Below are 144,179 nucleotides of genomic sequence, written 5' to 3'. Positions count from 1 at the left end.
CTGAAAACCTGTTTTTGCTTTGTCATTATGGGGTATTTTGTGTAGATTGACGAGGATTTTTTATTTATTTAATCCATTTTAGATTAAGAATGTAATGCAACAAAATGTGGAAAAAAATCAAGGGGTCTGAATGCACTGTACTATGCTGCTACTCTGTTAATCATATATCCTGATGCCTAGTCACCTTGCCCCTACCACTCCAGTATCCCTGCACATTTTAAATATGGTATTGGAACTGACCCTGAAACTGACCCTGGAACTGCCCGTCTTGATTTATTTTGCATAGTACTACTGATATTGATTACTGCATTGTTGTGAAAGAGCCAGCAAGAAAGGCATTTCACTTTACTTGTGAAAAACTTGAGTAACAACAACCATGTTTTCCTTTCTCCGTTCCTTATTTTTCCTGCCCTATTTTCAGACACTTCGTTCATGTCTGTCCTCGCTCTGCACATGGCCATGAGTGACAGCAGAAAGATTGTTCCAATTAGAACCTTGGTTCTCCATAAATCAGTTTAATTACCTCATGCCTGTGAATAATGAGATGAATTATTCAAATGCAGGAAAGGTGGACCCCCATTCACCCTTTTCCCGATGAGGTAGGGAGAGAGGGAGCGAATTTCTGATCATTGCATGAAAATAGCCATTCCTGTTAATATGACATCAACACAAAACAATATATTTAGAGAAAGGCACCTTGATATCGTCCCATTCAGATAAAATTCCATGCAGTAGCCAAGCCCGGTGTAAATTAAATAGTGCAGTGAAAATATAAAGACATGTATGTGAGAGAGAGAGAGAGAGAGAGAGAGAGAGAGAGAGGGGCCTTCATAACAGGTGCGGAGGCCCTTGTTCGTTGCCGAGGGCACAGAGATAGCCGCCGATGCTGATTAGCACGTTTGAAGGTGGAAAGGCCAGTTCAGAGACCAGCACGTCAGCAGGCTGACGCCACCGGGACCTGCCAGGGGCACCGACAAGAGCTTGTTATGAAACCACAGACATATACTGTATTGTGTGGCTCAGTTGGCTCAGCGGTCCCGTGTGGCTCAGTTGGTAGAGCATGGTGTTTGCAACGCCAGGGTTGTGGGTTTGATTCCCACGGGGGACCTGTACGGAGAAAAAAAATTATGAAATGTATGCATTCTCTACTGTAAGTCGCTCTGGATAAGAGTGTCTGCTAAATGACTAAAATGTAAATGTAGACATATGCATTTAAAACCCCTTTACATTGTGTGTTTGTATTGACATGTAGGCTGTGTGTGCCATTTGTAAATGTATATTGTTGTGTCCTTGAGCTGTTCTTGTCTATTAATGTTCTGTATTATGTCACACACACACAGAGGAGCATATTGAGATGAGCGGAATTGGGCACTTTCACATATGGCCTGAATGAATGAGTGAGTGAGTGAGTGAGTGAGTGAGTGAGTGAGTGAGTGAGTGAGTGAGTGAGTGAGTGTGAGAGTGAGTGTGAGAGTGAGTGTGAGTGTGAGAGTGAGTGTGGTGGGTGGATGGGGCTGGGGAGTGTGTGGCTGGTGGCTGTCCCACCAAAGGTAATTATTGGGAGAACCCATGTACAGGTAATTACTGGGAGAACCCATGTAGAGGTAATTACTGTGAGAACCCATGTAGAGGTAAATACTGGGAGAACCCATGTAGAGGTAAATACTGGGAGAACCCATGTAGAGGTAAATACTGGGAGAACCCATGTACAGGTAATTACTGGGAGAACCCATGTACAGGTCATTCCTGGGAGAACCCATGTACAGGTCATTCCTGGGAGAACCCATGTAGAGGTAAATACTTGGAGAACCCAAGTACAGGTAATTACTGGGAGAACCCAAGTACAGGTAAATACTGGGAGAACCCAAGTACAGGTAATTACTGGGAGAACCCAAGTACAGGTAAATACTGGGAGAACCCATGTACAGGTAAATACTGGGAGAACCCAAGTACAGGTAATTACTGGGAGAACCCAAGTACAGGTAATTACTGGGAGAACCCAAGTACAGGTAATTACTGGGAGAACCCAAGTACAGGTAATTACTGGGAGAACCCAAGTACAGGTAAATACTGGGAGAACCCAAGTACAGGTAATTACTGGGAGAACCCATGTACAGGTAATTACTGGGAGAACCCATGTACAGGTAATTACTGGGAGAACCCAAGTACAGGTAATTACTGGGAGAACCCAAGTACAGGTAATTACTGGGAGAACCCAAGTACAGGTAATTACTGGGAGAACCCAAGTACAGGTAATTACTGGGAGAACCCAAGTACAGGTAATTACTGGGAGAACCCAAGTACAGGTAATTACTGGGAGAACCCAAGTACAGGTAATTACTGGGAGAACCCAAGTACAGGTAATTACTGGGAGAACCCATGTACAGGTAATTACTGGGAGAACCCATGTACAGGTAATTACTGGGAGAATTAACACATTAACACTGTTTCCCATGCTTGTTCAATGAACCATAAACAATTAATGAACATGCACCTGTGGAACGGTCGTTAGGACACCAATAGCTTAAGGTCACAGTTATAAAAACTTAGGACACTAAGTTTCCTTTCTACTGACTCTGATAAACACCAAAAGAAAGATGCCCAGGGTCCCTGCTCATCTGCGTGAACGTGCCTTAGGCATGCTGCAAGGAGGCATGAGGACTGCAGATGTGGCCAGGGAAATAAATTGCAATGTCCGTACTGTGAGACGCCTAAGACAACAGGGAGACAGGCCTGACAGCTGATTGTCCTCGCAGTGGCATACCACATGTAACAACACCTGTACAGGATCGGTACATCCGAACATCACACCTGCGGGACAGGTACAGGATGGCAACAACAACTGCCCAAGTTACACCAGGAATGCACAATCCGTCCATCAGTGCTCAGACTGTTCGCAATAGGCTGAGAGAGGCTGGACTGAGGCCTTGTAGGCCTGTTGTAAGGCAGGTCCTCACCAGACATCACCGGCAACAACGTCACCTATGGGCACAAACCCACCGTCGCTGGACCAGACAGGACTGGCAAAAAGTGCTCTTCACTGACGAGTCGAGGTTGTGTCTCACCAGGGGTGATGGTCGGATTCACATTTATTTTTGAAGGGAATAGCGTTACACCGAGGCCTGTCCTCTGGAGCGGGATCGATTTGGTGGTGGAGGGTCCATCATGGTCTGGGGTGGTATGTCACAGCATCACCGGACTGAGCTTGTTGTCATGGCAAGCAATCTCAACACTGTGCGTTACAGGGAAGACATCCTCCTCCCTCATGTGGTACCCTTCCTGCAGGCTCATCCTGACATGAACCTTCAGCATGACAATGCCACCAGCCATACTGTTCATTCTGTGCGTGATTTCCTGCAAGACAGGAATGTCAGTGTTCTGCCATGGCCAGCAAAGAGCCCGGATCTCAATCTCATTGAGCACGTCTGGGACCTGTTGGATCGGAGGGTGAGGGCTAGGGCCATTCCCCCAGAAATGTCCGGGAACTTGCAGGTGCCTTGGTGGAAGAGTGGGGTAACATCTCACAGCGAGAACTGGCAAATCTAGTGCAGTCCATGAGGAGGAGATGCACTGCAGTACTTAATGCAGCTGGTGGCCACACCAGATACTGACTGTTACTTTTGATTTTGATCCACCCTTTGTTCAGGGACACATTATTCTGTTAGTCACATGTCTGTGTCTCAGTTGTTGAATCTTGTTATGTTCATACAAATATTTACACATGTTAAGATTGCTGAAATTAAATGCAGTTGACAGTGAGAGGACAATTCTTTTTTTGATGAGTTTAGAATAATTGTGAAGACATCAAAACTATGAAAAAAAACACATGGAATCATGTAGTAACCAAAAAAGTGTTCAACAAATCAAAACATATTTTATATTTGAGATTCTTCAAAGTAGCCACCCTTTACCTTGATGACAGCTTTGCACACTCTTGGCATTCGCTCAACCAGCTTCATGAGGTAGTCACCTGGAATGCATTTCAATTAACAGGTGTGCCTTGTTAAAAGTTCATTTGTGAAATTTCTTTCCTTCTTAATGCGTTTGAGCCAATCAGTTGTGTTGAGACAATCAGTAGGGGTTGAATACAGAAGATTGCCCTATTTGGTAAAAGACCAAGTCCATATTATGGCAAAAACAGCTCAAATAAGAAAAGAGAACCAATGGTCCATCATTACTTTATTAAGACATGAAGATCAGTCAATCCGGAAATGTCAAGAACTTTGAACGTTTCTTCAAGTGCAGCTGCAACAACCATCAAGCACTATGATGAAACTGGCTCTCATGAGAACCGCCACAGGAAAGGAAGACCCAGAGCTACCTCTGCTGCAGAGGATAAGTTCCTTAGATTTACCAGCCTCAGAAATTGCAGCCCAAATAAATTCTTCACAGAGATCAAGTAACAGACACATCTCAACATCAACTGTTCAGAGGAGACTGCGTGAATCAGGTCTTCATGGTTGAATTGCTGCAAAGAAACCACTACTAAAGGACACCAATAATAAGAAGAGACTTGCTTTGGCCAAGAAACACGAGCAATGGACGTTAGACCGGTGGAAATCCTTCCTTTGGTCTGATGAGTCCAAATCTGAGATTTTTGGTTCCAACCGCTGTGTCTTTGTGAGATGCAGCCTTGGTGAACGTATGATCTCCACATGTGTGGTTCCCACCATGAAGTATGGAGGAGGAGGTGTGATAGTGTGGGGATGCTTTGCTGGTGACATTGTCAGTGATTTAACCCCCCCCCCCAAAAAAAAGATATAGATGTACTATTGTAAAGTGGTTGTTCCACTGTATATCATAAGGTGAATGCACCAATTTGTAAGTCGCTCTGTATAAGAGCGTCTGCTAAATGACGTAAATGTAAATGTAATTTATTTAGAATTCAAGGCACACTTAGCCAGCATGGCTACCACAGCATTCTGCAGTCATACGCCATCCCATCTGGTTTGCGCTTAATGGGACTATCATTTGTTTTCCAACAGGACAATGACCCAAAACACATCTCCAGGCTGTGTAAGGGCTATTTGGCCAAGGAGAGTGATGGAGTGCTGCATCAGATGACCTGGCCTCCACAATCACCCAACCTCAGCCCAATTGAGAGGGTTTGGGATGTTGGACCGCAGAGTGAAGTAAAAGCAGCAAACAAGTGCTCAGCATATGTGGGAACTCCTTCAAGACTGTTGGAAAAGCATTCCAGGTGGAGAGAATGCCAAGTGTGCAAAGCTGTCATCAAGGCAAAGGGTGGCTACTTTGAAGAATCTCAAATATAAAATATATTTTGATTTTCTTAACACTTTTTTGGTTACTACATGATTCCATATGTGTTTTTCATAGTTTTGATGTCTTCAGTATTATTCTACAATGTAGAAAATAGTAAAAATAAAGAAAAATCCTTGAATGAGTAGGTGTGTCCAATCTTTTGACTTGTACTGTATGTATGTGAGTGTGTATATGAAAATATTGAGTAATCATCTGTGTGTGGTATGTATGTATGTATGTATGTATGTATGTATGTATGTATGTATGTATGTATGTATGTATGTATGTATGTATGTATGTATGTATGTATGTATGTATGTATGTATGTGTGTGTCTCAAGCCCCATTTACACCTTGGTCTAACATGAGTCCTTTGTCCTGATATTGTCCACATTCTGATTGTGCCCACATTTTTAGACAGGTGAAAACGATTAAAAAGGCACATTGTGATCTGACTGTGATCAGATCTTCCTGACCACCTTGGGAGCAGTGGTGTAAAGTACTTTATTAAAAATACTTTAAAGTACTTCTTAAGTTGTTTTTTGGGGTGTCTGTACTTTACTTTACTATTTATATTTTTGGCAACTTTTACTTCACTACATTCCTGAAGAAAATAATGTACTTTTTTCTCCATACATTTTCCCTGACACCCAAAAGCACTTGTTACATTTTGACAGGAAAATGGTCTAATTCACACACTTATCAAGAGAACATCCCTGGTCATCCCTACTGCCTCTGACCTGGCAGACCTCACACAAATGCTTAGTTTGTAAATTATGTCTGAGTGTTGTAGTGTGCCCCTGGCTATGCGTCAATAAAAAATAAATACAAAATTGTGTAGTCTCGTTTGCTTAATATGAGGAATTTTAAATTATTTATACTTTTACTTTTGATACTTAAGTACATTTTAGCAATTCCATTTACTTTTGATACTTAAGTATATTTAAAACCAAATACTTTTAGACTTTTACTCAAGCAGTATTTTACTGTGTGACTTACCTTAATAGAAAATGACGCAAGTAAAAGTGTATCTTTACTTTTACTCAAGTATGACAATTGAGTACTTTTTCCACCACTGCTCTGGAGGTAGTCAGGCACGCACTGTAATTTACATACAGGGAGAGACGAGGAAATCTGGTGTGGACACAGTGGAAGCATATGAGATACATTTTAATACAATGTGTAGACACATTTTAGAAAACATGGGCACAATCAGAATGTGGACAAGATCAGGAAAAAAGACGCATGTTAAAGCCAGGTATAAACGAGGCTTCTGTGTGTGAATCCACTTGCAAGCATCTGTCATCTTATGATAGTGATGTATTTAGTGTTCTTGTGAAACTGCTCTTCTCCGTGATGTTCCATTACGAGCACTAAAATGCAATTAGCCAATCCAAATTAAAACTGGGCAACAAGTCTGCTCCTGCAAAGTCAGGGATGGTGTGCGTGTGTGTCAGACTCGTCAGATTCCAAGCTCGATAGATGGACGTATTTATGTTGACCTTCACACGCACACACACTGTTAGATCGCCATCAATATGTCCCCAACAGCGTCCATCAGGAATGTGTGTGACCATCAAACCAAGGACAAGCGGCGCTCCATGAGAGACAACAGTCAGGCGAAAGCAGACAGCTTGAAGACAAGATGCCCAAGCAGACACCTGGCCACCTGAAAGCTCTACTGGACCTTAACAAAATCAACTCCACCCTTGGCAGATATCTAATTGAAGTTGGGCTCCACTAAACCCAAGCCGTTCTCCATCAAACCAAAGAGCAAGGTCTATCCATCCAGTTGAAACCAGCATTCCCAATTGGTGGAAGCCAACCATTATAATGAATTGAATTCAAGCTACTGCATGGGCTCTCAAATCAAATCAAAGTTTATTCATCAGCTCTAGTTTAGTGACCATGATTTTAGAGCAGCAAGGCTATAGTTTAATGAAGCACAATTCATTTATTCAATACACGAGGTTATGGGTTATTGCCCATTAATGGCACAAGGTAATGTGCTGCTTTATGGTTGGTAATGGTATGGAACATTCACTGGTTCGGTCCAGTGAACTGATACACACCTAATGCTGCAAGATGCAAATCGCTGAATTATGAATGGCTACTTTCAATGCAATTCAGGTGAGTTGGATCAAAACTCCTTTGGGTCCCTGGAAGTCACAAGGTCAATATTAAACAGCTAAAGCCTACTAAAGAGACAAGATGCCTTTGTTTGAAAATTATCTCTTTTCAAGAAACAAACGTTGCATTCAGAGCAATATACTTGCTATTTAACACTCCTGAGAAATTAATTTTACAAGTCAATTCAAATGGGTAGCGGGCAGTGCTTTAGTGTTGGTGTAAGTCTCTACTTCCCTCTCTCTCTCTCTCTCTCCTTGAATGATTTCAGAGTTCAATGCCTTTATTTTACGTGTGACTTCCTTCACCATGGATCAGAGGTTCTTCGGAAAAGATCACAAAGAGGACAGCAGGAGTCTCGGCTCAGGCATACATTCATCACAGCGAAGTAATTACCCCTGTGGGTAGAATGTTGTGCCAGGCTCCTCGGAACAAAATGGGAGTGAATTTAATTACATTATCTAGCGGAGAGGGAAGGTTGTTCTGTTAGATCAGGTGATGAATGCATCGTGAGGTGTGACTGACATGCTTTCTCTCTGACCCTCAAACACTGGCTGATTGTACAGCATGTGAAGGGAAGCCATGGCAGGGCAAGGCATGCAGATTATGCACCAAACTCAATTACCTCCCCCTTTAGATGCAGAGGGCAGTGACATCAAAGTGATGTCTTGCCTGGAAAATAGCCCTCCAAGATACGAGAATGTTAATGCAAAGTCAATTTCACACTCTATTGGATTTCTGATTTCTTCCATACACATATGCACACACACACACACATACAGTACACACGTATAGGCACAGGCACACACATACAGTGTATACATATATGTGCACACGCACAGACACACACAAACAGTCAGAGTAAAAACTCCTGGCTAGGGAGCGGCAGCAGCAAAACTATGAGGTCTTCCGGTCAGAGCAGTAACTCCTGGCCAGGGAGCGGCAGCAGCGACACTATGAGGTCTTCCGGTCAGAGCAGTAACTCCTGGCCAGGGAGCGACAGCAGCGACACTATGAGGTCTTCCGGTCAGAGCAGTAACTCCTGGCCAGGGAGCGACAGCAGCGACACTATGAGGTCTTCCGGTCAGAGCAGTAACTCCTGGCCAGGGAGCGACAGCAGCGACACTATGAGGTCTTCCGGTCAGAGCAGCAACTCCTGGCCAGGGAGCGACAGCAGCGACACTATGAGGTCTTCCGGTCAGAGCAGTAACTCCTGGCCAGGGAGCGACAGCAGCGACACTATGAGGTCTTCCGGTCAGAGCAGTAACTCCTGGCTAGGGAGCGACAGCAGCAACACTATGAGGTCTTCCGGTCAGAGCAGTAACTCCTGGCCAGGGAGCGACAGCAGCAACACTATGAGGTCTTCCGGTCAGAGCAGTAACTCCTGGCCAGGGAGCGACAGCAGCGACACTATGAGGTCTTCCGGTCAGAGCAGTAACTCCTGGCTAGGGAGCGACAGCAGCAACACTATGAGGTCTTCCGGTCAGAGCAGTAACTCCTGGCTCTGTTATTTCCAGCCATAAGCTGTCATCATGGACTCCCCCAAGCCCATAAATAAGTGACCACACTAAGACACTTTAGTTACTAAAGAAAGCTCTAACTGGTACAGTACCACGCGTCACATCCCACTGGACACACACTGGTTGAATCAACGCCGTTTCCATGTCATTTCAATGAACTAGGTCTGGGGAGGATGTCGGATTCTCAAGGACATTTTAAAAGGGGGAAAAATTAATGGGGGGGGGAAGGTCCTCTTCAGACAGACAACTTCCAAGAAGTCATGAGTTTGGGTAGGCGGGCCATGGCTGAAAAATTCAAACTCTTTCTGTAGCCTGTAGGCAGACATGCCAGAGCCTCGAGTTTCAAAATTAAAGTTTGCAGGTAAAATCTTTGCAGTGGTTTTAGTGAAAGTAGAGGATGCAAACTAGCCACTTCCGAAATGCACTTGTAACCTCTGTGTTCTCCATCTTGCTAGCTAGCTACTACTTTGTATCTGGCAGGGATGTTTTCACTAGGACAACAAGCGGATCCGTCACTGATGACGCGCTGCCCATTTCCGACACCTTCTCTCTATCCCAACTGACTCTCGAACTTCCACAGAACGTGTATGCACGAACATTGGTACATTGTGGAAGGCAACCCGTCTGTCTAGAGAGACTATACATAAGATATAGGCTGCACTGTGTGTTTGGAGATCCATATACTTTCCAGCTTTTCCCGCTTCCCCGGGGCATAAATAGAAAGCTGAAATAACAGGTTTTCCACATACAGCAGCTGGCCGGAGGCTAGAAGGAGGGCTAGACAGACAGAGTAGTGGTACTGAGATGCCTCCAGGGGGCTTTGCTATAGTGACAGAGGGATAGCAGGCTGTTTCAGCCTCCAAAAGACTCTCTGTGATCACACCAGGCCTGCGCTGCACCGCGCCCTGCTCAGCCAGCTGGTGTCCTTTCAATCAGGGCAATTATGTTTTCATTACCTGGAACAGCTTCTCAAAACAATGGTGGAAATTGCATCGTCCTCGTGGCATTTTTGTCAAGGGTGGCAAGAGGGCATATGAGAGGGACATGTGAGAGAGGATGCCAGGATTGTGAGCTTGATACCCAGTGCCATCCATATGTAAAATGTATGCATGCATGACTAAGTCACTTTGGACAAAAGCGTCTGCTAAATTAAGGGGTTGGGTTCCATGGCTGGTTGAGTCTGGAGGTTGGGACTGGCAGTTGTGGTGCTACCTTGACCTTTTGGTGACCTTTGTATCGACACGGTCTGGGGCTTGTTAGACCTGATCAAGGGGTTATGATCATCAGCAGTAGATGGGTTCATATCTTCATTCCATTGAGAATCTCCCTCTGACTTACATCTCCTCTAATCTATACTATAAACTTTACTTTATGCAACAATGTATCCCCATGCTGGAGATAATTGACATTTTCATCATTACTTGAGAGCTCAGATATTGGCTTCCTGTCTGATCTGTCTATATCAATATGACAGGCCCGGCTTACATGTTCATAAGGAAACAACATTTTAATCTTCTCACGTTGCATTAACACACGGCACGTGCAGCCATGGAGAGTGTTGTGTTCCCTGCCTGTCGGCCTGGCTCAAGGTGTAATTTTCTGAGGAGTGAGAGACAGAGAGAGAAAGAGAGACAGAGAGAGAGTGAGAGAGAGAGAATGAGAGGGGGCGGCACAGAGTGAGAGGGAAAGGAAAAGTGCTCCTCATAACATTGTAGAAAAGAGGACATGATGCAGGATTAGCAGGGGATCAAAACTAGCTCGGCGAAGTGGTGTGAAGGAGAGGAACAGGGCTCACACTCCTCTCACCTCTCATTTAACCTCCCTCCTTCAATCAGAAGGCTTTGGCCTCTCTGCCCTGTAGAGTCTCCTCCTCTCAGTCACCAGCAGGGAAGGTCTGGCCTCTTCAATCTACCAAATACTTTCACCATATATTATTCATCCTCAAAATATATCATTTCAAACACTATTATATCGAGAGAGACTACACCTCCGGGCTAGCTGTTGGATCCACTAAAAACAGAATGAAATAAAGGATTTAAGTTACAGCAGCAGCTGTCCATTCCACTCACTCACCTGTGGTCATCCAGACACAGAACCTTGGAAAATGTGTCCTGCAGTGAGCACTGATTGAATCTAGCTGGTTCCTGTAACTGCCATGGCATCCGTTCTACAGCCCTGCTATTACTCAAACAGTGGTTGGAGGGGCAACAAGCGCCGAAGGGCAGCTTATTTGTTCAACCAATGAGTTGTGTTTGAATTGCACACAAAAAAACATGAAGGAGCTTTGCAACCATCTCTGATGGGTACGAGGATCAAATGACTCCTGTGGAGAGTAATCATTATGCAACCTCGTTGAGAGAACGAAGCACTGTGAGGATGCCATAATTGCGCTTTCCAGCTGTTGAAATGATAGACCACATTCCAACAGCCGTCTGAATACCCCCACAGAATTCCATATCCTGTCTGAGGACTAAATATTGATTTCCAGCTCAGTGTGGGAGAGAAAAGATGGGGGGGGGGGGTTGAATCTATGATTTCTGCTCATCCATTCTATATTATTCTAAATTATTCTTCTTTGACATAGTTTTTTTATGACAGGAACAGACAATGTTCTAGTGAGTGCCAGTATATAAAGCTCCTGGCAGTGGAACGACATTTTATTTACTGGCAGCTTCCACTCAGTCTCTCTCTCCAGAGGTCCTGTGAATTGGAACTGGCCACTTAACTAAAGCATTCTGATTCCTATGACCTTGTCTCTCCCACTCTGGCACAGAGTGACATCTGCCACCAATGTCATTTAACCACCACAATAAAAGTCCATGAACAGGGGATTGTGCAGTTCAATGTCAGTAGTTTATTTGCTCCTATTTGCTTTTGAAGTGTTGGCGTGATATGGGGGACTACCTTGAAGCTGAAGAGAGATTACCTTGAAGGTTCTCTGAGACACTGAGAGGGGGTAGCTAGCTGCTAGAGAAGTCTCCTGAGAGGTTGCTAATGAAGTCCCCTGAGAGGGGTGACCTAGAGAAAGCCTTTTAGGAGTTTTCCAGGGCTGTGAGAGAGAAGCATCAGGGGACACAAAAGATAGAAAGAGGCGCCAAACCACACAACTAATATTGGACACTTTATGGAACACAAAGCCTTCACTCTCACCCTGGAATATCCAAAGCCTGAGGTCATCAACTTCTCCATCCTGGAGGGGGAAAGCAATCATTTCCAGGCCCAGGGACATGTACTAGTCTGTGGTGACCTAAATGCCAGAAGTGGACAAGAACCTGACACCCTCAGCATACAGGGTCACAAACACCTGCCTGGAAGTGACAGCATTCCCTCCCGCATATGCCCCACTAGGCACAACAACATAACTCTGTTGCACGCTGGGTATGTACATAGTCAATGGTAGGCGTCGAGGGGACTCCTATGGTAGGTACACTGATAGCTCATCTCTTGGCAGTAGAACTGTAGACTACTTTATCACTGACTTCAACCCAGAGTCTCTCAGAACATTCACAGTCAGCCCACAGATCACTGCGAGAGGAGAAAAACAATCAGTCTACTTGAACAGAGGCATCAAAGCTAAAGGAACTGAATAATATTAAGAAACGCTACAGATGAAAAGAAAGTAGTGTGGAAACCTACCAAAAAACAATTAGGCAAAAACAAATTCAATCACCTTTAGACAACTTCCTGGACAAAAACTTCCACTGTAATCTTGGCAGAAAACCTGAACAATATACAGTTGCAGTCAGAAGTTTACATACACTTAGGTTGGAGTCATTAAAACTCGTTTTCAACCACTCCACAAGTTACTTGTTATCAAACTATAGTTTTGGCAAGTCGGTTAGGACATCTACTTCAGTAAATTTTCCAACAATTGTTTACAGACAGATTATTTCACTTATAATTCACTATCACAATTCCAGTGGGTCAGAAGTTTACAGACACTATGTTGACTGTGCCTTTAAACAGCTTTGAAAATTCCAGAAAATGTCGTCATGGCTTTAGAAGTTTCTAATAGGCTAATTGACATAATTTGAGTCAATTGGAGGTGTACCTGTGGATGTATTTCAAGGCCTACCTTCAAACTCAGTGCCTCTTTGCTTGACATCATGGGAAAATCAAAAGAAATCAGCCAAGACCTCCACAAGTCTGGTTCATCCTTGCGAGCAATTCCCAAACGCCTGAAGGTATTACGTTCATCTGTACAAACAGTAGTACGCAAGTATAAACACTATGGGACCACGCAGCCATCATACTGCTCAGGAAGGAGACGCGTTCTATCTCCTAGAGATGAATGTACTTTTGTGCGAAATTGCAAATCAATCCCAGAACAACAGCAAAGGACCTTGTGAAAATGCTGGAGGAACCAGGTACAAAAGTATCTATATCCACAGTAAAACATGTTCTATTTTGACATAACCTGAAAGGCCGCTCAGCAAGGAAGAAGCCACTACTCCAAAACCGCCATAAATAAGCCAGACTACGGTTTGCAACTGCACATGGGGACGAAGATCGTACTTTTTGGAGAAATGTCCTCTGGTCTGATGAAACAAAAATAGAACTGTTTGGCCATAATGTCCATTGTTATATTTGGAGGAAACGGGGGGAGGCTTGCAAGCCGAAGAACACCATCCCAACCGTGAAGCATGGGGGTGGCAGCATCATGTTGCTGCAGCAGGGACTGGTGCAATTCACAAAATAGATGCCATCATGAGGCAGGAAAATTATGTGGATTTTTGGAAGCAACATCTCAAGACATCAGTCAGGAAGTTAAAGCTTGGTCGCAAATGGGTCTTCCAAATGGACAATGATTCCAAGCATACTTCCAAAGTTACTGCAAAATGGCTTAAGGACAACAAAGTCAAGGTATTAGAGTGGCCATCACAAAGCCCTGACCTCAATTCAATATAAAATTTGTGGCCAGAACTGAACAAGCGTGTGCGAGCAAGTAAGCCTACATACCTGACTCAGTTACACCAGCTCTGTCAGGAGGAATGGGCCAAAATTCAGCCAACTTATTGTGGGAAGCTTGTAGAAGGCTACCTGAAACGTTTGACCCAAATTAAACAATTTAAAGGCAATGCTACCAAATACTAATTGAGTGTATGTAAACTTCTGACCCACTGGGAATGTGATGACAGAAATAAAATATTCTCTACTATTATTCTGACATTTCACATTCTTAAAATAAAGTGGTGATCCTCTACTGACCTAAGACAGGGATTTTTTACTAGCATTAAATGTCAGGAATTGTGTAAAACTGAGTTTAAATGTATTTGGCTAAGGTGTATGTAAACTTCCGACTTCAACTGTATTTGACCACTCAGCTTCCCTATCAAATCAAAAAATGTAAAACAGAAAACGAACAACATTGACAAATGGTTTGATGACGAATGCAAAAACCCAAGAAAGAAATTGAGGAACCTATCCAGCCAAAAACATAAACACCCAAAAAACCTGTGCCTACTGTACATCTTCACCATGGTGAATCACTAAAACAATACAGAAACACACTACGCAAAAAGGAACAGCATGTTCCAAATCAACTCAGTGCAATTGAAGAATCCATAGACTAACCACTACTGGGAAAATTGGAAAACACTAAACAAACTTTCAACAAAGAGTTATAGCGAGAACTGAAATGTATGGGTACACCCCTTCTTTGCCTTATAACAAACAGCAAAAACATATGATCAAAAATAAATCTTAGAGTCAACTATTAAAGACTTTGAGAACCCGCTGGATTCTTCAACTACATTGAATGAACTACAGAACAAAATACAAACCCTCCAACCCAAAAAGGCCTGTGGTGTCGATGGTATCCTAAATGAGATAAAATATACAGACAACAAATTCCAATTGTATAAGGCACAAGGCAAGACCCAGATGCAGCCACAGGAGGCAGATGGTTAGAGTCCAAGATGTTTATTAACAATCCAAAAGTGGTAGGCAGGAGATTGGTCGGGGACAGGCAAAGGTCAAAACCAGTTCCAGAGATACAGAATGGCAGGCAGGCTTGAGGTCAGGGCAGGCATAATGGTCAGGCAGGCGGGAATGGAGTCCAGAAAAACAGGCAAAGGTCAAAACCGGTAGGACAAGTAAAAGAGAATAGAAAAGCAGTAGCACGGGAAAAACACGCTGGTTGACTTGAACATACAAGACGAACTGTCATAGAGGGACAGGAAACACAGGGATAAATACACCAGGGAAAACAGCAACACCTAAGAGGGGGTGGAGACAATCACAAGGATAGGTGGAAGATCAGGGCGTGACAGTGTCTTTAGCCGGAACCCAGCACCTTCCTCTGGGCCATAACCCTCCCAGTCAACCAGAAACTGGAAACCCTAGCCCCGTGGTTGAACCCTCAGGAGGCATCTCACCGTATACGCTGGCTGGCCAGCAATGACACGGGGGGAGAGATGTGCCTAGAAGCAGAAGACAGAGGACAGAGACAAGGGTTTCATCCTGGAAACATGAATAGTAGGGTAAACACGGAGGGTATGGGGCAACAGACGACAGGAGTGGGACTAATGACTCTAGAAATGGAGAAAGGACCAATGAAATGGGGGGGGGGAGTTTTGTAGGTTTCTACCCGGAGGGGTAGGTCCCGAGTGGACAGCCATACCCACGGCCCGCCAGCGAGGAGCCAGAGTCCCGTGGCGATCCGCTTGTCGACGATACCTAGATGTGGTCTTGGGAAGAGCCGCCCAAGCTCTTTTCCAGGTACGCCGACAGCGGCAGGTGAACATCTGGGCTGAAAGTACATTGACCTCAACTTCTTGCTCTGGGAAGAGCGGGGGCTGATTCCCCTTTCAAATGTTCCATGGGGTTAGTCCAGTAGCCGAGCAAGGGAGAGTGTTCCTGGCATATTCCACTCAGACCAGTTGCTGACTCCAGGTGGTGGGGTTACTGGCAACCAGACATCGGAGTGCCGTCTCCATATCTTGATTGGCTCGCTCCGACTGGCCGTTAGATTGGGGATCACCATCTCCTACCGCCCAGGGTCCAAAAATGTGAAGCCTTGCAGACCAGAGCCTCAATTCCCCAAACAGAAGCCGCCAAACAAGAGGCAGGGAGGATGGTGTCAGATTCAGAGGGAGTGGCAGTGGAACTGTATAGACAGGAGAGAGCATCCAGCTTCACATTTTTGGACCCTGGGCGGTAGGAGATTGTGAAATTGAACCTAGTAAATAAGAGCCCACCGGGCCTGCCTGGAATTAAAGCGCTTGGCTGTGCGGAGATATTCCAGATTCTTGTGATCAGTCCAGACCAAAAACGGATGTTCAGCTCCCTCCAGCCAGTGTCTCCACTCCTCCAGTGCCATCTTGACTGCCAGGAGTTCTCGGTTACCCACGTCGTAGTTTCTTTCTGCAGAGTTGAGTCGATGGGACAGGAAAGCACAGGGATGAAGCGTTTGGTCCTGGGCAGATTGCTGGGACAGGATGGCCCCCACTCCAACATCAGGAGCATCAACCACAAATTAACAGGACGGGTCCAGATGGATGAGGATGGGTGCTGTTGTGAACAGATACTTCAGGTTCACAAAGGCTTTGACAGCTGGAGACCATGTAAACAGTACTTTGGGAGAGGTGAGTGCAGAGAGGGGGCTGCCAGGGTGCTGTAATGGCGGTAGAAGTTTGCAAAACCTAGGAAACGTTGTAACTTCACCCTGGACGTGGGTTGAGGCCAATCCACCACGGCTTTCACCTTTCCAGGATCCATCTGGACATTACCCTCAATGACATATCCCAGAAAGGAGATGGTAGAGCGGTGGAACTCACTTCTCAGCTTTTATGAACAATTGGTTCTCCAGGAGGCGGGAAGGACCTGTCTGACATGCATAACAGGATGTCGTCAAGGTATACGAACACAAACTGGTTAAGCATGTCCCAGAGCACATCTTTTACCAGGGCCTGGAAGACAGCGGTGGCATTGGTGAGACCAAACGACGTGACCTGGTACTCATAATGTCCGATGGCTGTGTTGAATGCTGTCTTCCACTCATCTCCTTTGCGTATCCGAACCAGGTGGTAGGCATTCCGAAAGTCCAGCTTGGGAAAAATGGTGGCCCCCTGGAGAGATTCAAAAGCCGAGGAGAGGTAGGGGGGTAACAAATCTTAATCGTAATATCATTAAGACCCCGGTAGTCAATGCACGGACGCAGGGTCTTGTCCTTCTCCACAAAGGTCATGCAGGCGGGAATGGAGTCCAGAAAAACAGACAAAGGTCAAAACCGGGAGGACTGGTAAAAGAGAATCGAAAAGCAGGCGCACAGGAAAACCACGCTAGTTGACTTGAACATACAAGACGAACTGGCACAGAGAGACAGGAAACACAGGGATAAATACACCAGGGACAATAAGTGACCCAGATCAGATCAGTGCTGGACAAATTGGCTATACTTACTCTATAACATCTAATTTGGAACCAAGGACTGATCACCCCATTCCACAAAAGTGGAGACAAATTTGATCCCAATAACTACTGTGGGATATGAGTCAACAGCAACCTTGGGGAAATCCTTTGCATTATCATTAACAGCAGACTCGTACATTTCATCAATGAAAGCAATGTACTGAGCAAATGTCAAATTGGCTTTTACCAAATTCCCACCCTGCACACCCTAATTGACAAACAAACAAACCAAAACAAAGGCAATGTCTTCTCATGTTTTGTTGATTTCAAAAAAGCTTTCGACTCAATTTGGGAAGAGGGTTTGATATACAAATTGATGAAAAGTGGTGTTGGGGGAAAAACATCCGACATTATCAAATCCATGTACACAAACAACAAGTGTGCGGTTAAAATTGGCAAAAAATACACACATTTCTTTCCACAGGGCCATGGGGTGAGACACGGATGCAGCTTAAGCATCACCATCTTCAAAATATATTTTAATGAATTGGCGTGGGCACTAGAACAGTCTGCCTCACCCTACTAGAATCTGAAGTCAAATGTCTACTGTTTGCAGATGATCTGGTGCGTCTGTCCCCAACCAAGCAGGGCCTACAGCAGCACCTTGATATTCTGCACAGATACTGTCAGACCTGGGCCCTGACAGTAAATCTCTTTTTTTTATAATGTTGTTCCAAAAATACAAGTTCCAGCTAGACACCGTTGCCCTAGAGCACACAAAAAACGATACATACCTCTGCCTAAACATTAGTGCCAGGTAACTTCCACAAAGCTGTGAATGAGCTGAGAGACAAGGCAAGAAGGGCCTATGCCATCAAAAGGGCCTATGCCATCAAAAGGGCCTATGCCATTCGACATACCAATTAGGATCTGGCTAAAAAATACTTGAATCAGTTATTGAACACATTGCCCTTTATGGTTGTGAGGTCTGGGGTCCGCTCAACAACCAGGAACTCACAAAATGTGACAAACACCAAATTGAGACTCTGCATGCAGAATTCTGCAAAAATATCCTCTGTGTACAACGTAGAACACCAAATAATGCATGTAGATTAGAATTAGGCAGATACCCGCTAATTATCCGTTAAATTCTACAACCACCTAAAAGGAAGCAATTCCCAAACCTTCCATAACAAAGCCATCACCTACAGAGAGATGAACCTGGAGAAAAGTCCCCTAAGCAAGCTGGTCCTGGGGCTCTGTTCACAAACACAAACAGACCCCACAGAGCCCTAGGACAGCAACACAATTAGACCCAACCAATTCATGAGAAAACAAAAAGATAATTACTTGACACATTGGTAAAAATTAACAAAAAAACAGAGCAAACTAGAATGCTCTATGGCCCTAAACAGAGAGTAGACAGTGACAGAAAACTTGACCACAGTGACAGAATACTTGACCACTGTGACTGACCCAAACGTAAGGAAAGCTTTGACTTTGTACAGACCCAGTGAGCATAGCCTTGCTATTGAGAAAGGTCGCCTTAGGCAGACCTGGCTCTCAAGAGAGGACAGGCTATGTGCACACTGCCCACAAAAGGAGGTGGAAACTGAACTGCACTTCCTAACCTCCTGCCAAATGTATGGCCATATTAGAGACACATACATCCCTCAGATTAAACAGAAACACAAAGAATTCGAAAAAACAAACTCCCATATCTTTTGGGTGAAATACCAGTGTGCAATCACAGCAGCAAGATGTGTGACCTTTTGCCAGTGAAGAACCAACACCATTATAAATACAACCCATATTTATATTAATTTATTTAGCATTTTGTACTTTAACTATTTGCACATAACGTGACATTTGTAATGTATTTATTATTTTGGAACTTAGTGAGCGTAATGTTTTTATTATTTTTTATTTGTTATTATTTTTTACCCCCTTTTTTCCCAATTTCGTGGTATCCAATTGGTAGTAGTTTCAGTCTTGTTTTATCGCTGCAACTCCCGTACGGACTCGGGAGAGGCGAAGGTCGAGAGCCATGCATCCTCCGAAACACAACCCAACCTGGCCGCACTGCTTCTTGACACAATGCACATCCAACCCGGAATCCAGCCGCACCAATGTGTCGGAGGAAACACCGTACACCTGGCGACCTGGTCAGCGTGCACTGCGCCCAGCCCGCCACAGGAGTCGCTAGTGCACGATGAGACAAGGATATCCCTGCCAGCCAAACCCTCCCTAACCTGGACGACGCTGGGCCAATTGTGCATTGCCCCATAAACCTTCCGGTCGTGGCCGGCTGCGACAGAGCCTGGGCTCAAACCCAGAATCTCTGGTGGCACAGCTAGCACTGCGATGCAGTGCCTTAGACCACTGCGCCACCCGGGAGGTGTGAGTGTAATTTTTACTGTACATTTTTATTGTTTATTTCACTTTAGTTTATTATCTTGTTCACTTGTTTTTGCAATGTTAACATATGTTTTGAATGCCAATAAAGCCCTTAAATTGAAATTGAATTGCGAGAGAGAGAGAGGTAGAAAGCAATGGAGCACTGGAGCAAGGAATAGGCAGAAGAGAGACCATGCTATAAAGGGGATTTTCCAAATGAGTCGCTGGCATTTTCCCGGAGCAAAGTGACCTAGGGAGCTCTGAGGTACAGGTGTTGTGTCGAAAATCTCCCCCCTGCCAGAACCCCCCCCCCCCCCTTCTAATTTCCTTAATTTTGTGGCTAGAGTGAAATACTTTCTGTGACACACATCAGAGTCAAATACTTTCTATAGAACAAACTTCACATCAGGATAGGCAACCGAAATGAATAATAAATGTACGTGTGTTATATTGAACATAGAGGGAGTAAAATGTTGGCAAGCAATAAACATTTCAGAACAACTATGGCTGAATTATTATACTTACACTTTCAAAAATACTAGTCGAATCAGACATGGGAGAGATGGCGCATTTTGGCAAAGAGATTTATTTATAGACAAATACAAAACCAGCAGCTGATTTAGCTATGGCCGACATGGCCGTTCGGCACAGGGCGCCCCGGCGCTGAAGGGGGATTTGCCCAGAGCGCCATACAAGCTAGAACCACTACATATACTTGAAACAAATAACCAAACGATAACTTCAGACAAAAATGCTTTCTGCTTCTAAGATCGGTGAAATGTAGGCTAAACTGACAATGGAGTGAAGAGCAGAAATCTCAACTAACAAGCAAGTTGCAGCGATGAAGAAGCGAAGGGGTGGGGGATCCTGGCAGGGGGGAGATTTTCAGCACAACACCGGAACGCATGCGAAAACAAAATCACCTTTATAGTGCAACTGACGGAAGTTGCACACATGGAGAACATTTTTAGTGGCCTAAGGTCCGGGAAAATGTGGCCTTTCATAAATCCATTTCATGCAATTCTACATCATTTTACATGACTGGAGACTTTTATGCCATGTTAAAAACATGGGAACTCAGACCTGGGAAATATCTGCCTTCAGTACGTTCAAGACCACTGGGAACTGGGGGAACAAATCATCCAACTTGGAATTCCAAGTCGGGAACCCAGCCCTCTTTCTAGAGCTCTGACTTTCCCACCTGAAGATTACTGACTTCATGATTCAACATCATTTTTTTCTGAGTTCCCAGTTGTCATGAAAGCACCATAATAGCAAAGAAATGATCGAAATTACAGGCTACTTTGACTGACAAACTGAGAATCTGAGATAAAAAAATGACCTTAAACTCATCAATAGCCTATCCCTAAGTGTGTGCAGACACATATTGTAGGATACGATAAGAGGAGGAAGTTAAAGTCCTAAAAACGCTTTCTAGCTTCACTGACACACAATGATGCGCAGCTGACTCGCTGGTGATGGCCGATGTGCTCGTGCCAAAAACCTTTCTCTCACTTGTTTTACTTTGTAAAACAATATACCTATTTGAAAGTTTATCAAATATTTCGATAGCCTACAGCAGACAGATTAGTCTTCTCTTTTCAGATGGAGCCATTTGAGGAGCCATACCTGTGTTTTCCAGCAATTGTATTTGAAGACTTGCCAAAGGCCAGTTATGTCTGCATGCTGTTTGTTCACTGACAGATTTGCCGCGCGTTCCCGACTGCAGGCTATGCCTTGTTATTGGGCTACACTCCACACCTACTGGCAAAACATTTTAAAGAAGCTGATCGTCTGTGGTTAAAAGATATGCTTTCCCATGGTGTAGTAGGTTATTCTGAATTATTTAATTTCTTTCTGACCAGAGAGCAGTAACTCTATAACTTTGGCAAATGTATTTAAATCTATCTGGGGTACTGCAGCTCCTCCTCCATCCTATAACGAATTAAATGATGAAGTCCAACGCTGGAGAGATGAGAGTTGTAGGCTTATTCATGTATATCAGATAGTGGCGGTTCTAGTATGGCTCCCTGGGCGACCCCCCCCCCCCCCCAAAGAAAAGCACCATTCTACACTAACTGTTTTACTCAGACATTTGGAACAACACAAATACATAATCATAATATTTAAAACGATATAAAAATATATACAAAAATAAGACTCATAAATATCAAATATGTGTAACAAAGACAAATAGAAACAAATTGTAGTATATAAATACAAATAAAAAAGAGAATCAAATTATTACACTATTACCCTATTGCTAACAAAAAACACACAAATAAAACTAAATTGCACAAATTCTATATCACACAAATACACAAATAGAATAACACACTTATAAAGAAGAGAACCTGATTATTACACTATTGCACTTCAAACAAGAAACATACAAACTAAACTGCACAACTGCCACCATCACTGTCAAACACTCCCTAAAACACTTCAGTGAGCAGGCCTTGCTAATCGACCTGGCCCGGGTATCCTGGAAGGATATTGACCTCATCCCCTCAGCAGAGGATGCCTGGTTATTCTTTAAAAGTGCCTTCCTCACCATCTTTGTCACGACTTCTGCTGAAGTCGGTTCCTCTCCTTGTTCGAGGGGTGTTCGGCGGTTGACATCACCGGTCTTCTAGCCATCATCAATCTATTTTTCATGTTCTATTTGTTTTGTCTGGTTGTCGCACTCACCTGGTTTCAATTCCCTAATTACATGTTGTATATGTTCCCTCTGTTTCCCCCATGTCCTTGTCGGGAATTGTTTATTGTAAGTATGTGTGCATTATGTGACTGGTGCGATACAGGTTTTGTGCCCATGTGTTTTTGTTATTTTTGTATGCCAGTAGTTATATACATTAAATGGCTCCAGCTATTTACCAAGTTCTGCTCTCCTGCGTTTGACTTCCATGCCACCAGTTACGCAACCCGGACAATCTTAAATAAGCATGCCCCATTCAAAAAAAATTGAACCAGGAACAGATATAGCCCTTTGTTCTCTCCAGACCTGTCTGCCCTTGACCAGCACAAAAACATCCTGTGGCATTCTGCATTAGCATTGAATAGCCCCGTGATATGCAACTTTTCAGGGAAGTTAGGAACAAATATACACAGGCAGTTAGGAAAGCTAAGGCTAGCTTTTTCAAGCAGAAAATAGCATCCTGTAGCACAAACTCAAAAAAGTTCTGAGACACTGTAAAGTCCATGGAGAATAAGAGCACCTCTTCCCAGCTGCCCACTGCACTGAGGCTAGGAAACACTGTCACCACCGATACATTTTTCTACGGCTGGCCATGCTTTCCACCTGGCTACCCCTACCCCGATCAACAGCCCTCCACCCCCCACAGAAACTCGCCCAAACCTCCCCCATTTCTCCTTCGCCAAAATTATATTTCTGATGTTCTGAAAGAGCTGCAAAATCTGGACCCCTACAAATCAGCCGGGCTAGACATTCTGGACCCTCTCTTTCTAAAATGATCTGCCGAAATTGTTGCAACCCCTATTACTAGCCTGTTCAACCTCTCTTTCGTTTCGTCTGAGATTCCCAAATATTGGAAAGCTGCCACGTTCATCCCCCTCTTCAAATGGGGTGACACTCTAGACCCAAACTGCTACAGACCTATATCTATCCTACCCTGTCTTTCTAAGGTCTTAGAAAGCCAATTTAACAAACAGATTACGGACCATTTCGAATCCCACCGTACCTTCTCCACTATGCAATCTGGGTTCAGAGCTGGTCATGGGTGCACCTCTGCCACGCTCAAGGTCCTAAACGATATCATAACCGCCATCGATAAGAGACATTACTGTGTAGCTGTATTCATCGACCTGGCTAAGGCTTTCGACTCTGTCCATCACAACATTCTTATTGGCAGACTGTGAAAATAATTTTCTATCCTAATGATAACAACTAACAATCAATACGCCTTGACTAATTCCCAAGGTTTGTAAGACACTGGGTTAATAATTAGGCAAGGACTCAGCTTTCTGCAAAAGTTTCATACGGTTTATTCAGAGAACGTTCTCCAGTTCATACACAAAACATCTATTATATACCAGGCTCCTCATTTACGCACACACATTACACACTAACACTAAGGAGAGTTAATTGTTCTTCCCCAGAACTCTCAACACCGTAAATTCTTACCCAGCTGACAGTTTCAGTGCTCTGAGATTAGGGAAACCTGGAGGGTTCAAGCTAGGTCAGGTCACCCACAGTTTAACAGTTCTTGATGTACTTAAACACACAGACCTCCATTCCTCTCCTATCCTATTCAACCTCATGAGACTTATGCTTAATTAGTTACTTATGCTACAGGTTATATATATATCCATGCTACATAACTACTAATTAATAATGGATTATTGATTCATTTACCTTTATTAGATAATTCTCTATCACAGACTCAACAGCCTTGGTTCTCAAATGATTGCCTTTGCCTGGTTCACAAACTACTTCTCTGATAGAGTTTTAGTGTGTCAATCGGAGGGCCTGTTGTCCGGACCTCTGGCAGTCTCTATAGGGGTGCCACATGTTTCAATTCTCAGGCCGACTCTCTTCTCTCTATCTATTAATGATGTCGCTCTTGCTGCTGGTGATTCTTTGATCCACCTCTACGCAGACGACACCATTCTGTATACTTCTGGCCCTTCTTTGGACACTGTGTTAACTAACCTCCAGACGAGCTTCAATGCCATACAACTCTCCTTCCATGGCCTCCAACTGCTCTTAAATGCAAGGAAAACTAAATGCATGCTCTTCAACCGATCGCTGCCTGCACCTGCCCCGCCCATACCAGCATCACTACTCTGGACGGTTCTGACTTAGAATATGTGGACAACTACAAATACCTAGGTGTCTGGTAGACTGTAAACTCTCCTTCCAGACTCACATTAAACATCTCCCATCCAAATTAAATCTTGAATCGGCTTCCTATATCACAACAAAGCATCCTTCACTCATGCTGCCAAACATACCCTCGTAAAAGTGACCATCCTACCGATCCCCGACTTTGGCGATGTCATTTACAAAATAGCCTCCAACACTCTACTCAACAAATTGAATGCAGTCTATCACAGTGCCATCCGTTTTGTCACCAAAGCCCCATATTTTACCCACCACTGCGACCTGTTATGCTCCTCGTTGGCTGGCCCCGTCGCTTCATACTCGCACCAAACCCATTGGCTCCAGGTCATCTACAAGTCTCTGCTAGGTAAAGCCCCACCTTATCTCGCTCACTGGTCACCATAGCAGCACCCACCTGTAGCATGCGCTCCAGCAGGTATATCTCACTGTCTACCCCCAAAGCCAACCCTGCTTTGGCCGCCTTTCCTTCCAGTTCTCTGCTGCCAATGACTGGAACAAACTGCAAAATCACTAAAGCTGGAGACCTCTATCTCCTCACTAGCTTTAAGCACCAGCTGTCAGAGCAGCTCACAGATCACCTGCACCTGTACATAGCTCATCTGTAAATAGCCCATCCAACTACCTCTCCCATGCTGTATTTAGTTATTTATCTTGCTCCTTTACACCCAGTATCTCTACTTGCACCTTCATCTTCTGCACATTCTACCATTCCAGTGTTTAATTGCTATATTGTAATTACTTCGCCACCCGTGGCCTATTATTGCCTTACCTCCCTTATCTTACCTCATTTGCACATGCTGTATATAGACTTTTTCTACTGTATTATTGATTGTATGTTTGTTTATTCCATGTGTAACTCTGTGTTGTTGTATGTGTCCAAACTACTTTGCTTTATCTTGGCCAGGTCGCAGTTGCAAACGAGAACTTGTTCTCATCTAGCCTACCTGGTTAAATAAAGGGTGAAATAAAAAATAAAAACAATTAACCCTGACCTTTCTTGCCTTCTTGATGCAAGGTCATCAATTACATTATCATAAGAAATCTGCCCAGCAATTGCATGGTTAATACTGATGACAGCAAGGCCACTAAGGTGTTCCTGTGACATGGTGAAACCTCAGGTAGGATTTGATGAGCTTCAGCTTTGAAAAGCTCCTTTCTGCTTCAGATACGGTCACTGGAAGAGGTAAGACAAATTCTGAGAGCAGTCCACAAATTTGGATACATTTCTGAGAGCTCCCTTTCGTGTATACATATCAGCAGCTCAAGCAGGGTCATGGTCTTCGATGGCAAGTCAGGCAAGTTCTTCAGTTCCTGTGCAAGATCTCTGCCATCCAAGTCTGAGTGTCTTTATACTGCAGTGTCATACTAAGGGCCTCACATTGTTCTGTCAGCTCCTCATTTGAGAGACTTAGGAAGGTTGACAGCACTCCAAACTTCTCTCCCACATTTTCCAATGTGGAAAATATTTCCTGAAGGGCTGAGGTTGCAGCATCAACAACCACATTGAAAAATGTAACCTCCAGCTTCTTCAGGGCATCACTCAAAGGCTCATCAAATGATTTATATGAAAGCGCGTTTCTTTGTGGACCTCAGCCTTTTTGTTGTAGAACGGCCTCTAGATTCATACTCTCGCAAATATCCTTGGCTGATGTTTGTGTAGTTATAATGCCTGTTGCCCTGTAGTTGCTGAGACCTTTCTCTGTCTTTCTGGGAGGACTGACTGCAACATCCACATGCATACTGGGAGACTGCATCAGCTTGCTCACATGTAGGGTCTGCCTCAAGATGTCATACCACACCACTGTACAGACGCTGAGAGCGGTATGATCCCATCTCCTCTGACAAGGACTGGGCACTCAATCTTTATCACAGAGTTTGGGTTTGATCCCTCACCTCAATCAGTACCTCTATCACCGCTGCTGCCTGATACCTCAGTGGCTCAACACTCTTAACTTTACTCTCCCACCTTGTCTCAGTCCACATCTTCAAGGTGATGTCCACATGTTTTTTTCAGGATGGCCCATCACTGTGTGGAGGCTGAGAACAAGGGTGTACAGTTTGTGTAAAATGCCAAAGTAACCTTTGGCATCAACAGAACTTTTGGCAGCATCAGCCACAACCAGGTTCAATGTGGGAGCCCCACATGTCACAAACAGAGCTCTTGGATTCATTTCCAGGAGTCTGGCTTGGACACCTTTGTTTTTTTGCCTCTCATGTTGGCTCCACTATCATAAGACTGTCCTCTGCAGTACTCAAAGGAATGTTAGCTCCTCTAATCTTTTGAGAACAGGGATGCCAATGTTGGCCTGTGGACTTCTCCGCCTCCAAAAACCCCATAAAAGGTTATTTATGTGGGGCTCCTCCTTCAGTGGACACAATTCCAATCCCAACTGACAACTGTTCAGTGTGGCTGATATCTGAGGTGCAATCTAGAATGATAGAGAATCATTTTTCCAGCTTGATGTCACTCACCATTATTGAAATGACCTTGCTGCTCAATAAATCAATGAGTTAATTCTGTATTTGGTGGCCCCAGGTAGCTGGTGGGTGTGACTCAAGGTCCCTTTTTGGACACGGTTAAGGTGCTCTTTCATGACTGGATCAAATTGTGCCATCAGTTCAACCTCTTTGAGAAAATGTCCATTTGATGGAGAGTACAGTGTTTCTGGTGGCCCCTTAGTGCCAGATTTCTAATTGCCAGAGATGGCACAATAGCAGTCAGACGTGTCAACACCTCTCTCCATCTTATCCTCTTAAGCCTCCATAAGTGCCATCTCTTATCCGGCATTAATTAAGCACTACAGATTACGCAATAGAAATGTAAAGTTTATTTTTGTCTGAGTCAGGTATATGCATTGTTTACCGTGAATGCAGTCTTTGCTAACCCGAGACACTTTGCCTTTAAATTTAAATCCACACTGTAAACGCTGAACTTCCACGATATGATTAAATAGAGTCCTTAATTCCTGAAATCTTCCTGTCTTTATCCTATTGGGAGGAAGTCAACCCTCCAGACTGACACTGACATTTTGCTTGAATCCTTTTACTTAATCACATTTTGATGAAAGATTAGAAGTCTAACAAATCCCTTAAAAATTGCTCAAAATAACTGAAATCTTTGGTCAATGTGTTATTGAATGTCATCGAATGACATCATGATATGGACTAGGCTCAATATTCTGATGTCAGTCCGGTGACTAGGCTCAATATTCTGATGTCAGTCCAGTGACTAGGCTCAATGTCCTGATGTCAGTCCAGTGACTAGGCTCAATGTCCTGATGTCAGTCCAGTGACTAGGCTCAATGCCCTGATGTCAGTCCAGTGACTAGGCTCAATGCCCTGATGTCAGTCCAGTGACTAGGCTCAATGTCCTGATGTCAGTCCAGTGACTAGGCTCAATGTCCTGATGACAGTCCAGTGACTAGGCTCAATGTCCTGATGTCAGTCCAGTGACTAGGCTCAATGTCCTGATGTCAGTCAGTGACTAGGCTCAATATTCTGATGTCCAGTCCAGTGACTAGGCTCAATATTCTGATGTTCAGTTCGGTGACTAGGCTCAATGCCCTGATGTCAGTCCAATGACAAGGCTCAATATTCTGATGTCAGTCCAGTGACTAGGCTCAATGTCCTGATGACAGTCCAGTGACTAGGCTCAATGTTCTGATGACAGTCCAGTGACTAGGCTCAATGCCCTGATGTCAGTCCAGTGACTAGGCTCAATGTCCTGATGTCAGTCCAGTGACTAGGCTCAATGTTCTGATGTCAGTCCGGTGACTAGGCTCAATATTCTGATGTCAGTCCAGTGACTAGGCTCAATGTCCTGATGTCAGTCCAGTGACTAGGCTCAATGTCCTGATGTCAGTCCAGTGACTAGGCTCAATGTCCTGATGTCAGTCCAGTGACTAGGCTCAATGTCCTGATGTCAGTCTAGTGACTGTTGTTGAACAGGTAGTAGAGCATGTATGTCTAATTTGGTCCTTCATCAACTGTTTCCTTTCCTTCTCTGTTAGAAACACACACTAACAATTACATCATGTGCCCACCGATACACTCTGGGAAATCAGCTGTTGAGATTAATCATTTGCATTTAGATCACATATTAAAATGTAAATTGAACGTATGAACAGAAGACAATAAACAAATATTCTGGCTTATGCAGTAACATGTCAGAATTAGACATTCATTCATCCATGTTTCTCAAATGTCAAATTTCGAAGTTGTTCCAAACGTCACATTTTTGAAGGTTAAGTTTAGGCACCATCTCCACATTTTTAAGGTTAGGGTTAAGTTTAGGCATTAACATTTAGAAATCTTAAGGATAGTCATTAACTCTGAATGGTTAGTAAGGGTTAAGGTTTGGGATAGGCTTAAAATAAAAATATAAAAAAGAATGCATATCTCTGGATTCAAACATGCAACCTTTGGGACCAGGGGCAGATAGCCACCCTGCATCCCACTGCTGTCTTGCCTCTGAAGCTAAGCAGGTTTGGTCCTGGTCAGGTTTGGTCCTGGTCTAAGCAGGTTTTGTCCTGGTTTGGTCCAGGTTTGGTCCTGGATTGGAGACCCATGTGCTGCTGGAAGTGGTGTTGGAGGGCCAGTAGGAGGCACTCTTCCCTCTGGTCTAAAAATAAATATCCCAGGGCAGTGATTGGGGACATTGCCCTGTGTAGGGTGCAGTCTTTCGGGTTTGAAACGTTAAATGGGTGTCCTGACTCTCCGTGGCCACTTAAGATCCCATGACACTTATAGTAAGAGTAGGGTGTTAACCCTGGTGTCCTGGTTAAATTCCCAATCTGGCCCTCATACCATCATGGCCACCTAATCATCCCCAGCTTCTAATTGGCTTATTCCTCTCCCCTGTAACTATTCCCCAGGTCGCTGCTGTAAATGAGAGTGTTCTCAGTCAACTTACCTGGTAAAATAAAATATGCTTATGCAAATCTGCCATCCATAATGTCTTAGCTAAACTGAAACCTTTTTGAAGGTAACAGTGCTCACAGTGGCCAGATTCCATGTTTTCCTCAGACATGGATGGGTGTTGAATAGTGACTTCTATCACGGGTGACCTTTCTGCGTATTGTTACATTTCCATTAAGTCTGGGATTTCTTCCATATAAATAACTTTCCTGTTTCTCTTTAACTTTGCAGAGGACATTTGTAGCTGAAGGTGAATGGCTCCTGAGACTTTGAATCGTCCAATGATTCAAAGTCGTCCAATGATTCTTTGAATCGTCCAATGATTCTCTGCCTCTCCTGTCTGTATTTACTGCCTGTTGGCCTGCTAGCATGGGGGGGAATTCCGAACCGAGTAGCCTTTTCCTGCAATCAAATTACCAAATTGTGCTCTAGTAGCTCATGGGTGGAATGTTCTTAATATTTTTCCTAATTTTCTAATTAATAAAGATTTATATTTTTTAAACACCAAAAATCTGGTGTTTCTATGTCAAACGGTTTTATTGTATTTCAGTCTTCTGTGATGTATATAAAGTGTAATATTGGGATGAAACTCAAAATGGAATACATTTCAATGGTACAGGTGTCCTCTTTTCTTTAAGCACATAACCATGTGTGTGAGGTTATACTTTTGATTTAGCCCACTGCAGTAAAATATTATAGTCTACCCCAACTTTCTCTGTTTCCTATTTCTATCATGTTAAATATTAGCCACTATCAATATGACCAGAAGGCCTAATAATAAAGTGATAATGCCCTCGAAGCCAGTGTTTGGAGGATATATTGGGCCAATATATCCTCCAAACACTGGCTTCGAGGGCATTATCACTTTTATACAAAGAGTTACCAACATATTGAAATAATGGTTGACATATTTTCATTAAAAACACTATTTTGATGAATTTATTCATACTATTTCATCCTTCCACAAGATATAGTCCTGACACAAATCTAGGGTTGCTACACAAGCCGGTTCGTTTACCAGAGACGTGACCCAGTCATTCAGTCTTTTTGTTCTGTATCTATGGACGCAACCCAGTCGTTGTTCTAAATGTGTTCTAATGAACACATTTAATGAGGCGCGATTTCGCCTGGCATAGAAAATGTGCTCTCTCGTCAGGTCACTGTTGTTCGAGAGCTAGCCAACAACACAGCTAACACAATCCCTTCAAACTGAAGCTGGAAACACTGCAGACTAGCTGCACTCCATTTCATTTACCTTTTTTCAATTTAAATTTCTTTGTATATATATCCATAAAATTATGCCAGCTGATTCATGATTTCGACTGGCTGAGAAACGCTGCCTGCCTGTCTGTCTCATTTCGATTCTCGAAACGTTCATTACTATGAGACAGATGGATATTTTATTTGAATATTGAAACAATGTTGCAAATGTCGACGAGACAGAGAGCAAGGGTTATACAAATCTCCGCTGTTGCAAAACTAATCTTAGTCCATGTGAGATAATGTCTAGATGCATTTATAGTGGAGATCAACTTTGTTAGTTGCCTGGATGGGCTGATGAGACAGTGGATTGCGCAGTTCAGATGGAACAGAGTAAATAGGTATTTAATGTCATAGATTTAGCCGGTGGTAACATGTGGAATAGACACTGGCTGGAATGCGGTTTTAACCAATCAGCATCCAGGATTAGACCCACTCGTTGTATAACGCATATTCAACTGTGAATTTACTGTTATTTCCCTTCAGTTGGTATAGCCGACATATCATTCCATTTAATACATTGTTTCGTTTACCTTAATTTGCTTCCTGTCTGAACACCGTCACATCTGTGTTGCTTAGGATAATTTGCATTCATTATGGATCCCCATTAGTTCCTGCCAAGGCAGCAGCTACCTTTTCTGTGGTCCAGCAAAATGAAGGCAGTTATACCATTTTTAAAACATTACAATGCATTCACAACACATGAATTGTGTGCCTCAGGCCACTACCACATATCTACAACACAAAATCCATGTGTACGTGTGTGTATTGTGTGTATGTTATCGTGTGTGTATGCATGTGTCTGTGCTTGCGTCTCTTCACAGTCCCCGCTGTTTTATAAGGTGTATTTGTATCTGTTTTTTAAATTAGATTTTACTGCTTGCATGAGTTACTTGATGTGGAATAGAGTTCCATGTAGTCATGTCTCTATGTAATACTGTGCGCCTCCCATAGTCTGAACTGGACTTTGGGATTGAAGTTATTTAAAATATGATGAAAAAAACATGACTGTTAAGAAGTCATTACAACAAAAACAAAGAACTTCAGAAACAAACTTTCAAACCAATGGAAACTTCTTGGCAGGGAAAAAAACACATTTGAATAAATGTGTTTGACACTCATATGTAGGTGTCATAACCAGCCATAAAATAATGCAATATACAGTGCATTCAGAAAGTATTCAGACCACTATACTTTTTCTACATCTTATTACGTTACAGCCTTATTCTAAAATGGATTAAATTGTTTTTTTTTACCTCATCAATATAAACACAATGCCCCATAATGTCAAAGCAAAAACAGGTTTTAGAACTTTTTGCAAATGTATGAAAAATAAAAAACTGAAATATCGAATTTACATAAGTATTCAGAACCTTTACTCAATACTTTATTGAAGCACCTTTGGAAGTGATTACAGCCTTGAGTTTTCTTGGGTATGATGCTACAGCTTGGCACACCTGTCTTGGGGAGTTTCTCCCATTCTTCTCTGCAGATCCTCTCAAGCTTTGTCAGGCTGGATGGGGAGCCTCACTGCACAGCTACTTTCAGTTCTCTCCAGAGATGTTCAATCGGGTTCAAGTCCGGGCTCTGGCTGGGCCACTCAAAGACACCAAGAGACTTGTCCCGGAGACACTCCTGCGTTGTCTTGGCTGTGTGGTTAGGGTCGTTGTCCTGTTGGAAGGTGAACCTTCGCCCCAGTCTGAGTCCTGAGCGCTCCTGAGCAGGTTTTCATCAGGGTTTTCTCTGTACATTACTCCATTCATCTTTCCCTCGATCCTGACTAGTCTCCCAGTCCCTTCCGCTGAAAAACATCCCCCACAGTTCAATCTTTGCCTTTTGGCAAACTACAAGCGGGGCGGTCATGTTTCTTTTACTGAGGAGACGCTTCCTTCTGGCCAATCTACCATAAAGGCTTTTATTGGTGGAGTGCTGCAGAGATGGTTGTCCTTCTGTAAGGTTTCTTCCATCTCACAGAGGAACTCTGGAGCTCTGTCAGAGTGACTATCGGGTTATTGGTTACCTCCCTGACCAAGGCACCCAAATGCTCAGAAGTTTCTTCCATCTCCACAGAGGAAGTGACCATCAGGTTCTTGGTCACCTTCCTGACCAAGGCCATTCTTCCCGATTTCTCAGTTTGGCCGCATGGGCAGTTCTAGGAAGAACCTTGGTGGTTCTAAACTTCTTCCATTTAAGAATGATGGAGGCCACTGTGTTCCTGGGGACCTTCAATGATGCAGAAATGTTTTGCTACCCTTCCCAGATCTGTTCCTCGACACAATCTTGTCTCTGAGCTGTACGGACAATTCCTTCGACCTCATGGCTTGATTTTTGCTCTGACATGCACTGTCAACTGTGGGACCTTATATAGACAGGTGTGTCATGTCCAATCAATTGAGTTTGCCACAGGTGGACTCCAATCAAGTTGTAGAAACATCTAATGGATGATCAATGGAAACAGGATGCACCTGAGCTCAATTTCTAGTCTCATAGCATAGGGTCTGAATACTTATGTAAATAAGATATTTCTGTTTTTGTTTGTTTATACATTTGCAAAAAATTCTAAAAACGTATTTTCGCTTTGTCATTATGGGGTATTGTGTGTAGATTGATGTGAGAAAAAATATTTAATCAATTTAGAAAATAAGGCTGTAACTTTACGAATGCCCTGTTTGTCAAAACTGGTGTAAATATATGGGTCATGACAGTGTTATGACCAATATTATGAAAGGTTATGACAAGTTATGTCAGCTGTTATGGCATATTATGACATGGTTATGACGCTGGGTGTCAAGTAAAGTGTTACCAATGAATCAAACAACCGTTTTCTTTCGTGCGTAAAGACTCTGCTAACCTTTTTTTATGATTAATAAATCATTACCTAAACCTAAATAATCTACAAGATCAGAGTATTTTTAAATCTACCAATTGGTGCTGAAACGGATTTCAATATGTATATATTGAGATGTCTTCCTGATCCCTAATATTCTGAACCAGTTATCTCAATATATTTTAGTCAGTCTGTCAACAAAATTCGAACTAAAAGGTACACTGTATTTAAAAAGATGGTTTAAGATAAATGTACTGAAACTCCTATTGAATGAAAACCACGAGAAAATCTATTGGCCAGCAAGTGGGAGCGTTTTCAGCTGTTTAATTAAATGTATTCAGAGCGTGCAAGTTAGCCACACCTGCAGAGCGGGTTATGCAACTGATTAAGGTAAGTCTGATTACCAAATGCTGATAAGTGTGTAGAAAAGGCGTAAATTCCTCTTAGTGAATAATAATATGTTATTGTGCTGCTGTAAACATACAGTGAAGATTTACCACACCAAATAGAAACCTGTATTTATTCCAAATCTCAGAAAACTTGAAGACCACATTATTCTCTGCTGCTCATAGTTTTAGTGTGTGTAGTCTGTGTGTGTGTGTGTGGCATTTGTGTCTGCCTGACCTTTTCTATGGTAACTGACAAAAAGTAGTTGGCAGGGAGGACATGTTAGGTCTCAATTATGGACTGGAAACATACCAGAGGACTGTGAACGTACTGTGCCGCTGCTAGAGAAGCAGGGTGAAAACAGAAGGCAAAGCCAAAGCAGCACCAGACAGAGCAGTGATAGCAGCTCAATTATTCATAACTGAACTGTGAGAAGAAGCATCACTGGGGTTTTACGTCCCAATTAGACTGGTTAGTGACATAGAGAAAACAGGAAGTGAGCAGTCACATCACAAAGACAATAGAAAGTAAAGTCATAACCCATAGAGATGGAAAGAGGTATTAACTCTGTATCTATGCCATTACGGCGTCTGTGAAGCATGAGCAGCGCCGTAGCGCTATTGAGGCTATATAGTCATTTTTCTTCTTCTGTTGTGTCTGAAAAAAGTGAAAGCTAATATTTGTGATTTACCGCCACCAGCAGTGCTAAAGCCATTTTGAAGACGAAGACAATGATATGATCATTGACTGATTGCTCTCAACCAATAGGAATCCCCATCCAGTTGACTATTTTAAAATGGTGGAAGCACTCAATGACAATGTCCATGCAAAAACAGGTTATAGCCAAGTTGAGTCCTCTAACTATGTCTATGCCCAAACCCTAGCTGCATGTACACAACCCAGTTCAACCCTAACCCTCAACCACAACCATAACCCTCAACCACAAACCTAACCCTAGCTTCATGTCCACATCCCTGTTCAACCCTTACCCTTAACCTAGCCTCCACCACAACCCTAATCCTAGCTTCATGTCCACATCCCGGTTCAACCCAATTCCTAGCCTCAACCACAACCATAACCCTTAACACCCACCCTAACCCTAACCCTAGCCTTAACCACAATCATTACCCTAACTCTAGCCATGTGGCCCTCCAGGACCAGAAGTGAAGAACACTGCTTTAGGGTACAAAAAAGCTTTATATCGGGAATGGTGAATCTGAAAAAAGATATACTGCAACATACTTGACCAGAAATGTGATTTCCCAGACCTGGATCCTTTGTTTGAACTGCAAGAGGCAGCCCCACTCAGCCTCGGTGATATTCCAAAACGTCACCGGAGGAGAAAAGGGGTGGGTCCTAGTCAGACTCAGGCGGCGAGCAAACCATTCCAAGTATATTACTCGCTAACGTTCAGTCCCTGGACAATAAAGTAGACACACTCAGGGTAAGGATCTCCTTCCATAGAGACATAAGGGACCATAACATACTCTGTTTTATGGAATCGTGGCTCTCTCCTGATATATTGTCCCCGTCCATACAGCCAGTGGGGTTTTTCGTTCATCGCGTGGACAGGAACAAAGAACTCCTTGTATCTCCCGATCTTGAATAGCTCACCATCAAACGCCGACCGCATCAAATGCTGCTGCTCACGAGGACTTTGTGCTCCTGATCTCTGTGGCCGATGTGAGTAATACATTTAAGCGTGTTAAACCTCGCAAGGCTGCCGGCCCAGAAGGCATCTCAAGCTGCATCCTCAGAGCATGCGCAGACCAGCTGGCTGGAGTGTTCACGGACATATTCAATCTCTCACTATCCCAGTCTGTTGTCCCCACTTGCTTTACGATGTCCATCATCGTTCCTGTTCCCAAGAAAGCAAAGGTACTGTTACTGAACTAGATGACTATCGCCCTGTAGCACTCACTTCTGTAATCATGAAGTGTTTTGAGAGGCTAGCTAAGGACCATATCACCTCCACCTTACCTGACACCCTTGACCCACTACAATTTGCATACCGCCCGAACAGATCCATGGACAAGGCATATTGCACGGCACACTGCCCTTTCCCAACTGGACAAGAGGAATGCCTATATAAGAATGCTGTTCGCTGTTCTTCGACTACAGCTTCAGCTTCAACACCATAGTGCCCTCCAACCTCAGCACTAAGCTCAGGACCCTGGGTCTGAACCTCTCCCTGTGCAACTAGGTCCTGGACTTCCTGACGGGCTCACCCCAGGTGGTGAAGGTAGGCAACAACAACTCCGCCACACTGATCCACAACATGGGGCCCCACAGGGGTGCATGCACAGCCCCCTCCTGTACACCGTGTTCACCCATGACTGTATGGCTGCGCACGTCTCCAACTCAATCATCAAGTTTGCTGACGACACAACAATGGTTGGCCTGATTACCAACAATGACGAGACAGCCTACAGGGAGGATGCGAGTGCCTTTGTGGAAAAATAACCTCTCCCTCAACGTCAACAAAACGAAAGAGATGATCGTGGACTACGGGGCCGTAGTGAAGAGGGTCTAAAGCGGCATGCACATCACTGAGGACCTGAAATGGTCTTATCACACAGACGGTGTGGTGAAGAATGTGCAACAGCACCTCTTCAACATCAGGGGACTGGAGAAATGTAGTTTGCCCCTAAGTCCCTCACAAACTATTACAGATGCACCATTGAGCGCATTCTGTCAGGCTGTATCATCGCCTTGTACGGCAATTACACTGTCTGCAACCGCAGGACTCTCCAAAGTGTGATGCGGTCAGCCCAATACACCATCGGGAGCACACTGCCTGCCTGCCAGGACACCTACAGCACCCGGTGTCACAGCACCCGGTGTCACAGGAAGGCCAATAAATTAAAATGTATTTATAAAGCCCTTTTTATATCAGCAGTTGTCACAAAGTGCTTACACAGAAACCGAGACTAAAACCCCAGGGAGCAAGCAATGCAGATGTAGATAAGAGTACATGGCCATTAAGGCCAGATCGTTCTTCAAGATGTTCAAACGTTCATAGATGACCAGCAGGGTCAAATAATAATCACAGTGGTTATAGAGGGTGCAACAGGTCAGCACCTCGGGAATAAATGTCAGTTGGCTTTTCATATCCGATCGTTCAGAGGTTGAGACAGCAGGTGTGAGAGAGAGAGACAGAGAGAGGGAGGGTCAAAACAGAAGGTCCAGGACAAGGAAATACAAATGGTGAACAGGTCAGGGTTCCATAGCCGCAGGCAGAACAGCAGAAATTGGACCAGCAGCACGACCAGGTGGACTGGGGATAGGGACTGCCAGGAGCCAGACTCCGGGCACATAGACTATTGCAGCAGAGATACTGGAGACTGAGACAGGGGGGGGTCAGGGGACACTATAGCCCTGTCCATAGTTACCCCCAGACAGGGCAAACCAGGCAGGATATAACCCTACCCACTTTGCCAAAGCACAGCCCCCTCACCACCAAAGAGTTATCAAACACTAACTTACTACCCTGAGACAAGGCTGAGTATAGCCAACGAAGATCTCCCCCACCGCACAAGCCCGAGGACAGGAAGGAAGATCACATCAGTGACTCAACCCACTCAGGTCGAGTACAGCATGATGCACCCCTGCTAGGGACGGCATGGGAGAGCCTGAACAAGCCAGTGACTCAGCCCCCGTAATAGGGTCAGCGGCAGAGAATCCCAGTAGAGAGAGGGGAGCCGGCAAGGCAGAGACAGCAAGGGTGTTTTGTCACTCCAGTGCCTTGCCGTTCACCTTCGCACCTCTGGGCCAAACTACACTTAATCATAGGACGTACTGAAAAGATGAGTCTTCAGTTAAGACTTAAATGTTGAGTCCGAGTCAGCATCTCTCACATAGATTGGCAGACCATTCCATAAAAATGGAGCTCTATAGGAGAAAGCCCTGCCTCCAGCTGTTTGCTTGGAAATTGTATGAACAATGAGGAGGCCTGCTGTATTTAGAACTAACTGAAGTTTATTTAGTGCCTTATCTGGGTAGCCGGAGAGTAGAGCATTGCAGTAGTCTAATCTTGAAGTGACAAAAGCATTTTTCGACAAAAAGTTTCAGATTTCTGCAATGTTATGAAAATGAAAAAGCCTGCTCAAAAGAGAGATCAGGGTCCAGAGTAACTTGAGGTCCTTATTTGAGATAACAAACATCGTGCAATATTCGAGATTCATTGTCAGATCCGACAGCAGATCTCTTTGTTTCTTGGGACCTAAAACTAGCATCTCTGTTTTGTCAAGGACCTCAGCCACCTGAGCCACGGCCTATTCACCCCACTATCATCTAGAAGGCAGAGACGGTACAGGTGCATAAAGCTGGGACCGAGAGACTGAAAAACAACTTCTATCCCCAGGCCATCAGACTGTTAAAGAGCCACCACTAGACAGCCTCTGCCCTGTACCCTGCCCTACGCCCAGTACCCTACTCTGCCCAGTACCCTACTCTGCCTTTCAGTCACTAGCTGGGGTACTCTACCATGCACCTTAGGGACTGCTGCCCTATGTACATAGTCATTGAACACTGGTCACTTTAATAATGTTTACATACTATTTATATATCTACTGTTGTACAACATTTTGGATTTATTTAAAGATTTTGGATTATTCTGTGCTTGTTGACATTTACTGCATTGATTGATAGGAACTAGGAACAAAAGCATTTTGCTACATCCGTCATAACACCTGCTAAACTGTGTACAGAAATGTTTTTATTTCATTTGATTTGATACTCCAATGGCTTACTCTATGCCATCCTATCGTCCTCGCTTTCTCTTTATCCCCTAACTACCTTACCACCCACCCTTCCATGATCCATGCCAGGTCGGACGTAACTGTCAGAGAAATGTAATCCTGCCATTGTTAAGTCTGTTCCTATTCTGATGCGTCAAGACATAAATCTCAGGCTGCTGTCATGCAGGCAGGCCCACATCTCTTCTCGTTACTCAGACACACACACACACACACACACACACACCACACACACACACACACACACACACACACCACACACACACACACACACACACACACACACACACACCCCTGACAAGCTTTTTTACCGGGCTGTTCAGACGCTTTATCTCACCGCAATGACTTTGTCATTTGCCTTTCAGCCATGGCAATCTGCCAGCCTCTCGCTGAGAGATCAATTAAACACCTCTGTTGTGCACTATCCTCTGTGAAACATGTCTCTGTCTGTCCGTCTGTCCGTGTGTGTGTGTGTGTGTGTGTGTGTGTGTGTGTGTGTGTGTGTGTGTGTGTGTGTGTGTGTGTGTGTGTGTGTGTGTGTGGAATAACTAAGATGGAAGAGACTTTGCCTGGAGATATGTGTGTTAACACGATGTCATATGTGAACAAACCAAATAAAGGTGACAAGTGTGCACCTTGGAACAAACCCTAAAATATCCACACTATCTGGGCCAGTGCAGTAGTACTGTCTGTCAGAACTTGTGTGGTCTCACCCACTGGGAGATGTTCCAGGAGAAAGTGCAGAGTTGACCTGGTTATGGCAGAATGAGCAGGTTTCTCACACACACATGCACCCCCCCCCCCCCCCCCCACACACACACACACACACTGGACCCCAGGAAAAGTAGCTGCTACTCCTGCAAAAGCTAATGGGGATGTAAATAAACAAATAAATATATAAATCAGGGAGATGAAGGGTGCTCTGGAACTTCAGCAATGTTTGGGCTGACAGAGGCAATTTGTATGCATTAATCTCCCATCCACCCCTAAGCAGTGCTCACAGAGGGCGTCCTCAAGTACTGCGCATGTGCAGAATCATGGGGCAAGCAGTGGAGTGAACGGAGAAGGAATAGCTAAGAGCAGACAGGAAATAATGAGAGAAAGAGTGGGAGAAAGGCGAGAGAAAGAGGGAGGAGGAGAGGGTGTGAGGGGAATGAAAAAAAGAATGAAAAACAGTGCTTAAAGGACAGAGCGAGAAAGAGAGAGCAAGGAGAAAAAGAGGGAGAGGAAGAGGGAGAGAGACTTCTCACCAGCAGCTGTAGTTTTCACATCACTGCACAGAAAAACATGTAAGTGTATTTTACAAACCCAGCAATTTCCAAAAGTGCATATGCATCCTCTAAATGAATTGTCTTAGCCATCTCAGTTATTATTTACACTCTTATCAATGTGTCTGAAAAGCAGTAATAATAACTGAGAAAAGTTATTAAAAGTAAAGGTTTTTATTAACATCTAAACTTTTACATTGACAACCTTTCGAAAGCATATTCTTCATCAGTTTTATACGTAAATCACAGCAATAAATACAATGTATTTCGCTTAATTAAAAAATAAAAAATCTTATAGCTTGACCACTGCACTCCTTCTCCCTGTGCCTCCACATGCAATCATGCCAATTAAGAATTATCTTCCTCTTACCATCATCATCATCCTATAATCTTTGTCAACATCATCGATATCTTCAGCAGCAGTTTTCAGAAGATCATCAATAGAAATGTGCCGGTCATTTCCGATTGAACTAACATATGCAGTGTGTACAGTGAATGTAGTCTCTGCTAACGTGGGAACATTGCTTTTACATTTCAATCCCGCTGTAACGCTGAACTTCCGCGATACGGATTGAATAGAGACGCTAGTTTCTTCAGAGCAAAACAAAAATAAAAAAAAAACAAACAACCAAAACAATACACAAAGCATCAAAGTTTTATCATGCACATTCTTCATCATCATGGAACACAGTGTCACAACAACGGTATTCAGCGTCATTACGGCCTGAATTAATTCACTTGATTTGTACTAAGATTAACTTGTTCATAAAAACAGTATTGTCCTTATTCACATATAGTATTGAGTAAGTTGGTTTGCTGTAGTGTTTTAAGGTAATGACATGAAGTGTAAAATGCATAGAATAGGTCATATGTCTTCATGCATTACTAAGAGTACAGTTGAAACCTGTAAACTGCATAAGTACAATGTCATCCGAGTTAAAACAGCTTTATTGTGCTTATAATATACCAGCGAGGATTTTTCAGGACACTCCGTCGAGGGGCGTCACAGCACCCCATTCCTGACTCAACAGAAATGACCAACTCTGCTGATGTATCTAATGTAGTTGTCTACTCAGTCTTATATCCTTGTGTAACTCTAAGCCTAACGCTGTATGCTGACTCCAACCCTAACGAGTTAACCCATACTAACTGGGTTCAATCGTAAAGGGGTTGTTTTTGGTAAATCTCCTGTTTGAGACCATGAGCATAAAATCAGGCACCTTTTGACAATCCAATTGCCTAGTTAGGAGTAGGACCTTGTGAGCCCCTACCGTTGGCATGCTCCATCGCTTATTTGTTATTTACAACCAATAGGGTTTTTACAAATTGTTTTCTACGCTAATGTACGCTGGCCGTAAAGATTGTCATAATGATATAGATATATCGATATAGAAAATAAAATAAACTGTGTGATAAATACTTTTACAGAGGAAACTGTGAAGATAACAAATGTGTCTTTAAATACCCTGTCTTATACAAAAATGTCATGGACGTAATGGTGTAAAAAAAATGTAATAATACTTTTGGGGCTTACACTTTGAAATGCATAATGCTACAGCAGCAGAGAGGAGGCAGGCAGCCTGAGGTGTATACTTAAGGACATGATACATAATAAGTTAGAACATATATGCTTCATGAATGGCACTCTTCGAATTGTGAATAACACAGTCAGTTAGCATCAGTCAACCCCTTTGTGTATGTCTCTCTCTCTCTTTAATACGCACCATTCCCGAGAGTTCTCTCTCAGGTTCTCTCTCTTTAATACGCACCATTCCCGAGAGTTCTCTCTCAGGTTCTCTCTCTTTAATACGCACCATTCCCGAGAGTTCTCTCTCAGGTTCTCTCTCTTTAATACGCACCATTCCCGAGAGTTCTCTCTCAGGTTCTCTCTCTTTAATACGCACCATTCCCGAGAGTTCTCTCTCAGGTTCTCTCTCTTTAATACGCACCATTCCCGAGAGTTCTCTCTCAGGTTCTCTCTCTTTAATACGCACCATTCCCGAGAGTTCTCTCTCAGGTTCTCTCTCTTTAATACGCACCATTCCCGAGAGTTCTCTCTCAGGTTCTCTCTCTTTAATACGCACCATTCCCGAGAGTTCTCTCTCAGGTTCTCTCTCTTTAATACGCACCATTCCCGAGAGTTCTCTCTCAGGTTCTCTCTCTTTAATACGCACCATTCCCGAGAGTTCTTTGAGGCTTCGGTAACAGCACAACTGTGCCGTCAGTGAGATACAGGAGAGAAATGGAACTCCACGATTGAAAAAAGAGAGAGAGAGAGAAGAAAAAAGAAACAAGTCCAACAACACCATAGGGGAGGAGTGGAGGAGAGGAGTGGAGGAGAGGAGTGGAGGAGAGAAGAACCTTGAAGTCAGCGTCACAAAGCCTCTCCCTTGACGTGATCGTTGTTGTTGAGTCCCAGTCTGGGTGAGGGCTTGCTCCTCATACCCTCTGTACCCCCCTGTGACGCCTCCTGGAAGAACAGACCAGGCATCCACATGGACATGATAATCCGTTTGTATTCCTTACGGAAGTTCTGGTTGAGCAGGCCGTAGATGATGGCGTTAAGGCAACTGTTGAAGTACGCCATGAAGTAGCTGACCACGAACAGCCACTCGGGGATCCGTGGCGCCACCGTCTCCGGGTCGATGGCCACGGCCAGACCGATGAAGTTGAGCGGCGCCCAGCAGATGGCAAAGAGCACGAACACCACGAACATGGTGATGAAGTTGCGCATGTCGCTGGGTTTGAGCCGGGGTTTCACCTCTGACTTCACCTTCCTCCTCACCTGGATGACCAGGATCCAGATCCTCAGGTAGCAGAAGGTAACCACGGCGATGGGCACAAAGAAATGAATCACCACCACGGTGATGGTGTACGATGTACTGACGGCCTGGGCAAAGGTACACGAATACACCCTGGGGTCGTACTGGAGCGACCCTACGAAGAAGTTTGGTATGATGGCCAGGATGGTGAGGAGCCAGATGAGCCCCACCAGTAAGAGGGTGTTGCGGTAGCTGTAGAGCCTGTCGTAGGCAAAGCTGTGGCAGATGTAGCAGTAGCGGTTGATGGCGATGCCGGTGATGTTGAAGATGGAGCCGATGACGCTCAGGCCCATCAGGAAACCACTGACCTAGAAAGAGAGAGAGAAAACAGAAGCCCTGTTTATACCTGGTTCTAACATTCAGCCTTTGTCCTGATTTTGTCCACATTCTTAATTTGCCCACATTTTCAGAAATATGTCTCCGCATTGTGACCATATTTCCTCATCCCTCCCTGTATGCAAATTCTTTGACAGCTATTCTTTCAAAATAACATTTATTTATTTTAAGCCATATGGATGCCATAAGTCAATGGTGCCACCTACCTCCCGAGGTGGTCAGGAAGATCTAATCAGAGTCAGATGACAATCTGTATTTTAATCATCTACATCTGTATAAAAATGTGGGCACAATCAGAATGAGGACAAGATCAAGACAAATAACCTGTTAGAACCAGGTATAAATAGGGCTAGAGAGGCAGAGAGACAGACAGACAGACAGACAGACAGACAGACAGACAGACAGACAGACAGACAGACAGACAGACAGGCAGGCACACAGGCACACAGGCACACAGACAGACAGATCTTAGTCACTTTGCACTGTGTCTCTCCCAGCGACCAGCCGTCATGGAAGATGGCGTAGAGCACCAATGGGTAGGGGTAGAAGGCCACCACGAGGTCAGCAAAGGCCAGGCTCACCACAAACACGTTCCCTACAGAGGAGAGAGACCACAACACATTAGCTTATTGGTCCTTTATCAAGGGAAAGGGTTCGGGTTACAGGTAAGGGTTAGGATTGAGGCTAGGGTTAGGCTAAGGTTTGAGGCTAGGGATAGGGTTAGGTTTGAGGCTAGGGATAGGGTTAGGTTTGAGGCTAGGGATAGGGTTAGGTTTAAGGCTAGGGATAGGGTTAGGTTTGAGGCTAGGGTTAGGCTAAGGTTTGAGGCTAGGGATGGGGCTAGGTTTGAGGCTAGGGATAGGGTTAGGTTTGAGGCTAGGGTTAGGATAAGGTTTGAGGCTAGGGTTAGGCTATGGTTTGAGGCTAGGGATAGGTTTGGGGTTAGGGTTGAACCGGGGTGTGCACATGAAGCTAGGGTTAGTGTGAAGGTAAAGGTTAGGGTTAGTGCTTAAAATTGCATTTGAGTTAAAAAGTGCTTGGCCGTGTCTCAATACCTGTATTTCTGTTCTAAATAGTAGACATTTACGGTATGTGAAAAAATTTAGTGAGTTTTATATGCTTTAAATGCCAGGATGTCATATTCATTTAGGCTTTTGATCTAGTAGAATTCGCTGCACACAATTAAGGAAGAGAATCGTCTTTCGAGACCCACGTGTGACTGACAACAGCTGATAATCAGCTGAGGTGATGCGCTGTACCCAAATGAACGCATGGCTGGAATCAACGCAATAGTGCATTAGATGACCCATTCTCAGTAGGATTTTACTAAACAGTACATTATAAATAGTATGTAGTACACAGGAGGTTAGTTGCACCTTAATTGGGGAGGACAGGCTTGTGGTAATGGCTGGAGCAGAATAAGTGGAATGGTAGAAAATACATCAAACACGTGGTTTCCATGTGTTTGATACCATACCATTAGCGCCGATCCAGCCATTATTATGAGCCGTCCACCCCTCAGCAGCCTCCATACATATACAGTACATGGCATACTCTGCCGCTTCACGATCAGGCTGGAAGTCAAAGGCCGTGCCCAAAATCTGGTTTACCTACTACTTATTTAATCCGCATACTTAAAATGCATACTGTGTACTATTCATACTTCATTGCATATCAATCACACAGACACAACTATCCAACTAGAAACACACACCTGCTATTATCCTACCTTGCATATCAATCACACAGACACAACTATCCAACTAGAAACACACACCTGCTATCATCCTACCTTGCATATCAATCACACAGACACAACTATCCACTGAGAAACACACACCTGCTATCATTCAAATACATTTTCTCATTGAATCACATCTCATTTCCTTTTTCCTGGGCCTAATTTCCTGTGTTATACTTCACTATTCCTACCACACGGGTCAATCAAGATTAAAGGAGACTTCTGCTCGGTAATGACTTGGAAGTCGAGAATGACTTGAGGACAAGTATGGAATATTAAGACACTTAGAGACGGCGTAGAGAGAATAGAAAGAGGATGTATCTTTAGGAGAAGAATATATAAACTAGAGTGATGTGAGCAGGATTTCTCAGACAGATCTGCTGTGTTGTTAGCACGCAGGATACTAAGCCATGTGGTCTCAGAGCTGACTCACTCGATCGCTCGTCACCCAGCTAATTGAATGAGAAAAGGTACACGGCTCCTAATTGCCTTGTGAAAACAATCATTGTGTCAAGTCACTCCCACTTTGCCAAGACAAAATAAAGTATGTGTACTGTGCAGTGGACACGGGGGAGAAGATTGTTAGCGTTAGCATATTAGCATGCACTATGTACTTTTCATTCCCCTAGATTCGCTCCTCATTTGAATGCCAGTTAATTTCCACCTTAGCCTGCGTACTAATATTCATATTCGTCAGTCTAAATTGTTCCGATGCAAGGCCTTACCTCAGACCAGCCATTCTCCCTCTACTATGTACTGTATTGTACTGAACTTTACTCTACTCAACAGTACTCCACTGAACTCTACTCTACTGTACAGTACTGTACTGTGCTCCATTGAACTCTACTCTACTGTACAGTACTGTACTGTGCTCCATTGAACTCTACTCTACTGTACTGTAGTGTTCTGAACTCTACTGTACTGAACTGAACTCAACTGTACTGTGCCGTGCCGTGCTGTACTCTATTGTACTCTACTGTACACTACTGAGCTCTACTATGCTATACTTTGATGTCCAAACTTGTGGTTCAGATTTGGTCTTGTTTGGGGGCAGAGCTCATAAAAATAGTAGCCAGTGTGTAGAATAATACCCAAAATACGCAGAGGAGGATATTGGATATTTCTACCTTTGTGTACCTATTCAGGATACATCACTATGAAGAGAATGACATTCATATACATAATTATGCATTTCTGTATAGTACAGATTAGGGACCAATGATGAAATTCTGTTACCGCAATTCCGTTACCGGGTGCAATTCCACTTCACTTACTGTAGTTCAACAACCCAAATATATATTTTTCAAAGTCAAGGATCCATGTCATAGCTGACACCTCATTCTTCTGCAGACATCTTCGATACAGAGTTTTTAGAAAACGTGGTCACATAAAAAACTGAGGGAGATTTTACCTAAATTCTGTTACCAAACTTTGCATCTGCAAAGTTTTTCCAGTAAATGTGTTTTTGTAACATTTTCAGTGTAAATTGTTAAAAATAGTCCTTGTGCATGGAATTGTATGGTTTGTTAAAATTTTAAATCAATCGTCTTTGGCATACATTTTAGGTGAAAAAATCTGAGTCTCAGTGCAATTTCGTTACCGTGGAATTACCCATTACTGTCTCCTCCAGTTAATATTACAGGTATTAAAATGAATGATATTGCTGCTCTGGTCCAATGACTACGGAAGGAAGAGAAAGAGGCCTATGCTTCATGCAAAAATGATTTCCAAACATTTCCTGCCACTTCAAAGACATTTCTCTCCTTCAGACTTTTCCACTGTGCTTCCATCTCTACTCTGTTCACTATTCCCCTCTGCTTGTCCTTTTCCCCATCTCTATCACTCTCTGTCATTTCTACTTCCCCATATTTATCTCTATACTTTCTACACCTATTAAAACAACAGTTGTGAAGTTATAATAGGTGCTAAACACCATACCTTGAAGAGGCAATCTGCAGTTCAAACAATAACAAAGCTGACCCCCCCCCCCCATCACTGTTTTGGTAAAAAGCTGAGGGAAGAGGCTGGAAAAATGTCACCACATAAACAGAGCTATGGATGTATGGATAAATAGGCACATGGTGGGCAAAACACATAGGGACAATATCATGAGCTCACATTGGGAATAAATGGGGCCAATGTGAAGCAAGATGAGCCCAATGTGGTCAGCCAATATGGGGACATTATTCTAGCCCTGGGCCCATAACTTAAATATGAGGACACCGAGGTCCGGACCTTGGTTATTCTATATATATATTTACATACACATTAGCCAAATAAATTTCAACTCAGTTTTTCAGTTTTCCTGACATTTAATTCTAGTAAAAATGCCGTCTTAGGTCAGTTAGGATCACCACCTTACTTTAAGAATGTGAAATGTCAGAATAAAAGTAGAGAGAATGATTTGTTTCAGCTTTTATTTATTTCATCACATTCCCATTGGTTCAGAAGTTTACATACACTCAATTAGTATTTGGTAGCATTGCCTTGAAATTGTTTAACTTGGGTCAAACGTTTTGGGTAGCCTTCCAAAACCTTTCCACAATAAATTGGGTGAATTTTGGCCCATTCCTCCTGACAGAGATGATGTAACTGAGTCAGGTTTGTAGGCCTCCTTGCTCGCACACACTTTTTCAGTTCGGCCCACAAATTTTCTATAGGGTTGAGGTCAGGGCTTTGTGATGGCCACTCCAATACCTTGACTTTGATGTCCTTAAGCCATTTTGCCACAACTTTGGAAGTATGCTTGGGGTCATTGTCCATTTGGAAGACCCATTTGCGACCAAGCTTTAACTTCCTGACTGATGTCTTGAGATGTTGCTTCAATATATCCACATAATTTTCCACCCTCATGATACCATCTATTTTGTGAAGTGCACCAGTCCCTCCTGCAGCAAAGCACCCCCACAACATGATGCTGCCACTCCCGTGCTTCACGGTTGGGATGGTGTTCTTCGGCTTGCAAGCCACCCCCTTTTTCCTCCAAACATAACGACGGTCATTATGGTCAAACAGTTCCATTTTTGTTTCATCACACCAGAGGACATTTCTCGAAAAAGTAGGATCTTTGTCCCCATGTGCAAACCGTAGTCTGGCTTTTTAATGACGGTTTTGGAGTAGTGGCTTCTTCCTTGCTCAGCGGCCTTTCAGGTTATGTCAATATGGGTCTCGTTTTACTGTGGATATACATACTTTTGTACCTGGTTCCTCCAGCATCTTCACAAGGTCCTTTGCTGTTGTTCTTGGATTGATTTGCACTTTTTACACCAAAGTACTTTCATCTCTAGGAGACAGAACGCGTCTCCTTTCTGAGCGGTATGACGGCTGCGTGGTCCCATGCTGTTTATACTTGCATACTATTGTTTGTACAGATGAACCTGATACCTTTAGGCGTTTGGAAATCGCTCCCAAGGATGAACCAGACTTGTGGAGGTCTACAATTTAATTTCTGAGGTTTTGGTTGATTTCTTATGATTTTCCCACAATGTCAAACAAGAGGCAGTGAGTTGGAAGGTAGGCCTTGAAATACATGCACAGGTACACCTCCAAATGACTCCAATGAGGTCAATTAGCCTATCAGATGCTTCTAAAGCCATGACATCATTTTCTGGAATTTTCCAAGCTGGTTAAAGGCACAGCCAACTTAGTGTATGTAAACTTCTGACCCACTGGAATTGTGATATAAAATTGTGAAATAAAAAAACATTTACAGCAAGAAATAGAACCCTTGTAATGAAACGCGAATATTTAACCATTTTGAATGATTAGACAGGAATTTAGCCTGTAAAAATGATTGTTGAGAATGAAATATAATATGAAAAAAACTGGTAAATGCCAAATGTTGTAAATATTGCACATTACCTGCTACGTAATGTCTCATTATGGTCTCACACAACGTATTGGTGCTTCTTGTTAAAAAAAGAAGAAACAACAAGCAATGACATCGTATCGCAATGTTGTGTTGATTCGGACATGATTGTCTTTAAACAATTGTTGGAAAAATGACTTGTGTCATGCACGAAGTAGATGTCCTAACCGACATGCCAAAACTATAGTTTGTTAACAATACATTTGTGGAGTGGTTGAAAAACGAGTTTTAATGACTCCAACCTAAGTGTATGTAAACTTCCGACTTCAACTGTATGTACACAATTAAGAAAATCAATTATGGGTCAACATCTAAATATTGCTCCCAGCGTTGATCAAAGCTCAGAATGCTTATATTCTTGATCTGAGTGAGTTCTAATCACATCTGCAAAAAATAGGCTACAAAGTTCTCATAATAACTTTGCTTTACATAGAGTAGGTTACTGAGACAGACAGTGATGTGGCGCTCAGTGGTGAGGCAGGCTGCAATGCACGCAGGAGAAGCAGAGCGAAAGAGCGAGTGAGAGAGCAAGCAGAAAGAGAGGGTCGTATAGTGGTTCCCAAACTTGGGGTCGGACCCCCATGCGGGGTTCCTGAGAAAATCTGTACTAATCTTATCAAACAAGTTAGGAACTTTAAAAAAATAAGATATGTTTCAATGTGAACATCTCATACAGTAGCTCTCTTTACATAGATACTGTAGCTATTTGTAGCTCCCCACCATGCCACCCCTCCCAGATGGACCTCACTAAAACTCAAATGCTGGTTACAGCCCCCTGATGCCAATGTGGGCATGTTTACTGGGTAGTTACAGTACTTGGCACCAATACAGTCTACTGGAGATTGGGAGATGTAAAAACCCACCAACAGACTCTTTGGAGAGTAAAGCTTCAGACCCCTGGGGCGGGAGCGAGGGAATATAAGAGATTATCCGGTTGAATACTGAGAGAGAGAGAGAGAGAGAGAGACAGAGAGAAGAGAGAGAGACAGAGAGAGAGACAGACAGACAGAGAGAGAAGAGAGAGGGACAGAGAAAGAGAGACAGAGACAGAGAGAGACAGACAGAGCGAGAGAGAAGAGAGACAGAGAGTGAGAAGAGAGACAGAGAGAGAGAAGAGAGACACAGAGAGAGAAGAGAGATGGAGAGAGAGACAGAGAGAAGAGGGCTGCTGTTGGCCTTTTTTAATTTCCCTCTCCACGCAAGCACAAACGGGGCCAAGGCTATGTGCGATCTGAGAACCTTTCCTCTGGGACAGAGACAGAGACACACACGCACAAACACACACACGCACAAACACACGCACAAATACACAGACGCACAAACACACGCACGCACGCACAAACACACGCACTCACAAACACACACACAAACATACACACGCGCAAACACACGCAGGCACAAACACATGCACAAACACAAGCGCGTCTTTGGAGTGTTCCATCAAACAGCAATTACACAATCCAGTTGCTAGGCACACACAAACACATTCGTTGTCTCAGTTGGCATAACCCACTTAGAATGCAATGTTAATTCAAAATGTGCATTAACTGATGAGGAAAACTGTGCTTTGTTATTGATTTAACATAATCTAATACACCCTTCTCTGCCAATGCAATTTCATCCTACCACCCCCTTTGGCATTCCCCAACCACATTGGCACTGTGGTCCCTCTGGCACTTTTCTGCCTCTCACACTCTTTGCTTTAGAAGTCTCTCTATATACACTACCGGTCAAAAGTTTTAGAACACCTACTCATTCAAGGGTTTTTCTTTATTTTTACTATTGTCTACATTGTAGAATAATAGTGATGACATCAAAACTATGAAATAACACATATGGAATCATGTAGTAACCAATAAAGTGTTAAACAAATGGACGCAATCAGAGAAAGAGAGACAGAGAGAGAGAGAAAGAGAGACAGAGAGAGAGAGATTTTGATTTTGATGATTTTTGCAACTGCGCTTGAAGAAACGTTTTATATTTGAGATTCTTCAAAGTAGCCACCCGTTGCCTTGATGACAGCTTTGCACACTCTTGGCATTCTCTCAACCAGCTTCATGAGGTAGTCACCTGGAGTGCATTTCAATTAACAGGTGTGCCTTTATTAAAAGTTGATTTGTGGAATTTCTTTCCTTCTTAATGCGTTTGAGCCAATCAGTTGTGTTGTGACAAGGTAGGGGTGGTATACAGAAGATATTTCGTAAAAGACCAAGTCCATATTATGGCAAGAACAACTCAAATAAGAAAAGAGAAACAACAGTCTATCATTACTTTATTAAGACATGAAGATCAGTCAATCCGGAAAATGTCAAGAACTTTGAAAGTTTCTTCAAGTGCAGTCACAAAAACCATCAAGAGCTATGATGAAACTGTCTCTCTCTCTTTCTCTCTCTTGCTGTCTGTCTCTTTCTCTGATTGCATCCATTTGTTTAACACTTTTTAGGTTACTACATGATTCCATGTGTTATTTAATAGTTTTGATATCTTCACTATTATTCTACAATGTAGAAAATAGTAAAAATAAAGAAAAACCCTTCAATACGTAGGTTTGTCCAAACTTTTGCAAGATACCCATCCCAACTGCTCTGCTAGATCCTCTAAAGCAGTCTCCAGTATCTCTGGCACGTAACTCATCTATACATTTTTAAGGGGAGTGGCAATCGATATCCTTTTATCGATGTACAGGTGCTGATTCTGTCATTCATCACACCTTGTTTTGTGGTTAGGCAAGGCCAGACCAAACTAATCTAGCACCCTACTTGCCCCCGCTACAGATTCCAATTCTCCTAGGATTTTCACTGGAAAAGATGGCCATAGAAGAGCCTGTTCACACACTAACCTTCCTCATCCATCACTCTTACGGTCAGACAAGACCAAGGACAGTCCTAACTGCCTGCCAAGCAATTCACCACTTTTCTGTCTCAGTGTCCCCTAGGTTGGCCTAGTGGTTTTTAATGGAGAAAAGGTGGCCATAGTAGTGTCCATTCCTATACTATTTTCCTTATCCATCTCTTCTTTATTTGATGTTGGGTAATGCCCATGCAAGACAGGACAGGACAGCCCCAACAGCCACCCTCCAGCAGCCTCCATCCCACTCCCCTCCACTGGCATGGCAGGGTCCTTGGCTGGCCATTACTGTGCCTGATCATCTCTACCCAGCAGGAGCTCTGAGTGTCAACCAGAGTCCATCCTGTGCCTGCCGTGAGGTCAACGCCACTCTTGTCAGCCCTATAGTCACGTGGAGAATTGCCATCTTTATCCGAAAATTGCCATCAATATCAGAAACTTTGAATATCCCACAGAGCACAATTAAATACATTATTAAAAAATGGAAAGAATATGGCACCACAACAAACCTGCAAAAAGAGGGCCGCCCACCAAAACTCATAGACTAGGCAAGGAGGTCATTGATCAGAGAGGCAACAAAGAGACCAAAGATAACCCTGAAGGTGCTGCAAAGCTCCACAGCAGAGATTGGAGTATCTGTCCATAGGACCACTTTAAACGGTACACTCCACAGAGCTGGGCTTTACAGAAGAGTGGCCAGAAAAAAGCCATTGCATGAAGAAGAAAATAAGCAAACACGTTTGGTGTTCGCCAAAAGGCATGTGGGAGACTCCCCAAACATATGGAAGAAGGTACTCTGGTCAGATGAGACTAAAGTTAAGCTTTTTGGCCATCAAGGAAAATGCTATGTCTTGCGCAAACCCAACACCTCTCATCACCCCGAGAACACCACCCCCACAGTGAAGCATGGTGGTGGCAGCATCATGCTGTGGGGATGTTTTTCATTGGCAGGGACAGGGAAACTGGTCAGAATTGAAGGTATGATGGATGGTGCTAAATAGAGGAAATTCTTGAGGGAAACCTGTTTCAGTCTTCCAGAGATTTGAGACTGGGACGGAGGTTAACTTTCCAGCAGGACATTGACCCTAAGCATACTGCTAAAGCAACACTTGAGTGATTTAAGGGGAAACATTTAAATGTCTTGGAATGGCCTAGACAAAGCCCAGACCTCAATGCAATTGAGAATCTATGGTATGACTTAAAGATTGCTGTACACCAGCGGAACCCATCCAACTTGAAGGAGCTGGAGCAGTTTTACCTTGAAGAATGGGCAAAAATCCCAGTGGCTAGATGTGCCAAGCTTATAGAGACATACCCCAAGAGAAGGTGGCTCTACAAAGTATTGACTTTTGGGGGGTGAATAGATATGCACGCTCAAGTTTTCATTTTTTGGTGTTATTTCTTGTTTATTTCACAATAAAAAATATTTTGTATCTTCAAAGTGGTAGGCATGTTGTGTAAATCAAATGATACAAACCCCCCCAAAAATCAATTTTAATTCCAGGTTGTAAGGCAACAAAATAGGAAAAATTCCAAGGGGGTGAATACTTTCGCAATCCACTATATGTAACAGATGTATATCGTACTCTCCTTGCGTTGTGTTTTCTCCTAATAAATCACATCAGCCAGTGGTCCCAGTTGAGCATCATTTATTCCTGTTGTTAAATGAGAAACAGCACGGTAGTTGTGCAGGGCTTAATGATACTGATGGCTGTCGATGGCAAAAGCCCTTGCATCACATTTTCATACTGGGCGTCACAAAATACAAAAATACAATACAAAATATAACATGTGTAAATACCTGTTGTTAAATGAGAAACAGCACGGTAGTTGTGCAGGGCTTAATGATACTGATGGCTGTCGATGGCAAAAGCTGTAGCATGAAGACAACTGTGTTAGCAGTGGGCTTATGTGACCATTACAACGGTGTATGCTAGCTAACACTTATCTACAGCAATCATATGCCAAAGCACATTCCATAAAGCCCCTCAATCCCTAACAGGTACCATATACCCACACATGTATAAATCAGAAACGTACAGCAAACTTGTACACATAGTAAAATATAAAATATAAAACAGTATTCAGAACGTGACCTACCCCTTGCATCACATTTTCATACTGGGAAGACCTGACGTTCGCGATCTCCCCCTATCTGCAAGCGGGGCCAATCACAACACACCTTATTGTCATCAGTTGAACCAACCAATACGAATGCTTGAACATTAAGTACACATTTCTTTAGAGGCAAGTGGAAACATAACCAACCCTGTTACATTCTCCCCTGCTGAATTACACTTGCACACTATAAAGAAACAAAATGAGGTATGCAATACCTTGCAATACATATGTCACCAAATATTCCAGTGCAAAGACTATTCTCCAAAGAGAATTAGGGGAATTGAAAGACCCCGTAGGAAAACATGCCTGTTACATGTTCAGCACACTCAGTGACAATGAGAACCTCACAGAAAAACCTTGGTCTACTTGACCTCTGACCCATGACCCCCATGGGGTCTCTTGAATGAGAAAAAAAATGAAATGGGCTACAGACTTGGATTCTAATCCTACACCCACACAGGTATTCTAATGAATTCTGTATGAAAAACCCTCTGTGTCTGCATAGTCTCTATGAGTCTCACTGGGCGTTTCTTAACCCGACCAGCCCCTGACCTGACAGGCCTAACAGAGTTATTACGTTTAACCTGTTCACCTACAACCACCACTGGTGGGTCACTTTCCACAGTCGGTGGATAGTCAAGGTCAAGGGTTCTGTGACTGTTGCTGGAGCTTGTGCTACCAGCGGCATCTTCAGAATGCCTTTCTTCTTCAGAGGGTTCGGACATTTCTTCTCCAAAGGTTAGCTCTGACACGCTTGTGCCACCAGTGGCACCCTCAGAATGTGGTGAGTTCTGAGGGTCCCTCGCCAGTGGCCCATCTTCCAGCACATCTGGGGTTTCTTTTTCAGAGTGCTCCGGCTGTCCTTCCCCCGAGGTCTGTTCTGATACCCACACACTAGTCCTCTCATCAATGTCCATTTCTGGTATATCGTTCAGGGATGAGTCCTCCATCTCCTCACTCGGATCCTCACGGTCTCCCATATTAGGTGTCTCCAAGGCAGTGTCAGGTAGAGGCAAGAAGTTTACAGGCATTATCAGATTACGGTGGACCGTTTTCTCCTGGCCAGTCGACATGTTCTGTATATTGAAGATGTGGATGTCGCTATTCTTCTCCGTAACAATATAGAGGTTGTTCTCCCAACGATCCGCCAGCTTCCTCTTTCCACGTTCACCCTTATTCGCCAGCAGCACCCGATCACCGACCTCCACTGGAGCCCCTCTGATCTTCCTGTTGTAGAGGCCCGCATGCCTCTTCAGCTGTTTGGTTGCCGACACCTGTACCGTCTCCATGGCCTCCCTCAGCTCACTCAGTCACTGGTGCCGTCTGAGATGTCAGATGTGAGAGTGCTATCCCGTGACGACCTGATATCAAAGCAGCGCCAGGATGACGCTCTCGCCAGAGTTGTCTTCTACGTGGACAGGGGCCGTAGACCTTCTAGGAGGGAACGTGGCCATGAACCACTCGAGGCTCTGCGGATTCTGAAGACCTGGGAGAGATTCTGAAGAACTGAGTGTGCTGAGGCAGTAGCAGCGCACAGTTCTGTAGACCAGCCTCCCCTTGCGACCTTAGGACTGCTGACACCGCTTCCTTTGACAGAGAACCAGGAGAAGGATAGGAGGAGGTTTGGCAGTCCATGACAATTTCACAGGCATCTGCCTCAATTGACGGTGAGCAGCTTTCGAGGTCGAATGGGTGGGTCGACCAGCGGAGCACATCTTGCACCTTCTCAGCACGTACTCCCGCAGCTTCTTCCAGCAAGGCCTTGTATGGAACCCTTGTGATGCGGTGGAGAGCACTCGGCTGCACAAATGGCTTAGACAGCACTGAGTGCCTCAGCAATGACATTTTTGGGACCGGGAATGTACTTGATGTCAAACTCAAATGGAGCGAGTTTAGCAACCCATCTCTGTTCACAGGCGTCCAATTTGGGCTTGGACAGCATGTACGTTAATGGGTTGTTGTCTGTCCATACAGTAAAAGGCTTGCCCCTTAGCCAATGACTAAATTTCTCACAGACAGCCCACCGTAAAGCAAAAAACTCTAACCTATGGGCAGGATACTTTGACTGTGCATAAGTAAGTGATTTGCTAGCGAATGCTACCGGTCTGGCTGTAGACCCATCCTCTGGCACCTGGGAAAGGACAGCACCTAATCCATTATTAGATGCGTCTACAGACAGCAAGAAAGGTCTACTAAAATCAGGGTGGGCTAGCATGACCTGATCGAGGAGAGCTTGTTTCAACTGACTAAAGGCCTGTTTGCACTCACCAGTCCAGTCTGCTGCTGTGAGTTTCCTATGTATTCCTCTTTTCCTCTTGCCTTTCCCGTGGCGTGGTGCCTTCGTCCCCGTTGTCAGCCCATGCAGCGGCTTAGCAATGGTGGAGCACCCCTCAATGAACTGCTGGTAATAGACTATCATTCCGAGAAAGGACCGAATCTTCCCCTGGGAAGGCACGTCTGTGTTATCCTCCATGAGATCCTTCTCTGTCATCCTTGTAATAGCCGTCACTTTTTCTGGGTCTGTGGCCACACCTCCTTCACTGATGACATGCCCCAAGAACCGCACTGACCTCTTCATGAAATGGCATTTCTTTGGAGACAATTTCAGATTATGGGCTTTGAGACGCTCAAAAACTGACTCCAAGCGTTGCAATCCAAGTTCTTCAGTCGGGGCAAAAACCAGCACATCGTCCAGGTAGCATAGGAGGCTAGAAAAATTTTGATCCCCAAAAATGCTCAACATCATCCTCATGAATGTAGCTGGGCTGTTGCATAGTCCTTGTGGAAGACGGTTATATTCATATAACCCAAAAGGAGAAGTGAAGGCTGTAAACTTCTTGTCGTCTTCATGCACCTCCACATTGTAGTAGCCGGAGGTCAAATCCATTGTAGAGAAGAAAGCATTGCCACCCAGGGCCGCCAGAGCATCAGCTTGGTGAGGTAGAGGGTGGGCATCCTTTACGGTGCGAGCATTGAGCCATCGGAAGTCTGTACACAGTCTCAGATCACCAGACTTCTTCCAGACCAGGACGAGTGGGGAGGCATACTCACTGCTGGATTTCCTGATTATCTCTCGCTCTTCCATCTCATCCAAGGCCTGCCTGAGCTTGTCATAATGGTTAGGGGAGAGCCTACGGTAAGGTAGCCTAAAAGGCTTAGTGTCACTGAGTCTGATGCGATGGACATATCCCGTAGCCTTCCCGCAATCTAGTTTGTGCCGGGAGAAGATAGACTCGTAGCGGGCTATAAGCTGAACTAGCCTGGCCTTACACTGTTGCGACAACTGAGTGGACTCAATGTCAATGTCACCTAACCCTAACTCGTGCAACACCTCACTTGTCACTCTGTGCGGGTTGACGGTACTGTCAACGGTCAAGCTATCTCCACTACCATTGTCAAAGTCTGGATTGTCATCCATTTTGTGTACCTGCTGCACCAGGGGGACCGGTTTGACAGTGGGCCCATCCATATAGTCAGTGTCAAAGTCCTCTAATGCCATGCAAGGAAAAACATCCGCTATCTTGGCAACCGTCTCACCGTTACTGGCTTTGGTGAGGGGTTGATAACTTTGACAGGGACCCAGCCATCGCTCCACAATGTCGCTACTGTTCTCCCCACTAGAATGTTTTTTGGCCTTGAGCGTGCCCTCGTAGGCTCAATAACGACAGCACTGCCTGCGGATACATTTTGAGGCGTACACAGCCGGCCCCAGACTAAATGTTCCTGCATAGGCTCCAATGTGACCGCCCGCTTCAGCCTTACTGTGCCCACTCTTTCTGGCACTTCAGTCCCTTTCCATCTCTCTACATTAGCCAGCAGACGGAACAGTTTGTCATCTCCATTGTGTTCAGATGATGACATCTTCTCCCAGAAGTCACCAGTCGTCTTCAGCTCCCTGATGAGGTGTTTAATCACGTTGCTGCCTAGGATAAGCTCATCACGTTGGCCATCCACTACTAGAACAGGGACAGAGACACTGCTGCCATACACAGACAGATTCAATTCACACACACCTACAGGCTTGGTCTTCAACCCCCCGCAGCCAACCAACACCACTTCAGTTGGACTGAGGGAGCCACTCTTGAGCACACCTGCTCTCTCAAGGCGTGGCACCACTGTTGAGCTCAATGTGCATGCCATAGAACCGCTGTCAATCATAGCGCTCACCTCTATAACATCCCCCAGTAACACACTAGTATAGAAGAGTTCATCGTTGTGGAGCACTCTCTGTGTATTTTGCATAACGACTTTTTCGTTCGACTTGACTTCATCACAAACATTTTAATATACTGACTCTAGATCTACAACACTAACTGATTGGGGCACCTCACAAGGCCCAGCACTTCCCCCCATCCCGTGCGGGCCAGCTAGTTTTCCTGCCGCTGTGTCGTTGTTTGATGGAGCGACGGGAGTTACCGATGAAGTGCGAGGGCATTCTTGACGTCTGTGCCCAGCTGCATAACAGAGGAAGCATAGGTGGTTAGAATAACAATGATCCATTGTGCTGTGATTCGCATCACCACACAATTTGCATCGCAAAGACGGGTTTTCCCTTCTCCTGGGCCTCCCCTGGAAACGGTTATCATAGCCGCCTACAGGTTGCTGTGGCCTCTGCTCCAAGACCCGTTCAAGCATGCCAATCACCCGATCCAATGCCTCGGATGAGCCAGTTGTGGGCTGCTGCAAGGGGTCCGGACAGTTTGCAACAGCTGACACTGGCCTACTTACTTCCTGCGTCAGTGTGGTGACCAGTGGGGCCAGCCGCAAGGGACATGGAGCCTTGCACTTCCTCTGGTACTCCTCCAGCCTGCTATGGACCTCCGCAACCGTCCACTCATGCAATGGTTTGCACATGAATATCAATGACAGCTCTGGGTTCGGACAGTGCTTGATGAACATGACAGTCAGAACACGTGATGGATTGTCTAGCTCCTTGTTCTGCCTCTTCAAACAGTCCTCTGCCACCTCTATGGCCCTGTTCAGTCTGATCCAGTAGTCAAATGGAGCCTCCCCTTCCATTGGCAACGTAGAATAAACATCAGCTAGGGGCATGTCGGAGTTGACTGTGTCGCTAAAGTGACGCTTCAGAATGTCAAAAACTGGTCTAGGGCCCTGGCTTAAGTCAACTGGGTTACTGCGTAGGCTTACTCTTACCACGTCACGTGCCCGCCCTGACAGTTTACCCAAAACTTCATCTGACCTCTCCTGCCCATCATAGCCCTTCCTCTGCATGTACGCTAACATGGTCTCCTCCCACTCATGCACTGTGCATTTCTCTGAACCATCCCCCCTGAAACACACTGGTTCCCTGACATCATTTTTCACCACTACATTTAGACTAGAGCTGGCCCCAGCCATGGTACCACCAACATAATCGACCTTCTGTCCTACCCCATCTCCTATAGCCTTTAATTCCAAACAAGAGGCAATGTTTTCACCTATGGAGTGACCTATCTGCTTAACAATGTCTGCCAGGAAATCCATAGAGACATCCTCCTTCCTAGGACTAGGTGAAACTGGCTCGAATGCACTGAGTTGAGGTAGCTCTAAATCATGTGGAAAGCGCACACTTGCCTGTGCAGTTGGCCTGGCCAGAGGTGTGGAAGCAACTGGAGAAATAGCTGCCCCCCTACCCACTGGCGGTGAAGGGTTAAACATGAAAACTCCCCTACCTCTCCCAAAACCTTCCATTTTTAAAATAAAATTAAAATATATTGTTTTTTTTTTAATGTAAATATTTAGACAAAAAAAATAAAAAATCACAATCAATATGAACAATTCTATCAAGTCGAAATGAACATAATCCACCCAAAACAAACGTTCAGTAGTAGATGTCTAACAAGACCAAGAATCAACACAGAAAAGTAACAAGAAACGCCATCATAAATAGTTGTCGCCACCATGTGGTAGAAAATGGCGTTGCCCTCACATTAATTGGCTTCGGAAGGTTACTAGCATAACAGCACAATTACATCACTAAATAATCATAGCATCACCACATACAAGTAATAACCAGTACATTATATTTCCCCCACTCACTCATGCTACCAGGAGCTCCCTGAGAATTCCACTTGTGCAGAAAGCGAAACCTAGCCCTCTGGCGTGCATCAGCAACCACAGAACTTCTTGAAGCCGGGTCTCGGATCCCTCCACGTGACGTCCGGCGAAGACAAGAAGACGAGTCACGGCACCAGTGTAACAGATGTATATCGTACTCTCCTTGCGTTGTGTTTTCTCCTAATAAATCACATCAGCCAGTGGTCCCAGTTGAGCATCATTTATTCCTGTTGTTAAATGAGAAACAGCACGGTAGTTGTGCAGGGCTTAATGATACTGATGGCTGTTGATGGCAAAAGCCCTTGCATCACATTTTCATACTGGGCGTCACAAAATACAAAAATACAATACAAAATATAACATGTGTAAATACCTGTTGTTAAATGAGAAACAGCACGGTAGTTGTGCAGGGCTTAATGATACTGATGGCTGTCGATGGCAAAAGCTGTAGCATGAAGACAACTGTGTTAGCAGTGGGCTTATGTGACCATTACAACGGTGTATGCTAGCTAACACTAACATGAGAACCAACCAATACGAATGCTTGAACATTAAGTACACATTTCTTTAGAGGCAAGTGGAAACATAACCAACCCTGTTACATATACATCATCGTGCATGGATGTGTCTCCCTGTCAGGAATGCCATGCCACAGTTGCCCTTAGCTTGAAGATGTAATCCGGAGACAGGTGTTTCCTGTAGCTATCATACTCAGAATTTGCTCCTCCAGAAAGTGGAGAGCAACACTTAAGCAGCTCCACTACACAATACATTTTTTTTTTACAAGCAGTGTTCGACAGTATTACCAACACAGACTGGCAAGCTTCTATGGCAGACCAATCTGAACTCCTCTCTCGGCATGTCCAGCCCACTCATTATTTCAGCCAATCGTGGCTAGTGGGAAGGTTGCTCGCTTTTTCTGTGGCTTAACCAACAAGGCTCGTAATTTAACAATTTTATTTGTATTTACAGATGGCATACAAGTTTGTGATTAAGGCGCATGAAAGTTCACATGTTCAAGATGGCATTTCTGCCCAAAAAACACATTTTGAAGTGGTGACCTGCGACACACGCCTAGTTTCCTGAATCGGGTCACATTTTACATCAAACAATTTTACTTTATTTCTAGTTTAATCACTCTCTCTCACACACACATGCATACACACACACAGATACACGCACACACACACACACACACACACACACACACACACACACACACACACACACACACACACACTGCTAAATGATGACCTCTGGGTCATGGTTAATCTTTTCCTTTGCAGCCCAGTGGTGTGATAAGTTTGACTCGGTGTCACCTTACGCATCTTCTCTAATGGCATCATCAGACACCTGAACTTTAACCCTTCACCTCCAACCTAAAGGTTTACCGTCCACAGGACTCCCAGGGTGTGTCTGGAACCCTATTGACTACATTCTTAGAAAAATGGTACTATCTAGAACCTAGAAGGGTTCTTCGGCTGTCCCCATAGGAGAACTGTTTGAAGAACCCTTATTGGTTCCAGGTAGATCCATTTTGGGTTCCATTTAGAACTCTTTCCACAGAGGGTTCTACATGGAACCCAAAAGGGTTCTAACTGAAACCAAAAAAGGTTCTACCTGGAACCAGAAATTGTTATCCTATGGGGACAGCTGAAGAACCCTTTTGGAACCCTTTTTTCTAAGAATGTATATAGTGCCCTACTTTTGATCAGAGCCCGATGGGTTCACTATATAGGGAATAGGGTGTGTCGTGACGTTGCTATCGTTAATGTGATGACATGCTATTTATCGAATAAGAAACTATGTTTATTATTACGTGATTAATTTAATCATGTAACAATTAACTCAGTAACCTGGGGCACCACAGAAAAAAAGGCCAGTTATGACAGGTGCCATTTCTGATTTACATACATTTAGTATTTATTGACACTTCAGAGTGTTTCATCGTTATAACTACCACAATGTGGTGTATCACTAACTATACTAACTATGTTGATAACTACACACAGACACGGCCACACACAATGGATGCAATCAGAGAGAGAGAGAGAGAGAGAGAGAGAGAGAGAGAACAGACCCACAAATAATTAAAAATACCTCCCATATCTCTTGGGTGAAATATCACATTGTGCCATCACAGCAGCAAGATTCGTGACCTGTTGCCACAATAAATATTTATTTATTTTCCCTTTTGTAGTTTAACTATTTTCACATCGTTCCAGCACTGTACATATATAGACATAATATGACACGTAATGTTTACTGTTAATTTTTTATTGTTTATTTCACTTTTGTTTGCCAAATCAAGTGAAATAGATAGTAATGTAAACTTATGTTTCCCATGCCAATAAAGCCCCTCAAATTGAATTGAAAAAGATAGAGAAAGAGACAGAGAAAGAGATAGAGAGAGACAGACAGACAGACAGACAGACAGACAGACAGACAGACAGACAGACAGACAGACAGCGAGATAAACCGACAGTGTGAACCACAGTGTCAGACCTTAACCTAAACGTTAACCCCTACACTCATGTAAAATAAAAAGCATGTCTATTTTATTTACCACATTTAGAACACAGTTTTGTAATTGCTTACATCAATAAGTAAGTCCATAGGGCAGTGCAGAGCCTCAAGGTCTTACCAGGCTTAGCACTACACACCCGTGTATAATTCCCCAAGATGGACCTAGCTATGGAAAGAAACAACTACTACCACTACAGAGGCAACAACTGACCGACCGAAGGCAATCTCAGTTGAGTTTTTTGTGCTAATCCCAAATTGTTAAGATTTTCAGGAAATATCTTGTACTTTTTCTATTTTCTCTGTTGTTATGTAAAAATATTTGTTGAGTCATTCATAGCTTCCTATATTTATATTCAAATGCAGTATCACATTCTGCTCTTGTTCCCAGTAAATATGAATAAGGAACTGTGGAGAAAACTCTGTTCTGAACGATGAATGCTTTAATCGCGTGCTGAATGCATTTATCCCTTCTTTCCTCATTAGACAAACAGCTGTTCCCAGTTTTATCTCTTAGCTTCCTGTGAGTTAGCGATACAGATTTACTAGAGCCCTAACTGTGACCCTGTTATACAACCTTGACCCCGGGACAGCTCTTACTCATCATGATCATCACAGCTTAGCTGGAGAAAGCCAGAGGGTAGAGGAGAGAGTGTGAAGTGGGTGGCAGGATGGGGGTGTTTGGGTCAGCCTGGAGAGAGCAGAGAGCGGGTAGCGCACCACTGGTGGCCGGATGGGGTGTGTTGGGGTCAGTGCCAACAACAGCTAGGTTAATCAGGATGTAGAAAGAGAGGCTGAGGGTGAGTGAACCTCGTCCTCCTGCAGGGTGCCTCAGCTACAATAGCTACGCCTGGTTGGTTTACAATTACAGGTTGGAGGGGAGGAGACAACACCATTTGTCTAGATACTAACGCTGAGGGGGAACAAAAGCCACGGCTGGTTCTATAGAATAAAACTAAGGCTGGTTTGGCAGACATACACTGAGGCAGACGATGTCAGGGCAAGTTAAGAAATACAAGAACAGCAAGAGGGAAATGAAGCTAGTCTAGAAAAAGAAAGAGCCCCCATCAGGTACCACTTTGCATTGAGGGGTATACGCGATGTTAGAAGTGTCTCATTCTAGTACCAGCTCTGCTCTCTCTTTCTAAACGGTGCAGAGACAGTCGACAAGCCAATGTGCTGCTAAACAACAGAAACCATAAGTAGGTAAAGAGATAACAAGATAAACAGAACAAATGGATCTCACCATTCTGCCGTAACTAAGAAAATCACCAGTCGTGGAAAAAGTACTCAATTGTCATACTTGAGTAAAAGTAAAGATACCTTAATAGAAAATTACTCAAGTAAAAGTCACCCAAAAGATGTATGGGGGTAAAAAAAAGACATAATAGGGCCTGAGGATAATGAGAGGGAAAGAAAAAACAGAATGAGGGTTGGAGAAAAAAGAGAGAGGAGGGAAAAGGTTTTTGCATCCTAAATATGCCATTAGTGCTTGTTTGGCCATTTGAAAAATGTCCTCCATTCATACATTTCCAATTAGCTAATGAGCCAATTACACCCTTGGAGCTCTTTAATTGGTGTATAACTGATGGATGGGGGTGTTGTGGACATGCTAATGTGCTCCTCCACACAAACAGACAGGGGGAACAGAGCATTGTTAGGGATAGAACAAGTGTTGGGCTACATCTGGCCTCTTATTCCCTATATAGTGGCCTACTTATGACCCAAGCCCTATGGACCCTTGTAAAAGTAGTGCACTATATAGGGAATAGGGTGGGTAAAAGCCAGTGGAGGCTGCTGAGGGGAGGATGGCTCATAATCATGTCCGGAACGGAGTAAATGTGTCTGATGTATTTGATACCATTCCACCTATTCCGCTCTAGCCATTACGACGAGCCCATCATCCCAAATTAAGGTGCAACTAACCTCCTGTGGTAAAAGCTACACTGCATAGCATCCTAGTATGAACACATCAGAAGGTGATTCCACATAGCCCTGTAATCTTAATGAGCTATAATCTAATCTCTGGTACTGTTAATGCTATTTATTCCCTCTCTCTAATCCCCTGCATAACCCATGTATTGAGGAAGCACTAAATGAGACACAACCATTAAGGGAGTATAAAGTCATCTACTTTTAAAAGCCACGTCTGACTGCAATTACATCAGGGTGATGAACGTTAGGGTGATGAACGTTAGGGTGATGAACGTTAGGGTGATGAACGTTAGGGTGATGAACGTTAGGGTGATGAACGCTAGGGTGATGAACGTTAGGTTGATGAGGATGCTGACTACTATGCAAAATGTGGTACTCGTTGCTACACACACCCACATTTTCTTTTACATCACAGTGCCGGTGGACGATCTGAAACCTGAAACACTACATCAATTGAATTGGAGAGTAAGAGAAAGCGAGAGCTTTTGTACTTCCATTTGCACATCGTTACAACACTGTACAGTGGGCTCCAAAATGGCTGGCACCCTTGACTGGCAATGCACAAACAATACTTAACACATATAAACAATATAATTATCGAGATAATCTCAAAATACCAATGTGAAAAATACTGTACCTTATTAATGTTTCAATGGAACCCACCAAAATCATTTATTGATTTAATTAAACATCAATGTCCTCCAAATCAAGGTTTCACAATTAATGGCACCCTTAAATATTATTGTAAATAACATCTACCAAAATTAAACCAGGAATTATATTCCACATATTTAAGTTTATCTAAGTGTTAAGGAACTATATTGAGACATTACATCACTTCCTTTTTCACAAGGGTACAAAAATGAGGTAACACACATGCAATATCCCGCTGTCATCCAGCACCATGAAGAAAACAAAAGAACTGGCAGTTCAAAAGAGACAAATGGTCGTAGACCTTCATAAATCTGGTAATGGCTACAAGAAGATCCACAAACGATTGAATATACCACTGAGCACTGTCAGGGCAATTATTAAAACATTCAAAAGATATGGAACAGTTGAAAACCTCACGGGTAGAGGATGCAAATGCATTTTGCCCCCCAGGATAGGGAGGAGGATGGTGAGAGAAGCAACACAATTCCCAAGAATCACTGTGAAAGAATTGCAGGGGTCACCAGGTTTAAAAAAGCACCATCAGACGTCACAACCACAGGCTCTTTGGAAGGGTTGCCAGAAGAAAGGCCTTAATGACCCCAAGACACAGACGCAAGCGCTTGGAGTTTGCCAAACGTCAATTAAATTATGATTGGAAGAAGGTGCTCTGGTCAGATGAGACCAAAATTGAATGTTTTTGTCAGATACAGCATCGGCATGTTTGGCGTCGAAACAGAGATGCATACAAGGAGAGGCACCTCATACCCACGGTGAAATATGGAGGGGGGTCAGTGATGTTTTGGGGCTGTTTTAATTCCAGAGGTCCAGAGGCACTGGTTAAGATTGATGGCATAATGAATTCCACCAAATATCAGGCAATTTTGGCTGACAATCTGGTTGCCTCTGCCAGAAGGCTGGGACTTGGCCGTATGTGGACTTTCCAACAAGACAATGACCCCAAACAGAACTCAAGATCCACACAGAAATTATTCTGTGACAACAAAATCAATGTTCTGGCATGGCCATCTCAGTCGCCGGACCTCAATCCAATCGAAAACCTGTGGGCTGAGTGGAAGAGGGCAGTTGATAAGCGCAAACCCAAGAATGTGAAGGATCTTGAAAGGATCTGCATAGAGGAATGGTCCAAAATCCCTCCAAATGTGTTCCTTAACCTTGTCAAACATTACAGGAAGAGACTCCATGCTGTTATCCTTGCCAGAGGTGGTGGCACTAAGTACTAAATGAGGAGTGCCAATAATTATGAAACCTTGATTTTGGTGAAATGTATTTTGTATTAAATAATTGTATGATTTTGGTGGGTTCCATTGAAACATTAATAAAGTACAGTATTTCTCACATGTTGGTATTTTGAGTTTCTCTATAATTATATTGTTTATATTTAAGTATTGTTTGTGCATTGCCAGTCAGGGCTGCCAGTAATTTTGGAGCCCACTGTATATATACATAATATGACATTTGTAATGTCTTTATTCTTTTGGATCTTCTGTGAGTGTAATTTTTACTGTTCATTTTTATTGTTTATTTCACTTTTTTATATTATCTACTTCACTTGATTTGGCAATGTTAACATATGCTTCCCATGCCAATAAAGCCCCTTGAATTGAATTGAATTGAGAGAGAGTGACCGAGAGAGAGAGCGAGGCAAAACCACCACGACAGTGCGGTAGGTTTCACTATGAAATGGTCTAAACCAGGGATGATCAACTAGATTTTTTCTTGAGTAAGTGGGTGGAACATAACTACAAATAATTTGTAGACGCCAAATTGACAGCAAGAAAACCACACAAATATAATATGTGACTAGAACATAATCAAACCTTGCTTCCATTTGTATATGATCATATATACAGTAGGCTACCTCTCTATTATGCGTGGGAATACTTTGGAACAGATTTCAAACATTAAAATCACATGGAGCTGATTGCTGGAGTTTTTATAGTCTTTTACGTTCCAACAATAAACATTTTAAAAAGTTGATTTACTTGCTCAGAAAACCTGGGGGGAGAAATAAAACCGCCATTTGGGGAATCCTGGTCAAAACTGAGGATTCACTTTTGATCAAAGTGCTAAATGATCATGATCCCTGCTCAGTGCGCTGTGTCTGTAAAGTGATCTTTAGTCTGGTGTGCCTGACTTCTGATTGAAGACACCTGTCTGGGGGATAAATAATAACATTTCTCTCCAAGACAGAGCTGACTATCAAGATATATATATAGCTGCATATTACAGATTGATGAATGGTGAGAGCCCTAGGTCATTCATTCTCCACCCCAGTCTGCTGCTCTAGCTAGCGTCACAGCCTCACCCTTTCTCTACTCTCCATCACATGAGCCCTGTGTTGACTGTTGTCTATTGAGCACTCTAAAGTGAGTTCCTCACCCTCCGACTATACAGACACACTTCAGAGAAGACATGGCAGTACAAACGTTGGGCAGAAACCTACTCTGCTCCTATTATACCTGCATTTATCAACCTGGCATCTCATTAGTTGTACCGGATGTGCTCTTTAATGTCCAACACCCATCCTGACAAGTAACAAAGACATCTGACGGTTCCTCTTCCTCACACCAATCATATAACTATGTAACACAGAGATATATATATAACATGTATACATTTACAACTATCTCAGCTATATCCCACAGTGCCATGGTCATATTTGTATTCAGGTGGCTCCCGACTTGGACAAATCGTCCTGAAACGGGTTGCATTATCACCTGGTACGGCAACTGCACCGTCCATAACTGCAGGGCTCTCCAGATGGTGGTGCAGTCAGCATAACGCATCACCGGGGGCAAACTACCTGCCCTCCAGGACACCTACAGCACCCGATGTCACAGGAAGGCCAAAAAGATCATCAAGGACAACAACCACCCAAGCCACTGCCTGTTCACCCCGCTATCATCCAGAAGGCGAGGTCAGTACAGGTGCATCAAAGCTGGGACCGAGAGACTGAAAAATAGTTTCTATCTCAAGGCCATCAGATTCTTAAACAGCCATCACTAACACATTGAGGCTGCTGCCTACATACTGACTTGAAATCATTGGCCACTTTAATAAATGGATCACTAGTCACTTCAATAATGCCACTTTAATAATGTTACATGTCTTGCATTACTCTCGTATGTATATACTGTATTTTATACCACCTAATGCATCTTGCCTATGCCGCTCGATCATTGCTCATCCATATATTTATATGTATATTTTCATATTCCATTCCTTTACTTAGATTTGTGTGTATTAGGTAATTGTTGTGGAATTGTTAGATTACTTGTTAGATATTGCTGCACTGTCGAAACTAAAAGCACAAGAATTTCGCTACACCCGCAATAATATCTGCTAACCATGTGTATGTGACCAATAACATCTGCTAACCATGTGTATGTGACCAATAATATCTGCTAACCATGTGTATGTGACCAATAATATCTGCTAACCATGTGTATGTGACCAATAACATCTGCTAACCATGTGTATGTGACCAATAATATCTGCTAACCATGTGTATGTGACCAATAATATCTGCTAACCATGTGTATGTGACCAATAAAATCTGCTAACCATGTGTATGTGACCAATAAAATCTGCTAACCATGTGTATGTGACCAATAATATCTGCTAACCATGTGTATGTGACTAATAAAATCTGCTAACCATGTGTATGTGACCAATAAAATCTGCTAACCATGTGTATGTGACCAATAATATCTGCTAACCATGTGTATGTGACCAATAAAATGTGATTTGATTTGAAACAGCTCTGCCAGTAATTCCATTCACCTGTCTATCTGTTTACCAGCTTCAGTCACGGCTGTACAGTGAGTATCCATTAACAGCCAGGGTTGGGGAGAAACGGATTATATGTAATCCGTTACATGTAAGGGATTACAAAAAACGGTAACTGCAAACAGTTACATTACCAGCAAAAATATTGTAATCAGATTACAATGAGGGAAAAAAGTATTTGATCCCCTGCTGATTTTGTACGTTTGCCCACTGACAAAGAAATGATCAGTCTATAATTTTAATGGTAGATTTATTTGAACAGTGAGAGACAGAATAACAACAAAGAAATCCAGAAAAAAGCATGTCAAAAATGTTATACAATTATTTTCATTTTAATGAGGAAAATAAGTATTTGACCCCTCTGCAAAACATTACTTAGTACTTGGTGGCAAAACCCTTGTTGGCAAAGCCCTTGTTGGAAATAACAGAGGTCAGATGTTTCTTGTAGTTGGTCATCAGGGTTGCACACATCTCAGGAGGGATTTTGTCCCAGTCCTCTTTGCAGATCTTCTCCAAGTCATTAAGGTTTCGAGGCTGACGTTTGGCGACTCGAACCTTCAGCTCCCTCCAAAGATTTTCTATGGGATTAAGGTCTGGAGACTGGCTAGGCCACTCCAGGACCTTAATGTCCCACTCCTTTGTTGCCTTGGCCGTGTGTTTTGGGTCATTGTCATGCTGGAATACCCATCCACAACCCATTTTCAATGCCCTGGCTGAGGGAAGGAGGCTCTCACCCAAGATTTGACGGTACATGGCCCCGTCCATCGTCCCTTTGATGCGGTGAAGTTGTCCTGTCCCCTTAGCAGAAAAACACCCCCAAAGCATAATGTTTCCACCTCCATGTTTGACGGTGGGGATGGTGTTCTTGGGGTCATAGGCAGCATTCCTCCTCCTCCAAACACGGCGAGTTGAGTTGATGCCAAAGAGCTCCATTTTGGTCTCATCTGACCACAACACTTTCACCCAGTTGTCCTCTGAATCATTCAGATGTTCATTGGCAAACTTCAGACGGGCCTGTATATGTGCTTTCTTGAGCAGGGGGACCTTGCGGGCGATGCAGGATTTCAGTCCTTCACGGCGTAGTGTGTTACCAATTGTTTTCTTGGTGACTATGGTCCCAGCTGCCTTGAGATCATTGACAAGATCCTCCCGTGTAGTTCTGGGCTGATTCCTCACCGTTCTCATGATCATTGCAACTCCACGAAGTGAGATCTTGCATGGAGCCCCAGGCCGAGGGAGATTGACAGTTCTTTTGTGTTACTTCCATTTGCGAATAATCGCACCAACTGTTGTCACCTTTTCACCAAGCTGCTTTGCGATGGTCTTGTAGCCCATTCCAGCCTTGTGTAGGTCTACAATCTTGTCCCTGACATCCTTGGAGAGCTTTTTGGTCTTGGCCATGGTTGTCAAGATTGTCGTAAGGGTTGAACCAAAATGCAGCGGGAATATGTATACTCATCTTCTTTTTATATGAAGAAGGAGAAACAACTAAATACGTATACAAAATAGAACAAAAAGAAACAGTCCTATCAGGTGCAACAAACACTAAACAAGGAACAACTACTCACAAAATCCCATAGAAAAAACACCCCTCTTAAATAGGACCTTCAGTTAGAAGCAACTAGGAGCAGCTGCTTCCAATTGAAGGTCAACCCAACAAACATCACATAGAAATAGACATACTAGAACTAACATAGAAATAGACAAACAAAGAACATAGCCCAACAAACCCCGAAACACTCTAAACAAACACCCCTCTTAAATATGAACATAGCCCAACAAACCCGAAACACTCTAAACAAACACCCCCTGCCACGTCCTGACAAAACTACAATAACAAATAACTCCTTATACTGGTCAGGACGTGACAGTACCCCCCCCCCCCCCCCAAAGGTGCATACCCCGGATGCACCTCACACAAAAAAGAAACACAAAAAGAAACAAAGGGCGACTCTGGGAGCTCCGGAGTCTGGAGGGCGACTCTGGGAGCTCCGGACTGGAGGGCGACTCTGGGAGCTCCGGACTGGAGGGCGACTCTGGGAGCTCCGGACTGGAGGGCGACTCTGGGAGCTCCGGACTGGAGGGCGACTCTGGGAGCTCCGGACTGTAGGGCGACTCTGTCGGTTCCGGACTGTAGGGCGACTCTGTCGGTTCCGGACTGTGGGCCGTCTCTGTCGGTTCCGGACTGTGGGCCGTCTCTGTCGGTTCCGGACTGTGGGCCGTCTCTGCTGGCTCCGAACTGTGGGCCATCTCTAGACGGGGTACTGTCGCCGGAAGCTCTGGACGGGGCACTGTTGCCGGACACTCTGGACGGGGCACTGTTGCCGGACACTCTGGACGAGGCACTGTTGCCGGATACTCTGGACGAGGCACTGTTGCCGGACACTCTGGACGGGGAACTGTTGCCAGACACTCTGGACGGGGAACTGTTGCCAGACACTCTGAACAGGGCACTGTTGCCGGAAGCTCTGGACGGGGACTGCGCACTGAAGGCCTGATGCATGGGGCTGGCTTAGGAAGCGCCAGACTAGGGACACGCACCACAGGGCTAGTGCGAGGAGCAGGAACAGGACGAGCTGGACTGGGCTGATGCACTGGAGGCCTGGTGCGTGGGGCTGGTACTGGAGGTACCAGACTGGAGACACGCACCCCAAGGCTAGTGCGAGGAGAGGGAACAGGATATACTAGACTGGGCTGATGCACTGGAGGCCTGGTGCATGGTGCTGGCTTTGGAGGCGCCAGACTAGAGACACGCACCTCAGGGCTAGTGCGAGGAGCAGGAACTGGATACACCGGGCCATGAGTAGGCACTGGAGGTCTGGAGCGCACCTCCTGCACAACCTGTCCTGGTTGGATGGTAATAGTAGCCCTGCACGAACGGAGTGCTGGTACAGGGCGAACTGGGCTGTGCAGAGGCCTGATGGCTGCCGTGCATAGAGCAGGCGTAGGGTAGCCTGGACCTAGGAGGCGCACTGGTGGCCAGATGTGCAGCGCAGGCATCCTCCTCCCAGGCTGGATGCCCACTCTAGCACGGCACTTGCGAGGGGCTGGGATCTCTCGCACCGGACTGAGCGTGTGCATGGGCGAGATTGTGCGCACTTCCGCATACACCGGCGCTCTCCACTCCACACGCTCCCCATAATAAGCACGGGGAGTTGGCTTAGGATTCACCCTTGGCCCAGCCAAACTACCCGTGTGCCCCCCAAAAAAATGTCTTGGGGGTGCCTCTCAGGCTTCCTTGCTAGCGGTGTACCCACATAGCGTTCCCGGTCCTCTCCAGCCTTCCTGGCTGCCTCCGCTCTCCTGGCTTCCTCCACCTGTTCCCATGGAAGGCGATCTCTTCCAGCCTGGATCTCCTTCCATGTGTAGGATCTCTTTCCATCCAATATCTCCTCCCATGTCCACGATTCTAAGCTCCTCTGCTGCTCCTTCCTCCGCTGCTTGGTCCGTTTGTGGTGGGTAGTTCTGTCACGGTTGTCGTAAGAATTGGACCAAAATGCAGTGGGAATATGTATACTCATCTTCTTTTAATTTGAAGAAGGAGAAACAACTAAATACGTATACAAAATAGAACAAAACGAAACAATCCTGTCAGGTGCAACAAACACTAAACAAGGAACAATTACTCACAAAATCCTATAGAAAAAACACCCCTCTTAAATAGGACCTTCAATTAGAAGCAACTAGGAGCAGCTGCTTCCAATTGAAGGTCAACCCAACAAACACCACATAGAAATAGACATACTAGAACTAACATAGAAATAGACAAACAAAGAACATAGCCCAACAAACCCCGAAACACTCTAAACAAACACCCCTCTTAAATATGAACATAGCCCAACAAACCCCGAAACACTCTAAACAAACACCCCCTGCCACGTCCTGACCAAACTACAATAACAAATAACCCCTTATACTGGTCAGGACGTGACAATGGTGGAGAGTTTGGAATGTGATTGATTGATTGCTTCTGTGGACAGGTGTCTTTTATACAGGTGTCGTGTCTTTGGCATCATTAAAACGTCTTAGGGCTAGGGGGCAGTATTGAGAATTTTGAAAAAAATATGTGCCCATTTTTAACTGCCTCCTACACCAACTCAGAAGCTAGAATATGCATATCATTGTTCAGGTTTGGATAGAAAACACTCAGAATTTTCTAAAACTGTTTGAATGGTGTCAGTAAGTATAACAGAACTCATATGGCAGTCAAAACCCTGAGACAAATTCTGACAGGAAGTGGATACCTGATGTGTTGAATTACCTTTAAGGCTATGCCATTGAAACACACAGGGGCTTAATAATCTTTGAGCACTTCCTATGGCTTCCACTAGATGTCACCAGTCTTTACAAAGTGTTTTGAGTCTTATACTGTGAGATCTGACCGAACAAGAGCCATGGAACGGTGGTGGCCGATTAGACTCTGGCGCGCGAGTTCATGTTGGGTAATCTCGTTCCAATACGTTTTAAAAGAGAATGCAATCGTCCGTCTTGAATATTATTCATGTTCTGGTTAAAAAAAGGCACTAATGATTTATGCTATACAACGTTTGACATGTTTGAACGAACGTAAATATTTTTTTTCCCCTCGTTCATGAAGTGAAGTCCGGCGGGCATAGATCATGTGCTAACAACACGGAGCTTTTTGGACATAAATTATGAGCTTTTTCGAACAAAACTACATTCGTTATGGACCTGGGATACCTGGAAGTGACATCTGATGAAGAGAATCAAAGGTAATGGATTATTTACATAGTATTTTCGATTTTAGATCTCTCCAACATGGCGGTTAGTCTGTATCGCAAAGCGTATTTTTCTGGGTGCAGTGCTCAGATTATTGCAAAGTGTGATTTCCCAGTAAGGTTATTTTTAAATCTGGCAAGGTTGCGTTCAAGAGATGTAAATCTATAATTCTTTGAATGACAATATAATATTTTACCAATGTTTTCGAATAGTAATTATTTAATTTGTTGTGCTGATTTGACTGGCGGTTATTGGAGGGAAACAATTTCCTGAACATCAACGCCATAGTAAAACGCTGTTTTGGATATAAATATGAACTTGATAGAACTAAAAATGCATGTATTGTCTAACATAATGTCCTAGGAGTGTCATCTGATGGAGATTGTCAAAGGTTAGGGCATAATTTTAGCTGGTTTTCTGCTTTTGGTGACGCCTGTCTTTGAATTGACAAAACATTACACACAGCTATTGTCAATGTACTCTCCTAACATAATCTAACTTTATGCTTTCGGCGTAAAGCCTTTTTGAAATCGGACAACGTGGTTAGATTAAGGAGATGTTTATCTTTCAAATGGTGTAAGATAGTTGTATGTTTGAGAAATTTGAATTATGACATTTAATTGTTTTCAAATTTGGCGCTCTTGATATTTCACCTGTTGTTGATAGGGTGTACCAGGGGTGGCACGCTTGCGTCCCACATAGCCCCTAGAGGTTAAAACGGAAGACATGTTTATCAAATAACTCTCTGTAATTATTATTACGCGATTAAACTGATTAATCGCGTAACTGTAATTAACTAGAGGGTCGTGGCACCAAGGAAAATATTCAGATTACAAAGTTATAATTTTCCTAATATTTCAGATATTATAATATCTGATCGATTAGCCTCCTTTAATGATGTGTTAATTTACCTCACGTTAGTCTCATTCCAAACGTCGTAAATTGTTGGTTATCTGCACGAACCCAGTCTTCACTATGAGTCATCCATACATCAATTGTCTTAAAATCATTTATTTACTAAACTAAATAATTCACAGAAATGCATAAACAAACAGATATGGTTACAAGGAAATGATAGGAGAATGTGCCCTAGTGGGCTAAACTGGCATGGCGGCTTGTTACACAAAGAAAGGGGGTTGGGCTTGAATGAAAGAGCGGGAAGACTGAGGAACACAGAAACAGCTTTGCCATCGTAAATACATTATCGTATGCATTCTAAATTACCGCCCATTTGGGAAAGGAAAATGCAATAAATATTTACTCTGAGCTGCGCTTCGGTAGGTTGGTCGTAGATGCTGGCCGTGTTGGCCAACAGAGATCTTCCTGTCCTCGGAAGAATGTCACTGGTGGTAAAATGGCTACTTTGTAGTATCTTCGTCGTGTGTTAGACTGGATACGTCGTCCGTCTGTCACAGTTGTCGTTGGTTAAGGAGGACCAAAACGCAGCAGGCTCATCTTGACTTTTATTAACTATCAAAAATGAACGTACAAAAATAACAAAAAAAACACGAACGATCAACAAAACCTAGTCTGGTAAGGCACAAGGCTAACACAGAACAATCACCCACCAATAACAACCACCAACACACCCTAATATATGGGACTCTCAATCAAAGGCAGATAGACAACACCTGCCTTCAACTGAGAGTCCCAACCCCAATCAACACAACATAGAAACACACTCACCAGACTACACATAGAAATACATAAACATAGACCATCAACCCGGAAATACTAAATCATACACCCTTTAAACAAACACACCACCCTGAACCACATAAAACAAATACCCTCTGCCACGTCCTGACCGAACTACAATACTAATTAACCCTTATACTGGCCAGGACGTGACAGTACCCCCCCCTTAAAGGTGCTAACCCTCGGAAGCACCTTTAAAACAAAAAACAAAACCAAAACAACAACCCCAAACAACAAAACAAAAATTCCCCTCTACTAAAGGGAGGGAAGGGAGGGTGGCTGCCGTCAACGACGGCACTGTGCTACACCCCCCCTCCCCAACCCACCTATATCAGGAGGTGGCTCCGGTTCTGGCCGTTCCGGGCAGTCGGGCCACTCTGGCAGTTCGGGGCAGTCTGGCCAGTCTGGCCGCTCGGGACAGTCTGGGCAGTCTGGCAGTTCGGGACAGTCTGGGCAGTCTGGCAGTTCGGGACAGTCTGGGCAGTCTGGCAGTTCGGGACAGTCTGGGCAGTCTGGCAGTTCGGGACAGTCTGGGCAGTCTGGCAGTTCGGGACAGTCTGGCCACTCCGGCAGTTCAGGGCAGTCTGGCCACTCCGGCAGTTCAGGGCAGTCTGGCCACTCCGGCAGTTCAGGGCAGTCTGGCCACTCCGGCAGTTCAGCGCAGTCTGGCCACTCCGGCAGTTCAGCGCAGTCTGGCCACTCCGGCAGTTCAGCGCAGTCTGGCCACTCCGGCGACTGTTGACTGGCGGGCAGCTCCGACGACTGTTGACTGGCGGGCAGCTCCGACGACTGTTGACTGGCGGGCAGCTCCGACAACTGTTGACTGGCGGGCAGCTCCGACGACTGTTGACTGGCGGGCAGCTCCGACGACTGTTGACTGGCGGGCAGCTCCGACGACTGTTGACTGGCGGGCAGCTCTGACGACTGTTGACTGGCGAGGCTGGGTTTACGCACTTGAAGGCTAGTGCGGGGAGCGGGAACAGGACGAGTCGGACTAGGTTGACGCACTTCCGGGTCCCCACGAGAGACAGGAGCTGGAAACCCAGGGCTATGGAGGCGCACAGTCGGTCTAGATCTTACCTCCTGCACAACACGCCTTGGCTGGATGGAACTAGTAGCCCTGTACGAGCGGGGTGCTCGTACAGGGCAGACTGGGCTGTGCAGGGGCCTGATGGTAGCCGTGCGTAGAGCGGGAGTTGGGTAGCCTGGTCCTCGGAGGCGTACCGGCGACCAGATGCGCTGCGCAGGCATCCTCCTACCAGGCTGGATGCCCGCTCTAGCACGGCACCTGCGAGGGGCTGGAATAACGCGCACCGGACTGTGCGTGCGTATGGGTGTGAGAGTGCGCTCCTCAGCGAAACATAGCGCTCTCCACCCCATACGCTCCTCCATATCACTACGGGTAGCTGGCTTCCGGCTCTTCCTACGCCTAGCCAAACTACCCGTGTGCCCCCCAAAATTTTTTTATTGGGGGTGCCTCTCGTGCTTCTCCCTCAGCGCGTCCATGGCCTCGTACCTCCGCCACTCTGCCTTAGCTGCCTCAATTTCCCACTGCGGGCGGCGATAATCCCCAGCCTGGTGCCAAGGTCCGGCCCCGTCTAGAACTTCCTCCCAGGTCCACGTCTCCCGCCAGTCCAACTCGAAGTCCCTCTGCTCCTTCCTCTGCTGCTTGGTCCATAGTTGGTGGGTGATTCTGTCACGGTTGTCGTTGGTTAAGGAGGACCAAAACGCAGCAGGTATGTGCAGGCTCATCTTGACTTTTATTAACTATCAAAAATGAACGTACAAAAATAACAAAAAAAACACGAACGATCAACAAAACCTAGTCTGGTAAGGCACAAGGCTAACACAGAACAATCACCCACCAATAACAACCACCAACACACCCTAATATATGGGACTCTCAATCAAAGGCAGATAGACAACACCTGCCTTCAACTGAGAGTCCCAACCCCAATCAACACAACATAGAAACACACTCACCAGACTACACATAGAAATACATAAACATAGACCATCAACCCGGAAATACTAAATCAAACACCCTTTAAACAAACACACCACCCTGAACCACATAAAACAAATACCCTCTGCCACGTCCTGACCGAACTACAATACTAATTAACCCTTATACTGGCCAGGACGTGACACCGTCCTTTCCTAACCCACGTCTACAGCGGCTGCTGCTAACTCAACGGCTTGGAAGTATCACTTCTGTAGTGAATAAGGGTTCAAAGTTCATACCATTCGCAACCAAAGCTCACTCTGAGGTTGGCTTAGTTCTGTACTTGACATATGTGTCCTTTTAACGCAGAGGCTGCAGACCTCACGTACCCGGACAGGCTGAGGAACAGTTTGTCACTGGCTTATATAGTGGGGAGGGGAGAAGGGTGTGTTTCGTCGTTTATAACCCCTGTCTCTTCACAGGGGCGGGCCACTGATTGGTCAGGGCTCTTTCTTTATGAAAACCCAATTCTCTCATTTGCAAGCTAAAATTACATTTAATCTCCTAACAAACAGTTTCAATATAAAACATTTAAATTGCACAACAATTCCATGTGAATCTGATAACTAGAATGTGTAGACTTTCCCAGGTACAGTTTATGTCGTCCTGTCATCAGTCATAATGTCTCAGATGACAACCGAACTGACATCCATACTCATTATGTACCTGGTATATTTCCAACTAGTTCTATTACCGAAATATGGTTCCTTTCCCCCAACTTGTTTGATGTTCTCTATATTTAACAAAGGCTATTCAAAAGTCCTTCAGTAGGGTCAGAGAGAGAGGGAAGGGAGAAAGGTATTTATGGGGGGGTCATAAACCTTACCCACAGGCCAACGTCATGACACAGGTAACAAACTGAGATTAGGAGCACTCCCTTTAAGAGTGTGCTCCTAATCTCAGCTCGTTACCTGTATAAAAGACACCTGGGAGCCAGAAATCTTTCTGATTGAGAGGGAGTGAAATACTTATTTCCCTCATTAAAATGCAAATCAATTTATAACATTTTTGACATGCTTTTTTCTGGACTCTTTTGTTGTTATTCTGTCTCTCACTGTTGAAATAAACCTACCATTAAAATGATAGACTGATCATATCCATCGTCTTTATTATTTTGGAACTTGTGTGCGTACTGTTAATTCTTTATTGTTTATTTCAGTGTAGCGAAGTGCTTGTGCTTCTAGTTCTGACAGTGCAGCAATATCTAACAAAGTAATCTAACAATTCCACAACAACTACCTAATACATACAAATCTAAGTATGGAATGAAATATAAATATATAAATATATGGATGAGCAATGACAGAGCGGCATAGGCAAGATGCAATAGATGGTATAAATACAGTATATACATATGAGATGAGTAATGCAAGACATGTAAACATTATTAAAGTGGCATTATTGAAGTGACTAGTGATCCATTTATTAAAGTGGCCAATGATTTCAAGTCCGTATGTAGGCAGCAGCCTCTCTGTGTTAGTGATGGCTGTTTAACAGTCTGATGGCCTTGAGGTAGAAGCTGTTTTTCAGTCTCTCGGTCCCAGCTTTGGTGCACCTGTACTGACCTCGCCTTCTGGATGGTAGCGGGGTGAACCTGCAGTGGCTCAGGTGGTTGTTGTCCTTGATGATCTTTTTGGCCTTCCTGTGACATCGGGTGCTGTAGGTGTTGAATGCTGAGCTATAGTCAATGAATTGCATTCTTACATAGGTATTCCTCTTGTCCAGATGGGTTAGGGCAGTGTGCAGTGTTATGGAGATTGCATCGTCTGTGGACAAATTGGGGAGGTAAGCAAATTGAAATGGGTCTAGGGTGACAGGTAAGGTGGAGGTGATATGATCCTTGACTAGTCTCTCAAAGCACTTCATGATGACAGAAGTGAGTGCTACGGGGCGATAGTAATTTAGTTCAGTTACCTTTGCCTTCTTGGGTACAGGAGCAATGGTGGCCATCTTGAAGCATGTGGGGACAGCAGACTAGTATAGGGAGAGAATGAATATGTCCATAAACACACCAGCTGGCTGCTCTGAGGACGCGGTTAGGGATGCCGTCTGGGCCGGCAGCCTTGCGAGGGTTAACACGTTTAAATGTATTACTCACGTCGGCCACGGAGAAGGAGAGCCCACATAATACAGTGCCACCGACGGGCCACGTCGGTGGCACATTATTATCCTCAAATCGGGGAAAGAAGGTGTTTAGTTTGTTTGGAAGCAAGACGTCGGTGTTCGTGATGTGGCTGGTTTTTCTTTTGTAGTGATTGTCTGTAGACCCTGCAACATATGTCTCGTGTCTGAACCGTTGAATTGCAATTACAACCGGTATTAGTAATTTGGTAAAAAAAGTTGGTTGGACTTTTTTCTTTGAATTTTGATCATGACCTGCATTCAAAAACAGAGTTTACACTTATCTCAAGATGACTGTACGTTTAACTGGAAGGCTTGGGTACATTACTCCCAATCTCACACAAAAAACATACATACACACGCACGCACGCACGCACGCACACACGTACACACGCACACTGTAAGGTCTACACCTGTTGTATTCGGCGCATGTGATAAATAAAATGTGATTTGATTTGAAACACTGATTTGTACACACACAGGCACGCACGTACACACACAGGCACGCACACACACACACACACACACACACACACACACACACACACACACACACACACACACACACACAGTCACGCACGCACAGTTGCCTAGAGATCTGAGTGAGAGTGACAGGCAGACGTTCCACTCCTGTCCCTCTCAGGGCGATGAATAAACAAACAAGCCATTTACTATGCAAATAATGAAATCCTCCCCTGGACTGTGGCAGAGCTTCCCAATCAATCATGCTGCACTGAAGAGACAGAAACGTGTATGTATGTGTGTGTGTGTGTGTGTGTGTGTGTGTGTGTGTGTGTGTGTGTGTGTGTGTGTGTGTGTGTGTGTGTGTGTGTGTGTGTGTGTGTGTGTGTGTGAGTGTGCGTGCCTGTGTGTGTGTGTGTGTGTACGTGCGTGCCTGTGTGTGTACAAATCAGTGTTTCAAATCAAATCACATTTTATTTATCACATGCGCCGAATACAACAGGTGTAGACCTTACAGTGAAATGCTTACTTACAAGCCTTTAACCAACAATGCAGTTTTAAGAAAAAAAAACGTAAAAAAGTAAGGGATAAGAATAACAAGTGATTAAAGAGCAGCAGTAAATAACAATAGCGGGCTATATACAGGGTCAATTTGCGGGGGGGGGGATTTGATTAGCTGTTCAGGAGTCTTATGGCTTGGGGGTAGAAGCTATTTAGGAGCCGCTCCGGTACCACTTGCCATGGAGTAGCAGAGAGAACAGTCTTTGACAATTTGTAGGGTCTTCCTCTGACACCGCCTGGTATAGAGGTCCTGGAAGGCAGGAACCTTGTGTCACGTCCTGACCATAGAAAGCTTTTATTTTCTATGGATGAGTAGGTCAGGGCATGACAGGGGGTTTGTCTAGGTTATTTATGTCTATGTTGGCTCTACTTTCTTTTTTCTATGTTGGGGTTTTGTCTAGTTTATGTATTTCTATGTGGGGTTCTAGTTTCTGTATTTCTATGTTGTTGTTTTTTGGGATGATCTCCAATTAGAGGCAGCTGGTCATCCTTGTCTCTAATTGGGGATCATATTTAAGTTGTTGTTTTTCCCACTAGGTTTTGTGGGAGATTATTTTGAGTAAGTGTATGTTGCACCTCTTTGTCACGGTTTGTTATTTTGTTTATTAGTATGTCTTGCATAGTTTCACAGTTTAAATAAAAATGTGGAATGATACACACGCTGCGCCTTGGTTCCATTCTTCAGACAGCCGTGACACCTTGGCCCCGGTGATGTACTGGGCCGTACGCACTACCCTCTGTAGTGCCTTGCGGTCGGAGGCCGAGCAGTTGCCATACCAGGCAGTTATGCAACCCGTCAGGATGCTCTCGATGGTGCAGCTATAAAACCTTTTGAGGATCTGAGGACCCGTGCCAAATCTTTTCAGTCTCCTGAGGGGGAATAGGTTTTGTTGAGCCCTCTTCACGACTATCTTGGTGTGCTTGGACCATGTTATGTTGTTAATGATGGTGTTGGAGTCGTGCCTGGCCATGCAGTCATGAGTGAACAGGGAGTACAGGAGGGGACTGAGCACGCACTCGGGCCCCCATGTTGAGGATCAGCGTGGCGGATGTGTTGTTACCTACCCTTACCACCTGGGGGCAGCCCATCAGGAAGTCCAGGATCCAGTTGCTTAGGGAGGTGTTTAGTCCCAGGGTCCTTAGCTTAGTGAAGTGCTTTGAGGGCACTATGGTGTTGAACGCTGAGCTGTAGTCAATGAATAGCATTTTCACATAGGTGTTCCTTTTGTCCAGGTGTGAAAGGGTAGTGTGGAATGCAATAGCATTTTGCATCATCTGTGGATCTGTTGGTGCAGTATGCAAATTGGAGTGGGTCTAGGGTTTCTGGGATAATGATGTTGATGTTTTTTTTTGAGGGGGGGGTTCACCTTTATTAAACCAGGTAGGCAAGTTGAGAACAAAAAACAACAACACAGAGTTACACATGAGATAAACAAAAGTACAGTCAATAACACAATAGAAAAATCTACATACAGTGTGTGCAAATGGAGTAAGGAGGCAATAAATAGGCCAATAGCAGCGAAGTAATTACAATTTAGCAAATTAACACTGGAGTGATAGATGTGCAGATGATGATGTGCAAGTAGAAGTACTGGTGTGCAAAAGAGCAAAAAAAGTAAATAAAAACAATATGGGGATGAGGTAGGTAGTTGGATGGGCTATCTACAGATGGGCTGTGTACAGCTGCAGCGATTGGTAAGCTGCTCAGGTAGCTGATGCTTAAAGTTAGTGAGGGAAGTATAAGTCTCCAACTTCAGTGATTTTTGCAATTCGTTCCAGTCATTGGCAGCAGAGAACTGGAAGGAAAGGCAGACAAAGAGGTGTTGGCTTTGGGGATGACCAGTGAGATATACCTGCTCGAGTGCGTGCTATGTGAGACATGAACAGCCTTTCAAAGAATTTTATGGCTACAGACGTGAGTGCTACGGGTCGGTAGTCATTTAGGCAGGTTACCTTAGTGTTCTTGTGCACAGGGACTATGGTGGTCTGCTTGAAACATGTCGGTATTACAGACTCAGACAGGGAGAGTTTGAAAATGTCAGTGAAGACACTTGCCAGTTGGTCAGCGCATGCTTGGAGTACACGTCCTGGTAATCCGTCTCGTCTCACTGGGCAGCTCTCGGCTGTGCTTCCCTTTGTACTATGTAATAGTTTGTAGGCCCTGCCACATCCGACGAGCGTCGGTGCCGGTGTTGTACGATTTGATCTTAGTCCTGTATTGATGCTTTGCCTGTCTGATGGTTCATCGGAGGGAATAACGGGATTTCTTATAAGCTTCCGGGTTAGAGTCCCACTCCTTGAAAGCAGCAGCTCTACCCTTTAGCTCAGTGCGAATGTTGCCTGTATGTAATCCATGGCTTCTGGTTGGGGTATGTACACACAGTCACTGTGGGGATGACGTCCTTGATGCACTTATTGATAAAGCCAGTGACTGATGTGGTGTACTCCTCAATGCCATCGGAAGAATCCCAGAACATATTCTAGTCTGTGCTAGCAAAACAGTCCTGTAGTTTAGCATCTGCTTCATCTGACCAGTTTTTTATAGACCGAGTCACTGGTGCTTCATGCTTAAATTTTTCTTGTAAGCAGGAATCAGGAGGATAGAATTATGGTCAAATTTGCCAAATGGAGGGCGAGAGTTAATGGAGGGCGCGTCTCTGTGGGTGGAGTAAAGATGGTCTAGAATTTATTTCCCTCTGGTTGCACATTTAACATGCTGATAGAAATTAGGGAAAACTGATTTAAGTTTCCCTGCATTAAAGTCCCCGTCCATTAGGAGCATCGCCTCTGGATGAGCATTTTCCTGTTTGCTTATGGCGGTATATAGCTCATTGAGTGCGGTTTTAGTGCCAGCGTCGGTCTGTGGTGGTATGTAGACAGCTACGAAACATACAGATGAAAACTCTCTAGGTAGATAGTGTGGTCTACACCTTGAGACTTCCTTAGATATCGTGCACCAGCTGTTGTTTACGTAAATGCATAGGCCCCGCCCCGTGTCTTACCAGAGGCTGCTGTTCTGTCCTGCTGATAGAGTCTTAATGTCGTCGTTCAGACACGACTCGGTGAAACAAGATATTACAGTTCTTAATGTCCCGTTGGTAGGATAAACGTGCTTTCAGTTCGTGCCATTTATTTTCCAGCAATTGAACGTTAGCTAGCAGGACGGAAGGCAAGGGCAGATTAGCCACTCGTTGCCTGATGCTCACAAGGCACCCCGATCTCTTTCTGCAAAGTCTCCATTTCCTTCTCCAGCGAATAATGGGGATCTGGGCCTGGTCATATGTGTGTATAATCACTCCCGTCCGACTCATTGAAGAAGAGCTCTTTGTCCAGTTTGAGGTGAGCAGTCGCATGTCCAGAAGCTCTTTTCGGTCATAAGAGACGGTAGCAGCAACATTATGTTCAAAACAAGTTACAAACAAAGCAAAACAAATGTAAAAAATAGCATGGTTGGTTAAGATCCAGCGCCATCACTGCAGCCGTGTGTCCTGTTGGTAGGATAAACACACTCTGTGCATGTGTGTGTGTGTCTGTCTGTCTGTCTTCAGCCCCAGCAAAAGCAGAGAGGATGAGTGACTCTGTATGAAATTAGGGTTAGAATCAACATCTGACCAAATGTTGGCACCCTGACTACCTTCCACTGTCTGGCTCTAACACACACACACATGCACAAACATTGGAACACACCACAAGCACAGGACCATGGCCTTATGTCCAAGTTATGCACTGAGAGAGAGCGAGAGAGAAAGAGGGAAAGAACGAGAGAGAGAGGGAGAGAGATAGAGAGAGAGATAGGGAGAGATAGAGAGAGACAGCTGTAAGGGAGACAGAGACAGACAGACACAAACACAGAATAACAAAACCGCTGTGCAGGGCAGCACTCTGTAACCTAGCAATTTCCCCTTCATGAACACCTAATCAAATTACTGAGGTGTAAGTGCATACTGCATCGCTCTGCAAGGTGACACTGGCACACAGAATTATGGACCTTTCAAAAATCTGTTTTGCCTCCCATTTTCTCAGATCTTAGACCAATATAAATGTAACCTCTAAAAATGTAGATTCTCTCTCTCTCTCACACTCTCTCTCTCTCTCTCTCTCTGTCCCTCTCCCTCTCTCTCTCACTCTTTCCCTCTCTCTTACCCTCTCTCTCAGCCTGATCACCGACAACGATGAGACAGCCTATAGGGAGGAGGTCAGAGACCTGGTGGTGTGGTGCCAGGATAACAACCTCTTCCTCAACGTGATCACGACAAAAGAGATGATAGTGGACTACAGAAAAAGGAGGACTGAGCTCGCCCCCATTGTCATTGACGGGGCTGCAGTGGAGCAGGTTGAAAGCTTCAAGTTCCTTGGTGTCCACATCACCAACAACCTATCATGGTCCAAACACACCAAGACAGTCATGAAGAGGGCACAACAATGCCTATTCCCCCTCAGGAGACTAAAAAGATTTGTCATGGGTCCTCAGATCCTCAAAAAGTTCTACAGCTGCACCATCGAGAGCATCTTGACCGGTTGCTTCACCGCTTGGTGGCAACTGCTTGGCATCCAACCACAAGGCACTACAGAGGGTAGTGCATATGGCCCGGTACATCACTGGGGCCAAGCTTTCTGCCATCCAGGACCTCTATAACAGGCGGTGTTAGAGGAAGGCCCCAAAAAATTGCCAAACATTCCAGCCACCCTTGTCAAAGACTGTTCTCTCTGCTATCGCAGAGCAAGCGGTACCAGAGCGCCAGGTCTAGGTCCAAAAGGCTTCTTAACAGCTGCTACCTCCAAGCCATAAGACTCCTGAACAGCTAATCAAATGGCTACCCGGACAACTTGCATTGCCACCCCACCCCCATTTTTACGCTGCTGCTACTCTCTGTTTATTGTCCATGCATAGTCACTTTACCTCAACCTACATGTACATATTACCTCAATTACTTTGACTAACCGGTGCCCCCGCCCATTGACTCTGTACCAGTACCCCCTGTATATAGCCTCGTTACTGTTATTTTATTGTTGCTCCTTAATTATTTGTTATTTTTCTATTTTTCTTATTTTGTTTATTTTTTAAATTATTTTATGATTATTTTTTTTACTTCAATTTATTTTAGTAAGTACTTTCTTAACAATTTTATTCTTAAAACTGCATTGTTGGTTAAGGGCTTGTAAGTAAGCATTTCATGTGACAAATAACATTTGATTTGATTTGATCTTAATCTGACCAGTTATTTACATCAGAAAAATAATCCCGTAGCAATTGATTATTGTTTGGATTATAATTAATTAAGATTTTTGTAGGGGTTGATACATTTTTAGTTAGTGGAAATCAAGTCTGGCATTTTAAAGTGGAAATTACAAACTTTAGAAGCCTCGAATACACTACAAGTTTGCATTTCCTGCAACAACAGGTTGATAAAATACACTAGTCTAACACAATGGTTATCAAGGACCAATGACGTATCAGCCAGCATGGCTCGATACAAACAGCACTTTGCTTGTTTTGCTTCGTGTATGAATGGATAATGAGTGAAATAGGAGTCGTGAAAGTAGGCCCTGAACAAAGGAATTGACTAACACTGTTAGAATCCTTAAAACGGGGACACACACAAGCAGGAATGTATGCACGCATATACATGCGCCAAGGCGCACATAAATGCAGGCACACACACAAACACACACAAAGCGATACCTGACACCGAGCGGTTTCCCTGTGGCAGCAAAAAAGAAGCCCTCGCTACTCCTTTCATCCCTTTAGTTTCAGGTAGCCAATCAAAAGCCGTACCCCTGAGGCCAAGCGTTGCGTTGGCATCGCTCTAAAATCCCTCAACTTTTGACCTTTTAGCTCTGCATGTTCTTCCCCTCATCATTCTTGCCAACGCTGTTAATCCTTAATAAGAAATGAAAAACAAATGTTCTGGATAAAAACACGGAGCCAACCAAACTGCTGAATACAGAAAAGCTCTCTGCTGAATACAGAGAAGTCTCTAAATTAATCTCATCCCATGGAACGTGCTTCATTCATTGGAACGGTGGGTCATTCTTAAAGAATTATTATTTATAGATTATGGGCTCTATTCAATCCGTTTTAGCCGACATCTGCATAGCGGTTGTTTTGGCAGTGGCGGAGGTGGAACCACGTTAGAGCTGTTAAATCCATGCAGGTTAGAGATTTTTGTCACAAATGTGACTAATTTCCGGAAACTAGGCATATGTCGCGCGTCACTATTTCACAGGAGCGCCATTTTAAAGTAAACTTGTTTTTTTTATCAAAATGCATTTTTGGGCAGAAATGCCTTCTGGAACATGTGAACTTTAATGTGCCTTAATGACAAACTTGTATGCCATCTGTAAAGACAAATAGAATTGTTAAATTACGAGCTTAGTTGGTTGGAAAAAGTCAGCAACCTTCTGCTAGCCATGATTGGCTGAGATAATGAGTGGGCTGGACATGCCGAGAGATGAGTTTGGATTGGTCTGCCATGTAGCATGCTTCTGTCTATAATATGAGCTGGTCAGTATGTGTAGGTAGTCCTTTATAACAGCGGTCCCCAACCCCCGGGCCGCGGACCGGTACCGGTCCTTGGGTCATTTGGTACTGGGCCGCAGAGAAAGAATAAATAACTTACATTATTTCCGTTTTATTTATTATCTGAGTCTGAACTATGTTTTATTTTGAAAAGTGACCGGATTCTCTGTTACATCCGTCTATGACTCACTCTTGACGCTTGTCTCGGTCACGTGATACGTTGCCGCTAAAATTAAACCCACAAGCTAGCAAAATTAGTAAAAAACAAAGGTCTTTGGAAGTTTCTTTGCGAAGTGGAAAAGGCCCAGTGAGGAGACAGAATAAGAGCCTACGACTTCCAAGAAAAAGAAAGCTGCATTTAACAGACAATACCAGGAGTCCTACTTAAAATATAGATTTATCGCGACAGGTGAGTCCCGCGCACCAAGCCCGCTCTGCGTAATATGCGGTGACCGGCTCTCTAATGAGGCAATGAAGCCTTCAAAACTGCTTCGCCACTTGGAGACCAAGCACCCTGCATTAAAGACAAGCCTTCTGAGTATTTTGAAAGAAAAAAGCATGAACAAGAAGGACAGAAGCAATTACTGAGGGCCACCACATCAACAAATGCGAGTGCACTGAGAGCATCATACTTGGTGGCTAATCGTATTGCTAAGGCTAAGAAGCCATTCACCATTGGTGAAGAAATTATCCTGCCCGCCACTAAAGACATTTGCCGTGAACTTCTAGGAGAGGCTGCGGTTAAAAAGATAGCACAGGTGCCTCTTTCGGCTACCACCGTCACTCGGCACATTGAGGAAATAGCAGAGGACATTGAGAAACAATTGCTGGAGAGGATTAATACATCACCGTGGTACGCACTCCAGGTTGACGAGTCTACAGATCTTGACAACAAGGCAATACTACTTGTTAATGTCCGATATCTTTATCAGGAGGATGTGCATGAGGATATGTTATGTGCACTATCGTTGCCAACCAAAACCACAGCCGCAGAACTATTCAAGTCCCTGGATGATTATATATCAGGAAAACTGAAATGGTCCTTTTGTGTCGGCATATGCACAGATGGAGCTGCTGCCATGACCGGACGGCTGTCTGGTTTAACTACTCGGATTAAGGAGGTTGCACCTGAATGTGAGTCTACGTATTGTGTCATTCACAGGGAAATGCTGGCTAGCCGAAAAATACCACCGGAACTTAACAGCGTATTGAATGATGTCGTTAAAGTTATTAACCACATCAAAGCACACGCCCTTAACTCGCGCCTGTTCGAGCAGCTTTGTGAGGAGATGAACGCGGAGCACAGACACCTTCTCTTATACACAGAAATAAGATGGTTATCCCGAGAGAGATCGCTGGCCAGAGTGTTTGAATTACAAGAGATTTCAGAGATTTCTCTCAGAAAAAAGTCACCTCTGGCAGCACATTTCAGTGACGAGGAATGGGTCACAAAACTCGCTTACTTGTGCGACAATTCCAACCTGCTCAATGAACTCAATCGGTCACTTCAGGGGAAAATGACAATTGTCTTCAAGTTGGCAGATAAAGTAGCTGCATTTAAAGCCAAACTGGATTTGTGGGGACGGCGCGTGAACAGAGGTATATTTGACATGTTTCAAACATTCGCAGGGATTTTGGAAGAGACTGAGCCCGAGCCTTCATTGTCCCAGCTGGTGCACGATCACCTGTCTTTGCTTTTAAAAGAGTTTGAGCGCTACTTCCCAACCACAAAAGACCCACGAACTGCCAAGGAATGAATCCGGGACCTATTTGTCAACAAACCAGGTGAATCCAGCATGTCTATGCAAGAAGAAGATCAACTGCTGGAGATCGCAAATGACGGCGGCCTTAAAAGTATGTTCGAGACAACAACTCTGCCGGTGTTCTGGATTAAAGTCACAGCAGAATACCCTGAGATCGCCACAACAGCACTGAAAACCCTGTTGCCATTTCCGACATCCTATTTGTGTGAAGTGGGATTTTCTGTAGTGACAGCAACCAAAACAAAATTACGGAGTAGACTGGACATAGGCAACACACTTCGGGTGTCATTGTCTCCCATTACCCCTAGATGGGACCGTCTCGTTGCAGAGAAACAAGCTCAGGGCTCCCACTGATTTAGCATTATGGTGCGTTGTATTTTTCATGCACTTTATATTTGTTTTTGTGTTGTATCTTATTTTTAAGGCATGTTTAAACGTTACCATAGCGACCAGAGCGTGTTAGGGGGCAGAGAGGATGTTACTCATGTTATGTTGTTGGTGCGATGTTACAAGGACGCTGCTAATAAAGTTGCATACGAGTACACAGTGGATTCACGTTTATTATTATATTTTAAAAATACCACAGTTTTATGCCGGTCGTATCATTTTATTTTGTGTATTTATCCGCCACACTTTAAAGGCCGGTCCGTGAAAATATTATCTGACATTAAACCGGTCTGTGGCCCAAAAAAGGTTGGGGACCGCTGCTTTATAACACGGCTTTTTTGACAGACATCATGTAGTAGAACTGCATAAGTATTGCTCTCCACTTTCTGGAGGACCGAGTTTTAAAATCAGTGGAATTCGAGTATGATAGCTAAGGAGATGGAGAAAATTTGGGCATTTGATTGCAAATATGCAGACGGAGTCGAAATGAGAAGTTGTAGAAAACACCTGTCTCCGGATTACATCTTCAAACTAAGGGCAACCATGGCATCCGTGACAGAGAGGTAGAAGCGTCCATCCATGTATCGGGTAAGAGATTCTAGCTAGCTACATTTTCAGAAACAACACGTTTTTAATTTAGTCAGAAAGTTGTTTTAATTTGAAGTTGTACTGTTAACTAACGTTAGCTGGCTGGCTAGATAGCTAAAATTACGTGTATGACCTGTGTAGAAATATTGGTATCTCAGAGCCATTTGCATTGCTAGTTATTGACTTATGTTAGCTAGCTAACATTGAACCTGGTTGATTAGCTACCTGCAGATTCATGCAGGGTAGTAACGTTATGAGTTGGGATTATGGTTCATTGTTTAGCTAGCTAGCTACATGTCTAAACAAAAGACTCCACTCTGCAAGTAACTATTTCAATAGAATGTTTATGGCAACAATTTAATTACAACTGATGATAGACATAGCTGGTAAATTTGCTCTGGCTATCTACTCATATTTCAGAGCACTCTTGTCTGAGTGTGCCAGAGCGCAGAATTAATGATGAATTTACGTACGGTTTACGTACCTGTTGAAAATGGCCGGTGTCAGTAAACATTGGCAAAAAAGTGTAATTAAATTGTTGCCAGCAGCACAGTTGCAGTCACCAACACTCTGGATAACATAAAAACACCCTAACCAGCTCTGTTAGGGCGATTAAAATGGCTAGCCAACGTTAGCCAGTTATCTTGGGTGTTTGACTGTTGTTAGGTCAGAACGCTCGGATCAACCATACATTTCGGCCAGAGCATCCAGTGTGGGCTCTGAATGCTTCCAGAGAAAAACGCTCTGAATTTACGAACGGCCAATCTGACAACACTCTGAGTTTAAGAACGTTAAGAGCACACTCTGGCACTCCAGATTAAATTATGAAAACACCCATAGTATAAGCCAGCCTTTAGTCTTGAAATCTTTGCTTGTTTCACATGTGAATCCTTAAAGAGATGGGTGGGGCTAAAGCTTAAAAGGGTGTGAACAATGCTGAATGGGTGTCCACAAAGAAGGGCTCTCCAGTAGTAGTACTAAAACATTCAAGGGCCATTTTCTCAAAAGTGAGGTTACAAGTTTATCAACTTTCAAAGCAGAATTACTTTCCCATTGTTCCTCAACTGTAGTGTATGTGTCACGACTTGGTTCCTCTCCCTGTTCGGGCGGCGCTCGGCGTCGCCGGCCTACTAGCCATCACCCATCCTTTTTTACTTTTCCGTTTGTTTTGTCTGTGGGTTCTTCACACCTGTTTTCATTTGCCTTGATTTCTGTGTGTATAATTACCCCTGTTGCCTGCCTAGGTTTGTGCGGGATTATTTTCATGTGAGGTTGCTCGTTTAGGTTGTGCCTTATTTGTTTTCGCGTGTATTACAAAGTGTGTATAAGTTTAGGAGCGTTGTTTTTTTCCCCCTCCTTCCGTGAGTAACTGGTTTCACTGTTGTCAAGGGCGTTTATTTTTGGTATTGTCCTGACCTGTATGTTTGTTGGACTTGCCTATTAAAATACGCATCTCGGACATCTCTGCTCTCCTGCGCTTGTCTCCTTCACCTACCTCCAAACACAATCTCGTCACAGTATGATAATATAACATTTTATAGCTCTGAGTCTCAACATCCATCAAATATAAAAAAACACAATTTCAAATTTTGCTACATAAGACCGAATTGAGCCAGTCGGTCACAAATCTTATTCTGGAGGCAGCTCTGCAGAGTGGTCACAAGCTGGCACAGCCACAAAGTCAGAAAATCTGATTTTAAACCTAACGCTAACCTTAACCCTAACCCTAACCACATTGCTAACCCTAGGTGGATGAATGGCATGACAATAAGCCTCAGGATCTTGTCACGGTATCTCTGTGCATTCAAATTGCCATCGATAAAATGCAATTGTGTTTGTTGTCCGTAGCTTATGCGTGCTCATACCATAATCCTACTGCCACCATGGGGCACTCTGTTCACAATGTTGACATCAGCAAACCGATCACCGATTGGACACTCTGCCAAATTGTCTAATACTACGTTGGATGCGGCTTAAGGTTGATAAATTAATATTCAATTATCTGGCAACAGCTCTGGTGGACATTCCTGCAGTCATCATGCCAATTGCACGCTCCCCTCAAAATTTGAAATATCTGTGGCATTGTGTTGTGTGACAAAACTGTACATTTTAGAGTGGCCTTTTATTGTCCCCAGCACAAGGTGCACCTGTGCAATGATCATGCTGTTTATTCAGCTTTTTGATATACCACACCTGTCAGGTGGATGGATTATCTTGGCAAAGGAATAAATTCTCACTAACAGGGATGTAAAAAAAAATCCACTGTATATACAATATATACACTGAGTACAAAACATTAGCAACACCTTCCTAATATTGAGTTGTACCTCTTTTGCCCTCAGAACAGCCTCAATTCGTTGGGGTATGGACTCTACAAGGTGTCAAAAGCGTTCCACAGGGATGCTGGCCGATGTTGATTCCAATGCTTCCCACAGTTGTGTCAAGTTAGCTGGATGTTCTTTGGGTGTTGGGCTATTCTTGATACACACAGGAAATTGTTGGGTGTGAAAAAACTAGCAGCGTTGCAGTAGCTTGGCACCTACTGACACCTAGTACCATACCCCATTAAATATTTTTCCCCTTGCCTACTCACCCTCTGAATGGCACACATACACAATCAATGTCTTAATTGTCTCAAGGCTTAAAAATCCTTCTGTAACCTGTGTAATCCCCTTCATCTACACTCATATAAGTGGATTTAACAGGTGACATCAATATGGGATTATATTTTTCACCTGGTTTCACCTGGTCAGTCTATGCCATGGAAAGAGGTGTTCCTAATGTTTTGTACAATCAGTGTACATGCTGTGCCTGTGAGAACACAAGCCTATGGCAGTTATTATATTTTCATTGACATTACATAACATAGGTATCTATGTAACTTTCCAGCATTGACATCAGCACAGCGTTAAGGGTGGCATCACTGCTGTGAGTTAACGAGCTCGTCAGTTGCCAGGATGATCCTGAAAATGACATGAAGACCAACCTGGCAGACTCAGGTTCTCTATGAAACTGTGTATAGAGGAAAAGAGGCAGTTCACTCCTGGAGAGGAGGAGAACAGAATTATCTGAAGGACAATAAAACGTTGCCCATCAGTGACTATGCTACACAACCATCACAGACAGAGAGAGAAACAGACAGACAGACAGACAGACAGACAGACAGACAGACAGACAGACAGACAGACAGACAGACAGACGACTCTAGTGAGACATAAATGCTTCTCTATCTTCAGGAGAAACAGTGAGACACACACACACACACACACACACACACACACACACACACACACACACACACACACTGCTGCTCTATAGTAGAGTGAAACAGAGCCGGTTGCTACATGTATGTGTCCAAGTGACAGAGAGTGAAAGAGACAAACATGACTTCTTACAAAGGCTGCAATCACGGCACAATCAAGCTCATCTCCTAGGCCTTGGTATACCGTGGAAAATCTACATGTAATACGCACTTCCACATACCACAATGTATAGAACATTTCAAGGTTCCATGGAGTTAATCAATATAAATGTTTGAGCTGCTATGTTTGCATGTAACTGCCCCAGGTGAAATTGTATTTTGTAGAGTTAACACTATAAGGTCAGAAACAGCTATTTGGAGAAAAAAAACACATGAGCAGCTCCACCAGGTTTGGAGCTGGAGATAGTTACAGGGACTTGGTTTAGAATGTGTTTTAATTGCTCAAGATACCATTCGCGTTGCATTTATTTTAGTGTGTAATTTAATAGTTAGAGTTAGCATTATCATTTTGTGTGTTTTAGAGTGTCTTTGAATGGTTAGAGTTAGCATTAGCAAGGTGTGTGTTTTAGAGTGTGTTTGAATGGTTAGAGTTAGCATTAGCAAAGCGTGTGTTTTAAATGGTTAGAGTTAGCATTAAATCAATGTTTTGAATGGTTAGAGTTAGCATTAAATAAAATGAAATTGTATTGGTCGCATACACATGGTTAGGGTGGTTAGGGTCTGGAGGGAGTTCATGGAACATCTGGGGGTCTCGATCAGCCTTACCTCGGGTTTTTACCCGAGAGTAATGGGCAGGTGGAGAGAGTAAACCAGGATGTGGGTAGGTTTCTGAGATCTTATTGCCAGGACCGGCCAGGGGAGTGGGCAGCGTTCGTGCCTTGGGCAGAGATGGCCCAGAACTCGCTCCGTCACTCCTCCACTAACCTCTCCCCCTTCCAGTGCGTACTGGGGTATCAGCCAGTTCTGGCTCCTTGGCATCAGAGTCAGACCGAGGCTCCTGCGGTGGATGACTGGTTCTGGAGCGCGGAGGAAACATGGGACACCGCCGATGTTCACCTTCAGTGCGCCGTGCTGCGCCAGATAGCCGGCCCGGTGAGGCCCCGGTGTTCGCACCGAGGGACCGGGTCTGGCTCTCGACCCGAAACCTGCCCCTTCACCTGCCCTGCCGGAAGCTGGGTCCGCGGTTTGTGGGGCCATTTAAAGTTCTGAGGAGACTGGTGAGTTACAGGTTACAGCTTCCCCCCGATTACCGTATTAACCCCTCGTTCCATGTGTCTCTCCTCAGGCCGGTGGTGGCTGGCCCGCTCCAGGAGTCTGAGGTGCGGGAGGTTCCTCCGCCCCCTCTGGACATCGAGGGGGCCCCGGCGTACACCGTTCAATCCATCCTGGATACGAGACGTCGGGCGAGCGGCCTTCAGTACCTCGTGGACTGGGAGGGGTACGATCCGGAGGAGAGATGCTGGGTTCTGGTGGAGGACGTGTTGGACCCTTCATTGCTGCGGGAGTTCCACCGTCTCCGTCAGGATCGCCCTGCACCTCGCCCCCGGGTCGTCCCCGAGGCCGGTGTCGGCGTCAACGGCCTTCTAGCCATCGTCGATCCACTTTTCATTTTCCATTTGTTTTGTTTTCTTACACACCTGGTTTCCATTTCCCTCATTAATTGTTGTGTATTTAACCCTCTGTTCCCCCCATGTCCTTGTGTGGAATTGTTTGTTTGTAAGTGCTTGTACTCTATGTTACTGGTGCACGTTGGGTTTTGTACCCATGTAGGTTCTTTTTGTATTGCCGTGAGTTTTGTAATTAAACTGCTCCGGCTATTACCTATTTCTGCTCTCCTGCGTCTGACTTCACTGCCACCAGTTCCGCAACCCTTACATCTAACAAGTAATATATAACAATTCCACAACAAATAACTAATACACACAAATCTAAGTAAGGAATGGAATAAGAATATATAAATATAAATATATGGATGAGCTATGTCAGAGCGGCATAGGCTAAGATGCAATAGATAGTATAGAATACAGTATCTACATATGAGATGAGTAATGCAAGATATGTAAATATTATTAAAGTGGCATTATTAAAGTGACTAGTGATCCATTTATTAAAGTGGCCAATGATTTCAAGTCTGTCTGCAGGCAGCAGCCTCTCTGTGATAGTGATGGCTGTTTAACAATCCGATGGCTATGAGATAGAAGCTGTTTTTCAGTTTCTCGGTCCCAGCATTGATGCACCTGTACTGACCCCGCCTTCTGGATGGTAGCGGGGTGAACAGGCAGTGGCTTGGGTGGTTGTTGTCCTTGATGATCTTTTTGGCCTTCCTGTGATATTGGGTGCTGTAGGTGTCCTGGAGAGCAGGTAGTTTGCCTCCGGTGATGCATTGTGCAGACCGCACCACCCTCTGGAGAGCCCTGCAGTTTTGGGCGGTGCAGTTGCTGTACCAGGTGTTGATACAGCCCGACAGGATCCTCTCAATTGTGCATCTGTAAAAGTTTGTGAGGGTTTTAGGTGACAAGCCAAATTTCTTCAGCCTCCTGCGGTTGAAGAGGCGCTGTTCTTCTTCACCATGCTGTCGGTGTGGGTAGACAATTTCAGTTTGTCAGTGATATGTACGCCGAGGAACTTAAAACTTTCCACCTTCTCCACTGTTGTCCCGTCGATGTGGATGGGGGGTGCACCCCCTGCTGTTTCCTGAAGTCCGTGATCATCTCCTTTGTTTTGTTGACGTTGAGTGAGAGGTTATTTTGCTGACACCACACTCCAAGAGCCCTCACCTCCTCCCTATAGCCTGTCTTGTCGTTGTTGGTAATCAAGCCTATTACAGTAGTACTGTTGTGTCGTCTGTAAACTTGATGATTGAGTTGGAGGTGTGCATGGCCATGCAGTCCATGGGTGAACAGGGAGTACAGGAGGGGGCTCTGCACGCACCCTTGTGGGGCCCCAGTGATGAGGATCAGCAAAATGGAGAAGTTGTTTCCTACCTTCACCACCTGGGGGTGGCCCGTCAGGAAGTCCAGGACTTAATTGCACAGGGCGGGATTGAGACCCAGGGCCTCAAGCTTAATGGTGAGCTTGGAGGGTACTATGGTGTTGAATGCTGAACTATAGTCAATGAACAGCATTCTTACATAGATATTCCTATTGTCCAGATGGGATAAGGCAGTGTGCAGTCTTACTCATGTCGGCAACAGAGAAGGAGAGCCCACTCGCCTTGGTAGCGAACCGCGTCGATGGCTCCGACTCCCTCTTCTCTGCGGCGTTGTTTTGGGTCAGCTCTGGAATCAGTTCAAATGCCCTGGGTGGTGCGGACAAAGAATCCGCTTCGGGAAAGTCGTATTCCTGGTTGTAGTGCTGGTAAGTTGACGTGGCTCTGATATCCAATAGTTCTTCCCGGCTGTATGTAATAAAACGTAAGATTTTCTGGGCTGACAATGTAAGAAATAATACATAAAAAAACGAAATACTGCAAAGTTCCCTAAGGAATAGAAGTGAGGCAGCCCTCTCTGTCGACGCCATTTTCCACCTCGTGTGTGTTTTAGTGTGTGTTAACTGGCTAGAGTTAGCATTAAGCATAGTCCCAATAGGTTTAATTGAAATAATTTATCAGAGAGGATGGCCAAGGTGCCAAAGTCATTCAAATGAATCATATATCACTGGAAGCAAACACGATGTTAGAGCATTCTAGCATATGCTCTGGGCCATGGCTCCCTACCAAAATGACACAGGGGATTTGGAGGTACACACAGGAACGTGAACTGGGTTACTATCAGCTCAGTATACCCCCTAGAGTTACTCTGCTCTTTTCTCTACTCCGATGTCCTTTCCTCTCTTCTATCCCCCTTATCCTTCTCTCTTTTTCCCTTCTCATCTATTCACCCTCCTCCACTTTCCTCCACTCTCCTCCTTCCCGTCTCTCCACTCCTCCACTTTCCTCCACTTTCCTCCCCTCCTCTTCTCGCCACTCCTCCTCTCTGGTGTCCTATACTTCCCCTTGCTCCGTCCTCTTCATCTTCTCTCTGCTGTCCCCTTTCATTCCCTCTTCATGCTTTTTCCCCCCTGATCTATGCTTTCCTTTCTCATCTTCTCTAGTCTATTCATAATTATCCCCATTCCCTCTCCTCTCCCTTCTACCCCCTCTACCTTTCTTCCCCCTCCTCCCCTCTCCATTCGGAGTGCATGGGTACAGAGGGATCATCTCTTTGAAATGGGAGCCAATTGTCTGGGAGAGACGCTCCTTCAGTTTTATACCATGCCATCAGGGAGGTTTAGCTGTGACAAAGCTCGCTGTTGAATAAAGATGACTGTTGAGGGAGAGTGTGTGTGTGTGTGTGTGTGTGTGTGTGTGTGTGTGTGTGTGTGTGTGTGTGTGTGTGTGTGTGTGTGTGTGTGTGTGTGTGTGAGTTTGTGTGCGTACCTGTGTTTGTGTGTGGCTGGTGTAATGTGCACTAATGATTGCCGTTCTTTTTAAAGGCTCATGGAAACGTTGGGTCCACCTCAAAGCCTAGCCAATATAACCTCCAACCACCCACCCTGACACACACACACACACACACACACACACACACCACACACACACTCCTCCCCTGTGGCTGAACCTCGCAGGTTACATAAGCCATGTTCCATTCTCATGCGATGACCACTGTGGCGCTGCAATGGCCAGTTTCCTAATGGGTAAGCCTGGGTAGTATGGAGAGGTTGCAACAGACAGAACCCCTCTTTCAGTAAAGATAAAATCCACCAAACTAATTATTTTCACACAAAGCAAGCTCTTAACTGCAATAAATGGACTCTCTGGCATAACAAGTGTAGAGCATTTTGAGCCTCTGTTCAACTTGTTGACAAAGCATCCGCTCCACCCACGGAAAGGAGAGGGAGAGCCATCCAGACCAGTCCAGTCATCCCCGTCAAAACAGCCAATGAGTCAGTTGGTCAAGCTCCCCAGCAGCCGACACACATCCCAACATAGCTCAGCCCCGGATGCTAACACAGAGACTGCTGGGTTCTTACTTGGGCCTCTCTGGGCCAGCCACATTCATCTCTATCAGCCCAATTACGTGGAGGCGAGAGAGGGGGGGTGGATGAGAGGGTGGATGAGGGAGTGGATGAAGGGTTGGAGGGATGAGGGGCTTTGTGTTGGGTTACGCTTCACATCGTCTGAAACCAAAGTCAGCCCTCCATATTCATCATGTAATGAAAATGAAGCTGACATTTCAAAGTCACCTTGCACCCCTCACAGGCTTAGTGTGTGTCCCTCGGCACGCCAGTATAATGTGCGTGTAAGCTGTTTGCTGACAGCACGGAAAACGGAGGGGAGTGCTAGCAGAGGCGACAGAGCGTTGATGCCCCACACCCTTGGCCTGTTCCGTGTGTTTAGCTCTTAGCATGATGGCCACTGACAATACCATCTCTGAATTCCCTTCCTCCCTCATCAGTTGTATTAGATGTCACAAGACAACTTCCCCAACCCCTCGAGAGCCCCTCTTCTACGGCCTCATAGAATGACAGTGTGAATGACAGTATGATAGAAGGTGACCTGCAAGGGAAGCAGTCCCAAACACACACACACACACACATACACAGCTACCGTAGGGGGTAGAGGTGACAGTTGATATACCATCAGGTAGGGATAGCTGGTGCTAGGCCCGACAGTAAATCACAACAAATAACAATACTTGTTTGATTATGGTTCAGGCACGGCCAGGGCAAATCTTTTAAAGGCGAAATTGGACAAATTCTCAGATCTCATCCTAACTAATTATTTTTAAAAAACCTCCTTCACATTCAATCTATGATTAAGATTTATTCTGACTAACTTTCACATGGTGTCAAAACGAATTATCCCATTACAGCCACTAGTAACATTACAGGCACTAGTCCCATTACAGAAAATGGTCCCATTACAGCAACTAGTCCCATTATAGCCATTAGTCCCATTACAGAAACTAGTCCCATTACAGCAACTAGTCCCATTAGAGGCACTAGTCCCATTACAGCAACTAGTCCCATTACAGTCACTAGTCCCATTACAGGCATTAGTCCCATTACAGTCACTAGTCCCATTACAGTCACTAGTCCCATTACAGCAACTAGTCCCATTAGAGGCACTAGTCCCATTACAGCAACTAGTCCCATTACAGTCACTAGTCCCATTACAGGCACTAGTCCGATTACAGCAACTAGTCCCATTAGAGGTACTTGTCCCATTACAGGCACTAGTCCCATTACAGCAACTAGTCCCATTAGAGGCACTTGTCCCATTACAGGCATTAGTCCCATTACAGTCACAAGTCCCATTACAGGCACTAGTCCCATTACAGTCACTAGTCCCATTAAATTCACTAGTCCCATTAGTTACTAGTCCCATTACATCACTAGTCCCATTACTGTCATTAATCCAATTGCAGCACTAGTCCCATTACAGTCAAGTGACCCATTACAGTCACTAGTCCCATTACAATCAAGTGACCCATTACAGTCACTAGTCCCATTACAGCCACTAGTACCATTACAGTCACTAGTCCCATTACAGTCACTAGTCCCCATTACAGTCACTAGTCCCATCACAGCCACAAGTCCCATTACAGTCAGTAGTCCCATTACAGACACTAGTCCCATTACAGTCATTAGTCCCATTACAGACACTAGTCCCATTACAGTCATTAGTCCCATTACAGTCACTAGTCCCATTACAGACACTAGTCCCATTACAGTCACTAGTCCCATTACAGTCATTAGTCCCATTACAGTCATTAGTCCCATTACTGCAAAGGTCCCATTACAGTCACTAGTCCCATTACAGTCACTAGTCCCATTACAGTTAATAGTCCCATTACAGTCACTAGCCCCACTACAGCTACTAGTCCCATTACAGCCACAAGGCCAATTAAAGTGTCCTGTCCCATTAGAATCACTACTCCCATTACAGTAACTAATCCATTACAGCGACTTGTCCAATTCCAGGCACTAGTACCATTACAGCCACTAGTACCATTACAGTCACTAGTCCCATTACAGTCACTAGTCCCATTACAGTCACTAGTCCCATTACAGCCACTAGTCCCATTACAGTAAATAGTCCCATTACAGTCACTAGTCCCATTACAGTAAATAGTCCCATTACAGTAAATAGTCCCATTACAGTAAATAGTCCCATTACAGTCACTAGTCCCATTACAGCACTAGTCCCATTACAGTCACTAGTCCCATTACAGTAAATAGTCCCATTAGAGTCACTAGTCCCATTACAGTAAATAGTCCCATTACAGTCACTAGTCCCATTACAGTAAATAGTCCCATTACAGTAAATAGTCCCATTACAGTAAATAGTCCCATTACAGTCACTAGTCCCATTACAGCACTAGTCCCATTACAGTCACTAGTCCCATTAAAGACATTGGTCACATTACAGTCATTAGTCCTATTATATCACATGTCCCATTACAGTAACTAGTTATATTACAGTGACTACTCCATTTACAGAACTTGTCCAATTACAGTCACTAGTCCCATTACAGTCACTAATCCCATTACAGCGACTTGTCCTATTACGGACAATTATTCCAATTACAGTCACTAGTCCCATTACAGTCACTAATCCCATTACAGCGACTTGTCCTATTACGGACATTATTCCAATTACAGCCACTAGTACCATTACAGTCACTAGTCCCATTACAGCCACTAGTCCCATTACATCACCAGTCCCATTACTGTCAAAAGTCCCATTACTGTCTCTAGTCCAAATACAGTCGCTAGTCACATTACAGTCCTTAGACCCATTACAGTCAGTAGTCCCATTACAGTCACAAGTCCCATTAATGCCACTAGTACCATTACAACTACTAGTGCCATTACAGTCACTAGTCCCATTACAGTCACTAGGCCCATTACAGTCACTAGTCCCATTACAGCTGCTTGGCCCATTACAGACATTAGTCCGATTACAGACATTAGTCCCATTACTGCAAAAGTTCCATTTCAGTCACCATTACAGCCACTGGTCCCATTACAACCACTAGGCCCATTACAGGGACCTGTCCCATTTGGATCACTACTCCCATTACAGTCACTAATCCCATTACAGGGACTTGTCCTATTAAAGTGACCAGTCCCATTACAGTCAATAGTCCCATTACAGCTCTATGACCATTACACTCAAACGTCCCATTACAGTCACTAGTCCCAATAAAGTATGTTGTCGCATTACATACACTAGTCCCATTACAGTCACTAGTCCAAATACAGTCCTTAGACACATTATAGTTACTAGTCCCAATACAGTCACTAGACCGATTACAGACAGTTGTCCCAATACAGTCACAAGTCGCAAAACAACCAATAATCCCATTACAGCACTAGTCCCATTACAATAAATAGTTCCATTACAGCTACTAGTCCCAATACCACTAGACCCATTACAGTTACTAGTCCCATTACAGTTACTAGTCCCATTACAGTCAGTAGTCCCATTACAGCTACTAGTCCCAATAGTCACTAGTCCCATTACAGTTACTAGTCCCATTACATGTCTAGTCCCATTACAGTCAGTAGTCCCATTACAGCTACTAGTCCCATTACAGTCACTAGTCCCATTACAGTCACTAGTCCCATTACAGCCACTTGTCCCATTACCAACCCTAGTCCCATTACAGTCACTAGTCCCATTACAGTCCCTAGTCCCATTACAGTCACTAGCCCCACTACAGCTACTAGTCCCATTACAGTCACTAGTCCCATTACAGTCCCTAGTCCCATTACAGTCACTAGCCCCACTACAGCTACTAGTCCCATTACAGTCACTAGCCCCACTACAGCTACTAGTCCCATTACAGTCACTAGTCCCATTACAGCCACTAGGCCCATTAGAGTCACATGTCCCATTACAGTCACTAGTCCCATTACAGCGACTTTTCCTATTACAGACATTAGTCACAATACAGCAAAAAGTCCCATTACAACCACTAGCCCCATTACAGTCACTAGTCCCATTACAGCCACTTGTCCCATTACCAACCCTAGTCCCATTACAGTCACTAGTCCCATTACAGTCACTAGTCCCATTACAGTCAGTAGTCCCATTACAGTCACTAGTCCTATTACAGTCACTAGTCCCATTACAGTAACTAGTTCAATTAAAGAGACTAGTCCCATTACAGTCACTAGTCCCATTACAGCACTAATCCCATTACTGTCAATAGTCCAATTACAGTCACTAGTCCCATTACAGTTACTAGTCCAATTAGAGTCACTAGTCCTATTACAGTTACTAGTCCCATTACAGTCACTAGTCCAATTAGAGTCACTAGTCCTATTACAGCCACTTGTCCCATTACAGTCACTAGCCCCACTACAGTTACTAGTCCCATTACAGTCACTAGTTATATTACAGTGACTACTCCATTTACAGAACTTGTCCAATTACAGTCACTAGTCCCATTACAGTCACTAATCCCATTACAGCGACTTGTCCTATTACGGACATTAGTCCCATTACAGCCACTAGTACCATTACAGTCAGTAGTCCCATTACAGCGACTTGTCCAATTCCAGGCACTAGTACCATTACAGGCACTAGTACCATTACAGTCACTAGTCCCATTACAGCTGTGTCCCATTACAGTCCCTAGTCCCATTACAGTCAGTAGTCCCATTACAGTCACTAGTCCCATTACAGCACTAGCCCCACTACAGCTACTAGTCCCATTACAGTCACTAGTCCCATTACAGCCACTTGTCCCATTACCAAACTTAGTCCCATTACAGTCACTAGTCCCATTACAGTCCCTAGTCCCATTACAGTCACTAGCCCCACTACAGCTACTAGTCCCATTACAGTCACTAGTCCCATTACAGCCACTAGGCCCATTAGAGTCACATGTCCCATTACAGTCACTAGTCCCATTACAGCGACTTTTCCTATTACAGACATTAGTCACAATACAGCAAAAAGTCCCATTACAACCACTAGTCCCATTACAGTCACTAGTCCCATTACAGTCAGTAGTCCCATTACAGTCACTAGTCCCATTACAGTCACTAGTCCCATTACAGTAACTAGTTCAATTAAAGAGACTAGTCCCATTACAGTCACTAGTCCCATTACAGCACTAATCCCATTAATGTCAATAGTCCAATTACAGTCACTAGTCCCATTACAGTTACTAGTCCAATTAGTCACTAGTCCTATTACAGTTACTAGTCCCATTACAGTCACTAGTCCAATTAGAGTCACTAGTCCTATTACAGCACTTGTCCCATTACAGTCACTAGCCCCACTACAGTTACTAGTCCCATTACAGTCACTAGTTCTATTACAGTGACTACTCCATTTACAGAACTTGTCCAATTACAGTCACTAGTCCCATTACAGTCACTAATCCCATTACAGCGACTTGTCCTATTACGGACATTAGTCCCATTACAGCCACTAGTACCATTACAGTCAGTAGTCCCATTACAGCGACTTGTCCAATTCCAGGCACTAGTACCATTACAGGCACTAGTACCATTACAGTCACTAGTCCCATTACAGCTGTGTCCCATTACAGTCCCTAGTCCCATTACAGTCAGTAGTCCCATTACAGTCACTAGTCCCATTACAGTCACTAGCCCCACTACAGCTACTAGTCCCATTACAGTGACTAGTCCCATTACAGTCACTAGCCCCACTACAGCTACTAGTCCCATTACAGTCACTACTCCCATTACAGCGACTTTTCCTATTACAGACATTAGTCACAATACAGCAAAAAGTCCCATTACAACCACTAGCCCCATTACAGTCACTAGTCCCATTACAGTCAGTAGTCCCATTACAGTCAGTAGTCCCGTTACAGTCACTAGTCCCATTACAGTCACTAGTCCCATTACAGCACTAATCCCATTACTGTCAATAGTCCAATTACAGTCACTAGTCCCATTACAGTTACTAGTCCAATTAGAGTTACTAGTCCCATTACAGTCACTAGTCCAATTAGAGACACTAGTCCTATTACAGTTACTAGTCCCATTACAGTCACTAGTCCAATTAGAGTCACTAGTCCTATTACAGTTACTAGTCCCATTACAGTCACTAATCCCATTACAGCGACTTGTCCTATTACGGACATTAGTCCCATTACAGTCACTAGTACCATTACAGTCACTAGTCACATTACAGCCAATGGTCCCATTACAGTCACTAGCCCCACTACAGCTACTAGTCCCATTACAGCCACAAGGCCAATTAAAAACACCTGTCCCATTAGAGTCACTACTCCCATTACAGTAACTAATCCCATTACAGCGACTTGTCCAATTCCAGGCACTAGTACCATTACAGCCACTAGTACCATTACAGTCACTAGTCCCATTACAGCTGCTTGTCCCATTACAGACACTAGTCCCATTACTGTCATTAGTCCCATTACTGCAAAAGTCACATTACAGTCACCAGTCCCATTACAGTGACAACTCCCATTACAGAACTAGTCCAATTACTGTCACCAGTCCCATTACAGCCAATAGTCCCATTACAGCCAATAGTCCCATTACAGTCATTAGTCCCATTACAGCTCTAGCACCATTACAGTCACAAGTCCCATTACAGTGACTTGTCCCAATACAGTCCTTAGACACATTACAGTTACTAGTCCCATTACAGTCACTAGTCCCATTACAGCCAGTAGCCCATTAAAGCACTAGTCCAAATACAGTCACTAGTCCGATTACAGACAGTTGTCCCATTACAGTCACAAGTTCCAAAACAAACAATAATCCCATTACAGCACTAGTCCAATTACAGTAAATAGTTCCATTACAGGCACAAGTCCCAATAGTCACTAGTCCCATTACAGTTACTAGTCCGATTACAGTCACTAGTCCCATTACAGTCAGTAGTCCCATTACAGTCACTAGTCCCATTACAGTAAATAGTCCCATTACAGTTACTAGTCCCATTACAGTCCCTAGTCCCATTACAGTCAGTAGTCCCATTACAGCTACAAGTCCCATTACAGTCACTAGTCCCATTACAGTAAATAGTTCCATTACAGTCACAAGTCCCAATAGTTACCAGTCCCATTACAGTCACTAGTCCCATTACAGTCACTAGTCCCATTACAGTCACTAGTCCCATTACAGTCACTAGTCCCATTACAGTCACTAGTACCATTACAGCCACTAGTGCCATTACAGTCACTAGTACCATTACAGTCACTAGTCCCATTACAGTCACTAGTCCCATTACAGGGACTAGTCCCATTACAGTCACTAGTCCCATTACAGTCACTAGTCCCATTACAGTCACTAGTCCCATTACAGTCACTAGTCCCATTACAGTCACTAGTCCCATTACAGCCACTTGTCCCATTACCAACCCTAGTCCCATTACAGTCACTAGTCCCATTACAGTCCCTAGTCCCATTACAGTCACTAGTCCCATTACAGCCACTTGTCCCATTACCAACCCTAGTCCCATTACAGTCACTAGTCCCATTACAGTCACTAGTCCCATGACAGCCGCTTGTCCCTTTAAAGACATTGGTCACATTACAGTCATTAGTCCTATTATTTCACATGTCCCATTACAGTAACTAGTTCTATTACAGTGACTACTCCATTTACAGAACTTGTCCAATTACAGTAACTAGTCCCATTACAGTCACTAATCCCATTACAGCGACTTGTCCTATTACGGACAATTATTCCAATTACAGTCACTAGTACCATTACAGCTACTAGTCCCATTACATCACCAGTCCCATTACTGTCAAAAGTCCCATTACTGTCTCTAGTCCAAATACAGTCGCTAGTCACATTACAGTCCTTAGACCCATTACAGTCAGTAGTCCCATTACAGTCACAAGTCCCATTAATGCCACTAGTACCATTACAACTACTAGTGCCATTACAGTCACTAGTCCCATTACAGTCACTAGGCCCATTACAGTCACTAGTCCCATTACAGCTGCTTGACCCATTACAGACATTAGTCCGAATACAGACATTAGTCCCATTACTGCAAAAGTTCCATTTCAGTCACCATTACAGCCACTGGTCCCATTACAACCACTAGGCCCATTACAGTCACTAATCCCATTACAGGGACCTGTCCCATTTGGATCACTACTCCCATTACAGTCACTAATCCCTTTACAGGGACTTGTCCTATTAAAGTGACCAGTCCCATTACAGTCATTAGTCCCATTACAGCTCTATGACCATTACACTCAAACGTCCCATTACAGTCACAAGTCGCAAAACAACCAATAATCCCATTACAGCACTAGTCCCATTACAATAAATAGTTCCATTACAGCTACTAGTCCAAATACCACTAGTCCCATTACAATAAATAGTTCCATTACAGCTACTAGTCCCAATAGTCACTAGTCCCATTACAGTTACTAGTCCCATTACAGTTACTAGTCCCATTACAGTCAGTAGTCCCATTACAGCTACTAGTCCCATTACAGTCACTAGTCCCATTACAGTCACTAGTCCTATTACAGCTACTAGTCCCATTAGAGACACTAGCCCCACTACAGCTACTAGTCCCATTACAGCCACTTGTCCCATTACAGTCCCTAGTCCCATTACAGCCACTTGTCCCATTACAGTCCCTAGTCCCATTACAGTCATTAGCCCCACTACAGCTACGAGTCCCATTACATTCACTAGTCCCATTACAGCCACTAGGCCCATTAGAGTCACATGTCCCATTACAGCGACTTTTCCTATTACAGACATTAGTCACAATACAGCAAAAAGTCCCATTACAACCACTAGTCCCATTACAGTCACTAGTCCCATTACAGTCAGTAGTCCCATTACAGTCACTAGTCCCATTACAGTCACTAGTCCCATTACAGTCACTAGTCCCATTACTGTCAATAGTCCCATTACAGTCACTAGTCCCATTACAGTTACTAGTCCCATTACAGCACTAATCCCATTACTGTCAATAGTCCAATTACAGTCACTAGTCCCATTACAGTTACTAGTCCAATTAGAGTCACTAGTCCAATTACAGTCACTAGTCCCATTACAGTCACTAGTCCAATTAGAGTCACTAGTCCTATTACAGTTACTAGTCCCATTACAGTCACTAGTCCAATTAGAGTCACTAGACCCATTACAGTTACTAGTCCCATTACAGTCACTAGTCCAATTACAGTTACTAGTCCCATTACAGACACTTGTCCCATTACAGTCACCAGCCCCACTACAGTTACTAGTCCCATTACAGTCACTAGTCCAATTACAGTTACTAGACCCATTACAGCCACTCGTCCCATTACAGTTACTAGACCCATTACAGTCACTAATCCCATTGCAGTCACTAGTCCCATTAACGCTACTAGTCCATTACAGTGACTAGTCACATTACAGCACTAGTCACATTACAGCCACTAATCCCATTACAACCACTAATCCCATTACAGCACTAGTCCCATCACAGTCACTAGTCCCAATAGCCATTAGTCCCATTACAGTCACTAGTCCCAATAGTCATTAGTCCCATTACAGCCACTAGTCCCATTACAGTCAGTAGTCCCATTACAGTCAGTAGTCCCATTACAGTTACTAGTCCATTACAGTTACTAGTGCCATAAGTTACTTGTCCCATTACAGACATTAGTCCCATACAGTTCCTCGTCCCATTACAGCCACTAGTCCCATTACAGTTACTTTATAATATTCTCTAATGCTCTCTAATATTCTCTCATTGTCTCATTTCTCTCTTTCACATAATTCTGTAATGGGAATGATAGGGGGCGTTGCAGTCATCTTCATGGCCGCATCATGCCTACCTTCTCTGGCTCTCTGTAGTGAGCTCTGGAGAGGTTCCATTGGGTACACTTCATGAATATAATCATGTAAATGGGGTCTGGAGTGGAGCAGCCAGAAGTCTTAGTGGCCCCGGCGTCTCTCTCTGGTTTGGCGAGGAGGAGGAGGAGGAGGAGGCTTTTGTCGGAGCAGAGCCGCACACGCCTGTGAAGTGACGGAGCCTGCACTCTTTCAGATAAGTAAATGTCATGGGAATCCACCAAATCACGTTACATTAGTGAAGAGCGCAGCAGAGTGAGAGAGAGGAGAGCGAGAGAGCGAGAGAGAGGAGAGGGAGAGACAGAGAGAGAGAAAGAGAGAGAGAGAGAGGAGAGAGAGACAGAGAGAGAGAGAGAGAGAGAGAGAGAGAGAGAGAGAGAGCTACACCAGCAATGGCTCTGTTTCTGTTTCTGTCTCATCACACTCTCGCTCTCCGTACACAAGAAGACACTTATATGATCAGTCAAAACACACACACACAGTCTTGTATAACTAACCTTGTGGGGACACACAATTCAAACCCATTCAAACCCTAAACCTAACCCTTGCTCCTAACCCTAACCCTAAAACTAAACCTAGCTCCTAACCCTAAACCTGATTCTAACCCTAACACTAGTTCTAACCTTTACCCTAAACTCCCTAGAAATAGCATTTGACCTTGTGGAGACATAGTTAAACACGTCCACACACACACACACACACACACACACACACACACACACACACACACACACACACACACACACACACACACACACACACACACACACATCATGCACTCAGCACAGCGGGTAGAGCACAGCACAATGGAGAGCTACACTTAATAACATACAAGTCATACATCAGTGACAGTGCAGCACTGAAAGTATCCATTATCAGAGAAGAGATCCTATAGAGACATACTGACACAATGTCACACACACACACACACACACACACACACTCTGTAGATAAAAAAATCCCCACACACAATTGAACATACACGTCCACTGGGGATTCATTAGGAGACACAGCGAGCTGAAAGCTGAAAGCCTGCTTTGAGTGACTTCTTGGTGATACAGCACTTGAACCTGCTGTCTGAATCTTTCTGTCACTCTCTCCCGATGAAGCTATTAGTTTCTCTCTCTCTGTCTACAGTTCTGTCTTTTTACCAAGACAAACTATTGTATTTTTCTGAATCGCACTCAGATATTCTCTCTCTCTCTCTCTCTCTCACACACACACACACACACACACACACACACACACACACACACACACACACACACACACACACACACACACACACACACACACACACACACACACACACACACAATCCACTTATGAAAAGGTGGCATATTTTCTGAACTCAAACCCACGATAAAGATGACCGAGGAGCAAGTTTGTCGGTGGGTAGATTTGTGTAGGCATGTACGCTGCTGTACGTGACAGGGTGTTCATCTTTACTCTACAACCATGAAAATGACTCAAAAGCCCCTTTAATGAGACCAGTCTGCTTTAGTGCCTTCAGAGAACCTGTGCCTAAGCATACTCAGGAAAATAGTAGTAGTGCACTCAAGAAACCAATCAGAAAATCGTAGTAGTTACACTCAGAAACCAATCAGAAAATAGTAGGAGTTGCACTCAGAAACCAGTCAGAAAATAGTAGGAGTTGCACTCAGAAACCAATCAGAAAATAGTAGTAGTGCACTCAGAAACCAATCAGAAAATAGTAGTAGTTACACTCAGAAACCAGTCAGAAAATAGTAGGAGTTGCACTCAGAAACCAATCAGAAAATAGTAGTAGTGCACTCAGAAACCAGTCAGAAAATAGTAGGAGTTGCACTCAGAAACCAATCAGAAAATAGTAGTAGTGCACTCAGAAACCAATCAGAAAATAGTAGGAGTTGCACTCAGAAACCAGTCAGAAAATAGTAGTAGTTGCACTCAGAAACCAGTCAGAAAATAGTAGTAGTTGCACTCAGAAACCAATCAGAAAATAGTAGTAGTGCACTCAGAAACCAGTCAGAAAATAGTAGTAGTGCACTCAGAAACCAGTCAGAAAATAGTAGTAGTTACACTCAGAAACCAATCAGAAAATAGTAGTAGTGCACTCAGAAACCAGTCAGAAAATAGTAGTAGTTACACTCAGAAACCAGTCAGAAAATCGTAGTAGTGCACTCAGAAACCAATCAGAAAATAGTAGTAGTGCACTCAGAAACCAATCAGAAAATAGTAGTAGTGCACTCAGAAACCAATCAGAAAAAAATTGTAGTACACTCAGAAACCAATCAGAAAATAGTAGTTGTACACTCAGAAACTAATCAGAAAATAGTAATAGTGCAGTCAGAAACCATTCAGAAAACTAGCTTGTGCTTCGGAGCAGAGGAGAGGAGCAAGTACAGATCAAAGCCCCCAACAATTTTCTGGGAACGGTCAACCAACTTACAGCACTGGCCACACTCAAACCACACACTGTAATACGCAGAAACACAGACACACACAAGTGTGTACACACACATTTGCACAACATTTAACACACAAACTCACTCCCTCTTTCCCTATCTCTGTCTAACTCCATGCCCTTTACTACCATCCTCCCTCCCACTCTCTCGCTCTTTCGCTCTCTCGCTCTTTCCCTCCCTCCCTCTCTTTTTCTCCAACCAACTGGCATAAAACTAACCTCCATGCAGTGATCTGAACACATTGGGCTCTGGGTTGGACTATGTCCATGTCTTGAAGTTCTAAGGTCACACATAGAGGATAGGAGAGGATCCAGGGGGTCACACACAACAATCTAGCAGCAGAAGCACCATACAGAGACCCTGTTAAGCAGCTAATCACTCCCACTGGATGGACAGAAAAATGTGGTGGAGGGAGGAAAGACACAGGGAGGGACGGAGAGAGAGTGAGAGAGAGAACGAGGGGAGGCACAGAGAGGGAGGAAAGGAGAGAAACAGAGAGGGAGGGAGGTAGAGGAGGGGAGGAAGAGGGAGGTGTAATAGAGAGAGAATGTGATTATCGGTGCAGACTGATAATAAACTGAGACATTATATCCGGAGCCCAGATAATTACTTTTTAATAGAATCAATTCTAACTGAACTTTTACCAAACCAAAATAGTTTGAATATCTCTACCAATTAAATATTCAGACAGCAGGTGGCAAAAGGTATTAATAGACAGATTTTAGGCAATATATCCGTAACCCTGATAAATACTTTTTAATAGAATCAATTCTAACTGCACTTTTTCCAAACCAAAACAGTTTGAATATCTCTACCAATTAAATATTCAGACATCAGGTGGCAAAAGGTATTAATAGACAGATTTTCTGGTCGATGGTTATCGTAAAAGAGGGGCAGAGTTAGATGGAGGGAGCTGTAAATGGTATTTAGGGGGAAGGTTTTACAGTGCATGGGTGGCTGGCAGTCAGAAAATAGGATGTTAAAATGTTTATAACTTTATGCTTATAAACTTGTTGCATTTCAGCATGGTGAGACAACTATCAGTTATTTTAGCCTCTAACCTTTAGTACCTGTGAACATCACAAAGGGGAAGGCAATTATGAGCACATAGAACAGACGTTCAAAAAGTTTTGGAGGGGAAAAAAAGAGAAGCTGCAGGGGTAGAGTGCTGCACATACTCACACACACACACACACACACACACACACACACACACACACACACACACTCACACACACACACACACACACACACACACACACACACACACACACACACACACACACACACACACACACACACACACACACACACACACACACACACACACACACACACACACACACACACACACACACACACACACACACACACACACACACACACACACACTCACACACACACACACACACACACACACACACACACACACACACACACACACACACACACACATACTACCAACTCACCAGCTCTGGCACACTCCACAAGGGAGATAGAGAGAGAGGGAAATAGACAGAGGAGTGGGGGAAAGAGAGAGGAATGGGATAGATGATATGGAGAAAGAGGGGGGTTAAGAGAGAGAGAGAGAGAGAGAGAGAGAGAGAGAGAGAGAGAGAGAGAGAAATAGAGAGTAAGAGAGAAGACAGTGAGAGAAGAGAGAGAGAGAGAGAGAGAGAGAGAGAGAAAGAGAGAGAATCTGGGGTGAGATAAAGTGCCATGTACGCTTCAAAGGCAATGTCTGGCGACGTGCTGTCAATGGGCCCGGGCGCTGTGTCTGGGATGAGGTCTGGCTCTAGGAAGGTCTCCCCCTGGCACATTTAGGAAGAATACCTCTGTGCCTGCCTTTAATTGGCTCCTGCTCATTAAGAGTGGGGGATAGGAGAGCTCTGGGACCTGTTAACAAGCCAGGCATATTAATAAGAGGTCAATGAGATATTCACCCTCATATCCCCATTCAGCCACAGTGACTATGGGGGTCTCAGGTAGCCTAGCAGTTAGAGCATTGGGTCAGTAACTGAAGGGTCACTGGTTCGAATACCCGAACAGACAAGAAGAAAAATCTTTTGATGTGCCCTTGAGGAAGGCACTTAATCCTAATTTGCTCCAGGAGCACTGTACTACTATGGCTGACCCAGTAAAACAACACATTTCACTGCACCTATTCTGTCTATGTGGGAATAAAACATGTCATTTTTTTCTCCTATAGGTCAATACATGCACACACGCATGCACAAACACACACACACAGGCGGCAAGAACTACTTCCCCCCAAAAATAAACAGCCTCCACTACAGATATCAAACAACTTTGTGATCCAGAGTCATGGGATTCATCCTCCACCCCCGTCCACAACACCCTAGCAAAACGCAAGCCTACTTGATGGTAATAGCGCTCACTCTCACCCCTAGTGGACGGTTTTGAAGGCATTTCCTGACGTCCTCAGGACATGGATAGACGTCCAATTTCGATGGCAATCTTGAACAATCTGGCGGCACCACGAGCCACCAGAACAGCTTCAATGTGCCTTGGCATGGTTTCTACAAGTGTCTGGAACTCTATCAGAAGGATGCGACAACATTCTTCCATGAGAAATTCCATCATTTGATGTTTTGTTGATGGTGGTGAAAAACGCTGTCTCAGGCACTGCTCCAGAGTCTCCCAAAGTCTTCAATTAGTTTGAGAGCTGGTGACTGAGGCACACATACACCCACCCACACACACACAAACAAGCACACACTTTAAACCCCCTATGCTCCTTTGAAACCCCTCTTTCAAAGTCACTGAGGTCTCTTCATCTAGCCATGGTAACCCAAATAATATAGAGCAATAGTAATGGCGTCTTTTTGTAGGCACTAACTCCGCCATGGCTCGTTGGCCAAAGCCAATGGGGATATTAACTGAGTTTTTGTAGGGTTTTTGGATAAACTCTGAAAATAAGGTTTCTTGTAAAGACAGGATTAGGAGATATTGTATGTTTTTTTCTTTGAGGTCATTTTCATTAGCTAACTTCCCTTTTGTAAATTTGGAAGCATTTATGTAATAAAAGAAAGCACATAAAGCACATCAAAGCTTATGAAGGCTTCATAATTCATGTTTACTGGGTGATATTATCTCATTGAACAAAACGTATAAGATCTCCCAAGCCTGTCTTAACCTCAGACCTTGTTTTCTGTGTTTATACCAAAACCCTATTCCTTCCCCATTCATTTCCGCCATATGAATGGCTGAACGAACCAAATGTAACTAATTTAATTTTTTAGGACTACAAGCTGGCGAGCTTTATGGGCGACTGGGCATGATGGGATGTTAATTGCTTAACTAACTCAGGAACCACACCAGTGTGGAAGCACCTGCTTTCAATATATTTCGTATTCCTTATTTACTCAAGTGTTTCCTTTATTTTGGAAGATACCTGTATGTGTGCTGTTTGATCAAACTGAAAATGAACGTTCCCAAGGCAAAGTGCCAATTTTTGCTTGCAGTGGTACTTACAGTATTCTTCCTCTGGTTTAAGAGCTTTAGGATCGTGTAGTTTGTTTGTGTGTGTGTGTGTGTGTGTGTGTGTGTGTGTGTGTGTGTGTGTGTGTGTGTGTGTGTGTGTGTGTGTGTGTGTGTGTGTGTGTGTGTGTGTGTGTGTGTGTGTGTGTGCAGTGATACTGACAATTCTCTCGCTCTGTGTTACACAACACAATACAATACAATGCACGTTGAACTAGCTCTTTACAGTTTAGCACAGCCATTCCAATGAATTCTCTCTCCATTCCCAGAGTACAGCAATTTCTCTCTTATTACAATAATGACATCAAAACCTATACTACCAACAAGTACTCAAAAAATGTTATCAATAGATGTTGTCTTTGGAATGCAATTTTTTATGCAACTAGGAGGCGGCTAGGACACAAGCACTTATTTTGTCTTTGTGTATTGAGGCTAGATGCGAACTGTCACATCTTGGCATCTTGACTGGCTGCACCCATGCGTTAGATCAGGGTAGAGGTGTCATGTCCATAGGGGGCAGAGAGGCACGTGCCCCCTCACAGTGGTCCTCTTGGAGCTCTTTCCATGACAGAAACTGACCAGGTGAATCCAGGTGAAAGCTATGACCCCTTATTGATGTCACCTGTTAAATCCACTTCAAATCAATGTAGATGAACGGGGGAGTGAGGTTAAAGGAATTTTAAGCCTTGAGTCAATTGAGACATGGATTGTGTATGTGTGCCATTCAGAGGGTGAATGGGCAAGACAAAAGATTGAAGTGCCTTTGAATGGGGTATGGTAGTAACTGCAACGCTGCTGGGTTTTTCACGCTCAACAGTTTCCCATGTGTATCAAGATTGGTCCACCATCCAAAGGACACCCAGCCAACTGGACATAGAGTAACTGTGGGAAGCATTCGAGTCCACATGGACCAGCATCCATGTGGAACACTTTCGACCATTTGTAGTCCATGCCCAATGAATTGAGGCTGTTCTGAGGGCAAAATAGTGTGAAACTCAATATTAGGAAGGTGTTCCTAATGCTTTGTCCACTCAATGTATGTATATACAGTACGAGTCAAAAGTTTGGACACACCTACTCTTTCAAGGGTTTTTCTTTATTTTTACTATTTTCTAAATTGTAGAATAATAGTGAAGACATCAAAACTATGAGATAACATATATGGAATCATGTAGTAACCAAAAAAGTGTTAAACAAATCAAAATATATTTTAAACTTGAGATTCTTCAAAGTAGCCACCCTTTGCCATGATGACAGCTTTGCACACTCTTGGCATTCTCTCAACCAGCTTCATGAGGTAGTCACCTGGAATGCATTTCAATTAACAGGTGTCCCTTGTTAAAAGTTAATTGTGGAATGTATTTCCTTCTTAATGCGTTTGAGCCAATCAGTTGTGTTGTGACAAGGTAGGGTTGGTATACAGAAGATAGTTATATTTGGTAAAAGACCATGTCCATATTATGGCAAGAACAGCTCAAATGTGACTCGTTTCAGGAAAGTAGGTGTATGTCGCGGGTCACTACTTCACAGGAGAGCCATTTGAACGTAAACTACTTTTATCAAAATGTGTTTTTTTGCAGAAATGCCTTCTGGAACATGTGAACTTCATGTGCCTTAATAGCAAACTTGTATGCCATCTGTAAATACGAATAACATTTTTAAATTGTGAGCTTGGTTGCCTTAGCCACAGAAAAAGTCAGCAACCTTCCCCCTAGCCATGATTGTCTGAGATAATGAGTCGGCTGGACATGCCGAGAGATGACTTCGGATTGGTCTGCCATATTGCACGCTTTTGTCTATTTGAGCTGGTCAGTATCTGTAGGTAATCCTGTTTTTAAAAAAAATATAGTGTTATATTACGTAGTAGAACTGCATACGTGTTGCTCTCCACTTTCTGGAGGAACGAATTTTGAAATCAGTGGAATTAGAGTATGATAGCTAAGGGAATGGAGAAAACAATGGCATCCGTGACAGGGAGAAGCGTCCATTCATCCATGATGTATACGGGTAAGATAGTATAGCTAACGGCTAGCTACATTTTCAGATATTAAATGTTTCTAATTTCAACAGAAAGTTGTTTTCATTTCAAGTTAAAGTGCACTGTTAGCTAGGTAGCTAACGTTAGCTGGCTGGCTCGCTAGCTAAAGTTACGTGTATGATCTTATCATTTGTATCTCAGAGCCATTTGCTTTGCATTCCAGCATTCCAGGTGAAGCTGGTTGAGAGAATGCCAAGAGTGTGCAAAGCTGTCATCAAGGCAAAGGGTGGCTACTTTGAAGAATCTCAAGTCTAAAATATATTTTGATTTGTTTAACACTTTTTTGGTTACTACATGATTCCATATGTGCTATTTCATAGTATTGATGTCTTCACTATTATTCAACAATGTAGAAAATAGTAAAAATAAAGAAAAACCCTTGAATGAGTAGGTGTCCAAACTTTTGACTGGTACTGTATATATATTTTTGATGTATTATTATCATTATTTGTTGTTGATTCTTTGTAATACTCCTAGCCACCTTGTACTTTTATGATGTTGTTTTATGAAGTTGTTCTGAATAAGACTCACATGCCTTTCAATTGTTTACCCAGATTTGAGAAAAGATGTAGAGAAGCATATTTAGGGAGTGTTAGTAAATTTACTCTGGAGTGCCAGGGGGCACTCAAAGTGTGCTCTGGGCGTTCGTAAATTCAGAGCATATGCAGAAAAATACATAGAAATAAGCCTAATAATTATTGCTCTAGATTGCCGGAATAAACTGCCCCTCAGACTTTTAGGGTGCATGACGCCCCTAGTAGATGATGCCTGAATAAAAGCAAGTGAACCGAGCACGATAAATTACGACTGTGACTGCTGTTAAAGTGCTACAGAGGTTTGAGAGCTCAGTGTTGAGAACAACAGACTGGAATTGACCGACAGTACTACAACTAATCCCCGGCCCCTGCAATACATCCCCAAACCATCACAACTGAATTGTTTTTCTGTTTTCAAACATATATTACAAGATTAATCAGTAACCTAGAAGACAGCTACTAGCCCGTTCAGAAAACGCCCAACGAATTAAATCTATTATATGTCACGCGAATTGGCACATAATGTTACGGCAACAGCTGACGTGTGTTGGTATAATTGGTGTTCCTCCGCCGTCTTTCCACGATGGTGGATACCCCTGGCGGGAATCCATCGTTTATACTGTGTTACTTTAGCATTTTCACTATGGACACGACAGGCCTATGAAAACAGTTCTAGTTTAAAAATGTTGTCAAAACCCAATTTGGAAATAAAAAAGTGTAGGCCTCTGTTAATACACACACAAAAAAACATGTATATTTGCTTATGTATTATTTAATAACAATACTATTAAATAACAATTAAGGTCAATATTGATAAAACAATAGATTAAGGCAACAATAAAGCAAGCTAAAAGAATCCCATGAGATTTAAATATGTTATCCTAATCATAATCTATCCATACTTTATGGGTACATTGTTTGGTAGGAATCGAGTGCCACAATAAGATCTGAGAACTCACTGTAGCTCTTCACAAGCGACTCCCGAATGACTCTCAAAGTATTGCCATAGGTTAAAACACCTTACAGACAATAAGATCTGAGAACTCACTGTAGCTCTTCACAAGCGACTCCCGAATGACTCTCAAAGCATTGCCATAGGTTAAAACACCTTACAGACAATAAGATCTGAGAACTCACTGTAGCTCTTCACAAGCGACTCCCGAATGACTCTCAAAGCATTGCCATAGGTTAAAACACCTTACAGACAATAAGATCTGAGAACTCACTGTAGCTCTTCACAAGCGACTCCCGAATGACTCTCAAAGCATTGCCATAGGTTAAAACACCTTACAGACAATAAGACATAACATTTTCCCATAACAATCGTCAACATTCGATACAATCATAATTTTTTATCTGTGCATAAAGTAAACTAAACGCATATGATGTTCACACCTTCCGCATAGGAGGAATATGTTAGGTATGTTCAGCAGTCTCATTCATATGTAGGCTTATTGGTGTGAATGAGACCGTTCAGTGATTCAGATAAGGCACAAGACCGAAATCATATTTTCAGAATCTCTCCTTGTCATTGCATTTATAATATATATATTTTATTGGTCGATAAGTCAATGTTATGCCAAATACTTTCAACAATATTAAGGTAGGCTATAACCAGGGGTGCCATCTTTCTCCGTCTCTCTCTCTCTCTCTCTCTCTCTCTCTCTCTCTCTCTCTCTCTCTCTCTCTCTCTCTCTCTCTCTCTCACACACACACACAAACACACACACAAAGAGACAAGAACAATAATTATCCACTTACCCGCATTCCTAAGTTTCCGGTTCCTAAGCACTGAAATGATAACCAGCAAATTGCCCAAGACATCCACCACGGTGGTGAAGATCAGCACGCTGGCCAGCACCGTGATAGCCCATGCGGGACGCGCCCCCGGCCGCGCTTCCAGTTCCGTGCGGTTCCTGGAGAACGAAACATTCTCTGGCATTTCGAAAACCTTAAGGCTGCCAATTTATGTCCTCCCCGTCCGAGTCATTCAAACCCCACTGTCCTTCTGACAAAACACTGACATGTTGTTGCAAAAGTAGACTTGTAGCCTATTTGATAGCTGAATATGTTAAACGTCGCGTTGGGTTTTGACAGTCTGTTATGCACACAGTTTCTCAACTTGCTCCGAGTGAGCGCGCCTTCATCGAGTTGTTTATAACTGCGCCCGCTCTGGCTAGCTGACCCTAATATCCCCTATCGATCAAATACTTGAGAAGACTCGTGGGTGCTCCGTGCCCTCATTCCTGGCAGCTCATTTGCATATCCAGTCCAGCTGTTATCCCTGTGTGAACGCGCCTATCGCTTTCTCTCAATCCTCCTCTCTCCTGTGCGGACCGAACCTTGCCCGCAGTGCTGTGAGCTGCCGTGTGTCTTGCCTCTGGCAAAGTCTGGCTGCAATCTGAATTATTTGTTTCAAAATTCGCTCGGAATTGCGAATCCACAGCGCAATTAGACTAGCGAGCGAGAGCCAGACGGTTGGTTTATATTCAGAAAGAGGATATATCGGGGAAGCGGATTCATTAACTCGTGCTTCGAACCCGAGCTCAGTGAAGCGTGCGTTTGTTTCATAATTATTTTTTCGCTCAGCGCGGTGACAATATTTTGTTCATTAATTTGAAGATGTCTGTCTGCCTGCGGTGCGCCGTCTGGAAACAATGTTGTATGACATCGAAATGACTATCATTCCACAACAGATTCCGGCTGTGGTCGACCTTTTCACAACAAAAAGTGTCAAGTTGCCCGTATGAAGAGCGCACTGGCTAGCACCATGGAGCGCGAATTGGGTATGAGGGACTGGAATGTCAGACCCACTGGAAAAAAACGGGTTGAATCAATATTGTTTTAATGTCATTTCAACTAAAACATTTAATGTGATGACGATGAATCAACGTGGAAAACTGACTGGATTGGCAAAAAGTAATCTATCAAAGGGAATTTCGTCTTTTTTCACGCAACTTTTACCCAACATCCAATGACATGGTGAATTTTATTGATTTCACCTTGAATTCACGTTAGTTGACACCTCAACCAAATGTAATTCAAAACTAGATGTTGAAATGATGTCTGTGCAGAGGGGGTATTGTGCACCTCCTCTCTGGGCTTCTGGGGAGCACCATCTCCTATGAGTTCCCTCAACCAGTTCCAGTGTGCTATATTCACCACTTTATTTTAAGAATGTGAAATGTCAGAATAATAACAGATATAAGTATTTATTTCAGCTTTTATTTCTTGCATCACATTCCCAGTGAGTCAGAAGTTTACATACACTCCATTTAAATTGTTAACTTGGGTCAAAAGTTTCGGGTAGCCTTCCACAACCTTCCCACATTGTTGGGTGAATTTTGTCCCATTCCTCCTGACAGAGCTGGTGTAACTGAGTCAGGTTTGTAGGCCTCCTTGCTCGCACACGCGTTTTCAGTTCTGCCCACAAATTTCTATAGGATGAGGTCAGGGCTTTGTGATGGCTACTCCATTACCTTGACTTTGTTGTCCTTAAGCCATTTTGCCGCAACTTTAGAAGTATGCTTGGGGTCATTGTCCATTTGGAAGACCCATTTGCGACCAAGCTTTAACTTCCTGACTGTTGTCTTGAGATGTTACTTCAATATATCCACATCATTTTCCACCCTCATGATGCCATCTATTTTGGGAAGTGCACCAGTCCCTCCTGCAGCAAAGCACCCCCACAACATGATGCTGCCACCCCCGTACTTCACGGTTGGGTGGTGTTCTTCAGCTTGCAAGCCTCACCCTTTTTCCTCCAAACATAACGATGGTCATTATGGCCAAACAGTTCTATTTTTGTTTCATCAGACCAGAGGACATTTCTCCAAAAAGTATGATCTTTGTCCCCATATGCAGTTGCAAACCGTAGTCTGGCTTTTTTATGGCGGTTTTGGAGCAGTGGCTTCTTCCTTGCTGAGCGGCCTTTCAGGTTATGTCGATATTGGACTCGTTTTACTGTGGATATAGATATTTTTGTACCTGTTTCCTCCAGTATCTTCACAAGGTCCTTTGCTGTTGTTCTGGGATTGATTTGCACTTTTCGCACCAAAGTACATTCATCTCTAGGAGAGAGAATGCGTCTCCTTCCTGAGCGGTATGACGGCTGCGTGGTCCCAAGGTGTTTATTCTAGCGTACTATTGTTTGTACAGGTGAACGTGGTACCTTCAGGCGTTTGGAAATTTCTCCCAAGGATGAACCAAACTTGTGGAGGTCTACAATGGTTGAAAAATGAGTTTCAATGACTCCAACCTAAGTGTATGTAAACTTCCGACTTCAACTGTATACAGTACCAGTCAAAAGTTTGGACACACCTACTCATTCAAGGGTTTTTCTTTATTTTTACTATTTTCTACAAAGTAGAATAATAGCGAAGACATTAAAACTATGAAATAACATATATGGAATCATGTAGTAAACAAAAAAGTGTTAAACAAGTCAAAATATATTTTAGATTTTAGATTCTTCAAAGTAGCCACCCTTTGCCTTGATGGCAGCTTTGCACACTCTTTGCATTCTCTCAACCAGCTTCATGAGGTAGTCACCTGGATGCATTTCAATTAACAGGTGTGCCTTGTTAAAAGTTAGGGATTGCTGTCCCGTCTACTGAAATCTTGCTCTGATTTGTCATCCTAAGGGTCCCAGAGATAACATGTAGTGTTGTTTTGTTAGATAAAATCCTTTTTCATATCCTAAAATGGTCCATTTTGTATGCACAATCGATTTTGTATTTCCACTCGCTCAACTTGCAAAGAAAGAAATCTGTGAAAATTGAATGCTAAACGTTGTTGCAACCAGTAAAATTACATTCGTATGTATTCCTCAGACACCATAAAAAGTAACCAGCCTTTGCGATATCATTCTGCATTCAGTACATCCACTGGAAAGGCAATTTTAGCAAGGAAGATACGGCGTCATTGTGCGCCGATGACATGAGCGGTGTTCACTTGATTGAATGTATCTTTGTCAAATGACCACCTATCATTTTGAAACCAAGCTAGCTAGATAGCCAATGAGCTTTGCTTTATGAGAGTAGGTGGAAACCCTTTGTCCATCACATAATCTTTGAGCTAACCTCGGGCGCTAAGAGTCTTGTTCTGTTTGGACATTTATGCAAGAGCATGTCAAAGTGCGTTTTGCATACAGTGGCTTGCGAAAGTATTCACCCCCCTTGGCATTTGTCCTATTTTGTTGCCTTACAACCTGGAATTAAAATAGATTTTTGGGGGGGTTGTATCATTTGATTTATACAACATGCCTACCACTTTGAAGATGCTAAATATTTTTTATTGTGAAACAAACATGAAATAAGACAGAAAAAACATAAAACTTTAGCGTGCATAACTATTCATCTCCCTAAAGTCAATACTTTGTAGAGCCACCTTTTGCAGCAATTACAGCTGCAAGTCTCTTGGGGTATGTCTCTATAAGCTTGGCAAATGTAGCCAATGGCATATTCTCAATTGAATTGAGGTCTGGGCTTTGACTAGGCCATTCCAAGACATTTAAAATGTTTCCCCTTAAACCACTCAAGTGTTGCTTTTGCAGTATGCTTAGGATCATTGTCCTGCTGGAAGGTGAACCTCCGTCCCAGTCTCAAATCACTTGAAGATTGAAACAGTTTCCCCGCAAGAACTTCCCTATAATTAGCGCCATCCATCATTCCTTCAATTCTGACTAGTTTCTCAGTCTCTGCAGATGAAAAACATCCCCACAGCATGATGCTGCCACCACCATGCTTCACTATGGGGATGCTGTTCTCAGGGTGATGAGAGGTGTTGGGTTTGCACCAGACAGTGGCCTTGATGGCTAAAAAGCTCAATTTTAGTCCCATCTGACCAGAGTACCTTCCTCCATATGTTTGGGGAGTCTCCCACTTGCCTCTTGGCGAACACCAAACGTGTTTGCTTATTTGTTTCTTTAAGCAATGGCTTTTTTTCTGGCCACTCTACCGTAAAGCCCAGCTCTGTGGAGTGTACGGCTTAAAGTGGTCCTGTGGATAGATACTCCAATCTCCGCTGTGGAGCTTTGCGGCTCCTTCAGGGTTAACTTTGGTTGCTTTGTTGCCTCTCTGATTAATGCCATCATTGGCTGGTCTGTGAGTTTTGGTGGGCAGCCCTCTCTTGGCAGGTTTGTTGTGGTGCCATATTCTTTCCATTTTTTAATAATGGATTTAATGGTGCTCTGTGGGATGTTCAAAGTTTCTGATATTTTTTCTTAATCCAACCCTGATCTGTACTTCTCCACAACTTTGTCCCTGACCTGTTTGGAGAGCTCCTTGGTCTTCATGGCATCGCTTGCTTGGTGGTGCCCCTTGCTTAGTGGTGTTGCAAACTCTGGGGTTAAATACATGTTAATAAAAAATGAATAATTGGTCCACACACTTCACCACAGTGTTCTCCACTCTATATAATATATGTTTATAGATGTGTTGTTTATTTGATGTATTGCTAAAAAAGTTGTCATTGTAAATACGAATTTGTATTGACTTGCCAAATTAAATAAAGGTTTATTAAAAATAAAATATAATAATTGGTACAAACACTTCACCACATTGTTCTCCACTCTATATAATATATGTTTATATAGATGTGTTGTTTATTTGATGTATTGCTAATATAAAGGTTAAATAAATAAGTAATAAACTTGAGTTCTTACTGGATTTAAAAAAGAATGGTGATCTTCAAAGAGATCACATTCAAGTCCTCCATCCCCCATTTAGTCTGACTGCTGCTGTAACGCCCTGGCCACAGAGAGGGGTTTTTGTTCTTTATTTTGGTTAGGCCAGGGTGTTACATTGGGTGGGCGTTCTATGTTCGTTTTCTAGGTTTTTTGTATTTCTTTGTTTTGGGCCGTGTGTGGCTCCCAATCAGGCACAGCTGAAGTTCCTTGTTGCTGATTGCGAGTCACACATAAGGAGCATGTTTTTCCTTTGGGTATTGTGGGTAATTTTTTCTGTTCAGTGTGTTATCTGTCAGTACTGTTTGGCTGTCGGTTTTCTGTTCACAAACACAAACAGAGCCCCAGGACAGCAACAATTTGACCCAACTAAATCATGAGTTAATAAAAACATAAAAAACTGAGCAAACTAGAATGCTATTTGGCTCAAAACAGAGAGCACACAGTGGCAGAATACCTGATCACTGTGACTGACACAAAATTAAGAAAAGCTTTGACTATGTACAGACTTAGTGAGCATAGCCTTGCTATTGAGAAAGGTCGCCGTAGGCAGACCTGGCTCTCAAGAGAAGACAGGCTATGTGCAAACTGCCCACAAAATGAGGTGGAAACTAAGCTGCACTTCCTAACCTCCTACCAAATGTATGACCATATTAGAGACACATATTTCCCTCAGATGACACAGACCCACAAAGAATCGGTAAAACAAATCCAATTTTGGTCAATTCCCATATCTATAGGGTAAAATACCACAGTGTGCCATCACAGCAGCAAGATTTGTGACCTGTTGCCACAAGAAAAGGTCAACCAGTGAAGAACAAACACCATTGTAAATACAACCCATATTTGTGTTTATTTATTTCCCCTTTTGTATTAACTATTTGCACATCGTTACAACACTGTATATAGACATAATATGATATTTGAAATGTCTCTATTCCTTTGGAACTTGTGTGAGTGTAATGTTTTCTGTTCATTTTTATTGTTTATTTCAGTTTTGTTTATTTTCTATTTCACTTGCTATGGCAATGTAAACATATGTTTCCCATGCCAATAAAGCCCATTGAATTGAATTGAATTGAGCGAGAGAGACAGAGCGAGAAACGTATTTGCACGAGGATAACTGCAGACTGCACAAAATGAAACTTCCCTTTTCAACCAAGAGACTCACAGGCCAGCAGCATTTGTCACACTGCACAGGTTAAAATCTCCATTATATTGATTTGAACACAATTGAAGGCAAATGAGGGCCAAGCTAAAGCTTCTCTCACAACATCAATATAACGTTATCAGGGTGTGAAAACAGAGCTGGCGCACCTCGACTATCCTGTATAGGCCTATCACAGCCAACATAGTGCACGCTCAGAATAGAGTCAGAGATAATCTCTGCAATACCTTCCTCTGGGCACAGTCAAAACCGTGCTTCCAGATCGGAACCCTGGGTCCTTGGTTGGGACAGAGAGGACAAGTCGGAAATGGGAAGTGTGTCACCGGTAACTTCACTTCCATATCCGCTTGTTGTGCTAGCTAAACATGAACACATTTCAAGCTGGCCTTTTAAGCCCAGCCCCCCCAAACTCGTGATTTGTTGGGAGAGTTGTCTGTCTAAAAAGGACCCTCCCCTGAACAACGTATTTCCCCTTTTCGAAATGTCCGACACGATATCCTCCCCAGACTTCGTATGCCGTTGCCTAGCATACGCCTAGCATACGCTGCTCCAAAGTCTAGGATATCCGAGACTATACATTGTTCTATGACGATGTTAAAGGGACAAATGAAGTTGGAGAAAAGGCTGAGAGTCTCAAAAGCATTGTTTACAAGCTACAGCCCTCACACCATGAGGACACTTGATTTTAGAACCAGGCTACTTGACATCCTTTCAACTCTTCAAATAAGGCCTGCACACAAGTTATAGCCCAGCTGATCTTCCCCAAATGAAACTTGAACTGTGTGGAATTCAAGAGGGTTCTTTCCCCTATATGTAGGCTACAAAGGGTTTCTCCTGTCGGCACTGGCAGTACTGGCAGCCCTGCGGTGAGCTTCTGACTATCAGTAGGGCCACCTGGTATATCAGTGAGTTTGCTGTCTAGGGACACAAAGAAGTGAGCTAGTGTGACAGACACAAGTTTGACTGTGCAGGAAGACGGGTCATACATAGTCTATACATTTCTTCGGTTATTTACCAGCGCCACCTACCACCCACTTTCCCGCCTTACTTCAGCCTGGAGGGAGCACAAAGCCTTTGTGCTGTATGTTTACATTCCCTGTAGGCCTATCTATTCTCATGAATGTTAAGTAATCCTAAATCAACAGAGCTGTTTGATGGATCATATGTAAATGTTGTATTTTTAAGGAGCAAAAAACTATTATCTTTTGGATACAGCATGCCCTCTTGATTTCGGAGTCACATTTGTCAGCTATATAAATTATACATTTAAAAATGTAGACTTGGCTACAGCACACAGTTCAACAGCTGATAAGGAGGTGACAAACCCTGCTGTCCAGACCTGAGCAGCCTCGCAGAGTGTGAAACACTTCCACCTCTAGAAATGAAACGGAACTACTATAATTATTTAGGCTAGATTATTATTATATTTTATCAGCATTAATAACTATAGGTAAAAACATGTCAGATTAAACATTTCCCTTGAGAAGAGAGGACATAGCATTCAAGCGCGAGTTGTTTTCTCAGTGCCTGCCTGGTGTTGGTGCGCACGCGGGGGCAGAGTTTGATTGTTCCAGCGCGTGTCTCGTTAAGAGCTCACAGGTTATGTAACTGCCTGTCTGTCTCTGAATGAACACCAAGGCATATCTGCTTTGATGTTGGCCTCACTGGCTCTACAAAGTAGAGGGACTGCATATGCATGCATGTGTGTGTGTGTGTGTGTGTGTGTGTGTGTGTGAGAGAGAGAGAGAGAGAGAGAGAAACAGGCAGAGGGATTAGGCCCACCCCCAAATATACCTGGGGGACTCCATACCCCCCTCTGTAAGTGTGTGTTTTTGCATACAGTGTGTTTGTTGTATACATTGTGTGTGTGTTTATCAGTGTGTTTCTGTGTGTTTGTGTGTTTGTGTGTGTTTGCGTGAGTGTTTGTTGTATGTATGCACATGCTCGCTCCTCCAAATGGTAATCTTCCCAATGCATATGTGCTCCGTGCAGCTGTGTCACTTGTGTAAATGTCAGAATGAGAGGGGTCATTTTTCCTGACTCCTCTCTCCTCTTCTGGCATACGCTGTGCTCTCTCCCTCTCCCTTTTTCATCACTGCAAAAGCCCAAGACACAATCGTCTATAGAAATAGACCATGTTTAGCAGACCAAATCGGAGCATGGCAGACAAGGCTGTCCTAGCTCAGGACCCTCTGCCTTACCAACTGAAAGTCAGACTCAGCTAACAGTACAGAGGGGCAGATACAGTTGAAGTCAGAAGTTTACAAACACTTAGGTTGGAGTCATTAAAACTCGTTTTTCAACCATTCCACAAATGTCTTGTTAACAAACTATAGTTTTGGCAAGTCGGTTAGGACATCTACTTTGTGCATGACACAAGTAATTTTTCCAACAATTGTTTACAGACAGATTATGTCACTTATAATTCACTGTATCACAATTCCAGTGGGTCAGAAGTTTACATACACTAAGTTGACTGTGCCTTTAACCAGCTTGGAAAATTCCAGAAAATGATGTCATGGCTTTAGAAGCTTCTGATAGGCTAATTGACATCATTTGAGTCAATTGGAGGTGTACCTGTGGATGTAATTCAAGGCCTACCTTCCAACTCACTGCCTCTTTGCTTGAATTCATGGGAAAATCAAAAGAAATCAGCCAAGACCTCAGAAATTAAATTGTAGACCTCTACAATTCTGGTTCATCCTTGGGAGCATTTTCCAAACGCCTGAAGATACCACGTTCATCTGTACAAACAATAGTACGCAAGTATAAACACCATGGGAACATGCAGTTGTCATACCGCTCAGGAAGGAGACGCGTTCTGTCTCCTAGAGATGAACGTAAAGTGCAAATCAATCCCAGAACAACAGCAAAGGACCTTGTGAAGATGCTGGAGGAAACAGGTACAAAAGTATCTATATCCACAGTAAAACAAGTCCTATATTGACATAACCTGAAAGGTCGCACAGCAAGGAAGACGCCACTGCTCCAAAACCTCCATATATAAGCCAGACTATGGTTTGCAACTGCACATGGGGACAAAGATCGTACTTTTTGGAGAAATGTCCTCTTGTCTGATGAAACAAAAATAGAACTGTTTGGCCATAATGACCATCGTTATGTTTGTAGGAAAAAGGGGGACGCTTGCAAGCCGAAGAACACCATCCCAACCGTGAAGCACGGGGGTGGCAGCATCATGTTGTGAGGGTGCTTTGCTGCAGGAGGGACTGGTGCACTTCACAAAATAGATGGCTTCATAAGGAAGGAAAATGATGTGGATATATTGAAGCAACATCTCAAGACATCAGTCAGGAAGTTAAAGCTTGGTCGCAAATGGGTCTTCCAAATCGACAATGACCCCAAGCATACATTCAAAGTTGTGGCAAAATGGCATAAGGACAACAAAGTCAAGGTAATGGAGTGGCCATAACAAAGCCCTGACCTCAATCCCATAGAAAATTTGTGGGCAGAACTGAAAAAACGTGTACGAGCAAGGAGGCCTACAAACCTGACTCAGTTACACCAGCTCTGTCAGGAGGAAGGGGCCAAAATTCACCAAACTTATAGTGTGAAGCTTGTGGAAGGCTACCCAAAACATTTGACCCAAGTTAACCAATTATAAGGCAATGCTACCAAATACTAATTGAGTGTATGTAAACTTCTGACCCACTAGGTATGTGATGAAATAAATAAAAGCTGAAATAAAAAATTCTCTCTATTATTATTCTGACATTTCACATTCTTAAAATAAAGTGGTGATCTTAACTGACCTAAGACAGGGAATTTTTACTTGGATTAAATGAAATCAAATTTATTTGGCTAAGGTGTATGTAAACTTCCGACTTCAACTGTATGTCTATTGGTCAAGTGATTCAGAGTTAAAACACGTGTCCATGTGGTAGCTTCCCAACACAGACCCAAAACTCTCTTTTCATTTAATTTTATTCACTTTTTTTGTACGATTTTTTAAAACAATAACCATATATTAACAAAAGCCAAAAGACCCACAACTATCTATGCGGGGGAAAGAGCTTCTGTCTGTATGAGTCCCTCTCTAACTCATGCCTGATGAGTCACACTCTGAGAGTGACAAAACACAGTCTCTAAATTACTTTATAAATTGTTCTGGACAAGATGAGCCTGAGGGAAACGGAATTACACTGGGGGTGGGTATTAAAAGGGGCATAAACAACCACTCTAATAAGGAGGAGGTGGAAAGCTGACAAGCCAAAGGTTGTCAGAATGTCAGTGAAGTGTCAGTGTTATTGTGTGTGTGTGTTTGTTTGTCTCTTTTGCTGTATAAAACAACTTCAGTAGCATCCGATGTAGAAGTCTGGGTCCATGCTTACCCCGACTGCAATTATTCTCTGATTAACTTTTTAGAACCCAAAGCGTCTGTTGAAGGCCTTTCTTTAAATTACTATAGCGGCCGTGAATGGCCTTGTTTTTCTAACAATAATTTCTGTGTCAATATCACAAACTTAACTTGCTCACAACCTGTTGTCATATTCGCGTGGCGGTTGTCATCAACCAGACTTTTCAAAGTTTTATGCACATAATTACTCAAAATGAGGGCGCCGAAGGGGACACGACTTTTCACTGTGAAAGAGGCTTTATCTCTACGTTGGTTGAAGATACAAATTCGGACACGTCATTACACTTTGAAAAGCGATGATGTCGAGGTGAGTGAAATAAGTAAACAGCAGATTTATGTTTGGTGTTGTCGATGTTTGATGCTGGGAAACTTGGGGAATAGCTCTCAGATTAGCAAATTCCTGTCATGATAACTTGGTTGGTACAGGCGAGCACATCAGCGGTGTAGCTCGAATGACTGCTCTCTGTCTCATGGAAGTAGTTGCAGTGTTAAACTGTATATAGTCAGTTAACTAGTTGGTTGTTCTGTGTTGTTTCTATGGAAATCATGTGGAAACGACCCAAGCTGCTTGCTATAGCTAGCTACTGTAGCAAGCTTGTTAGTCTGTCAGGCAAGACAAGTTGCATGTAGCTGTAAATTTGAGCTGCGCTCACGAAGCGTCAACCTGTGGTGGCTAATTTCTGCATTACCAAATGAGGAGAGTTACAAACTTCACACACCAGTCAGAGTTATACTTATAACTACATCTTTAATAATTAAGATCTTTTTGCAAAAGCACTTTGACTTTCAATGAACCATTGAAAAAGTGAATACACAAAAGTACAAAGATCTTTTATAGCCAAGATACACCCCTCTCAACGTACATGACGAACCACAGATGCATAGAATGGGTCACAAGGTTAAGTTTTGTATGAAAGATATCTATAAAACATATCAGACAGCAACTGCTTTGTCAACAGTTTTCATTGTATAGACCAGTGTCTGGTCCTCCTACTCCAAACTGGAACCGTCCCTCCCTGGTACGGTATAGAACAGAACCATTAGCTCATCCAATGGCATAAATGAATTGACAACTCTTGATACTCCCATCTCAAGTAAACCCCCTCTTGACTCCACTCCTGGACAAGCTCACTGAGGGGAGTGAGCCTCTAGGTCATACACTATACCAAGATAAGTGCAACATCAGAGGGGACATACAATGGTCCAGACACTGCCATACACCTTCCCCCAATGCCAAAGGAGGGAGTGATTTGCGCACAGACATTGTGGAGACAAGTAATTGGTTCCCCATTAATCACACCATCCCTTCACATGGTTTAACAGATACATTCACATATGACAAGTATCTTACATAAGCATATTATGCAAATAAAACATCTTAATTATCTGTTACCCAACTAATTCTGATTCATCCGCCACAAACCTCAGCTGTCACTTTTACTAGCCAGCCATACAGAAAACCAGCTAACTAGTCACCGAAATGAAGGCTAGAATAATTTGTGTTTATATGTTGGGCTTAGGTTATTGTTTGTCATGTTTGCTAGGTGCAGATATTCATAGGCTATATATTGCCTCGTTTTCCTATTTGACAGCTTAGCTGGATATTTGTTTGGATATTTGTTTACATAGCCAGCTAACAACTTACTTGTTTTGTCCTGTTTCTACCGATGCAATTCTTTTGGAAACTGTCCCAGATTCGTAACTAATCAGCTAACATTGGCGAACTCAGTAGTTAGTCTTTCAGGCAAGAAAGTAAGAGTTGATTGGAGGAGAGAGAGAGAGTGTGTGTGTATGTGTGTGTGTGTGTGTCTGTGTGTGTGTGTGTGTGTGTGTGTGTGTGTGTGTGTGTGTGTGTGTGTGTGTGTGTGTGTGTGTGTGTGTGTGTGTGTGTGTGTGTGTGTGTGTGTGTGTGTGTGTGTGTGTGTGTGTGTTTGTGTGTGTGTGTGTGTGTGTGTGTGTGTGTGTGTGTGTGTGTTGAATGGGAGGCTTGTAACTGTATAACACACTTTATTATGGAAACCCCTTATTAGGAAGACAGTGTGTATGGTTGAGAAAAAGAAAGAGGGAGGAAGACAGAGAGTGTGAGAGGGAGAGAAGGAGGAAGAGAGAGACAGTGTGAAAGGGAGAGAGATGGTGTGAGAGGGAGAGAGAGATTATGTTCCTGACCACTATTGTATCTTATTTGTTGCTCCTCTCCTCTCCCTCTGTTACTCTGTTCCTCTAGGTCAGTGAAAGAGAAGGAAGTAATGCGGAGGGTCAGGGCTCAGCAGCAAAAGGCAGGGAGAAAGAGGAGTTAGAGATGACTGGAGGGATAGAGATGTGGAGCGAGAGGAGAGTGGAGGGAGAGAGGAAGAGGAGAGTGAAGGAGAGGAGATTGGAGGGAGAGGAACATGATGAGGAAGAGGAGGAGGAAGAAACAGTGGGCGAGGAGCCAGCAGAGGGAGAGGAGGAAGCAGAGAGAGGAGGAGGAGGAAGAGGGAGGGGAAGAGGGAGATCACACACGAAAGGGGAGCCTATGTTTCCATGGAGTGTTTCTGTCGCATGTCCCACCATTCACCCTTGTACCACACAGCCAGGGCCTAAAGTGACTTGTTTTGGAGTTGTTTTTAAAAGTGGTAGGAAGTTATATCTGCTCCAGAGCTTGTAATGGATTACAACAAGAAAATGGGCGGGGTTGACCATCTTGACCAACTGAAGAGCCATTCAAATGTTTGTACCTTGTGTGGGGCACCCTACAAAGGCCCCTTCCCAGAAACTGCAGGCGCTGGTCCCTGAAAGCATTCAAAATGCAGCTTGTGCAGTCATTTTGTGATATGGCTACAGTGGCAGGAAGAGGAGAGCCAAGAGTGTGGCACCAGGGCGTGTAGACCAAGTTGTAACTCATTTGAAAGCAGATGAAGTTTGAAGGGCACAAGAGAGGGTGTGTGGTGTGCATCTGGAGTGGACACAGGGCAGAGAGTGGCAGATGTGTAGAAACCTCCTTTGGGTGCTCTACGTGTTCTGAGCCACTTAGCAGGATGGGGCAGTGCTTCCAGAAGTTCCATGATATGTTGTAGGCTAAATGCAAACACTAAAGTGACCGTGTGAAATATGAATTTGTCTTACATATATTTTATTGTCTCTGAAGAGTTTTGTATCTTCTCTCTTTATCTGTCTCTATCTAATACTTGTTGCATTCACTGAATTGTTGTCAAAGTAGGCTACTATTTCTACATTTTGTATCAGGCCTGGTCTGTACTAAATCTTATTGAGAGAAGTTATCTACATTTTGTGTCAGGCCTGGTCTGTACTAAATCTTATTGAGAGAAGATATCTACATTTTGTGTCAGGCCTGGTCTGTCTAAATCTTATTGAGAGAAGATATCTACATTTTGAAATAGTCTCTGAATAGTTCTTTGCATTTGCAAATTTGTTTGTGTTGAGTGTTAATAGTTTTTTGATAGTGAGTGTCTTGACAAAATGAGTGTTGTTCCTATTGACATGAATGTGATGTCATATTAAGGAAGAGGTTGTGTTCTTTAAAACTAAGTGAACTTGTAATTCTCATTTGTTGTTTGTTTTGAGCTATGTTTGTTTGTTTGAAATGTGTGAGAAAATGAGCTTCACCATGAACATTCTCAGTAATCTACAGCAGCATTCTAGAATTGTATTGGGGTCTGAAGGGTTAACAAATTGCCAGGGAAAATAAGGAACATTTTACATTTTAAAAAGCTTTTGCAACTCCATAAAGCTGACAGTTCGCTGACTCTCGCGTTTGATTGGGCTTCAGAGAGCCCTCGACAGGCACTTACCCTTAGCATCGCAAAAGAACAAACGAAGCAGCAAAGCGTTGAATTGCACTTTCATAAACGTATAAAGGAAATGACAGTCAGCTCCTTGAAAAAGAGCCCTTGATGATAAACATCTGGCACTCCACTCTCTACTCATGGGTCTTGTACCATGTTGTAATGCCTCTCACGGTCCTAACAAACCACTTCTCACGGTCCTAACAAACCACTTCTCACGGTCCTAACAAACCACTTCTCACGGTTCTAACAAACCACTTCTCACGGTCCTAACAAATCACTTCTCACGGTTCTAACAAACCACTTTTCACGGTCCTAACAAACCACTTCTCACGGTTCTAACAAACCACTTCTCACTGTGCTAACAAACCACTTCTAACGGTTCTAACAAACCACTTCTCATGGTCCTAACAAACCACTTCTCACGGTCCTAACAAACCACTTCTCACGGTTCTAACAAACCACTTCTCACGGTCCTAACAAACCACTTCTCACAGTCCTAACAAATTACTTCTCACGGTCCTAATAAACCACTTCTCACGGTCCTAACAAACTACTTCTCACGGTTCTAACAAACCACTTCTCACGGTCCAAACAAACCACTTTTCACGGTCCTAACAAACCACTTCTCACGGTTCTAAAAAACCACTTCTCACGGTCCTAATAAACCACTTCTCACGGTTCTAATAAACAACTTCTCACGGTTCTAACAAACCACTTCTCACGGTCCTAATAAACCACTTCTCACGGTTCTAACAAACTACTTCTCACGGTTCTAACAAACCACTTCTCACGGTCCTAATAAACCACTTCTCACGGTCCTAATAAACCACTTCTCACGGTCCTAATAAACCACTTCTCACGGTTCTAACAAACCATTTCTCACGGTTCTAACAAACCACTTCTCACGGTTCTAACAAACCACTTCTCACGGTCCTAACAAACCACTTCTCACGGTCCTAATAAATCACTTCTCACGGTCTTAATAAACCACTTCTCACGGTCCTAATAAACCATTTCTCTGGCCTTCCCGAGTGGCGCAGCAGTCTAAGGCACTGCATCGCAGTGCTTGAGGCGTCACTACAAACCCGGGTTCGATCCCGGGCTTTGTTGCAGCCGACCGCGATCGGGAGACCCATGAGGCGGTGAACAATTGACCCAGAGTCGTCTGGGTTAGGGGAGGGTTTGGCCGGCTGGGATGTTCTTGTCCCATCGCGTTCTAGCGACTCCTGTGGCGGGCCGGGCTCATCCACGCTGACATGGTCGCCAGTTGTACGGTGTTTCCTCCGACACATTGGTGCGTCTGGGTTAAGAGAGCAGTGTGTCGACCTTCGTCTCTCCCAAGTCCGTAAGGGAGTTCCAGCAATGGGACAAGACTGTAAATACCAATTGGGGAGAAAAACTGTAAAAAATACACTTCCCATGGTCCTAACAAACCACGTATTGAAAAACAAGGCCAATTTCCCAAAAATCTCGTTTAGCAGCCAGCACATAGCGGTATAGCTCCCTCATCCCTCCATCCCTCCTCTTCCTTAAGTGGTCCTCCTGTTCTATACATGTTTAATGTGAACTTTGACCTGTATGATATCTATTCTATTTTAATATAGTCTCTGAATAGTTGTTTGCATTTGCACATTTGTTTGTGTTGAGTGTTAATAGTTTTTTTTATAGTGTCTTTACACAATGGAAGACAAAATGAGTGTTGTTCCTATTGACATGAATGTGGTGTCATATTAAAGAAGAGGTTGTGTTCTTTAAAACTAAGTGAACTTGTAATTCTCATTTGTTGTTTGTTTTGAGCTATGTTTGTTTGTTTGAAATGTGTGAGAAAATGAGCTTCACCGTGAACATTCTCACTAATCTACAACAGCATTCTAGAATTGTATTGGGGTCTGAAGGGTTAACAAATTGCCAGGGAAAATCAGGACCATTTTACATTTTAGAAAGCTTTTGCAACTCCATAAAGCTGACAGTTCGCTGACTCTCGCGTTTGATTGGGCTTCAGAGAGCCCTCGACAGGCACTTACCCTTAGCATCGCAAAAGAACAAACGAAGCAGTAAAGCGTTGAACTGCACTTTCATAAACGTATAAAGGAAATGACAGTCAGCTCCTTGAAAAAGAGCCCTTGATGATAAACATCTGACACTCCACTCTCTACTCATGGGTCTTGTACCATGTTGTAATGCCTCTCACGGTCCTAACAAACCACTTCTCACGGTCCTAACAAACCACTTCTCACGGTCCTAACAAACCACTTCTCACGGTCCTAACAAATCACTTCTCACGGTCCTAACAAACCACTTCTCACGGTCCTAACAAACCACTTCTCACGGTCCTAACAAACCACTTCTCACGGTCCTAACAAACCACTTCTCACGGTCCTAACAAACCACTTCTCACGGTCCTAACAAATCACTTCTCACAGTCCTAACAAACCACTTCTCACGGTCCTAACAAACCACTTCTCACGGTCCTAACAAATCACTTCTCACGGTCCTAATAAATCACTTCTAACTTTCTAACTTCTCACGGTCCTAATAAACCACTTCTCACGGTTCTAACAAACCACTTCTCACGGTTCTAACAAACCACTTCTCACGGCTCTAACAAACCACTTCTCAAGGTTCTAATAAACCACTTCTCACGGTTCTAACAAAGCACTTCTCACGGTTCTAACAAACCACTTCTCACGGTTCTAACAAATTAACAAATTACTTCTAACAAATTACTTCTCACGGTCCTAATAAAGCACTTCTCATGGACCTAATAAACCACTTCTCACGGTCCTAACAAACCACTTCTCACAGTCCTAACAAACCACTTCTCACGGTCCTAACAAACCAATTTTCACGGTCCTAATAAACCACATCTCACGGTCCTATTAAACCACTTCTTACGGTCCTAACAAACCACTTCTCACGGTCCTAACAAACCACTTCTCACGGTCCTAACAAACCACTTCTCACAGTCCTAACAAACCACTTCTCACAGTTCTAACAAACCACTTCTCACAGTTCTAACAAACCACTTCTCACGGTTCTAACAAACCACTTCTCACGGTCGTAACAAACCACTTCTCACAGTTCTAACAAATTACTTCTCACGGTCCTAATAAACCACTTCTCACGGTTCTAACAAATTACTTCTCACGGTCCTAACAAACCACTTCTCACGGTTCTAAGAAATTACTTCTCACGGTCCTAATAAACCACTTCTCACAGTCTTAACAAACCACTTCTCATGGTTCTAACAAATTACTTCTCACGGTCCTAATAAACCACTTCTCACAGTCTTAACAAACCACTTCTCACGGTCTTAACAAACCACTTCTCACGGTTCTAACAAACCACTTCTCACAGTCCTAACAAATTACTTCTCACGGTCCTAACAAATTACTTCTCACGGTCCTAATAAAGCACTTCTCATGGACCTAATAAACCAATTCTCACGGTCCTAACAAACCACTTCTCACTGTCCTAACAAACCACTTCTCACGGTCCTAACAAACCACTTCTCACGGTCCTAACAAACCACTTCTCACGGTCCTAACAAACCACTTCTCACGGTCCTAACAAACCAATTTTCACGGTCCTATAAACCACATCTCACGGCCCTATTAAACCACTTCTCACGGTCCTAACAAACCACTTCTCACGGTCCTAACAAACCACTTCTCACGGTTCTAACAAACTACTTCTCACGGTCCTAATAAACCCCTTCTCACGGTTCTAACAAACCACTTCTCACGGTCCTAATAAACCACTTCTCACGGTCCTAATAAACCACTTCTCACGGTTCTAACAAACCACTTCTCACGGTCCTAACAAACCACTTCTCACGGTTCTAATAAACCACTTCTCACGGTCGTAACAAACCATTTCTCTGGCCTCTCGAGTGGCGCAGCAGTCTAAGGCACTGCATCACAGTGCTTGAGGCATCACTACAGACCCGGGTACGATCCCGAGTTTTGTCACAGCCGGCTGCGACCGGGAGACCCATGAGGCGGTGCACAATTGACCCAGAGTCGTCTGGGTTAGGGGAGGGTTTGGCCGGCCGGGATGTTTTTGTCCCATCGTGTTCTTGCGACTCCTGTGGTGGGCCGGGCTCATCCACGCTGACATGGTCGCCAGTTGTTTCCTCTGACACATTGGTGCGTCTGGCTTCTGGGTTAAGTAAGCAGTGTGTCGACCTTCGTCTCTCCTAAGTCCGTACGGGAGTTACAGCAAAGGGACAAGACTATAAATACCAATTGGGGAGGAAAACGGTAAAACACACACTTCCCATGGTCCTAACAAACAACGTTTTGAAAAACAAGGCCAATTTCCCAATAATCTCGTTTAGCAGCCAGCACATAGCGGTGTAGCTCCCTCATCCCTCCATCCCTCCTCTTCCTTAAGTGGTCGTCCTGTTCTATACATGTTTAATGTGAACTTTAACCTATATCATACCTATTCTATCCTCCCCCTGCTGCCTATTACCATTACCTCAATTTTGTGACTTTGGGGAAACTGTTCTTCAAAGACCTCTCGGTCATCTGAGGGGAGGGTGTGTTACCAGTTAAAAACGAATTGGGTAATATACTGTAATGCTAATATAATAGTAATTATATCCTCTGTTGTGTTCTATACAGCTTATGGTTCTTCCTCCTTGAGAGAGGTCTTACCCCAGCCCACTGTTAACTGTACAAGCTCTAGTCTACAAACATTTTCTTTCCCTTACCTCTTCCACCCTGTACTATAAGCCAATATAACACATTTGAAGAGTACCTCCATTTTACTACACACATGCACACATTGTTGATGGATGGGAAACAAACAACCCCCTCCATCCAATTAGCAACATTGTTGGGTGATGGTCCTGTTGGGTGTTTGTAGAATGTGTGTATAGAACATACATGTTTTATACAAACCTGGACATCCCTGTGTGTATGTCTCCTGTGTTACATTCTAGTCTATTATTATCCTAATGAGAAGCGCTTACATTTTGCAACGTGGTCTAATGAACTGTTCATCAAAGCACACCTCTGTCGACACTCGTGGAAACTGGCGGTGCTGTAGTCAACAAACAGATCAAACCCCCTTTAGCGCTTAATGTGAAAGCAAACAAAGATGATGTAACTGAAACAACACACACACACACACAGCCCACCACAGTATAATATCGCCAAGACAACACACACACAGTCCATCAACAGTATAATATCGCCAAGACAACACACACACAGTCCACCACAGTATAATATCACCAAGACAACACACACACAGTCCACCACAGTAGAATATCACCAAGACAACACACACACAGTCCACCACAGTATAATATCGCCAAGACAACACACACACAGTCCACCACAGTAGAATATCACCAAGACAACACACACACAGCCAACCACAGTATAATATCGCCAAGACAACACACACACAATCCATCAACAGTATACTATCGCCAAGACAACACACACACAGTCCACCACAGTATAATATCACCAAGACAACACACACACAGTCCACCACAGTATAATATCACCAAGACAACATGCACACAGTAAACGACAGTATAATATCACCAAGACAACACACACACAGTAAACCACAGTATAATATCACCAAGACAACACAACCCACCTCACCAGCAGGACAATGACTAACTAGCAATGTGAAAGGGCTGAACAACATATATCGCCTCAGACTCAAAGTTTTATCTGCCCTGTCAGTCTGAATATGTCTGTGAATATGATATCATCTCTACTGCCTGCCTTCAAAATGAAAGAGAGCACAGTTGTTAGGGTTTGTGATTTTAGGAGAGAATTATTACATGTCATACTCTAGAGAGCATGCAGGAATTCAGGCAAGTCAAAGGTAGTCTGGCTAGCCCAAACTTTGGGGTGGTTTATAGAGACACCAAGTCACCTAGGGCTGGTAGTACTTCACAAGCACAGCCAGAAAGTCTGAATGCAGCATTAAAACAGTACATTGAGGCATACATTCCTCTCAAACTTCTGAATGGTTATGATTTAGCATGCCAGTAAGGCTTTGTATTTCACCACCTGGCAGTTCTCAGAGTTTCTTTGATCCTCCACTAAATTGGGTACAAGCCTTGCTTTTCTATATATAATTATCCTATTTTTAGGTACAAGCCTTGCTTTCCTTATCTAATATCCAATTATCCTATTTTGTCACTTGCTTCGGTCAGTGGATTTCTTTTGTTGTGGTTTGATTGGTTTCCTTTCCCTTCCTCACCCTGCTTTTAACAACTCCGCCTGTCTCTGAACGAGTCAATTTAACTGTTTCTCTTTCTGTGGAAGAATTCAATTAGAGCTGTCATTCCACTGTTCACAGATCCACCATTAGGGAAGCACTCAATGCTGTTTAAGTTGGCCATTTTCTCCCACAAACTACAATTAACAGAAGAGTCATTTAAATATTGATTGACTCTGTGGTTAATGTAAGAAGACTCCCTGTAAGGCATTTGGCTTGACTACCTGTGCTCTTTCCCAATGTCTGTTTTTCTGCAACTAACATCAAACTAGCCTTTGTGGAAAAAGAGTAGAAGCATTACACATTTACATTTCAGTCATTTAGCAGACGCTCTTATCCAGAGCGACTTCTCAAAGTCATAATCTATGAATACTGTATGTATAAACAACTTGTTTTCAAGAGCAGAACGGATATGCTTTCATGACCGTGAGCGGTTTATTTCAGAATGTATTCCCTTTCGTGTAGGTGCTACAAAGCACAGACATGTGGTAGCATTATCAGCATACACCAATTTCACTGTAAGCGAGACAAGTTGTGATGCATTCTATTCTCTGTGGAACCTGGCAATGAAAAAGACCATTATAATATGTGCATGCCTGCAATGTAAATGTATTTCAATTAATGTCATGACTCATGCAGAGCCGAGGAGAATGCAGAGCTCGTTTTAATGTGAGGGAAGGATGGGGAAGACGAGGAGGGAAGGAGGAGGGAGCAGGGAGGGGTGGTAGGGTGAGGGGGACACTTCATAGATACAGTTATGAGTCTGTGTGTCTAGATTAACTGGAAATACTATAAATTATAGTACTCATTGTGTCACTGTAAGGACAGGATAGATCCCACTCCAGTACCAATACATTTGGGTAATTTTTACCTAACATACACATACTTCTGGATTTGCAATAAGATCCGCACGCACACACACACACACACACACACACACACACACACACACACACACACACACACACACACACACACACACACACACACACACACACACACACACACACACACACACACACACACACACACACAAACATATATGCTGTGAAAGCACATTGTAAGTCACTCGCAATCTCTCAATCTGTCTTTATTCATCTCTTTCTACCTCTCCTACACTTGTGCCTCATCGCTCAGTCTTTTTATATCTTTGCCTTCTATCTCTAACTTTGTCTGGGACAATAGGACACTATCACTCTCCTCCACTCCTTTAAATGACCCTTCACTCTTGACTCATTCTTTTTCACAGTTGCAGGTGCTGTAGTACACACACCCAACAGATATAAAAAATGCAGGGTATACCGAATAATAGAAAGGAGAATACCTGTGCACTGTTAAGACCAAAGTTTCTATGTAGTAACGGTTTGGCCAATGAGAAGAGAGACGTGCTATGTACAGTACCAGTTAAAAGTTTGGATTTTATATTTAATATTTGAGATTATTCAAAGTAGCCACCCTTTGCCTTGATGACAACTTCGCACACTCTTGGTATCCTCTCAACCAGTTTCACCTGGAATGCTTTTCCAACAATCTTGAAGGAGTTCCCACATATGCTGAGTGCTTGTTGGCTGCTTTTCCTTCACTCTGCGTTCCAACTCATCATAAACCATCTCAATTGGGTTGAGTTCGAGTGATTGTGGAGGCTAGGTCATCTGATGCAGCACTCCATCACTCTCCTTCTTTTTCAAATAGCCCTTAGACAGCCTGGAGGTGTGTTTTGGGTCATTGTCCTGTTGAAATCAAATGATAGTCCCACTAAGCGCAAACCAGATGGGATGGCGTATCGCTGCAGAATGCTGTGCCTTGAATTCTAAATAAATCACTGACAGTGTCACCCGCAAATCACCCCTACACCATCACACCTCCTCCTTGCTTCACGGTGGGAACCACACATGCGGAGATCATCTGTTCACCTACTCTGCGTCTCACAAAGACCAAAATGAATCCAAAAATCTCAAATTTAGACTCATCAGACCAAATGACAGATTTCCACCGGTCTAATGTCCATTGCTCGTGTTTCTTGGCCCAAGCAAGTCTCTTCTTATTATTGGTGTCCTTTAGTAGTGTTTTTTTTGCAGCCATTCGACTATGAAGGCCTGATTCATGCAGTCTCCTCTGAACAGTTGATTTTGAGATGTGTTACTTGAACTCTGTGAACCATTTATTTGGCCTGCAATTTCTGAGGCTGGGACCTCTAAAGAACTCATCCTCTGCAGCAGAGGTAACTCTGGGTCTTCCTTTCGTGTGGTGGTCCTCATGAGAGCCAGTTTCATCATAGCACTTTGTTTTTTGCAACTGCACTTGAAGAAACTTTCAATGTTCTTGACATTTACTGATCTTCATGTCTTAAAGTAATGATGGACTGTAATTTCTCTTAGCTTTTTTGAGCTGTTCTTGCCATAATATGGACTTGGTATTTTACCAAATAGGGCTACCTTCTGTATACCACCCTACCTTGTCATAACACAACCGATTGGCTCAAACGCATTAAGATGGAAAGAAATCCAACAAATGTACACCTGTTAATTGAAATGCATTCCAGGTGACTACCTCATGAAGCTGGTTGAGATAATGCCAAGAGTGTGTAAAGGTGGCTACTTTGAAGAATCTCATATATAAAATATATCATTTGTTTAAACCCTTTTTTTGGTTACAACATGATTCCATGTGTTATTTCATAGTTTTGATGTCTTCACTATTATTCTACAATGTAGAAAATAGTAAAAATAAAGAAAAACCCTGGAATGAGTAGCTGTGTCCAAACTTTTGACTGGTACTGTACAACTATTACTGATGAATAACTGGTAAGAGGAGATATAAGTACTCTGTAGAGATGCAACTGTAGTTAATAAAAATATTTAACCTTTATTTTATCAGGGAGTCATACTGAGACCAAGGTCGCTCTTTACAGACAAACCCTGAATTACAGAAATTACAGAAAATAAAAATATAAAATGCAAGCAGAAAGAAAAACCCACACCCCATGACTTTTCACCTCCAGCTCCTCCCTCCATCCCTCCTTCCCTCCTCCCAGCTGAGTGATAATTGCAGTAGGCCAAGGCCAAAGCGCTCAGCGCCAAAGCCCTTGGCCTCCCATCGACTCCTATGTTGAGAGCAGCTGCTCTACCCTGGGTTGACCCCAGAGGTGTGTCCGCTGTGGCTCACTTTCCTCACATTTACATTTGAGTCATTTAGCAGATGCTCTTATCCAGAGCAACTTACAGTTAGTGCATTCATCTTAAGATAGCTAGGTGGGACAACCACATATCACAGTCATAGTAAGTAAATTGCTCCTCAATTATGTAGCTATCAGCAAAGTCAGAGCAAGAGGTAGGGTTTAAGATGTTTTCGGGAGAGGTACAGGCACTCTACTGTCCTTGTTTCAGGGCGAAGCTGGTTCCACCATTGGGTTTCCAGGATAGAGACGAGCTTGAACTGGGCTGAGTGGAAGCTTCCCTCCCGTAGGGGTGGGAGGGCCAAAAGTCCAGAGGTGGCAGAACGGAGTGCTCGGATTGGGGTGTAGGGTTTGAGCATAGCCTGAAGGTAGGGAGGCAGTTCCTGTTGCTGTTCTGTATGCAAGTACCATGGTCTTGTAGTGGATACAAGCTTTGACTGGAATCCAGTGGCGTGTGCAGAACAGCGGGGGACATGGGAGAATTTGGAAAGGTTGAATACCAGGTGGACTGCAGCATTCTAGATAAGTTGCAGGGGTTTGATGGCACAAGCGGGGAGCCCAGCTAACAGTGAGTTGCAGTAGTCCAGACGGGAGAGGACAAGTGCCTGGATTAGGACCTGTGCTGCTTCCTGTGTGAGGGAAGGTCGTACTCTACGGATGTTGTAGAGCATGAACCTGCAGAAGCGAGTCACTACTTTGATGGTTGCATAGAACGACAGGGTGGTGTCCAGGGTCACGGCAAGGTTCTTTGCACTTTGGGAGGGGAACACAGTGGAGTTGTCAACCGTGATGGAGAGGTCTTGGAACGGGCAGGCCTTCCCCGGGAAGAAGATCATCTCCGTCAAGGTTGAGCTTGAGGTGGTGGGCCGAAATCCAAGCTGAGATATCTGCCAGGCACACAGAGTGATTGTCACAACCTGGGTGTCAGAAGAGGACAATGACAAAAGTAGAGTGATAGGAGAGACCATGTGAGGATATGACAGAACCGAGTGACTTGGTGTATGGAGACAAGATGAGAGGGCTTATAACCAAGCCCTGAGGGACACCAGTAGTGAGAGTACGTGTTGCAGACACCAATCCTCTCCACATCACCTGATAGGAGCAGCCTGCCAGATAGGATGCAATCCAAGAGTGAGCAGAGCCTGGAGAGGGTGGAGAGGAGGATATGTTGGTTCACGATGTCGCAGGCAGTGGATAGATTTAGGAGGATTAGAACAGAGAAGAGAGAGTCAGCTTTGGCAGTGCGGTGAGCCTCCGTGACACAGAGAAGACCGGTCTCATTTGAGTGACCCATCTTGAAGGCTGACTGGTTAGGGTCAAGAAGATCGTTGTATGAGAGATAACGAGGAAGTTGATCAGAGACAGGGTGCTCAAGTGTTTTGTAAAGTAAAGAAAGAAGGGATACCAGAATATATATATATCAGATGGGTCGAGTGTTGGTTTCTTGAGGAGGGGAGCGACTCTGGCCATTTGGAAGTCAGAGGGGAAGCAGCCTGTGGTCAAGGATGAGTTGATGAGGGAAGTGAGGAATGGGAGAAGGTCTCCAGAAATGGTCTGGAGAAGGGAGGAGGGGATGGGGCGAGCGGGCAGGTTGTCAGGTGGCCGGACTTCACTGGTCGCAGGACTTCATTTGTAGATTTAAGGGAAAAAGAGACAAAGGCGTAGGGTAGTTCTGTGTGTGTGGGTGAGTGAATGAGGAGCGAATGTCATCAACCTTCTTTTCAAAGATGTTGACAATGGTGGAGGATTAAGGAGCGAGGAGAAGGTGGAAAATAGTTTCCCAGGGTTAAAGGCAGAAGCTTGAAATTTAGAGCAAAGGAAAGTGGCTTTAGCAGCAGAAACGTGGAGAGGGGGGAGTGAAAGGAGTTTAGTTTTCCTCCATTTTCGCTCAGCTGCCTGCAGCCCTGTTCTGTAAGCTCGCAATGAGTCACTCAGCGACGGAGATGGAGGGCTGAGCCGGCCCGGGAGGAAAGGGGACAGTGCGAGTCATAGAATGCGGAAAGGGAGGAGAGTGGGGACGAAGAGGCAGAAACAGGAGATAGGAGGGAGAAGGAAAGGATAGAAGAGGAGAGAGTAGTGGGGAGAGAGAGAGCAAAAATTGCAACACTGCATGACTATCTGGGTAGGGGCTGAGTGGCTAGGGTTGGAGGAGAGACAGAAAAAGAAAATAATTAGAGACCTGGAGGGGGGTTGCAGTGAGATTAGTAGGCGAACAGCCTCTAGTAAAGACGAAGTCAAGCGTAATTGCCCTGACCTTTAATCCTGGTTGATGTGTCAACAGTCATCTGCAAGTTATGAGCAGTCAGCTCATAACCTGGCCTCCCGAGTGGTGCAGCTGTCTAAGGCACTGCATTGCAATGCTATAAGCGTCACTACAGACCCTGGTTCGTTCCCAGGCTGTGTCACAACCGGCTGTGATCGGGAGTCCCATAGGGCAGTGCACAATTGCCCCAGTGTTGTGAGGGTTTGCCTGGGGGGTAGGCCGTCATTGTAAATAAGAACATATTTTTTTGTAACAGTTCACACATCAAGTATGCTACTGGGAAGACAGGCAGCACTAGCTGGCCCTAGCTAGCAAAAATACAGTACTTGACAACAACAGATTAGGACAAAAATTATACTTATCACTCCTGGAGATATCA

The 144,179-nt window shown here is 43.8% G+C and overlaps 1 protein-coding gene and 1 long non-coding RNA gene across 2 annotated transcripts; both read right to left on the bottom strand.

The window, feature by feature from the left end:
* Positions 1-40,095: 40,095 nt before the first annotated feature.
* On the bottom strand, positions 40,096-118,536 carry LOC115163666 (melatonin receptor type 1B-B-like). The gene is made up of 3 exons (XM_029715722.1): positions 117,853-118,536; positions 43,572-43,690; positions 40,096-43,067 (listed from the first exon to the last, which is right to left on the bottom strand). The coding sequence occupies exons 1-3, from the start codon at positions 118,031-118,033 to the stop codon at positions 42,312-42,314; spliced, it is 1,056 nt and encodes a 351-aa protein (XP_029571582.1). The 5' UTR covers positions 118,034-118,536; the 3' UTR covers positions 40,096-42,311.
* Positions 59,402-60,134, bottom strand: LOC115163667 (uncharacterized). The gene is made up of 2 exons (XR_003869789.1): positions 60,103-60,134; positions 59,402-59,909 (listed from the first exon to the last, which is right to left on the bottom strand). It is a non-coding gene; the product is annotated as an uncharacterized LOC115163667 (long non-coding RNA).
* Positions 118,537-144,179: the final 25,643 nt, after the last annotated feature.

The sequence above is a fragment of the Salmo trutta genome, chromosome 26, assembly GCF_901001165.1.
Source record: "Salmo trutta chromosome 26, fSalTru1.1, whole genome shotgun sequence".
NCBI classification, from domain to species: Eukaryota; Metazoa; Chordata; class Actinopteri; order Salmoniformes; family Salmonidae; genus Salmo; species Salmo trutta.
Note: the sequence above shows the minus strand (reverse complement) of the source record. Positions and strands in the feature narration are given on the sequence as shown.

Coding starts and splice junctions, on each gene's coding strand:
- LOC115163666 (XM_029715722.1), bottom strand. CDS start 118,033: ATGCCAGAGAATGTTTCGTTCTCCAGGAACCGCACGGAACTGGAAGCG. Junction 43,691..117,852: donor CCGGAAACTTAGGAATGCGG/GTAAGTGGATAA, acceptor TCTCCTCTGTAG/GGAACGTGTTTGTGGTGAGC. Junction 43,068..43,571: donor TGGGAGAGACACAGTGCAAA/GTGACTAAGATC, acceptor CTCTCTTTCTAG/GTCAGTGGTTTCCTGATGGG.